The sequence below is a fragment of the Nyctibius grandis genome, chromosome 5, assembly GCF_013368605.1.
Source record: "Nyctibius grandis isolate bNycGra1 chromosome 5, bNycGra1.pri, whole genome shotgun sequence".
NCBI classification, from domain to species: Eukaryota; Metazoa; Chordata; class Aves; order Nyctibiiformes; family Nyctibiidae; genus Nyctibius; species Nyctibius grandis.
In genome coordinates this window covers 84,464,254-84,597,550 of record NC_090662.1, presented here as the reverse complement: position 1 = coordinate 84,597,550, position 133,297 = coordinate 84,464,254, and the positions used below count along the sequence as shown (strand labels likewise).

General features: G+C 40.0%; 5 protein-coding genes across 8 annotated transcripts; 2 read left to right on the top strand and 3 right to left on the bottom strand.

Moving 5' to 3' along the window:
* Window positions 1-512: 512 nt before the first annotated feature.
* On the bottom strand, window positions 513-5,847 carry SPX (spexin hormone). The gene is given in 6 exon segments (XM_068402388.1): window positions 513-571; window positions 3,596-3,682; window positions 4,340-4,402; window positions 5,164-5,221; window positions 5,350-5,432; window positions 5,802-5,847. Coding segments are annotated over 6 exon segments (396 nt in total).
* An 11,386-nt stretch (window positions 5,848-17,233) lies between these two features.
* On the top strand, window positions 17,234-58,662 carry IRAG2 (inositol 1,4,5-triphosphate receptor associated 2). The gene is made up of 39 exons (XM_068401687.1): window positions 17,234-17,828; window positions 18,636-18,746; window positions 19,515-19,695; window positions 19,918-19,994; window positions 20,074-20,152; window positions 21,159-21,317; window positions 22,493-22,610; window positions 24,081-24,131; window positions 25,282-25,359; window positions 25,908-25,964; window positions 28,057-28,116; window positions 28,221-28,285; window positions 28,373-28,472; window positions 30,114-30,245; window positions 30,520-30,621; window positions 34,104-34,267; window positions 35,905-36,019; window positions 36,456-36,618; window positions 38,815-38,876; window positions 39,781-39,846; window positions 40,818-40,926; window positions 42,096-42,243; window positions 43,043-43,124; window positions 46,314-46,360; window positions 46,444-46,508; window positions 46,635-46,751; window positions 49,279-49,367; window positions 49,513-49,573; window positions 52,143-52,197; window positions 52,284-52,311; window positions 52,877-53,017; window positions 53,461-53,595; window positions 54,418-54,565; window positions 55,489-55,532; window positions 56,207-56,284; window positions 56,389-56,453; window positions 56,912-57,013; window positions 57,187-57,291; window positions 58,396-58,662. Exons 1-39 carry the CDS (start codon window positions 17,234-17,236, stop codon window positions 58,637-58,639), a joined length of 4,398 nt encoding a protein of 1,465 aa, XP_068257788.1. The 3' UTR covers window positions 58,640-58,662.
* A 453-nt stretch (window positions 58,663-59,115) lies between these two features.
* Window positions 59,116-83,344, bottom strand: DNAI7 (dynein axonemal intermediate chain 7). Its single transcript, XM_068401694.1, is given in 19 exon segments — window positions 59,116-59,391; window positions 60,398-60,511; window positions 60,742-60,909; window positions 61,158-61,372; window positions 62,164-62,308; window positions 63,269-63,435; window positions 65,005-65,113; window positions 65,183-65,185; window positions 66,922-67,201; window positions 68,637-68,740; window positions 69,930-70,076; window positions 71,961-72,098; window positions 72,944-73,037; window positions 74,726-74,793; window positions 74,795-74,835; window positions 75,215-75,320; window positions 76,532-76,623; window positions 78,159-78,240; window positions 83,319-83,344. Coding segments are annotated over 19 exon segments (2,352 nt in total). The 5' UTR covers window positions 83,322-83,344.
* A 91-nt stretch (window positions 83,345-83,435) lies between these two features.
* ETFRF1 (electron transfer flavoprotein regulatory factor 1) lies at window positions 83,436-84,929 on the top strand. The gene is made up of 3 exons (XM_068401958.1): window positions 83,436-83,510; window positions 84,407-84,499; window positions 84,598-84,929. The coding sequence occupies exons 2-3, from the start codon at window positions 84,455-84,457 to the stop codon at window positions 84,811-84,813; spliced, it is 261 nt and encodes an 86-aa protein (XP_068258059.1). The 5' UTR covers window positions 83,436-83,510; window positions 84,407-84,454; the 3' UTR covers window positions 84,814-84,929.
* Window positions 84,930-86,412: 1,483 nt separating this feature from the next.
* KRAS (KRAS proto-oncogene, GTPase) lies at window positions 86,413-114,499 on the bottom strand. Of its 4 annotated transcripts, XM_068400784.1 has the most exons (6): window positions 114,414-114,499; window positions 113,385-113,402; window positions 113,159-113,281; window positions 106,802-106,980; window positions 103,721-103,880; window positions 86,413-90,209 (listed from the first exon to the last, which is right to left on the bottom strand). In XM_068400784.1, the coding sequence occupies exons 3-6, from the start codon at window positions 113,267-113,269 to the stop codon at window positions 90,093-90,095; spliced, it is 567 nt and encodes a 188-aa protein (XP_068256885.1). In that variant the 5' UTR covers window positions 113,270-113,281; window positions 113,385-113,402; window positions 114,414-114,499; the 3' UTR covers window positions 86,413-90,092. The 4 variants fall into 4 exon arrangements, with proteins under 4 accessions (XP_068256885.1, XP_068256881.1, XP_068256884.1 ...); XM_068400780.1 differs by having other exon boundaries at window positions 113,159-113,402; XM_068400783.1 differs by having other exon boundaries at window positions 113,159-113,398.
* Between the last annotated feature and the right edge of the window lie 18,798 nt (window positions 114,500-133,297).

Sequence of the window (133,297 nt, the reverse complement as noted above, 5' to 3'; positions counted from 1 at the left end):
TCTCTGTGGTGACAAATATGTGCAAAAAAAATCACCTGCTTTGCAGTCAAAGATAGCTGGATTGTTTTAATGTCTCACTGATTTTATTGACCGTCAGCAACTTACAGGGCCAGCAGTGAAGTGGTGAAGGAATCTACCTTTGTCAGAAATAAAAAGGCTTCAATATACAGCTGGGTGGAAGGTGGTAAAAGGTTTCCCAAAGACTATTGAAAAATTGTTTTTAATGAAGTACTTGTCCAAAAAGACATTTTAAATCATCTTTTCAGGTAAGATGGTACAGGGTATTTTAAGCTTTGAGTGGAACACACAAAATGGTTTAACCAAGGCAGGAACTTTACAAATAATGTCCTTATCTGAACTAGTAACTTTTAATCAGTTTGGATTCAAAATGTTGCAACAAGTATATACGTCACCCTTTGGGAACTTAAGTGAGGATGGATGAAATACTCTGTTTACACAAATCATGATTTCAGGGTATATGCAATATAAAGGTTAAAGAAATTTGAAATATTTCACCAATTTGATAGATTATCTGTCAAGTAGCCAGGGTGATCACTGTTTTCTTCTTCAACTGTAAGACAAGACACAATGGGGAAAAATAAGCTGTAGATAAAAGAAAGTTCAGTCAGCCAAAGTCTTCACGAGATAGACGTGCCTCAGGCACAGGCCTAGTGTAATGTGACTGCTTAGCTAAGAGTTGCAGGCATCTGTAGAAATAATCATATCTTCTGTCATTTTAAATGTAGGAATTTTTCTGTTTGCTGAAGAGCAAAGATTCAAACCATGTCCAGAGGTATATCTTAGTACAAGGCACAAATTTTTCATGCAGAAGAAAATAATGTATTTGCACGTTTCTCTCAGTCAAGAAGATTCTAAAATCGCCTGTAAGTCATCTTCTGAAAGTGCAGGGCTTACCCAGGTTTGACTGAGTTGTTATTCCCTACTACAATGATGGCAATGTTATTCCACATAGTACTTTTCAAACAAGCTTTTCAAACAGTTCTGCTTAGCTCTCTCAGATATATCACCTTTTTTCTTAGGGGGCTGTTGCTGTCCAGTCTCTTCTGGAATAGCAGGAGCAGGCAGGAAAATACCACTAAAATTTATGAATCGTGAACTTTAGAGGATTTTCTCTTTTTGTTAGCACACAAATGACACTTTCACTGATTTATCTTTAGAACTTCTCATATATTTTGTCCAAAGCACTATGCTCATTTTTAATTCTGCCTTTCTCTCAGCCAAAATGTCCCTGAATTTTTCTGGTTAGCAGCGTTCTGCCAGGGCAGGGAAGAGACAGCTGAGCACAGAGCCCCAGTGCTACTTGATGTACAGTGGGAGATTTTAGGAAGTGGAGAAGACAGGAGTGATTCCAGCATATCTACATATACACCAGGTAAATTCTGTCAGGTGTTTCTCACACACAATTTTCTTTTCTTACTTTAGATAAATAAGGAGAGGTGATATCGCAGCGATGACAAGGCATTTATTACACACTGTTGATGATGTCAAAGGCAATTAGGCAGTAACAGGCCTGTCTTACCACTCATCTATGTGAAAGGTATAAAACTACCTTATATTTTACTAGGGTTTTATTTCACATTTCCTAATTCAAGAAAAGAGCTTTTTCTTCCTGTCATGATGACAGAAATTAAGTGTCTGAATAAGGAACTCACAACCAGGACAATAAACAAAGGTAGCTTCTAACCACCTTCTGTTCCTCCCTGTCCTGAACCAAAGAGGGGAAGCGCATAACTTAGACAAGCTCCTGGGCTTGTATATGCTACAACAGCCTCCCCAGCATGCAGGGGCCAGAGCACAGCACAGACTCTCCACAGCACGGTAGGGTGTATCCTCCTTTTACAATCTCCCTGTCCCTGGCTCCATTTCCAACAAATAGTCTACATACCTGAAGAGGTGAAAGATAGAAAGACAGAGGACATGGATAGCATAGATTTAGGGTCTCAGCCGGGTGAGCTGTATGCATGCATCAGACAATAAGGGGTTCATGATAATGGCTTTGCAGGAAATCTGGTTGTCATAGTTTAAGGCTGGGCTGGCTATTAAACCAGTGGCAGATGCTCTCTGTTAACCCTCCCTCCTGCCCTCCAGAAGGGAAAGGGAAAAGGGAGAGAGACTTATGGGTTGGAAAGTTAAAACAGTTTTAAGAAACTGTAATAATGAAAAAGAGTATAATAATAATATTGGAATAATCAAATATATACAAATATATACAAAACCAAGATCGAGCTCCCCTGATGTCGGTCACGTCACCCCCGGCACTGCAGGGCAGGCTCCGGGAAGGCCCAGGCTGGGCCTAGCAACGGACGGGAACTGGATTCAGGGATGCACGGATCGGGATCGGGGGCAGCAGGAAAACGGACAGAGTCCTCTTTGGACACTGGCCATAGCAGAAGGGCGAGAAGGGAGACCAAAGGGCCAAAGGCTCAAGCAGGCTGAGACCCTTGTGATCCCCCTGCTTTACACTGAGAATGACGTGTATAGGATGCAACACCTTCGTTGGTCAATTTTGGGTCACCTGCCCTGTCCGCTCCTCCCTGCAGGTGCGACCCTCCTGCGGCTCTTCATTCGTAATTAGTGAGGAATTTAGCAGTGACCTTGGTTTCTCTGAGAATAAGTACAGCCAGAGCCTTTCTGCATAACATCCCTGCCGGTGCCTCAGTGATAACTACAAACTTCAAGCGTTATCAGTCCCAGAAGCAGACACTGTCTGCAAAGCATGCAGTTAGTTTCAGAAAGTGCAGCTACTTAGAAGAGACTTAGCTGAAAGTAAAAATCACTGAAAGGAAAATTGGCCTGGCTTAGGCCAAACCAGGACACTGGTCTAGGGAGGAAACGTGAACTATAGCAGGGTGAGGGAGCTGGGGAACATAGGATAGGGATCCTCATCTAAGGGGGTGCAATATGCGTGAAGGAGAGGAGGAAACACAAGTTATTTAAGCTGGACTCAGTAGCTGGGTTTTGCTGGGGGGTGTTGTGGAAGGGAGTCATGGTTTCTGAGGTTCTGAAGTGAGAAGTGGAAGCATGTAGCAGGTGGTGAGGAAGCAGGTGGTAAGGACACAGAGATGGGAGGGTTAGACAATATCTCTGGGAGGCTGGGAACACATGAATAAATTACAGGCTTTTTCAGGATATTTCAGGGCTCTGCCTCTAAATGTCATTGAGACCCCTTGTCAGCTGTGCCAGTGACAGAGCTCTCAGGAGCCAGATGTGAATCCCACAGCTCCTCTGCTGAGGCTTTTTAGTATTCTTTTAAGACTTTCCACCAGGACATAAGAGCCAATGGAGGAATGAAAATTTCACAAGCGAACAATACTCTGCAGAAAAAGGAGCCCCAATCAAAACCAATGAAAATCTGAAAACCAAATTAAAAGCAGAATATACAAAAGTTTATCTACTATCATTTACCTGATTCATGTTCTCATCTGTGTAAATGTACACTCTAATAGAATGCACTCTGTAGAATAATATCTCATTTCAAACCAGGCCTTTTAGATCAATTTACTAAAACATTAGTAAATGAAATAGTGATAAACTCCTTTTTAAAAAATCAAGGTAAGGCAAAACATGCATTTACCTTCTTCTTGTGCTTTCCGTAAGGAACTAAGGAACAGTGTTGCAGCTTCAGAAAGAGATAAAGGGTTTGTGTTTTGGCTGCGTGTTTCTAGAATCACAAAATCAGATATGCATAGTTTGTTACTGTTTGATGGCATTTCTTTATCTCGTTCTTTGCTGTTTTATCTCTATACCTGGAGACTCAAAGAGAAAAAAATACTGTTGTCTCCTTCACTCTATAACATTCTCTGCTCAAAACCAGCCTGATAAATATCTAACACAGAAGAGACTAGCAATCGTTTTAAAAAGGAGGCTGTTTTAAAGTCACTTAGAAGGTGAAAAGAACATTTTCTTTTTTCCTATGTTCCTTACTTTGCTACAACATTCTGTTTCCTCCAGAAACATTGTCTAGCATGGATTAATGTTGTCTACCTTTGTAATTTGTCAGTTCAGCACAATTAATAAATTTATTTGATTTTTTTTCCAGTGGAAAAAAAAAAGTCAAAGGTACTGATGATAATCCCACTTACCAGCCAGGTCAGTCTGGAACATCACTTACGTAAATGAAGTCACACAGGTACACAAGAGAGGAAAGTCAGACAGTCTTTATCATGTGCTTTTTGGAATGAAGGAACTAACAAAAGGGAGTTTAATTGCTTCCTTGAATATAGTTCCAGGAAAGCAAATCCCCTCCAGTTTCCACAGATTTCTTCCATAATATGAGAAAAGACTGATGTGTTACATACACCTGTGCACATGTACTTACCAAGCTGCATTCTGTCATACAGATCCTTTCGCTGGGTCTCATCTGAGATGAATCGACGTCCCTCTACAAAAGTAGAAAGCTGTTTTTCTTGCTCTCTTAATACCTACCCTACCTGATAGCTTTTAATTTTGAAACAACAGTTCAGAATAGAATTTTTAAATATGTGAATATTTCTGTTAAATTTTGTGGGTTTGCATCAAAGGACAAAATCTCTCTTTGGCTCTGAATTTTACCTTTATACTTAATGCTTCTTTAACTCTGGACTAACAATAGAAACTCAAAAAGTCATTTGCACAACCTTAACACCACAGTATTGATAACACTGACATCCAAGTTCTCCTTAGAAGAGGTTGCTCATGGTCTTATTATCAACTCTAATGCAAGATTCTTGTAATAGGAATGTGTGTTCTCCTATTGATTGAGAAGATATTTTAATAAAACCTGAGTGAGAATAAGGAATGATGACTACATCCAGTGTGTCTTAAACCCTTTTTAAGATTATTTCAGCTAAGGAAACTTCTTTTCCAATAGGTTTTACAATCAAGCTGCAAACTCTATACATTTCCAGTACTTTGTTTTGCTTTTCTTCTTCCAACACTTTTTGCTTTCTTCAATTTGATTTCTTTAAAAAACAATAGTACTACTACTGTCAATGCCACTGTTTCAGAACAAGAAATAACAATTAGCACATCCCCACAAGCCTCAGTACTTCTACCCCCCCAACATCCTCGGGGGTTTACTGCTTGTGTAGAGCCAAGCAGATCAGGAATAACCTAGTGGTAGAGAAAGTTATCTCCTCAAAACAGAAAGAGCTTGGGACTTACGTGCACCCTTCAAATAGAGCATAGCCTGAGGAGTCCAGTTTCTCCTTTGGATATGAGCCTTTATGCCAAAAAAGAGAAGAGAGACACGTCAGTGTTGCATGCCATTACTCACTAGTCCAAATACTTAAGCGGCACCAACCTGTGAGATTCATGAATGCTGCAGTTCAGCCTGAGCAAGCAGTTTACCTGAGGTGCACTCCAGGAGAAAGATATGAAGGATGCTGCCAGGAACACTGCCATTGCAGATGCTGTCAGTTTACGCAGTCCCTGTGCACAACAAAGAACCACAAGGTATAGGAAAAGCCTTTCAGATCTGTAGCTCCTCTCAAATTCAAATCTAGATGTGAGGGTATTTCCAGTCGCTTCTTTCTCCCTGTCTTGCTGCCAAGCCTCCTCTTTCTCAGTGGCTATTTCAGCTTCAAATACAAATCTGATGGGAGGATGAATGTTAAATCAAACATACTTTATTCTCTTTATTCATATCCATTGTAAAGTTTCCATACTGGTGAGGACTGCCATCAAGGCAAGCACCTTTTTTTGCTCCTATTTACAAGGACATTAGATCCTCCAGAAATGAGAATAATGTACAGACTAAGGGGGAAAGATGATATAAAGTATATCTTGATTTGACCAAATATTGAATCCTAGACTTTAGACATCAAGCAAATGTAGAGGACTTGACATTCCAAAAAACAAACCAACCAACCAGGAGAGCAGATCACTGCTTCCTCAGGAAAAGAAAGTTTTTAAACTTAGCACCCTATTTGCATCAACCATGATTACACACATGTCATGAGAGAGGCTTTTTTGATTCTTGGAGTTTGTTCACTGATGTAGCACATGCAAATGAAAGCATTGAGCATGAATCCTCTGTGAACAAGTTGCATCTCTGCTTGTTCACACAGACCATGTTGTTATTCATGCATTTATAACAGTGGCGGGCAACAGAGAGCATCTAACATTATGATTCACAGTGGTTTATTTAATTCTGGTTTTGAGAGCACATTGTGCTATTAATTTTTTTTAAAGCAGTTGTTTCAAGCACACTGAATGTAACTATGCATATATTCCTCTCAGGTTATTTTTAAGTTAAAATTATTAAGCCCCCCTGCAGTTCCTAAATATTATACTCACATGAAAAAGGATAAATCGCAAACTAAATGTTTCGCACACATACTAAAAGAGTCTCACTCACCTTCATACTTAGTTCAGTGGCAAATCTTCGATCTTCTTTTCTTGCGATAATGTGTCACAAGATCTCCTACAGGTTTGGGGGTCCCTTTTTAAATCTTCAGAGTGAAGGTACCCTCCCCTTCTGTGGCAGGGCGGAGGAGTCTAAAGGGATCTCTTGTCAACCCTGTAGATGGAGAAGTAGAAGGTCTGATGACTCCTGAGGGAAACCTGTAGTCTTGCAGGAAGTCAGGGAAATGATTGAAAGATGGATACACTTGGAGATGCACCCCATTAGCCAGGTGAATACCTTCTGAATACATCAGCATCAGCCCTGTGCATTTGCAATACGTCACCTTCTTGCTAGGTGATCAATAACCACAGCCAGAAGCAGGTATTAATATGGATGATGAGTATTTAGCTAGGATAATCTAACATATATCAGATTGCTATGCATTGTGGGAGCTGGAAAAGTTAGTAAATTACTCAGCAGTCATAACATGCCAACATCAAGAAAAAGGTGACTTATCCAGTGTCACTAGCTTGAGGTTATCCCTAGCATACATGTAGAGAATGCAGTCTCATTTGATTCTCTAAAGATCTCTTGCATCTAGTTTTCTAACACAAAAATAAAAATACAAAGCCAAGTAAAAAGACACACAAAAAAAACCCCAACCCCTATTAGTCAGAAACATTTTTCTGTCTCAAGGATTGGTTGGAGTAAAAGCCCAGATCATGGGCTTGAATAAGTCAAGCAGTGGAGCAGTAAACAGAAAAAAGGCAGGAAGCAGGAACCAGAGAAGCCATTCCCATAAGCTACTTCTAAGTGATTGTTGGACTCATTGCAGTCATGGATTGCGGGTTTGGTCCTCAGGCAAAGAGCTAATCATGCTTGATGCCTAGCCTTGCTGGTTCTGTAGCTAGGGGTTTTATCTCTCCTCCTTCATTTTTTCCTTTGTGAAATAGGAGAGGGAAGCAGAAGGTGAAGCAAAGCAAACAGGGAGCTAGAAATTTGCTGATTAGAAGATTGGCCAATAGAAAGTTTACTGCAGCAGCCTCACAAACAGGACCAGCCTGTGGTGTAACAAAAATACAGGTCAGCCCGCATGTATGACAAACACATGCTCATGTTTGTGGAGTCTGAGTGAGAAGCATGCAGATAGGCATTGCTAAGGCTTATTAGGAGCTTTTCCCTGACATGATGTGTCTGTGGAGACTGCTCTCAAGCACACTGTTAGTGAAGGTGCAATTGCTCTCCTGCTTTTGGGGGGATATTGCTCTGTTCTCTGCTCATGCCAGACAGAATTGTTCATTGAATATACAGAACTGGCATTAGCTGCAGCTCACTCTGGTATAGATGCAAGAAATGAAAAGGAAGTTCAGGTTTTGGCCTCATGCAGCTGTTGTGATGTCTGGGAGCTGCTATTATACCTCTATCCTTTTAAAAAGGCCATGCCATGATGCACCCTAGTCATCAGACGGGATTCAACTTGCATCTACTTCAATGTGAAGTTTACGTTTTCACTGCTCTTTTCCTCTTGCTCTGACAGATCAGAGACATTTCTTGATGGTGTTTAACCCTTAGCCTTAGAAGGGGGCTATGCATTGCATCCAGGAGACATTTATCAAGCAGAGACTTGGAAAAGATAAAGCTACTCACCTATTCCTTTCAGGAATGACTTCAGAGCCTCTCTTTATGCACAGCCCACAGGGCCAGAATCAAAACATACAACAGAGTCTGTGAAAATTAACCCCCTACCTTTGGTATTGGTCAATGTAAAGTATATTCTCTTCACAATGGTTCTCCTTGTGGTAGAAAAACCAGAATGTGTCTGGCACTGAAAATAAGCCCTGGTTCTCCTGCCACTGGAATGAGACAAGTTAACACAAAATAAACTGTGAAGACAACCAGCCCAGCCCCTTCTGTTGGAACTGAGGAGAAGGGGAAGAGAATGGAAGGCATGGAGAAAGATCTGTGTTGTTACCTCACTGTAGAAAGACAACTTTGGCTTTTCTTATCTTTTGACCACTTTGTAAAGTCTGAGCTGCTCTGACTTGGTGTTGCTGGAGTCTCACTCTCTCTTCCAAACCTGGCTGTATGGCCAGAGTCCCACTCACCTCCCTGTGGAGACCTGGGCTTCTTTGAGGCTTCCTGGAGGGCAGTGGGGAGCTGAACTGGATAGGTCAAAACCTGAACTGGCTTATTGCAGGGTCAGGTGACCATCAGCTCAAGAGCAAATGCAGGGCCTTGACAGCATCCTCTTCAATGAAATGTTTTTAATGTTGTACCATCAGATGTCTCAATGGCACTAAGGTGTCTAAAAGTGAAGTGTTTAGTTTCAACCAGTAGCAAGAGACAGGCTACCTTGCCCAAACACCATCCAAGACACCTGAGGCACGCACATGGGACAGCCAGCTGTCACACAGGGCCTGCAAGAGACCCAAGACTTGTGGAGAAGCAGCTGAAGGGCAGGCAGGATCCCTAGGGCACCTAAAATGTCACTAATTGCTTTTGACTAGGAACTGAATCAGGCCTACAGAATGGAGGGAAACAGGACTTCAAAGAGCACCCTCTGGTCACAGAGTGTAGAACATTAAGAGAGAAGGACTGAATTCCCCTCTGGAGATGTTTGTGTCTCTTCATTGGCTTCAGACAGCATTTTACACAGACGACATCAGGTAAAATGAACCCAATCCCAAACTGAATTTTCATAAGTTCTTTTTTCCAAAAGATTTTTATTTTTCCCTTAAATTCTCTGTGCCTTTGTAACTTAGGGCCCTAAATCAATTTATTTTTACTGTGACCAGCAATTCTAAGATGCTTTGGTGTTTCAGAAAAATATATTCTAAAACCACTTCCCTGGAAATCTGTAAGAAGTCTGCATGCAGAACAAAGAACTCCAGGTTTGCCAGTTCTACTTTAGTGATCAAATTTTAAAGGACTCTTCTCCCTTCATAGCTCTTTCTTGTCATGATCCTATGAGAAGGTGGTCATCTCACTCTTCACAGCAATCTGACCACTTCTGAGATGGCATAAGGGACAAGATTTATTTGCAAACAGCAGCAGCAGGCAATACTTTGGGAAGGAAATGCATGCATTGAGAGTGTTTGCATTCACAAAAAAAATGTGGATGTGTATGGCCATATGTAAGCTTGAACTCTTGAAAAATTAAGTAGCCTATAATTGGGTTATGGATCATAACACACTAAAAAACTACAGCACTTCAGGATGATGAGCTGTACATGAAACTCATTGTCAATCCTGCCATTTCTCAGCTGATTCACATAAATGAGGAAGTGGCTTTGGCATGTAATCAATACCCTAAGTGAGGGAAGTAGAGCGAAGCTTGCTGTAGCAGCAGGACCCCTTATTAGAAAGAACATAACCTATTCTTATTATTAAAGACGATCTAAAGGGCAGATACTACTTATCCTGACACTGTAAATGATAAAAAGCCAGTTTCTGGGATTGAAATTCAGTGCTGAGAGGGTGAAAAGTTTTCATGTAGTGGAGTTTTACCTAGTAGGGTCAAACATACATCACTGACTTGCATCACGACCATGTACTTTCCCAAATCTTTCCCTAAAAATATGGGCTATGGTCATTGTGCTTGTCTATTTTTAAACTGCTTGTAAGGACACCAGTAATCCGTTGCTTGCTCTTAAGTAAAAGGTGTAGCTGTTGTGTGTAGGTGGCCAGTAGGTACCTCAGTAAATATGGATTTTTAACGGTGTCAGGGTATAAATCTCCTGAGATTTATGACCTTTTTCTCTTGAGCTTATTCTCATTTCCTTTGTGCTTTTCTGCTTGTTTGTTAACTTTTTGGGAAATACATCTCACTTATGTCTGGCATCTGAACAGCACCTAGCACAGTGCACTTCTGGCTCATACATGCTAACCATAGCATCTTAAAAGGCTGTAAACTATCGTGGCAGAGTCTGCAAAGTAGACAAAGAATTTTGTGTTTAATTTTCAGTAAGGGGATTTAAGTTAGATAGTCATGCAAACTTTCTAACAGCAGCACAGTGAAGTATAAATAGATTGATTTGGAAGGCTGTGGCTCTGTTGTCACTGAGAAACTCAGAGAATAGATTAGCCAACCCCTTCTTAGGACTCACTGGTAAACTGACCCTGCCCAGAAACATGGTGATGAACCGTATGACCTCTTAACATCTTCTTTTGGGCCTGTTTTTTGTGTTTCTGTGATCTTTCAAAGCTGACTCTGGACTTAAACCCCATACATCCCACTCAGACTAAGGGGAACTTTGTGTCCAAGTTCTGTATTCGCCTTGTAAAACCTGTCGACTGAGAAAACCTGATGTGCAATCCACCAATACATTTTATGTCACATGAACATATTTTTCAGTATTATTTTTCAGAATAAGCCCTAACTTATAGGATCATAGGATCATAGAATCGTAGAACATTTTATGTTGGGAGGGACCTTTAAAGGTCATCTAGTCCAAATCCCCTTCAATGAGCAGAGACATCTTCACCTCCTCTGGGAAGCTGTATTTTCGTGGTGCAGCTCTGAAGGGAAGAGATACTTTCTAACATAAATCAGGTGTATGATTACAGAGGCCACTAGTTGCTGGCACAAAATTTATCTCACTACTCTGTTGCGTATTCAGTACCATAATGTCTGCGGGCCTGATTCCAGCACTCCTGCATAGTTACTAGAGTTGCTGTTCTTCTTTTCTCTACACTGTATGAGAACTGTACTAAAAACTACTTGAGGTACAGAACAAGCTGTAGAAAAGCCGGTCTGCTGGGGATCGTGTAAACGCCTCACACAACAGAGGTAACAGAACCTTTGTTGAGGACTACAGTGTGATCAATGCTGCATTCAGGTCCAAGCCCTACTGCTCTCAGAAGTGTATTGTTGAAAGAGAAGAAACTTCAAGGGATAATTATAAGTAAAAGTCGAATATGTTATGTGGGGAGAGGGATGTTTAAAAGTATCAGGAAAGAGCAGAAACCCACAAATATTTGAAAGGTGTAAACATCACAGAAAGAGGTATTACTTCTGAAGTTCAGTGAACCATAGAATGGTACATTTTTTCAGTAAAGGACAAGTCTGGGGCAAAGACCAGGAAAAAAAGACCAGCTGAAAAACAGTTTGCAAGCTGGAAAAGAGACCTGACCATCTAAGTATAGGCATTTACAAAGTACGTTAGCAGAAGCTGTACAGCTCTTCAAACAGATAGATACTACTGAACGTATCTTGCAGAACATACTTTTCTGTAATGACAGAAGCACCAAAGGCCAAGGAGTCATCTGACCTTTTCTTCCACCTCCATGAACTTGGCAAAGAGGATTTTTGTCTTTGTCAAGAAGCTACCTAGCGGGCTACAAACTGTGCTGAGCATTACGCATGCAGTCGTCTCCTCTTGGCTGAGCAGTATGTTTGTCGCACAGTCTCACCCATGGAGCCGGGCAAGAAATACATGCTGCTGCTGAGCAGCTGGACACTGACGTTTTGTTGTAAACAGTGGACAGAATTGGGAGAAAGGAAAAAAAGCAAGTTACTCTGAGAGACTGCATGATAACCAGACAGTCAGGTGTCAGAGACTGAAACAGCCTGCTCCATGTTCTTGACAGACAAAGCGCCCAGCCTCTGTGAGCATGGTCCATAAAATGTGCAGCCTCGTGGGCTGGTTTTCCTAACACATGCATAGCATGAGGGATGGGGAGGGGTTGATACATTTATATAGAAATACGCATATTTGTATGCAAAATAGGTAATTTATGTAAAGGAAAAATTTGTTAAAGGCCGTCAGGAAACCCTGGGGAGTATTTTCAAGACAAACCAAGCAACTTAGGAACTCTTATGCATTAACATTTGTTAAACTTTTAAAACATTTGTCCTCAATATTTGCCCATGCGTACTGAACATGAGGTACACTTCACCCTTGAATAGCACGCATTTTAATCCCACCATGCAGAGAACAGGAATCCTACTAAAATAAGAGTATTTTTTTGTGTTACATTGTGGTCACAACAAACATTGTAGTTGCTTGAAACAAAGCTTGGTTCTAGAGGTTGAAGTCCAATTTAGGGGAGAATAAACAGCTCTAGCTGATGCACCAGATCATCAGAACTGACAGACATTTCAGATGTTCCCAAAGTGGGTGAGAAACCTTTTCAACCAGGTCTGTTAGTGCTTACCTGTCTCAGCCCACAGTGAAGCTCTAAGCAATGGAGTGTAGCACAGCAAAGATGGGCCATGAGTCACATGTACTTGAACTGCACACCAGGCAAATGGGGAATGGTGGGAATTTCCTGCTGCTGGATCCCCCACATCACTGAATCATGGTCTCACAGAAAGTTACAAGTATTTCTTTTTGAAGAGATGGGTTAAATAGCACAAAACCCACAAGCTGATTCAGTTGTTACATGAGTCTGTGGTTCTACCTGTCCTGAAGGAATACTAAGGAAATGATCTGTTATTTTTTTAAATTAGCGACTTTATTGTGACTTTTGTATTACCAGAGTTTGTATTCAAGCAGAGTAATTAACGGCTTAGCTCTTATACAGTTACACTTAACTCTTTACAAGGTCCCGTGGCATTTGTCATCTGAAGCAATGTGAGGAGGAGGTAGACTATGTCATTGAGACTTTTAGGAGTATATCAGGCATCTAGTTTATATCTCAGACCCTGTGAATGAAGCACTCCTTCCTGTGCCCCTGCTTTTCTCTCCATCTCTCTCAGTTTAGATTGCAAGGTCTATAGGCAAGTGTTGTTTGCTCCTGCACCTGCTGAGTGCCTACTCTGCTAGCTGCACAGCAGCACAAATAACGTATTGTCACCTGGAGAAGCCTCCCTGAGTAGAGGTCACTTGTTCCTGTCAAGGTATGAAAAAAATAGGGGTGCTGTTTTAATGTGGAAGGTTTTCTTTTCAAACCAATAAGTTAAAAATCTTCCCATACACATAAATCTCTCAAAGATAAGAGGAAAAAAAGAGAAGAGAAGAGAAGAGAAGAGAAGAGAAGAGAAGAGAAGAGAAGAGAAGAGAAGAGAAGAGAGAAGAGATCATCATCTGTATTGGTTTGATCTCAGAAATGTTCCCTCTATATTATTATCAGTTTTACTCCTGGAAGAACGAGTGTCTAGTCAAAAACTCCCATCTGCTAATCAAACCAGAACCGATTGCATCAGCTCCATGGTCTTTGGTAATGCTGCTGAATGACAGTGCCAAGTTTTCACTTTTATTTAACAGTTGTACCACAAAACAGGGAACAGCAATGTCAGCTCACTTCCACATTCTGCGTTTTAATCACAAAGCACCTGTGAGAGCACTTCTTACTTTTTTTTCCAGGAGTGCTGAAATAGCCTGTGGTAGATTGGGAAGTGTCATTTCTCCAAATGTTTGGAGAAGTCTGATGGCCTGTGCAGTTAGTAGGTACTAGGCAGGCAGCAGTATTCCCTTAGCAACATTATTCTATTTCCAGTTATTTGTACAGCATATACCTAAAGATCCACAGTGTTAAAATGCATACCTTATTTGAGAATTTAATACTAAAAATAGGACTTGGTTAACAGTCCTAATGACAAAACTCTTCTTTTTGCTCACAGAACCAAGTGCAGAGCAGACAGTAACACAGAGACTCTTTAACACATGCCCAAGACATTTCAACTTTTGCCTTCCTTTAAAAAGTGGTAAGAGCTATGAAATTTATACAGTTTCTGGATTCTCTGCTCAAACTGTCACAGGAGAAACTAGGAGAGATCTCCTCCTGCCTGAAAGTTTGCAGTAGATGAGAAAAGCAAGAACGAACTGCTAATAGAAGTGAGAAACATCCCAAGTACTTGAGTTGAGACAGCAGTGAGCTATATCATTATTTACCTCACTGTTTTAAAAATAAGGGTAGGGTAGCACGGAGACTTCAGGATGCCTTGAAATTCCAGGCAATTCATTTAACAGCTGCAGGAGAGATGTGAGAAAACAAGTAGAAGGGCTAGAAAGCTGGAGAGTGATGACTGATTTGCACCTCATTGCAGCTCATTGCCCCTCTCAGCCTGAGAGCCGAGTAGCTGGCAGCAACAGGTGTCCCTTGTAAAGCTGATTTTCCATCAAATGAGCCCTCTGCTAATTTGAGTACCAAAGTTCATTCAGCTAGTCCTCCTCAGAGGAACAGCTAAAATAGCTTTTCTCAGAGTGTGCTGTCTCTCCACAGAGGAATAGAAGGTATTTTTCCATATACTATTGTAAGTATAAGGTCTCGGACTGCTTTTTTTAATGGAGAATTACAAGCAATATTTAAAAATATGTTGTAGTTAAAAAGACCAATATTCTTTAATAGAAGGTTACTTATGTTTGCTTGAAGGCTCTTGTGCCCTTAGAAAACATACTTACATCTAACTGCAATGTTTTTAAGTTTTTCTTCTAGAGGATATTCTGTATCTCTAATATAGGAGACTTTCAACTTCCTGGCATTTATTTTTAAGGAGTAAATCTTTTAAATCAGCCATAATAATAAAAAGCAGTCTCTTCTCTAAAATTATTCTGAGATTCTTTCTATTGTTATTATTTTTTTTAAGTATTCTTGTGGCTAAGGACATGTTCATTAAGGTAAATGTTGCTGCTTACAGAAAAAATAGTAGAAAAATAAACTTGGAGATCTTGACTCTGCATATATAAAACCAACCTGCTGACATGCAGGAAGTTTTTAATAAACCAATTTAAATAAAACATTGATTTTTTTAATGTATATTGCAATTTAGATTAATAAATACTTACATGTGACTTTCCTCTTTCCTTCACAAGATTATTAAAGTGGCAACTCTTGTGTTAAATGTTAGTGAAGCATGTGGCTGTTTTTGAGAAAAGAACTATTTTTTCTGCCTAAAAGAAAAGCAGGGAGCTAACTTGGGGAGGTTGCTTCATTTTTTTCTTGATGCACAGTTTGAGTAAAAAGACACAGTTCAGTGAAGTCTATATCCTTCTGGGGGCAAGTTGGTATTTGTGCTGTGCAGAGGGAAAATCCCTTAAGGGCCAAGGAGTCTGGTGTTCTGCCCCTGTGGGCAACCATGTCAGTCCCTCTCACATGCACACACCACCTCACGAGCTCTAGTTATAAAACTGTTTAATTTTCTTCTCCCTAACAGAAGTGTGGTCTGTAATGGTACTATTCTATTAGGCTGGCTACAAGTAAAACCCAGTCTTGAAGGATCTGAGGACTGTTGTTGCTGGTCATGTAGGTTGTGCAGTTAACATACACTGGACTCTTGACTGCCTCCCTGCTTCTTACTTCAAAGCAAGTGTTGGTTTTGTGTGTGTTTTGGTTTTTGTTCTTTAACATTGTATATAACCTTCTGGAGAGAAGCAATACAGTGTATTTTCAGAGCTGAGGAGTTGAAAGTGAAAGAGTGGTGGAAGGTAGGTATATAAGCTGCAATATTGAGTGCAAAATATCACTTAAAGCTAGCTGAAACTCCCAAGAATCAGATTTTTTTTCTGGTGCATTTTTCTTAATACTATATCTCTTACAATGATCTAAATGTCATAGCTAACTTCCAATAGTATTGCTTGTTTCCCTCTTGTTTCTTTCCAATGACAAAGATTCAGTCAGGCTGCTGATGGCTGTCACAGAGCTCTGTTCAAGTCTGACCACGTTCATTTGGTTACACTGGCTGGTGGATGGTGTTTCTCAGTGCTGATGTTTCAGCAGATGTTCTTTTTTGGGGTGAGGAACTGTGAGTGAAGTCCACAGTGGAGCAGTGTCAGGTGAAAGCTCCCAACTACTCAGTTAAGAGGAGAAGGTTGCAAATTGCAAGATAGAGATGGATATCTCACTTGAAATGTGGCTTTACGCCTGCAAAATGCGCCTTCCATGCCTTGGTCGCACACACATGCTTATCTTATTGGAAATATATTTTTAAATATTTTCTGGGAGAATAGATAATAAAAATACAAATAGAACTACAGTGACTCTTTAGTGTATGTTTCTTGGGTAATTCCCTGTGTGGTAGTGTGACAGCTGTAATTGTAGCTGATTAGTATAAGAACAACTGTGTTTTGTTTTTTTGTTCTTGTAGGCTAACTGAAATGCTGAAACTCTTGTTGCACTTGCTTTTCCCACTTCCCCACATCCCCCAAGCCAGGGCCCACAAAGAGCAAACCCAGAAAGACAGTCTAATATTTTCCTGAAAGTAAACTTCATTTAAATACTGGCTTCTGAAACCTGTCATGAGATGGTCTTGAGCAAGCTGTAGGCTTGGAATACTTCAACTGATTTGTGTAGATGTGTCTGCAGGGTTTAACTGGGAGGCCATTGAAAGATATCAGAAGCTGATAATGTCTATAACTGTAGGAGATGACCTCAGTAAATATCTGGACATTTTTTGCTGTTAGACCTGAGCAAAAAGCCATGGAACCAGGGAAGGAAGTATGTGCTACAAATGTGATCAGAAGTAATAGTTAGGTTGTGTGAGGTTTTTGTTTCTTTTTAATGAACACTTTTTATATAAAAAAACAAATAACCAATTTGGGATAAATTGGTCTGAGTAATATTGCTTAGTGCTTCCTTTTATCTCAAAAGATAGTCAACCACTACCTTGCAGGGAGTTCTTCAGTTCTTATTTTTGTTTTTCTCCTCGTCCCTGACAGGGTTATTTTATTTAAGAACAAGCAGTGAGGTTTCAGAAAGTATTTCTTTCTTCCCCACCTTTTCCAAATCTACATCACTTCTCGTTCCCTGGAGAACTAAACATCATGACTGAAGGTTTCTGTCACAGCTAGTATGTGGACCAACGTTTTCCAAATCACTTGATTCCAAAGCTCCAAGTTGTCTGCTGAAAGGAAAAATTGGCACAAATAATATGTGTATGTGATCCTCCTGACTCTTATATCTTGTCCCTATTCTTTCCAGATACTTTGCAGAAGAGGCAAATTGATAATGTCTTCAGAACATGGAGCTAACAAACGGCATCATAACCCAGTGGACAGTATATGCAGAAAGATCAAATCTATCCAAATGATGGGTGAAGTGTCTAACTCTGCTTTGCAGATACCAAAATTTCAGTCCCGGAACTTTGACAGTCCACAGTGCAATATCAAAAAAAATCTAGAAGAAATACTGAAGAAAAGAACTTATAGAAGTCACAGTAGTACTGGTCCAGACTTAATCGGTCCCAGTGGTGACAGTGTTTTCTCTGCGGACTTGCAGTTGCTGTCGCCTTGTCTCAGGTCTGTCTCTGACTCCTATTCTGCAAATGCTACGTATTCAATCATTAAAAGTGAAGAGAGACCCAGCAACTCATGGATGCCAGTATGCCCCATGGAGAACTGTTCTCCATCCTACTTCAGATCCAGAGAGGCTAATACCCAGAACAAACTGTGTGCTTTATCAGACATCGAGTGTAAAGATATGCCTCGTGAACAGAAGTATCTTACGTCAAGTCCGAATTTGTATTTCTTCGCATCTGATAAAAAGTCAGAAAGTGCTGTGATCCAGTCTCCTGTGCCAAAGAGACTATCTTTGAGTGAAAGAGGTAAAAATCCTGGGCAGAGAGGGAGGGGGGGGAAACCCTCTCAATCCAAAATCCTAGACATCCAAACATTCAGCCTACATGGATGACATTTATTTACTACTCAGGCTAGTAACAGTATGTTTTAGAATCACTCAAATCCAATAAGTCTGCAAAAAGAGATTAATAAAATATTAATTTTTTAAAAAAATATATTAATGTGAATGTAAAAAGTGAAGAAGTAATAAATCACATCAAAAACTTTTGCAAACTTGCCAATTCTTTTTTGTGGACAAGAGATTCAGCTTTTAATTTAGTCTTCCTTTAATATAAAAAGATATATGAGTTTGGGTGTGGCTTTTTGTTTGGGTGTTTTAGTGAATATTTTTTAAGCATTGTTTTCTTAATGACTTAATCTGACCGTAATGATTTCTCTACAATTTATCTGGAGGGGGAGGGAAGAAATAGATGACCTTTTAAAATGTTCTGCTTTATACATTTACTTCATGAAAAAGAATAGCCAGAGTTGCCAGAAATGCATGTGTAGAAGCAGATACATAAAACAGTTCCCAACTCAGAGGCTCCAGCTATGAGCAGTTCCTGGTGTTATTTGGCAGTAAAATCTCTGTTTTTATTGGTGAGGTAGCTGGTTGTTTGGTTTTGGTTTTTAATCATCTTTAAAAAATATTTTTTTAAAAAAGTGTCATTCAAGCTGTGGTATGCTATGTGTACTTGTGCTATTACAAACATAATATTGTAGTTAGAAGCGGTGGTGCATGAAAGTTACTATGGGCAAATAAAGATGGACAATAATAATCTTATTCTCCATAGGATGGAAGCAGTCACTGGGGTACAAAGCTGAAAACACGCATGATGTGAGCGCGATCTGTGAAGAAGACCTACTGACCGCTATCTTCTGTGCATGTGACACAGAGCATACAGGTTTGCCAGTGGCTTTTCATTGCTCTGTTTTATTCTCCTCAACAAATATTCAAGGCTGAGATTGTGTTGCGATTTCTGGGATAAGCCAATCTGTGATATGCTTAGAGCAACTAGCTCCCTTAGCTAGGTGGCTGTATGTGTGACAGATGCAGAATGAATGTCTGTGCCTCTTTTGCATGGTACTTGTCCCTTCCCGCCTCCTTCCCTTCCCCCCGCCCCTCCCCCCCCGTTAATCTTTGCTGTATGTTAGTGCAGAGTAAGTAGAGGGGCAACATGCTTCTAGCAATCAGCCTTATTGGAAATTACTATTTCTTTTAGGGTTTTTTCTGTTAGAAAAGGGAACTTCGGGGAAACTTCAGAGCAAAAGATAATTCCTCTGAGTTCCACCTCAAACATGACTAAAATTGGTAGAGAAAGGAGTCATCTAGCAGAGTAAGATAATGTCAGTCACAGGGTTTGCTCAATTTGATGAGACCTGAAAGTAGCAGCACAGCAGATGTGTCAAGTTTGTTCTTCTTAAACTGAAGTCCACAAAACTAGTAAACTGGATTTTCACACTCCTGTATTAGGAAAACCAAACAAAAGCTCTAAATAATGCCTTTCCTATTCAGATCGTGCTTGAACTGCAGGGATCAGTTGCTTGTCTACGGCTCTCGAGGGTACTTGAATACATACTAGTGCGGATTAGTAGCATGTCCTTTTACAGCTTTTTTATAATGGCCTACTAGACTTCAGAGTCTGGTGCATGGACATCTGTATCTATTTTAGGAAAAGTAGCAGTTTCCAAGATAGTTGATTATTTGAGACATACAACTAGTCGGGGATCAGAAGATAGTGGTCTTGAAGAGCTGTGCAACATGCTTGACCCAGACCAGAAAGATGTCTCCTTGGACCTGGAAACATATCATGCCATCATGAAAGAGTGGATTGAAGACTGTAAGAGAAAATGGTAATAGCTTTTTATCAATCTTATCTCATAAAAGCTTCTGTGAAAACAGGAGAGTAGAAAGTTCTTCTGTGGCTTGCTCCTTCCGTACTCTGGAACAAAGTTGGCATCAGGACACTATGACCACAGTGCGGGTTTTGGTTGAAAGCCTTTAAATGTTACAAAGTTGGTAAGAAATCCAGTGTCATACCGATTTTTGTGACTCTTGGTGCTTCCTTGTTTCAGGGAAGATGGTGCCACTGAGGAACCAACAACAAGCATGGAAGACCTGGAATTTAAAGTACATAAAAACACCTCTGAAGGTGCAGACCATTTTATTCTGTTTTTATTCATGAAAACTCCACCTTCTTACCCTATAACCAAAACCCCCACCTATTTCAGCAAAAAAGACGCATTCCCGGATGAATGTTACATCGGGGAGCTTGGAGGCCTTTGGGGGTGATATGTCTAAAGGAGACATGTAAGTCCATTTAAGCAATTCTTTCTCAGAATTTAGTACTCCTAGCTTTGAATTACTTGAGAGCAATTCCTAGAACCACTGTTTCAAAAAACTATCTTGGCAAAGTTTCTAATGCTGACCTCAGTCTGCACTAGCTCTTGATGCTATCATGTTCTTCCTCACAGCTTCTGCTCAGACTTAGAAAAAATTACTAGTGTGTTTTTATTGATATGCTGGTCCTTCTGTGTCCACTTGCCTTTTTAATTTGCTGTGGTCAGAGTTTTGCTGTGTGTTTCTTTTCCTTTTTCAGCTGGTTCCTTCCCTCCCCTCAAGTTCTTAGGTGTATGATAATAGAAGATGTTATCTCCTGAAAATCTGGTCCTTTTGTTTTTATAGTCATGACTCTGACTTGGATTCTTTTAATAGCAAAGCACTTGACCAACACCAGAAGTTTCAAAGATAACTTTTGCATTTTATGCATAGTCAAAAATCTGAAGATCTACTTTCTGATGCTTCCCTGTCATTTCTCAGGATCTCAGAAGGGTGATCCTTGTTCAAGTTTCAGTTGAAAGCATAAGTGGGGGATGGTTTAGGGAAAAAGAAAGGATTCAGAAATTGGGGAGTTAATACAGAAGTATTAGTGGTGGCCTAAGAGATGATTAGCAAAGGCTTAAGATACTGTCATGAAGACATCCAGATGTGGCACTTGTCTGGTGGCATACTTCAATTGCAGGGAGCATTTAAAAAAAACCCCAAAACAGAGTTTTTTGGGTTTTGTTTTGGTTTGTTTGGTTTTTTTTGTTTAAAACCAAAACAGTTCCTGGTGTCCATAGAATTAGAGAACTGATCTGAAGATGATCCGATATCTCTGGGCAGAGCAAATGACTGTACACTGCGGCATTACAAGTCCTTTGTGGGCTCTCCTCTCACCTCTCTAATCAGTGTAGCACAGCATCAGGTTTTTTAAAAAGTCTAAATTACGTCAAATCACCTTTCTCAACCTTTCCTGGTTTTGTTACTGGAACAGGGAGACTTCTGACTTGATAACCTGTGTTGCGGACCTGCAGTACAACAACCAGAAGCTTCAGGAAGAGAGCAACAAGCTGAAGCTCACACTGGAAGCTGTGGATGAGACCAACAGTAAGCTATTGGCAGATAATGAGGCTCTACGTCAACAAATAAAAAGGTGGGAGACCCTGATGGCACCAGGACTACAGTATAATGGCCACGGGCAGACCTATCTTCTTCCAAGTGGTCCAGCCTTGCTTTATGCTTTTAGCCTCACCGGTGCTTTGTGACAGCAACTTTCTTGACTTAATGTAGTATCTGTAAGGTTTAACCCTCTTTAACCCTGATGGTTCTGCTCTGTATATCCTGATTCTTATAAAATCAGTCATTCATCTTATAGCCTGGCTCTTGCAGTATGAGGTGCTGCAGGTGCACACAGGCAAAATCTTAAGGTAAAGCAGAATCAATCAAGCAAAGAAATTACAAAAAAAAATTATAAAACTTAATATTACTAAGAGAACAGCCAAGCACTGGAAGGCTTCTAATCCTAGACCACACGCTTGCTGCCAAGCAGAGGGGAAATGAGCACATAAGATCTATTTTGCTAGTCCCTTGAGGAACTAAAGTGGGTTGTCTCACTAGCTTAGTATTGCTGCAGCCTGGGGACCCATCAATGTCACGAGTACGAGCCTATTTTTACAGTGAGTTCGTAATGCTCATCTGACCTGATAAATTCAAATGTGATATAGTTATGTCAACTGCCAAACCATTCCCAGTATCTTCTGGGAAGATTAAGGCAAGAGTCCTGTAGCATAGCTGGCATGGAACGTGTGCTCTCATGTTGGACCATGTGCTCTGGGGTGCTCTGCAACCTAGAGCTAGGCAGGAAAAGGACCTTGCCCCATTGGTTAAATATACATTGTTTGGGGTATCGGATCAGGATAGGAAAATGATGCAGAGCTTATCCTTGAAAACTGAACTGAAATGGTTTCTGTAACTGCTAACAATGAAGTATTGTAAAGAAGAGTTTATGTGCTCAGGTAACCTGATATATTTGACTGTAACAAGATAGATTGTTAGGTGGATACAAACAAAAGCATGTTATCTTGGATGCTATGTTTGCATGGGGTTTCATCCCTTACTGGGAGAACAGAAGGGGGTGAAAAACAGAGGATAAGTCCATGGAGCTTTTCTTACTGGACAAAAATTATGGGCTTAAACTTGATTGTTGCTCTTCTGTTAAGTATCTGTGCCAAAGAATAAGTCCCTGGGGGCTTCTAAAAATACTATTCTTGGTATTTCAAGCCTATCTAATGACCAACAGCAACTCTAGATTTATTTCCCCCTATACAGCATCCAGCATTCTGTTCTGAAAGCCAAATCACTGGAAGAAGAACTAGAAGAAGCAAAAAACAACCTGAACCTATCAGAAGAGAAGAGACAGCAGATTCTCTGCCAGAATAAACAGCTAGTAGGTGCTCTTATTTCTTAGGTTACATTGTACAGCATCTCACACCTCGCCGTAACAATGGCATGACCGCTCAGACTGTAAAAATCAGCAGCATGACCTTCCTTGTATCAGTAGGTACTGAGGCTTTTTGAAGATGTTTGAAATGTGATTTATTAGTGTTACAAAAACACTCTGAAGTTTTTGCATGGAAGTTTCTTTTAAACTATTGTCAGTTACAATGAAGAAAGCAATTAAAAGGGCCAGTCTCACATATGATCACGCTTAAAGACAACAGCTCTCATGCTGCTATCATTGAGCCCTGTCTGTTTTGAAGTTGGTGATGTTCTGCCAGAAATTCACGTGACTTTTCTAGAACCAGCAGGGACAGGAGACTCTGTTCAGATGTCCACATAAAAAAAAGTAATTTTCCAAAACACCCATAGGTTATTGTCATGTCCATGTGGGCTGGCAGATACAACAAGGGCCTATCAGAAACCTGTCCATTCTGGACCGACAGCTGGAAGCCAAGCAGCACACCTTGGTGTGTCTCAAAGGGCATGAGCTGCCTACATGAGAGCATCTGAATTGTACACCAGGTGTCTGAGTAGCAAAGCCTGTGTGACAGTATGATGTGTAAAGCAGCCTGGTAACAAGGCTGATGTGGCTGCAGGTTTAGCAGGTGTTGCCAGACACCAAAGCATAGGTTCTTTGGAGAACATATGTTTGCGTTGCTGCCGCACACGTTGTTCACGCTACAGTGCCATCTCCGTGTCTTGCTGTGTGGGCGCAGCTGTAAATTGGTGTTCCGTAGCTCTGTGTGGTGCTGATGGTGGGTATTTAGAAATAAAAAAGTCTTCCATGCTGAGCAAGAACACAAGATCTTTTTGGTGCTATCCTGCTGCACTGTGTGTATATCTTTGTTTTGCTTTCATTTGAGATTATATGCATAATTCGCCTTGTGAGAATGAAGTGGGGTAGGAGAGAGAAATATTGTTAGAAGTTCTGTAGTTGTGCTTATAAGTCCCTTGGTTACTGTTCCCTGTGCAGTGGAGGCACCAAGTGGGATACTACTACCTTTCTTCATGTCTGTTATGAAAAAAGTGTAGCCTGGCACATAGGCTTTCCAGATTTGTCTTAACTCAAGCATGATCACAACTAGACTTGCTCATTCGGGCCTTGAATACCTTCTTCCTATCATCTAGTGGTATGAGTTTTACTCCGATTTGAAATGCCTGTGTCAAACCCTTTACTTGAGGGTTCATGAACTGGACCAGCATCAGCACTCTACTTTTTGCTGTGCTCTCTGAAGCAAAGGAGTGCAACGCCAGAGCTTTATATTGGGCTCTGGATATGTTTGTGGTCTGTTGCTTTTTGGCTTAGTTTGGCTTTCGATGTTGAACTTGACATGTTAGAAATAACTATTTTGTTTGTCTCTTTTTCTTTTCTTCTTTTTTTTCTTTTTTTATTTTTTTTAAAAATAAACCTGATCAGGAAAAAGAAAATCAGTCTCTCATCATCAAAATTACTTCTCTCCAGGAAGAGGTAAAATAAATCATGACTTTGCAAGTACACGTTCTTGTCTAGCTAAAACCCCACCATTAAGAAGTGAAATGTTTGTCAGACTTTGGAGCCTGACATGATAGTTAGGTTATCAAAATATCTTGCATTTTACAAGGATGACTTATCATAAAACTTTATATCTTGAAGTTGCAATGTACTTCAGAGTTTCTATTTGCTGGGTAAGTAAGGATAAGAGGCTGGGGATGTATGGGGGACAGAGAGAAATAGCTTTTTTCCTTTCTTTTTCAAAGCTTTATAGACAAATTCTAAATATTTCTGGTTAACATATCTACAAATATACTAACTCTATATTGAAACAATCTCCATCTAACACACTTCCATTTCATATTTACTTCTATTTTCCTTCTTTAAGATCTGCAGGGGAAGCCCTGTATAGAGCTGTAACTCCAAAAAAATGCAGTGGCTAGGGGCTCCACTCAGATGGATCCATTGACACTGGCCAAGGACCTACAGGAGGCTTGTAGGAAATATACTGCTAATGGAGCTATATCTCTAGGCAGTCTTTTTTTGTTGTTGTTGTTCAGAGGAGAGCTATTCTTACTTTCTATGATTTATTTCATTAAAGTACAAATTTTATAAACCAGTTTTTATCAGGTGATAAAATGTTTTAATACATGCTTATAGCCTGTATTTTAGACTATTTAGGATGAAATAGAGAATCAGGTTAAATCACACATAGTAATGCAAAGAACCACCTCTTGGATTCAGGAGTCTGTTATCTATTATAACATGGTAGTCATTGTTTGTTGCACATTTACCGTGGTCAAGACTAGTCTTTCTGAAGAGCTCGTAAGTCCAAATAAATATTAAACTGAATCTTTCCAAAAATAATTCTCATGCTGCAGGCCTGAAAGCTCTTCTTTAGTTTCTAGGTCTGGTAGTGCTTATAAATCATGTTTTGAAGTTTCCTGTTTTAACAGTGCTCTGGAGAAATGAAGAAAAATGTAGCAGGAACAGCTTCAGTGGGGCAAGCACAATGTATGCGCATAAATGCTGGTGGTGCTTTAGAGTAGGCAGTAGCTTGGGGGTGGAGATGTCATTTTGCCTGGTTTATTCAAGGAGAAGCTGTCAATCCATTTAGCTGTGCCTAAACACTCTGTATCTTGTTCAGAATATTATGAATAGCATGGACACTGATGGACTTCAAAAGAAGATTTTGGAGCTGTCTAAAAATGCAGCAGAGCTTCAAGTAAGCATTTCAACTCTAGGAGGAACAAAAAGACAGCCTAGTTTATATGAGTCTACTGAGAGGAATTTCTACCTCTTCAGTCCTGAACCTGTCTATATTAAAGAACTGCGGTGCAATCATAGCTTGGACAGTGTGATAGCTTTGACTAAGAAAGTTGCTGTCTGTTGGCTAAAAACTGGCCTAATATAAACAATCCACAGTTTCATTCTTTGCTCTAAGTTAAACTTTTAGAAAATCTTTTCTCTGCTATTTGAGAAAATACATCAGAAAGTCGTGCTTCGGCTGATGTTGCTGAAACTATTAGCCTGGACAGACAAGAGGAAACAAAGGTGACTGAAAGCTGAGAACGCTTTCACTTTTAACTGGGTGCAAGATTTGAACTGTGAAACACACCATGCAAGGTATTCAAAGAAGGAATTGATTTTTGTAACCATTTGTAACCAATGGAATCTTGATACCATTTTTCATTCCAAGTAGAAGATAGGAACAGACTTGTATTATAGTGCATACTGATGATTGGAATTATTTTTGATCTTTTCATTCTTTAGATCCAAGCACATATCTATGAGAGCACTGTGGTGAATAAAGAGGCAAGCTTGATCCAGGTTAGTTGCTTTTACTTCATTACTGTCTTGACTGAGAATACTGACTATGGATGATTTCTAAAAAGACAAGGCAATAGTCTTCACTGTGGCGCTTTTCTCTCTACTGTTCTCCCACTACAGAACCTGATCCTATAAATGGCTTCAAAGTAGGCGAGATCTGCTTTAGAACCTGGTTATGAGTCAGCATAATTAAAGGTTTTGGGATTTTGCTTTTATTTAAAAAAATAAAAAATCACAACCTATTAAAACAAACTTGCAAACTTCAGAAAAATGTACAGAAACTTCTAAAGGCTACTTCCTTCAACGGTTGGTAAAAGAATGTGCCTGCAGAAGATCCTTCCCTTCACGTCTTTTACTTAAATTGCATAATTTTTGTGTCAAACTAGAAATGATGATTCACAGCCCAATGGAAAAGCAAATTTGTCCTTTTTCATTACTGAGGTGTAATTTAGGCTTTGCTGAAGAGTGAATATTTCTGATAATGTTTTTGAATTTGTATTTTTGTATTAGAAAACAAATACATAAGACTACATAAGGGTGTTGGTATTCTCTGGATTCATGAGTTATGCAAATAGCCTTCTAGGCTAATGGAGTTTCTATTTAGCAGAACATGTTCTAAATCAGCTTATGAAATATTTGACTATTAGGCTGTCTGCAAAACAGAGTGTAGCTCAATTCAAATAGTATCAAGAAAGAACCTAACTTCAGTGTGATCCAGCTGATAATTTTGTAGCTGAGTGGTTTTTAACAGTTTGCGTTTTTTTTGCCAGAAGCATCTTAAGGGCACAAATGGATTAACTTTTTTTTTTAAATAGCTCCCACTTTCTCCTCCTTGAATGATTCAAAGCTTTTGTGGCCTCTGTAGTACCCTTTTATTTTAAAAAGGCTTTTTCAGTCTTTTTAAATGACTTTGAATGACTAAATGGGAATTTTGAAAGCAGACTGCTAGATTGCATGTTCTTGTAGATAAAGGTGACTGGTTTGTATAATCTTGAAGAAACTGGTGTGGAAAATTGACTTTCCTTGTTGGCATTAGGATCTGTGGATAAGGATTTACCTGTAAGCTAAAAAAACCCTGTCATAGCTCTTTATCTAAAGGTAGATTTGATAGGTTTGATGGCCACTGAAAATTATGGCAACCTTTTTTTCCCCAGGCCTGCAGAAAGTATGTGAAGATAGAAAGCATATTGATTTTTTCCTTTTTTTTTTTTTTAACCATTTAGTACCATACATCAGTTGTCTCTGTCAAGGTTGGAAACTTGGTTCTGTAACCTCACTTCTACTGCTTAACCTTCTGTGTATTTCATTTCTCTCAAAAACCTCAACTATTTTTAAAGAGGATGAGTAGGAAGAAGTCAGAAAAGGGGTGAGAGGACCAGACCTTCTACTCGAAGTTCTTGTTTTCTCTAAGAAATTCTCTTGTCTGTGCATTGTCTTCTCTTGTAATGGCATAACGTAACTGAAGCCCATTGCTAGTTTGTGAGGCTAATAAAGCTGCTGCTTCTTCGAACTCCTTAGTCTGACCACGAGGGTTGATGTTTTTGATCAGCCCTTCCATTAGGTGGTGTTTAATCTGCAGAGCACTACGCTCTATGCCTTTAATCATAAAAACAAATGAGAGTAAACTTGGAATGTTGCAACTTGTTTTAATCCCAACTGACCCTTAAAACTTGTGCCAGGCATCATATAGTCTGGGTTTTCAGATAAAACTAGAGTGCTTCTGTCTAGTTTAATCTGCTACTGCTGGTACAGAAAAAACATGTAAGTAATAAACTAAAACACAGAACCCATAAAGAGTGTTTTTCTGTCTCCTTAATTTCAGGAGTTACACAGAAAATGTCTTCTGAGTGCTTTCTGTTAACTAATACACAGGATAATTGACTGTATTCTTTTAAATTTGCAACTATTTTTAAGTTATGTGGTTAGGTTGCTGCTTAAACATGAATTGTACAGCTCACTGCTGTGATGTAGGTTTGAGTATAGTGTTATTTTGGTTACAAAGCATCATAGCTGTAAGAATTACAAATATGCTTCAATGTGCTAGTTGTCGGGTTGTGTAATTTAAAGGTTCTTTTCTCCACAATCTCTGCAGAAGGAGCAGGACATCAAGGAACTGAAGTTAACCATTGTGGAGTGTTCCTCAATAATAGAGGTATGGGACTGAGTTTACTTTTTGACTATGTGAGCGGAAAACATGCATATCCTATGCTTATTCTGCATGACAAGCGCTCTAACTAGGTCTGATGTATGTTTTAGACTTTGCGGGCAGAAAAACATAAGCTACTAGAGAACATGCAACGCATGCAGCAAGAGCTGATCTCGTGAGTATTGTGAACAAGCCCCAGGAAATGCAGTTCATCAAAAGTCAAAAAGGGCTGATGCATATTTTTTTTTTCTGCTTCTTTTAGAAATGGGTTGAGTTTCCCATTGTTGTGTAAATTTAACAGTAATATTCCTGAAGGAATGAATTCACTGCACTGTGAACTGGAACTTGCTCAGTCTTCTGAGGTATGAATCAAATCTTTATTGAATCTCATCCCAGTTGTCTTACATCAGTAAAGGAAGAACAAAGCTCATTCCCTGCAGATCATTAGATAACCTGGAATTTAAAGCCATTAATCCTAGCATACAAGCATAGAATGTGAAGATTACAATATTGTCTCAAGTACATTGGAGAAAGTCCAAAGAAAAGCAAACAAAACACTCGGAGATCTAAAGAACAAAACCTAAAGTAAATCTGGAAGAGCTAGGGTCGTGCATTTAGCTGACAGAACAACAGACTGATAGGAGAAGATAGGAGTTTTCAAATATATAAAGGCTATTATGCTGAAGAAAGTAAGTCTGTTTCTTCTTGTACTGCCTACACCAGACATGAACAATGATTTTCAATTGCAGGAGGGGAGAATTCTTTTTTCTTGAAGTCTAATGTAGTGAAAAAGAAAACTAAGCATTAGAGTAAGCATCTTGACACGGTTATACAGTCTTCATCTGATTTATTCTTTAGACACTCTGATAAGCATCTCTCTGTAGCTACCATTCTCTTGCCCCTCAGCAGGTACAATGGAGACTGATATTTAGAAGTCCTGTACAGCTCTCTTTTCTGAGGTCTTTGGGTAGTGACTCAGAGGAGGACAGGAGAGGAATCCTTCTGATGAGTCTGGCACAGTCTGACAAAATCTTAGTACTGCAGTTGAGCCTGTTGGTTTGGAGCTGTAGTGTCCCCCGTGTCCTCTGCAGAACACCCTGCAGGTGGTTTGGTGACTTTTGGGAACTACGCTTTTGATCAGACACTCTTCACATAACACTGCAAGTTTGGTCTCTAATTTACTGTTCTCACTGTTCTCGTAGCTTTCCAGCACTCAAATGGAGAACTACTGGAGAAAAACTATTTACATGTACGTTATGGTTTTGGCTCAAATTTTTATCTGAGCTATTCTGTGCCCATTTGCCTAAAGACATTCCATGGAGTCCCATCCTTCCTTACAGTGCACAGCACCCTTCAGACGCAAGGTGTGCAGCAGAGCTGATGAGAAATACATGCTATTGCAGTGATTTTTTTTTTTTTTTTTTTCTCGGAAGACTTCAGCATGCTGCTACTTGCTTTTGTATGTGGTGCATTTGCAAAGAATTAGCAGTTGCAACAGAAAAAAAAAAAAAAAAATCTACTAATGGACTAAAACTACAGGCCCAGCAATGAGAGGTATACTTGGCTAGGCAGCTCTGTTTCAAAAGTAGCGTTTTGTCCCATGTTGCAGCTCCCCACAGCTATAGTGAGTCACTGTGTTTACCTCTCAAATGCTGTAATGAGACGTGATTCCGCCAAATCACCTGTAAAGCAAGTAAGGCCTCTGCTTATTCATCACTTGGTAAAGCCTCTTCTGAATAAAGATAACTAATTATTGACTTCCTCTTGCCTACTTCTGATGTGAAAATATATATTGGATCACCCAGCAGCTTGGCTGGCTTGCTTTTTTTTGAATCCCCATGACACAATGGTTTTGAAAAGCTTTTACAAACTTCAAGTTTCAGTAGCTCTGACCTTCTGGTAAATAAGATGCAGGGATACTTCAGAAAAGTTTAAATGTCACTGATGCTGTTTGTAATAAGGAGATGTCAAAATAAGCTACTGACTCTTCCATCTCTTCAAAGATTACCAAGACTGAATGGACATCCCTGGATGAAACACTGGACCGTGAAGTGCTGTTTTTACTTCAGGGACCTGAATATGCAGGAGAAAAATTTAAGACTATCATGCAAAACCTGGTCAGTGGCAGAGCTTATGTGAATAAGGATGTGGTCTTCTATCAGCCTTTTAATTAGGATTTCTCCAAGCATTGATAATCAGATCATGTTTACTCCTTTTGAAAAAATAAGAATAGCTTCTCTGGGGGTGCAGAGGGGGCATACTTACTCTAAAAATATCACTTGGCACCTGCTCTAATACTGTAGCTTATAACCTGGGTAGTTTGGGCAGCATTGTGTCAGACAAGTACTAGAAATGCCAGGGTTTGGGGGTTCTTGGTTATGGTTTGGTTGGTTTTTGTTTGTTTTTCAGCAAGAGGAAGCCTCTGAAGCAGAGGAGCTTGTCACAACTTCTTTACAATGGGTAAAAGATCCTGATATGAACATGCAACAGGCTTGGGAAAGAAAACTTGTGGTAAGTAACTGTTTCTCTGAAGGTATTTTATTAAATGGGGGGCTGTGCAAAAAATTAAGGTGGATATCTTACTGTTGCGTGCAATGTACGTAACCATTCTGTGAGTCTATGATTCTATGTATATTAATTACTTGAGATCATAGTCCATTTGGGGGTCAGAGATGGCTATATAGAGAGAAATATCTTTTGTAAACTTTTTTTTTTGAGGAGGAAGGCGATGATCGCTTTTCACTTAAATGCTATGCTTTTCTGGACTTGTCTTGGGCAAGAGCTCACTTTGTAAAAACTATGCTTGAAGGAAGGGGTAGATGAAGTAAGTTGATTTGAAGAGGAAAATGAGGTCAGATGGCAACACTATATTGTGTGAGCTATGAAGTTTTCTGCCCACTGCATGTTTCTCTGTGCCTCGAGCACTCATTTTCTCCTGTGGTCGGAATCTGACTAAGGTAGTGGATGGTTTCACCATCATGAGGACGAGGGAGGTGGCTTTATAACTAGACTTCCAAATGAAAACCTTCATAGAGTTTGCTTTCTTTTGAAAGGCAGAGTTTTGCTTTTGCTGGACACACTCCACAGGAAAAGTTTCTACAAAAAACATATTTTACAACTTAATCTTGCATAATGTATTTTTACTATTCCTCATACCTCTTGTGAGGCTTGAAAGTAAAGACTTTTGCTCAAGGTAACTGGCAAAAATAACTTTCCCACATGGTAACAGGAGTTTGTGGACACAGTTCAACTCTCTTCCTCTTGTTCCCTCCTTCTCTCCCATGTAAGAGAATGGTTTCTGAAATTTTCATCTTACTGGATGTAGCTTTTTCTCTAACCTGCTCCTTCTTACTAATCTGTTGTTAGGAACACTGCTACAGAAAACTCCACTGAACTGTATATTAATGCTGACTTTTTGCTCCTTGATAGATGCAAAACCCTCAATTCATCCCACTTGGGGAATAGCAGGTGGCACCATACTACATGCTGCTTTAAGCTGTTAGCTTTTAAGCAGAAAACTACTACTCTCTTCATCTAGTGCTGCAAAATGTAGCTGGCCCTCTTCATCTTTCCTGGGCAGGCAGGAGCAATCATTGGAGCCATCCAGTCCTGCAGACAGTTGTGGTTTTTTTTTTTTTCTTTTTATGTAAATCTTGAAAGCTTCCCCTTGGAGAAGGTGTAAGTGTCTCAATCTCTTCACCCAGGTGTGACTTTGGGTAGACTTGAGGAAACTGCTGGCTCGTGCATGGCTGTAACTTTTTGATCTTGACTAAAAACTTCCTCCTTCAAAGCTGTCACAGCTGAAAAATGCTTGTTAACTTACAATTCACGTTGGGATCGTATCGCTGTTAAACATGTGAAGCTAAAAACTTTTGGTGTGGGTGTTGGAGTTGATCATGGCAAATGAATCCTATTCTGGCTCCTAGAGAGCGATGCATTTGGAAACTAAGCTAACAGAGGATCAAGGAAGAACAGGATTTCTTAAAAATAAGAGGTCCTGTCCTTCTGGGACCCATGGGGATGGGAAGTGACTTCATGTCAAACGCATTGTCTTCACCTAGCTAGAACAAGCCAGATATGTGGGAAATATGGTATATGGAGCTGAACAACAGTAGATCCAAAAAAAAGAAAGATTCGAAGTAGCTTCTTCCAGCCTTAGAGAAAGCTTTTGTAGAAAAATTAATTAAATCTTGGATCATGCACTATCACTTGAAGCCTAAATAATTCCCCACCATTTCCTGTGAAATACATTATGGACATGTTTTGCTGGGGTTTAGTATTTTTAAGTATGTTTTAAAGTATATTATACATAAAGTAAATTTTAAGTGTGCCTGTGTTTTTGTGTGTATATGCATATATTTAAGCATATATAGATGGTGACAGTAAAAACTTTTTCACCCTTTTTCTCCTCCTGGAAGATAAGACTATGGCACATGTGCCCTGATAAGCCTATACCACTTATGTGTCAAAACCATGTTATTTCTAAGAGCAAGTGCTGCCTGCCTTGGCTGAGAAACTGATCTTCAGGATGTGGGCATTTGCACATGGTCACATCCCGTGTCATCCTAGTAAACCTATCTAGCAAAACTGCTCAGGCTCTCTTTTTTCTTTTTTTTTTTCTTTTTTTATTTTTGTAGCATGATACTTGATGTGCTATGCTTTTTTTGTTTGAAGCTCACGAACAACATTAGACTCTAACTTGCAAGTAGGTAACGTGGCCCATATTTGTAGGATTGATGTTTTCCCCTTTGAATTAATGTAAAATTCCAGAAATATGAACCTCATTCTTACCTGACCTCTGTTTGACTCTCATTAAATATTCTTAAAAAGCTGAGGACTGTATTTTGTATGTTCAGTTGAACAAGGTCAGAGAAACAGGACTGGATTCTTCTTTCTCAGTCCTTTATACTGCAAGTCACTGTTCAGAGAAACACAGAGGATGCAGCGTTACTCAACACTTCATTTTTACCGTCTTCCCCTTTTTTCTTCCTACAAATCGGAGGTAAAACTGAAAGCCTTTGTCACAGGGGTCACCCCTTGGACAGATTTCATCTGTTAGGCGTGTATGACAAACTGAAATATGGATTTATTGGTTTTGGGGGGATTTTTTTTTGATTTTTTTTTTATTTTGCTGTAATACAAATTCAGTGGTGTCAATGGACTTAGTTGTACTTTGAGGAAAGGGTCACAGAAGTCCAAATTATCAATTTTAGGGCTTCTGCAAGATGGTCATTATTAAAACTCCCCCTTATGAAAGTTTTTTTTGTGCTGTATCTGGGCATTTTGTGATGGAGGTTTTCTGGGGTAAGTTGTAAAGACTCCCTCATGCACCATGTAATCTTCTATCACACTTACCATAAATACTTGCTAACCATGTATTTGTTTTACAAGGGATAAAGAGGAAGAGGACTGTCTGTGTACCCTAGATCTGCACAGAAAGAAAGGCTAAGAGTGGCTTTTGACTTAGAAGTAACCTTTTGAAAAAAGTGGGAGCCATTTGTCAAATTGAACTAGCATACAGAAGGCTAACGTTTTCTTGTGCAAGCTGTTATGCATTGCTCCATCTTAAAAAAAGGCTTAAAGTACTGACACTTGATAGGAGTCTAGCTTGTCTGTCCCACATCCCGTCAGATTCAGGGGTAAGAAGGCACAGGTTTGAAGTTTAGGTAGCTTTGCTAACCTATTAGACTGCACAAAACACTGTTTTCTACAAAACATACACCCATTTCTCCTTTATAATTTATTCCTTATTAAAATGTATTTTTTCCTCATTTCTTTCTCTCTCCCCTTCCCCAACCAGATGCTCTGTGAACAGATTACAAAATACTGTCAATCATCTACCTTCTTTATTGCTGATAGTGTTGGATGTAGGCGATGACACTAAATGGTGGAGCAGGGAAATCAATTCTTGTCATGTAAATTGGGGCTCTGGTTTACTCTCTGTCTCTGTTCCTCATCTAACCATGTGGCAACTCAGTTTCAAAATTCCACAGGTTCTCAAACAAGAACTAGGAGAAAAAAGACACCTTTGGATCCAGAAACTTCATCTCTTGGAAAAATACAAAGAATCTCTAGATAAAGATTTTATTCGAATGGCAGGCAACCTGAGGAGAACCAAGACAGAGCAACTCCACCTAAGGAAAGAGCTCTCTGCCAGGTACCCCTTCAAAGCATGTGTGTCCTTTTTTTTTGTTGTTGTCGTTCTGTTTTTGGTGGTAGTGGTTGCTTAGCTGTTTGGTGGGGTTTTAGTTTTTGGGTTTTTTTGGTTTGGGTTGGGTTTTTTGTCTTGTAGAACAAAGTTTACTGAATTCTGAAGAATTTTTTCACAGAGGAAATTATCTGCTGTTTTGGAGAGTGGATCTAGTTTTAGCATAATGTTTACACTATGTGGGAGTTAAGGTTTGTGTATGAAGTAATGTATGATCTTGGAGATATCTTTGAAAACACCAGGGAGACCACAAACTGAGCTGTTAAAGCAAGAGGGCACTGCCTATCTAGCAGGTGCAACCATTAAATAAACTGCTGGTTTTGTCTGAAGCAGAAAACCTGTAAAATATATGCCTGCAGTTATTATTGCTTTGGGAGACAATTGCTAGCCCCAGATGATCTAACAGCTCCATTTCTCATTGCTGTAACTTCAATGAGTTATCTCATTAAATATGAAAATGTAACTTTAAATTTTAATTTATTGGCACGTGGTTCCTGCTATGAGTTTTGATGTTACAAATATGGCAGGAAAAGACAGCAGGTGTAAGCCTCTGCCTGCCCACCCTCCCTCCTCTACTCAGACATTCAGGAAAGTAGCTAGTCAAGTTTTTTTGCCAGAACAACTAATCTGAATTTGTTGTCTTTGTGGAACCCAGGCTTACTCATAGTGTCGGCCTTCTGCTATCCTATGCTAAATGTAAATTTTTGCACGCATGCCTTTACCTGGGTTTGGGGTGTAAGCAGCTTCCTAGGGCTTTGTATCCCTGAGAGCTAATGTGGAGCAGTCATACTGCACTTTTGCCTGACTTATCGTCCACTTAATGTTGTTAATGTAGACCTTCCACATGCTCTCCCTTCACCTGGAAAAGACCTGATAAAAATGGCTTGGTTTCTTAAAGCTGCCTCTCTGTATCAAAATTGTTTGTGGTGGTAGCAAGAAGGAAAAAAAAAATACATGAAGATGAGTTAGAGAAGAAATGGGCAAAGGGTTTCTGCAGTGGAAAAGAAGAGGTTCCTTGAAAGCCATCATCTTTAGCACTGGTTCTGATGGCATCTGCTTGTTGTCAAGTGAAATACCCTCTGAAACACTAGGAAATTAATCTGATGAAGCTATGTATCGGCTATAATAGCTCCAGGGTATCTTTTCTAGAATGATTGACTCTATATCTGATTACTATTTCTTCCAAACCATAAGGCAATACGTTCTTCTAAACAAATTGCAAAAGTTTGCCCCACGAAGTTCTTGCTCTTTGAGAGTTCTCTGGATATTCCACAAGCTTCCAATATGGTACCCAGCTGGCTGGGGCTGGCACTGCCATTGCACAGTTCAGCTGGGTCAAAACGAGGGAAAACTTCCTTTCCTTTCCTAATTCTGGAGCTGCTATAGCAAAGCCTTGTCTGCCTACTGGGTTGAATTGTGCTTAGCAAGAACAAAGTCCCTGGTGCTGGATCCGGGGGAGCTGTAATATATAACAGCTGAATGTAGTTCTTGACGCATGTCTCAATAACTCGCATGTGTCATCTCCCGGGCATGCCTGCTCTAAAATGTCAGTAACGGATTGTGGTTTGTGCTCTCTCACCCCTCAGGCAACGTGAGATAGAAACTGTCAAACAGTTACAAGAAGAAACTGCTGGCCAGGCAGAAGCCCTTGATTTAGAGCTGCAAAAAGCTACAAAGCAGCTTGAGGATGCCAGCAAACAGGTAAAGGGACAGTCTAGTTCCTTCTATGCAGAAAACAAGCAAGCAGATGCAAAAGGCTACGTACAATGCATCACTGCTCTTGGGAAAGGAAATCGCATGTTCAGAATGGAGTGCCTCGTTGCAAAAGTGGAACCAGCAGAGGAAGTAAAATTTGAGGGGGTGGTGACAACAGTTTGCTGATGAAAGAGGCAGCATTGCATATTTGTGGTGGCTTAAAAAAAAGAAAAGAGAAAAAAACCCCAAAAATAGCTTCCATACACGGTCCACCCCAATGTAAAAATGCAGAAGTTCAGAGGGAGCTTTATCACTTCCTGAGAAAGAACAGATGCAGTTTGGTTTCATTAACATGAGCTGTAGAGGCTCCTTGTGTTAGCCAGGCTGCTTTATTTTTTTTTCCCTTCCTTTCTTTTTTTCTTAAATATTGTTTTGTGCTTAGGCGGAGGATCAAGTTGAAGCCTTTCACTCTGCTTGTGAGGAAGCCGCATCCTTGAAATGCAAGTTAGAGGAAGCCATTTCTGAGCAGCAAAAACTCAAGGATGTAAACGCAGCTTTAAAAAGCACTTGCCAGTTGCTTCAAGAAAAGGTGGAAGACCAGAAAAGTGAGTAACCACTGGCATTGTGCCAGCATTCATTCTTGCATGGGTAAATCCTTTATGGTTTAGTTATGGCAAGGAGGAATAGGACTGATCTGCAGGTCATTCGGTAAAATGCTCTGTGGAGGGTTTTTGGGTTTTTTTTTTTTCTTTCTACTTTTCCTTCTCCTTTGAGATCTGCAACCAGGGCATCGGGACTGAGAATCAGGTAGGATCCCAACGAGTGAGTATTGGGCTGGACCAAAGCTACAGCACCTCCTAACAAAATCTCCAGTCCTAGGAGGAAGGGTTAGTAACTCCACTGGAACTCCCTTACCAAGGGTGCTGTTCCCACACCTGAAGAGACCAACTTATTCCTAACAGTCATCCCTCTTTCTTAAGTTGCCTGTACCAAATAGACCTGATTTTTATGTTCTGCATTCTGCTTGTATTTGCTTTGTGTTTTTGAATAACTGCATGGTATTAGGCTGTTCTCTTTAGTAGAAAGCTATTGTGTCATTGCATCATACACGTGCAACTTTTGCTATGGAACCATGGAAACTTCATACTACCTCTTGCTCACTTGCTAACATCAACACCTCAAAAGCCTGGGCAATTAAAGAATGCAGTGGTTTGATTCCAGCACATGTGGCTTTTTCCTTCCAAATTCTGGAGTATCACTTTCTTATAGGAAAAAAAAATTGGCTGACTTAAGCCCACGGGATGTTTGACCTCAGGCATGCGCTTCCCAGAGTAGTGTGACTACTGCTCAACATATATGTACATTGTAAACAACATTATGCGAAACTACAATTTGTCTAGTAGGAAAAATTACATGGCACTCTCTGTCTTAGCTCTAAGGCACAACTATTAAGCACTGGTGTGGCAGAAACAGCTCCAGACTGTGCTTGCTGACTTCTGACTGATTTTTTTTTGGCATTGTTCACATGTGCGTTCGTGTTGCTTTCATGTTTACTGCTTCCTTCAAACTGTGGGGTTGTTTTTCTTAGCAAGAGGCATAACAATGGAAATAGTGTGTCATTTTCCAGCTCTGAACAGACAGAGATTTTCTGCAAAGTGAGCTAGAGTAAATTAAAAGAGAATCCAGACATGTGGAAGAGACTGGTTCTGCTGTGACTCAAAAAAACCCAAAACCAAACCCCCAGAAAACACCACCACTCTGAAAATGTCTGAGATTTTGTCTTTAAATGACTCTAGGTATGCAGAAACCTCTTTCTGTAGATAAATAGAAATAAACTGGTAGATGTATAGAGAAGTTGCAAGGTGTTATGAAGAATAGGGCTGACAAACAAGGATGGGAGTGTGGGAGGACAATGCTTTACATTGGTTCCTGCAGAAAACCAGACAGGTCTAGTGCCCCTTCTGACTGTAGGGCTCGGTTGTAGTCTCTTCCCCACCCACCTGCCCACTCCATTCCTCTACTTCCCCCCACCCTCATGATAAGAGGTGAGAAATGAGGGAGCCTGTTGGCCAAGGAAGCTACTTCAACCTAAGTCAGTCTGGCACAGCCTCTTCTATGTTTCAGATGTCTAATTATGCCTTGCCACTAATTACTACAGCCCTCATCTAGTGAAAAGGCTGAACAAGCTACTGACAGCTGCCTTCAATTTTTGCTTGGGCATGGAAGTGATGGTGCTAATGAAATCTCCTTTCCCGTCTCACCCCCAAAATTATTAGAAGTGGTATAAAAGCTATGATGGATCAAAGTAGAAGTCACCAGAGGCAGGCCCTGGTATTACCAAACTTGAACAAATGTAAAGAATAATGTTAAGTACAATGTTAATGTTAAGAACAAATGTTAAGTATAATGTAAAGCCCATCAACTTTAAAACTTCTGTACAGGATGTCAAATTGGAAGGACAAATGCTTCTCTTCCAACAAGTTGTAATGGAGTCGTCCATTTCCACAGGGAACTGTGGCACCTTAACACTGATGATGTGGGGAAGCATTCCCCCACTTTATAGCAAGGGGAAACATAACCACAGGGAAGAAATAATGCCCAGTGTTTTCTGGAACCCACAAAACAAAATGCACTTTTAAAATTCCCTTTCCTGTGAAAAGCTGTTGTAGGTATAACTAGACTAAAGCAAAGTGCGATGGGTTTGTGATAGGCAGTAGTCAGATTTAAAGGCACTATAACATCTGACTGCTTGTTACCAAATTATAAGGAACCACATAAGACTTGTAAATATCTCTTCATAGCAACTGTTAATACGCTAAGATGGGAACTGCTTCAAAGGCGACTCTGTGAATTGCTGTGTCAGGTATGATGCTTCTCTGGTGGGAGAAGAAAAGGTAGGCTTGCACAGGAGGTGTTCTGGTGGAAGGATATCTACAGCTGAGATGAACTGCAAGTAATTTGGCAGCATCTGATTTCTTCTTTTCTAACATGTACATAACTGTGGAGGCAGTAAACTGTATGTACTGATCTGCACATCATTATTTTCCTTCCTATGTTGGTCTTCACTACAAACAGTTGTTGGTGATCATATTGAATGGGGCTGAGAGAAGCTTTCCCTGATGCATTGGTGTGATTTGTCCCCTCCAGTCAGCCCTCTCTTCTGCAGGCAGTCTTGAAAACAAATGTTTAAAATCTTGTAATAAAATATTTCTCCGTATCTAGGCACTGAAATAGACAGTGAAACAGTTATTACCTTTGTGCCCCTCTGTGGAAATATGTTGGAAATTATATAACTCTGGAGTACTTTGCTTTGAATAAAAATACTCTCTCCAAGTTTGGAAGGGGGTGGAGGGGGAAGACATTGTGGGAGGACTTTTTTCCCAACTAGCTCTAGTAAGGAACGCTATAGCTCAGGGTCTGAGTGGTCTGGATTTAACATAGAATGACAAGGTATTTATAAAGTTAAACAGAAGATCCTAAAATGTATCCTAGGCTGTAAGAGGGGCATCAAAGGAGCAGAATCAAAACTGTGGACTAGCTGCATGTGAATAAAACCTGCATTTGTACTTAAAGGTCTGCAGAATTAAAGACTGAAAGTAGCAAGGGGAAACAACTGCATAGTTTTCCTGATTGAACTATTTTTCAGCTATCGGAAAGATAAAATTACATTTTGTTCATAATCAGTAGTAGTTCCTTCTCTTTTTTTACCTTTTTTTTTTTTTTTTCCCCTGCATCTGCTTGCTTAAACTCTTTCTCTATTGCAACAGTGCTGTGCAGAGTTAGAATCTGACTACAGTCTGCTGCCCACATCAGCTGAGCCGGTAAAAGGAAAGGTAAGTGTGTTTGCTATGGTCATTGCTGAGACTGTTAAAATGTGATACTAGTTTTGTTTGTTCTTATTTTTTTTTTCATGACCTGAAGGAAATAAATAACTCTCCTTGTGAGAAACTTTGCCAAGTTAAACGTTCAATAAAAATAATTTGAGATGCATATGTATGTATGCATGCACATGTATACACACATACAAACATATATTCAAAACCTTATTGCAAAGCCATTTTCCTATTGCTGCTGAACAGTCACTGTGGCAAAATACAGGCGCTTTCTAAATTGCATTTTGAGAAGGATCAGAGGCTGAAGACAGGGCTGCGTCTTCCAACTTCTTTTCCGTTTTTCACCACTTAAGTAATATTAGGTCAAATGCAGCTGCCTGAGTATTGCTTCAGAAGTTTCCTCTAGCCATCTTCAGATGACACCTCTTCAGCAGCAAACAGCAAGCAAGTGGTGTGCATTCAGGGGCAGGGGATGGTGGGGCCAGTGGTTTGTCTCCATGCAGCTGAGCTGGATTGCCCTCCTGCTCTTGCTGAGGGAAACCTGACCTGTGTAGCAGGTGCTGTACACTGGGTGAATGTGTCCCTTCTCAGCTTGTCTGGTTGGCTTGACTTGGCTGAAAGGGGAAGAGTGTTTGGGTTTTTTTTGGTTTTTCACAGGTTGGGTTGGTTTGTTATTTTTGGTTCTCCTGTCCTGCTCATCTTGCCTGGTTTTGTAATATCTAGTTCCAGGTCTCGCTTGAATGAATGTCTGTTGAAAATGTAAAGTTGAATTATTCTGCTGCTTCTTGTATCTGTTCTGTCCATTAAGGGTGTGAGCTTTTCTAGACAAAAAAGCAACAGATGATGTATTTGTATAACTGTTAGTATTACATTATGCAGATGCAACTGCATGTGTGTGTGGGGAGGGAGTTGGTGGCATTAATGTATTCAGTGTGATTGAACAACAGCAGTGTTTTCTATTTTTCAATTAGCAGCTCCATCGCTCTAAACGACTGTGGAGCAAAGGACCCACCTTGTGCACTGAACTTCCCAGGACACTGCCCTCAGATACTTCATACTGGCATAGTACACCTCTGCTAGGTAAGACCTGGTGGTGTTGGCCATTTTTCTGTTTCTCTCCTAAAATATAGGAAGAGTTGATAGGTGGTACAGAAAGTATCGCTGGTGTTAAATGTGCTAGTAGAGTGTGGAAAATCTACTGTTGGCTTCAGCCTATTTTTGTATGTAATCCAGGAGGCTGAAACATGTTTACAATGCTTGCAATTAAAGGCCTGAAAAGGTTGGCTGCCTGTCAACCTAATAGGAGTCCCCAAGAGCTTCGGGAGTGGTACAAATCATACATCCAAGTATAGTTCTGACAAGATGCTTACCAGCCTGGGTCGAGAGGGCTTGAGTTATATTCTTCCCATTCATCCTGTTGACCGGCACAGGCTGAGATAGCAAACAATATCCTGCTACTTTGCTACTGACCTGAGGTCAGTCCTGGTTTAAAAACTTGAACAGGTAACATAGCTGCTGAGAATCAAACAATTGTATTTGTTGATTTCTTCTGCATTCATAAGCTGTTAGTAATTCACTGCACCTCTCAAGTTTTATGAATATTAAAAGCAACCACTGTCAGATATGTGTTGCAGGGCCACAGAACTGCAGAGTGCATTTGGGATTTTATAGACAAAGTGTTTCCTCTAGAGTAAGCTGGTACAACACGGTGTTTGTTCTCACACAAACTATAAAATGCTCAAATGTAATTCTACGCCATAGTGGGAGAAATGAAAGAAGATCTTGCTTGACTGCACATGCTCCTTATAAGAGCACTCTGCTGCTCTGAAAGGGCTGTTTCAGTGGGCTGACTCGGAGTGTTCTTGCAACTTGCTGTAATATCATGATCTAGCCACAAAAAAAAGGCAGGAATTCTCAGCTTGCACCAATCAAGTATGGATACAAAAAAGATGATCTATTTCCCAGCCTTCTCTGCCACACAAAACAAGTCACTACAACAAAGCTGTCCTACGTGGAAGTTTCTATAACCTGACTGATGAAAAATCCCCATCCCCAGGTGCTGCAGACCATCTACAAGATATGTCAAGGCCACATAACCTAACTCTTTCGTACCAATGTGGAAGCTGCCTTATTATAAATCTATATTTGGCTGGTCTTCTTGATTATTTTAGACTTAGTCAAAAATTGACATGTGACTAAATCCATATTTGCCAATGACTGCCACTCTTCGTACTTGTCTCTCTTAACAGATGCTCTGACCTTGGAAACTTCATGCCCAAGTACCTTTCCTGTGCACAGCTGGGATCAGCCTCGTAGACAGAGCTCTGGCAGCTGGATGTTTGAAAGCTGTGGTCTGGGACATGCATCCACTTCAGATGTGACATCAGCAGGGTGCAAGTAAGACAGTAGAATAACCTCTTTGGGGTGAAGGGTGGAAGATTCCACAGGATCTAGCAGGTTCCAAGGGAAAGCTATATCCTCAGCACATGCTGAGTTCAACCGCAGAGCATCTGTTACAGGAAATGCTGGATGCTTGGTGGTCAGCTAATGGTGTATGGGGTATCACTTTCCTTCTATTCACAAAAGTAATATTAAAACTTTTTACTGAAACTGTTGGTATGACCACCAGTTAAATACAGTGATGTTTTCATTTCTTGCTGGAGAACTGAGGCATGATGTAAGCGTTTTTGTGTCTATTTTCAGTATTTAACTCACAACTGACACTCCCATTTAGGAGCCAAAAACGTATTGGCTTTGAGGAGTCACATTTTTTTTGCAGAGTTTAGCAGTCTTTGCTTATCATGCTGCCTCCTTAGATCTTTAAAATTGAGATTGAACTGCTTAAGATTATGAAAGCTAGCTAACTATTGTCGGTGAATATTTTAAAAGATAAGGATGTTCCTAAAGACGCAGAGGCAGGCAGTCTGCAGCAAAAGACTCGGCAGCTCTTGGTGCTTTTGCCACTGGTTTTCTGTAGAATTGTGCAGTGTGGAGGAGGTTGGGAGAAGAACTGGTGGTGGTTCTTGCTGTTAGGGGGGAGGAGGGATTGATGTTGGCGATGAATTTATCTTTCTCTGAGAGACCAGCTGTCTCACTATACAGATAGTGGTGACTTCAGTTTTTATATGCTTAAGGAAAATGGGCAATATATCTCACTGTAATTTGGGCAATATGCAAATAAAATGTGTATTGCCAGGTGGAAAATATGCTCTGCTGGTGACTACACTGATGCAGACCTTCCTGTTTCCATTACAATGACGGACTCATCGCTTACTGAGGTGAGTGCTGTCTCTGATGCCTGAGATGTGGTTTTCAATGGGTTTGAGTATTTAGTGCCTTACTCACACCCAGATCCAGATTGAGCAGCTATAAATCAGCACTGCTCCAAGGTGAATGGAGCTGGTGTCAGTCAGCAGGGTGGTGTGACATCTTGTCCTGTGTGGGGGTCGTCCCTTCTACTTGGGCATGCTTCTGGAATACTGTAGTTATAGACCCGAATGTCTTGATGTTCACATGCATCTGGTCATGCTTTTAGCTGGGAGTATTTTAAATGTGGTTTCAAGGCTTGAGATAGTGCTGTTTCTGCAGTAATACTCAGTTCTGCCAGGGAAGGCTGAGCGATTTTGCTCTTTTTATCCACCTGCAAGAAGCCACAGGATGTTTTAGTTGTGAATGCTGCCTTTCTCTGCACTTTCTCTCATGGCTACCATGTAACAGCTGAAAAACGACATCTTTGCTGTATGAAAACTTCCATTCAGCTGATGTGCTCAGACATGCCTTCACTTCTGTATTGAATCCTGCATCTACAGCTTGAGCTGTCAGCCAGCTTTCTCATGGCAACAGCAAGATGAGCTGCAGCTCAGCACACCTAGTTGTGCTCTGTGCCACAATACTCGCTATTGAAATCTAGACCTCGGCCATGCCACGCAGGGCTTCTAATTAGCTTTACAAACTCCAGCGTTGGTGGTGATGATTGAAGAATATTGGTCAGTGGTTTCTGTGAACCTGGAAATAACCTTTGCAAGACTAATGACGGGCAACCTCAAACCTACCCTAGCTGGTGTGTGGTACCTGCAAGTGCAGCAGTAGTCCAGTTGTAGCGGCAAATCAAGGCAGAAAGTGCAGTGAGGGTAAAAAGTAAGAGTGATGGGGACTGCCTGTGGTTTCAGCACACTGCTCAGTTGGGGTAGAGCAGGGGAGGAACTCCTAGCTTGTGCTGCTACTACTTAAGCTGCCTTAAAGGGGGTAAAGTCAAGGGGTCTTGCTTTATCCAGTCCTTCTGGAAAGTCATAGCTTTGCAAAGTTGTTTGAAATGTCTGTGCTTCATTGCTCTGGGGCTTTCTATAATTCCAGCTGGGCTCAGAAATGTCATTTTTCATTTTTACTTTTTTTTTCATATAAACTTTCCATGTGAATACTCTATAGAGGGAAAAATTAAAATGTTAAACCTTGCCCCAGAGAAAAGGCAAATGGGCTGTGTCCAGTATCTGTTCTAAAAGCTGTGACGTGCAGCAAAGTTTGAATATCCTTGTTTGATAGGAAAAGTCTCACTAGTGTGTTTGGGTTTTTTTGTTATGCTGTGGTTGTAGATATGTTTGAGCAGATCAAACCCTTCAGCATGTAAGTAACTCAAATTATTTTGTCAAAGCATTGTCGCCATTGGAGTTTAGGGGCTGTTTAATAAAGGAGGTCTTGTGAGAGCCAGGTGAAGCTTGGTTTTTTTTATATTCGTTTTGCTTTATAAATGTGAAAGTCTAAAAACCAGATGATCGGTCTTCAAAATGTTAATGCTTGTTTGAGAGGAGCCATACAAGGCTGTGGCCAGAATCTGTCTGCTGTGATGAGGATTCTTGGACTATTTCGGTAATCAAATGGATGGAGGGGGGAAAACTGATTAGGATTGTACTGCAGGATGTTCTTTGACACAATCCTTTCATTAGAAAGATGAACCATTCTCTAATGTCCTGTGGAAACAGATTTTATTAGGAAACCTAGAATGTGTGTGTGGGGGTGGTGGTGGTAGTGTTTTTCTCTTTAAGTGTACCCTGTGCAATCCATGGGAGCTTGCAATCCTAATAGCCAGCGTGGGTTTTTTAAAAACAGAATTGACAATTTTCCTTCATTGCAAACAGAAACCACTGACCATGTGATTACCTGGGGAGGAAGAGGGTATGTAGAATAATGTATTGCTTTAGTCAGTTCCAGGTGATGCAAGGTTTTTTGTTTGTTTGGGTGGTATGGGGGGGTATGTGTGTGTGTTTGTTTGAAAAGCTTTTTAGATTTCTTCTGTTTTCATTCCAACATGCTATTCATTTTCACCTTCTCCTTCTCCAATACTCCTGTAGACCTAATGGCGTAAACAAGGCAAATGCAATGCTCTACTTCCTTAAGCTTAATAGACAATTCAAATAAGAATAAAAATAGCCTGGATTTGCATTAGAGGAAACATTCATCTGGCTGGGGCAAGGCTCTGCGAGCACAGTTGAGCTCCGATGGGTGGAGGAGTGGAGAGGAGAGAGAAGGCACTTAATGATACTGGTAGTAGTTGGTTATCTTGGAAGTGACTGGGGGCCTTGGTCACCTCCTTTTCAACTTCGCTGGTTTTCCTGGATCCTCTGGGGATGTTTGAGGGGGAAGGGAAGATACTAGAACATAGATGACCACTCACTGATCTGGTTTTCCTGTTGTGTCCCTCCTACTTCCACACACTTGATATATAGGGAGCTACCCAAAGGTTAGCCCCATACCTTCTGTGATGGGAGATAGGTTTGGGGTTTTTTTTTCTATTTAGCACTTATCTTCAGCAGTGGGTGGAGTTCGTCAGAAGTCATTACTGACTTAAAGAGTTAAGTCTGTGTTTCACCCTGTATTTTCACCCATAAAGAGAGACCAATCTATCAACTCAAGCAAGCTGGAGTTAGCCAGGGTGAATGAGGAAGAGGGATATTTCGCATTCGGTATCTCCCTCGCCATATTAAAAGACTTAAGAGGATATGGTTTTTTTGTCTGTGATGTGATAAGACTTTGGTCCAGAACTGCACTGTAGCAGCTAAAGGAACATGAGCTTGTGAAGTTTGAGGTCAAGACCTTGAAAATAGATATATCTTGATGCACAGCATTAAGATAGAACAGTGGCGTGGTAACATGTACGTTGGTCGTTTGAAAATGTGTGTTAGAAGCAAAACATGAAGTCAGGAACGAAAATACATCTCTAAGTACAATATTCCTGAGATAAATTTCTACAGAAACATAGTTATTACTCCTAAAGATGATAACATATTTAACCACATACTGTATGTATGGGTGGCTTTAGACTAGCAGATGAATCTGCATGCACTTACCATCTTAGTTCTTCACTGCTGAAATAATTTAGGCACAGCTGGGGGAATTATTAAAACTGACATGCAAATTTTCTACTCACATGGCAACCCTTTCCCTGATACTAACTCTTTTCTCTTTCCATTAAGATTGATTGTACAGAGCCAACACTACCAGCCAGTCTGATCCCACCCAGGTCAGCTTTTGTGCAAGCTTTTAAAAGCCTTTATCAAGATTGTGTAATATCCATGAGTATCTGAAAGAATTTTATTTTGGCAGTGATCACTTAACTGCACCTCAAGAAGTTCTTACATCCTCTTTGGAAAGCACTGCACCAGTGACAGGTAAGCCCTTAATTTGGGGCACAGATGTGTGAACTTTTTGCACTGAAAGCCTTGGAAATAGAGATGCTCAAGTCTGTGCATTTACTGAACAGTAAGAGCTCTGTCTTCTGTTGCCTGAATTTATAGGCTGCCTTGTTATGGAGGAAAAATCACCCAAGCGCCCACGTGAAAAAGAGGAAGATGTGCCAACTTCCGTGGCAATGGAGAAAAACAACGATAAGGATCCGGCTGGTCCTGTATCAGGTACAGTAACTGCTGCAGCGCACTGGCACTCACGCAGTGAGGAAATGGCTTGCTTCCAGCACATCTTTGAAGTGAGGAAGCTGAGTAAGAAAAATAACTTAATGACAACCTGTGATTTTCTGTTGTTGAATGTACTTTTGCCTGCGAGGGCTCTCAACCCTCCCTGAAACTCTGAGTAGGAATAAGGCTTTACCTACTTGCAGGAGGTAGATAGCCTACAGCACAGCAAGAAGTAAACGTGAAATAACTTAGTGAAATCTTGAAGTTTGCTTGATGAGGCAAAACATTGTGGGGCTACTAAAGCCCAGGCAATTTTGGGAGGAGAGAGAATGTTTTCATGGTTTTAAAACATTTAGTGGCACAGCTAGACTAGATAACACATTCTTCTCTTTCAAAACTGGTGCTCAGAGCACAAGAAGCTGGGATGGGTCAAGAGGAGAGATGAGGATAGAGGCCTTTGTATGGTTCTGTCTTTCACTATAGTCCTAAAGACCCAGAAGAATTAATCTTACTAGATCTGCTGGTGCTTCTTCCACTTCAAAACTAAAAGTAAAACAAAACTGGAGTATGTGTACACAGTTTATTTAAGCTATTTTTAAAAAAAACTGATCTGAATAATCAGCACAGAATACATGTGCATGCTTGTTTGTGACCATTTTTTAACCTTTACCTAAATATAAGACGCTTCGTCGTCATTTCTTGTTTGGTTTTGTTTCTTTCTTTAGTACTGTCTTCCTGAAATCTAATTCAGTCCCCTCACTTAAACGTATTTTCTTTCTACTAATTTGCCTCTACTGTTAATTTTCATATGCGGTCTAGGTGCCTTTGGCAAGGAGGAAACAGATACGCAAAACAGATCAGAAAGAGTCCAAATAGCTTTCAAGTCTGAGAATCCTGCTGCCTGTTGTACATCTCTGAATAGAAAGTTCTTCTAGTATCAAAACAGAGACACTGATGAATCTCCACTTGTGGTTTTTGCTAGTACCACACAATGTCTTTTAAAGGTGCTTGGGAGACAGGTCTGATATGTAGTACTGCTGCAAAAATCAGTGGGGACAAAAGGGAGTGCTAAGCAGAGGTGGTTGTTCATGTGAAGGATAAAAAGAGAAAGCACTTCAAACCTGAAGGTGTGGGGTTTATTTGGGTTTATTTGGGGTTTTTTTGTTTTTTTTGGTTTTTTTCCCCTGTGCTGTTTCTTTGGCTTGCATCTGTGTGTGGGGGTGTGTGTATGACTACATAAACCAAGAAAAAAAAATTTCTAGATGTTCTAAAAGGTATTAATAGCTACCAGAGTTACTGCTACACGAGAAATTAGCGTGACTCTTAGACTTTCTACAGTCTCTTAAATATTTTCCTTTTTAAATCTTTTTTAATAGCTGTCTTCCTGGGGGTTATTTTTGCCTGCTTTAAAGCTTTTCTAAATTGCTGTACTTGAAAGTTTGTGTTACATTTGAACTGGCACCATCAGTTCTTGAACTTATCAGTTCATTACCACTCATCTTCTGGGAAAGAGTTATTTTGTTGGCTCAATCAGCACCCTGCTAGGTCAGTTTTTAGGTACAAAGGACAGTCCAAGTGTCAGACTATGTTTGAAGCTTATGGACACCTGAAATACCACAAGTGTATACATTTCATGACCTGGTTGAGCTCAAGCTCATCTGTAACAGCAGCTGAAGTAGCATCTATTTCTTGAATTCATCTGATATTCCGTAACGTGAAAGAAGAGAATTACAAATACTTGTCACTTCTCCTGTTAGTTTGTACATGGGATTTTTTTTTTACGTATTCCTGTGCTTACAGAATTCCAAATAAAAATTAATCATAAACTGTCTCTTTAAATAACAAAAAAACCCCAATGCTGGTAGCAAAATAATGAAAGCAGCCTTCCAGTACCTGAAGGGGGCCTATAGGAAAGCAGGAGAGGGGCTTTTTACAAGGGCAAGTAGTGACAGGACAAGGGGGAATGGTTTTAAACTGAAAGAGGGTAGATTTAGATTAGATATTGGGAAGAAATTCTTTACTGTGAGGGTGGTGAGACACTGGAACAGCTTGCCCAGAGAAGCTGTGGATGCCCCCTCCCTGGAAGTGTGCAGGGCCAGGTTGGATGAGGCTTTGAGCAACCTGGTCTAGAGGAAAGGTGTCCCTGCCTGTGGCAGGGGGTTGGAACCAGATGATCTTTTAAGGTCCCTTCCAACCCAAACCATTCTATGAAATTCATTTATCCAAGGGAATATTACTGTAACTCTTGCAACTTCAACTAGAGCAACTATAACCAGGAATAATATTCTCACTTGTAGACATGTTAACACTTCTTACTGGGATTTTTTCCAAGCCAAACATAATTATTGTCGCACTTTTTTCCTTTATGTCTTTATAGTGTTCTTTGCTGCCTCTCCTTCTCAAGGCCCTCTCCTGACATTTGCTGCAATTTCTTTTACCCCTTCAGGGTCCATGGCTAGTACGCTGGGTGTTGGAGGCTTGTTTAGTTTTTATCATTACTTTTGGTTTTGGGAATGTTTCTCCCCAGGAGCAGATCTGATTGAGAAGGAATTCCACCCCGTGATGGAAGAACGCAAAACTACATTTCAAAACATTGTAAAGCAAGACCTGGTAAGAGTCCTAGTGAGAACGAAACATACAACTGGTTTGGCTGAGCAGTGACAAAGAAAAACGCTGCAGGAGGGGACAGGCCCCTCCAGTTGTGTTGTGGCTGGTCCCTTGATATAACTACTCTCTGATATGCCTTTAGGAGGCGGACCAGGAAAAGAAAAACAATAAAGAGCAGAGCGAGGAAGCACCAGCTGTGGTTCCCAGTAGGAAAGGTAAGGTTTTTGCTGAGCACATTCGTGTAACTCAGTGGAGTGCATGCCTTGGTCACCCATGTCAAGAGCTGTGTAAAGAGGTGCAGAAAGCTGCATGCCCCACACCAATTATTATGAGTGGGTTTTCTTTTAAGGAATAGTAGCTGCAGTTAGAGATCAAAATGGATTAGCAGTGGAGAGAAGGAAAATGTTATTGTGCAAAACCTGCTTCTCTGATTCCTACAGACACTGATCTAACCAGCTCCATCCTCCTCTAGACAGGAGGGAAAATTTCTTAGGAGTTGCAAAGGAGTGGGGATATTTGAAACCGTTCTGGCATGCCTGCTCTCCCCAAAGATTTGTCAAGCAGCATCCTCTCTGCTAGTTAGAGCTTGGGATAATACGATGGGTCCTGATGGGATGCACCCACGGGTGCTGAGGGACCTGGCGGAAGTCATTGCTAGGCCACTCTCCATCATCTTTGCTAAGTCATGGGCAACGGGAGAGGTGCCTGAGGACTGGAGGAAAGCGAATGTCACTCCAGTCTTCAAAAAGGGCAAGAAGGAGGACCCGGGTAACTATAGACCGGTCAGCCTCACCTCCATCCCCAGAAAGGTGATGGAACAACTTGTCCTTGCTGCTGTCTCTAGACACATCAAAGATAGGGGGATCATTAGGGGCACTCAACATGGCTTCACCAAGGGGAAGTCATGCTCAACCAACTTGATAGCCTTTTATGAGGATGTTACCCGGTGGATAGATGATGGTAAAGCTGTGGATGTGGTCTGTCTTGATTTCAGTAAAGTGTTTGACACGGTCTCCCACAGCATCCTCGCAGCTAAACTGGGGAAGTGTGGTCTGGATGATCGGGTAGTGAGGTGGATTGTGAACTGGCTGAAGGAAAGAAGCCAGAGAGTGGTGATCAATGGGACAGAGTCCAGTTGGAGGTCTGTGTCTAGCGGAGTCCCGCAAGGGTCGGTACTGGGACCGGTTCTATTCAATATATTCATTAATGCCTTGGATGAGGGATTAGAGTGCGCTGTCAGCAAGTTCGCTGATGACACAAAACTGGGAGGAGTGGCTGATGTGCCGGAAGGCTGCGCAGCCATTCAGAGAGACCTGGACAGGCTGGAGAGTTGGGCGGGGAGAAATTTAATGAAATATAACAAGGGCAAGTGTAGAGTCCTGCATCTGGGCAAGAACAACCCCATGTACCAGTACAAGTTGGGGGCAGGCCTGTTGGAGACCAGCGTAGGGGAAAGGGACCTGGGGGTCCTAGTGGACAGCAGGATGACCATGAGCCAGCAGTGTGCCCTTGTGGCCAAGAAGGCCAATGGCATCCTGGGGTGTATTAGAAGGGGTGTGGTTAGCAGGTCGAGAGAGGTTCTCCTCCCCCTCTACTCTGCCCTGGTGAGGCCGCATCTGGAGTATTGTGTCCAGTTCTGGGCCCCTCAGTTCAAGAAGGACAGGGAACTGCTAGAGAGAGTCCAGCGCAGAGCCACGAAGATGATTAAGGGAGTGGAACATCTCCCTTATGAGGAGAGGCTGAGGGAGCTGCGTCTCTTTAGCTTGGAGAAGAGGAGACTGAGGGGTGACCTCATTAATGTTTATAAATATGTAAAGCGCAGGTGTCATGAGGATGGAGCCAGGCTCTTCTCAGTGACATCCCTTGACAGGACAAGGGGCAATGGGTGCAAGCTGGAACACAGGAGGTTCCACTTAAATATGAGGAAAAACTTCTTTACGGTGAGGGTGACCGAACACTGGAACAGGCTGCCCAGAGAGGTTGTGGAGTCTCCTCCTCTGGAGACATTCAAAACCCGCCTGGACGCGTTCCTGTGTGATATGGTCTAGGCAATCCTGCCCCGGCAGGGGGATTGGACTAGATGATCTTTCGAGGTCCCTTCCAATCCCTAACTGTGATTCTGTGATTCTGTGATTCTGTGATTCTGTGATTCTGTGATTCTGTGATTCTGTGATTCTGTGATTCTGTGATTCTGTGATTCTGTGATTCTGTGATTCTGTGATTCTGTGATTCTGTGATTCTGTGATTCTGTGATTCTGTGATTCTGTGATTCTGTGATTCTGTGATTCTGTGATTCTGTGATTCTGTGATTCTGTGATTCTGTGATTCTGTGATTCTGTGATTCTGTGATTCTGTGATTCTGTGATTCTGATAAGCAGGATGATGTTTCTACTGAACTGTGCTTAGACATCTCTTCTAATCACCTCACCTTTTGCCTTTGGAGTTCACTGAAAGTTAGTGATGTAGTAAGTCATGTAACATCCTGAACCTATGGGCTGGGGACATAAACCAAAACCTATAATTAACCATTCCTGTACTAACTAAATGCCAGTTGAAGCCAACTAAACAACTAAGTTTTGAGGCTTTATACAAGAGAGAGTGCTGTGCTGTCTTATTGACACCCTAACGTACTCTGAGGTACAAAAATTGTTTTTATTGGCAAGAGCTTAACACTGGAAATCTTTAACAGTGGCTTCTGTTGGAGCTTAAGACTTTTACAAGCTGTTTTGGGGAGGCTGTTTTTTCACTTCTGTTTCAGAATATTTTTTTCTCCTCTCTTCTCAGGGAGTTCACCCACTGCAGGTGGCATTAAAGCAGATAAAACAAAGCAAAATGAGCCGTAAGTGTTTTGACTTTCAATAATCACCCGTAGGTATGAATTTAAAGCTGCAGTCTGTTACATGATTGCTTCTTCTTATCCTATAGTGACTCTCCTAATGAGAAAGAAGTGGAGGTAAGTCTCAACTGATTGTATCCTTAAGTATGTCGGAAAACAGAAAGATCTTGTTGATAAGGCCTGATTAATATCTTGTCCTATATAAAAGAATGATGCTGAGTAGCTTAAACTGGATGTATTTCTATAAGCTGGCTTCTGAAATCTGTCTTTCCAAGCCCAATGGAAATTTTAGAAGGGATGGGATGAGAAAAGGTGGCAATCTGTAAAACTGAACAAAAGATTTGTTGCTACTAATACATTTGTTTGCAAGCTTGAAAGAGCATAGCTGTGACCTTCTCCCAGGCAGAATGTGCTGATTTAAGACAGTTTTGTCAAAAGACACAGAGGGCACACTGCGTGCTGCCAGGATATCAGCTATTCTGGCTGCAGATTATTTCCCCCGTCACTACAGATGGGAAGACTGGGTTTGTGGAAGTGGACCGTGTTTGCTTTCTATTCTGTATCTCTCCTATAACTTTGTTTGTGGGGTATAGTCCCAAATGTCATGTCAGTATTCAGATCTACTTTAAAAGCTTCTGCATCACTTTGGATTATTCTGAAATCTCTTCCTCTCTGACAACAGGCTGAATTTCTGAGGTTGTCTTTAGGTTTTAAATGTGACTTGTTTACCTTGGACAAGAGAGTGAGGCTTGAAGAAAGGTCCCGAGACTTGGCTGAAGAAAATTTGAAAAAGGAGATCACAAATGCTGTAAAGATGTTAGAGGTTAGTATTACCCAAAGCTGGTAGGGTGGATGGGAAGAACGGTTGTGAAAGTGTCTCTCTGTGTGTCTCTTCTTAGGATGCATGTGTGTGTGTAATACGTTATAAGCAAATCTGAACGAAGTTCTTAAGTGATGCAGTGGAAATATGAGAGACTTGGCATTTAAGGGGTAACCTTTCTCTGAGTGTATTGTGTGCTCAGGCAGTGGGGAATTTTTGTTGCACAAACAGCTGGCAAGAACCCCTGTCTTCAGCTGATTTTATGCTAGGTAAACAGAATTCTTTGCCCACTGGAGGTCTGTACCAAGTTACACTGACTGAGGATGTTGGATGCTGCTCTTTTGACTGTGCAGGCATGAACACAACCTGTCAGTGTCATCAGCTGGGTTCACCCTTCTTTCTCTACTAATAGCTCATGCTGTTTTTCTTACCAATATGCCTTCTAGGCTTTAGTTCCATTGTGTGAGGAAGATAAACAAGCGCAGGAGATCATTAAGAAGTTGCAGAAAAGTTTGCAGTTCCTTAGCCAGTATGCAGCCCGAGTTGCCAGTAGAGCAGAGATGTTGGGAGCTATTAATCAGGTAACCATTTCCATGTAAATGAATTTTGTACAAATGTTAAAAGCTTCTAGGTGTAGAGGGATAGCAGTGTCTGTTTACTAGGCTTCTGATTCCAGAATTAGATTTGGGAATCTCGTGTATGTAATGCAGGCTTACCAGTACGGCTTAGTCCTGGCTCTCTCTTCTCAGATCGCTGTTTCTGGTGTTATAAGGAATCCCAGGCACTGTGAGAGCAGCTACGTTGCACTAGCATTGTGTAAAAACACATGACAGAGATATGGTCCTGATTTAAAACAAACAAATAAAACACCATAAACAAAAATCCAGAAAAACTTTGCATTAGAGGAATGTATACAGTAGAGAGCACAAGAATGCAATGTGGCAACAATAGTCTTGATGCTCTAATGGTACTTCTCTGCCTAATGGAAAGAGCAGCTAATAAGTTAAATCTATGGAAATTTAGAGACCTGCTCAAATGTTATGTGTAATTGTGTATGACGCCAAAGAACAGCATGAAAATATGAGTTGGCAATACTAGCAAATGTGTGGTGGCAGCTGAGACTGTAGATCAGAGATGGGGAGGAGTTGTAAGGGCTCAGAAAATGAAGACTAATTTATTTTAGGATAAGAGTAATCACTGGAGAAATGAGACCTGTGTAACTTGGGCATGTGTCAAGAGATGGGTTGTAGTGAAACTTTGAAAGGGTGGACAAAAATGAGAGGATCTTTCATCATTGTGATACAAGATGGGAATAGACGGTTAAGGGGAAAAAAAGTCTTAAACTCTAAACACGATGCAGTTCCTCAAAGAGCCACTTCTTTTTCCTGCTGTTGTTCTGTTAGGAGAGCCGTGTCAGCAAGGCTGTGGAAGTAATGATTCAACATGTGGAAAACCTGAAGCGCATGTACGCAAAAGAACACGCGGAACTTGAGGAGCTGAAACAGGTCCTGCTCCAGAATGAGAGATCCTTTAGTTCTCTTGGAGATCGAGGTAAAGCTGCTTCATCTTTCCTCTTTCTAGCACCTGACAGATAGATCCTTATCTAATTGAAGCTTATTGATCCTTATCTAATTGAAGCTTAGGTGGAGGGGTTATATGACTGTCTTATCTCCTTTCCTAAGAATATAGGAAAAAAAAAAATAGCAATTTACTAGCAGTATTAGAAACAACTCTGAAATTACACGTGTGTAAACTGTCATGAATCTTGGGATGGGGAGAAACATTGTAAGTATGAAGTAATGTTCTGGCTTTTAGAACAGTGCGTTGCATGTGGTTGTGATAATCTTATTTCTTGCGAGCAGTGAATTTAAGTGCTCGCTCACAGTGGAGCATTCCCAGTAGCTATTTTGAAGTAGCTGAGCTTCGACTGCTCTCTACAGATGCTTCCTGCTCTTTTCTAAACAAGAATGACTGACTCTTTAAGTGCAGGTGCTCTGAATTTCCCCCTCTAAGTAGATGGTACAGTGGTCAGGCTTTCAGATGGTGCTATGCACTTGTGGCTTTGCCAGAGAAAGATTAAATTCTTCTGAAAAATAGAGCATGTTTTTTTTTTAAAAAAAAACGGAGAGGGAAGCCTTGCACACTGGTAAAATCCTCACAGGAGTTTTCTGAATCATGGGCTATTCCTTCCTGGCTGTAAAAGATTGTCCTGTAACAGGACACTGTCTCGATAAGAGAAGAATACATTTAATGATAGCAACAGAAATTGATGCTTGTAGAGGATATATAATGTGCGAATATTATGAACCTGTCTAATGAAATAGAAAGCTTTTCCCTGAAATCTCATTTCTGCTTTCTGAGAGTACTCTGATACACTCTTCGCTTAAACAGATAGTGCCAAAGGTCAGACCTTTAGTTGCAAATAAAGCTCACTGCATTCCTGTAACCCTTTCTGATGTTTGATCTCTTCACAGACGAATCTACGAATAAAAAGCTACCAAATCCTTTTAACTTTAAGGTAATGGCCATTACAGTTTAACATGAAATTTCAAGTGTATATTTTGTGTGTGTGTGTATGTGTTTTTCTTTGCCTTGTCACGTGCTGGTGCTCTGCTACATGCTTGACTTGGTAGTTTTCAGTCTCAAATACAGGCTGATGTCATCAAACACGAGAATATATTTTTTTCAGTCACTTCCACCAACCCAAGGGAGCTGCATGTGGTCCCACTTAGAAGACAAAGTGTTCACAGAAGCTGAAATGGCTGTGCTCTCATGCAATGGTTAAGAAATATTGTTCATATATGGCTCTCTCATCGGGGCTACAGAAGAGCTTAGCACAGAGAGATGAAAAAAATAGATAGGAGCAATTCAAATTGACAGTAGGAATTCCCGTGAGCACCATTAGGAGAATTTAGATGCCTTCAATCTCGGTATTTTGCTGGAAGCTGTGTAGCCAGCCTCACTTCAGATGCTTGCGGGGGGAAAGCAGTTAATATGGAAAGATGGTGCTTTAAAGAATATCGTTTGGGCTGTGCTTATGATTTGATCCTTCTTTGCGTGTCACTTCAAGCTAAGTATCAACATCTATTATTTTTATACAGTTTGTATAAAAACAGGTGGTATGTGATTATGTGATCAGTGAGTAATTCAGTCATTCCTTGATAGAGTCAGTAATGCCTCTTGTTTGTATAGCCATCATCATCCCTTCGAAGAGTTAGCATTGCAACATTGCCTAGGAGTGCTGGAAATGCAGGTATTGGGTTGCCGCTGGTAAGTAAGGGTTCCCAGATGGCGAGGCGCTTTACCTTCTCAAAACTGGCTAGGCTGAAGTGCAAAAATGCCGATGCAGTAAGTGTGTCAAACTTCTTCTCCAGGCCCAGCTCCTTGAACCTGATGGAGATGAAAGGAGTGATAAATTCAACAGGAGATCAAGCAGTTGGTAAGTCACTTGGGCTTGTCTTTGAATAGGGTTAAATATTTTTCAACTCGAACTGTGCCTGTATTAAGCAGCTTATGGAGCATCTTGAGGTATAATAATGTTTAGGCTACACCTTTCACATTAGTTTTACATGTTTCAATAGGTAAATGAGCCTTTGTGACTAAATGTAACAGCTCTTCCTTTTTTTAACTTGTGTTTTTTAAAACTCTCAACACTTAAGAAAGCTGAGGTAATTTTTTTTATTGCTTTAGAACTAAAATATGAAATCTAGGCAGCTGGTATTGATGGATCTGGTTTTTGTATTTTTTTTTTTTTTTTAATAATCCTAGTTTCAGGTAACTAATTTTGAAACTTATTTGTCTAAGGCCTACCCAAATGAGTGGGCTGCTGCTGCATTTCTAATTTCCTGCTATATATCTGATGGGGAAGTTAAGGAAAATGTCTTTAAAATATGGCAGGGGACGACTGGGAGCAAAGCAAAATGAGAAGCGCCCTTCACTACAGCGGTTCATTAGCACTTATTCCTGGGCAGAGTATGAAGACGAACATTCTGAAACAAAGTAAGTTCAACAGCAACCTCCTCTGAGGTGCACATGCAGGGTTGGTTGGTTTGCTGTTACGGAGCTCTTAACTGTCTGCCACCCGATCAGGGCTACAAAGCCATCTTGTTGTGAGCTTTGTCAAATTGAATGGTTTTTGGAAAAGCTTTGGAACTGTTGATGCTTGCTTATAGAAATGAGCAGTCGGAATCACCTGCTGAAGTACAAGAAGAACTGTCAAGGAAGGAAAGTATCTCTGAAAAAGGAAAATATTCATCAAAATGGAACCTAGAGTCGGCGTAAGTTTTCTCACATCACCATGAGGTAAAGCAGTGTTTAGGTGGTGGACATGGGAAGAGGAAGCAAAGCCGTAGCTTTGGTTTGGTTGTTAATGCCAACTTAAACAAACCAACTGGGAGTGAGTACTGTCAGGTGCCAGAGGCTTGCCCCACCAGGGATTCATTACTCATCTGAAATGGTGATGTAAAGAGGAGCCTGGTGCTATGATCCCGACTGTTTTGGTTCCTCTGTGACAGCTGTTACAGCTAGGCCACTAGGTCATGCTAACACGTAGTCTTGTAAAAATAATTTGAGGATTTGAGGCCTGTGCAAAACTTAACAGCAGCTTTGGCACACACAGAGACACAAATAGTTATCAAGACTAACTCCAGACTGCTCCAGTTAATTTCTTGGAATATCCCAAGTCAAGGAAGAGTGCTGTCCTAAACACGTATCCCTCAGAAGCCCCTGCCTTACAGGAAAGGAGGTCTGCTGTCTCTGCAGAGAAGCTGTTTATTCCATATGAATATCGTATGCTGAGCCTCCACTGTGAGCATTCCTGATTGAAGGGGAGACAAGACAATTATGCTAGTGTGTAAAACTGAGAAGACAGCAAGAACAGATATATTTTTTTCTATTGTTTGATAAAGGATGGAGCTACCCAATGTCATTGGGAGGTCTAGGATTTGGATAGCCAGTGAGGGTAAAACTTCTCCCTAACCTCAAGGAAGGCACCAAAGCCCTAGAAAAACAACAAAACGTAAGGCCAGTACTTTCAGCGCTTTCTACAAGCAAGGTTTCTTGATGATCTGCAAGGCAGCTTTTGTGAATCCTCTTCAGAAACAGTGTGTGGTACAGGGAACGTGGGTGGACTTATGAGTTGGGTCAGTCACCTAAATAGCTTATTGAGAACATGCTTACCAAAGTCTGCATTTTAAACCCAGAATGTAAACTACCACTGTATGTAGCTCCTAATACAGTAACAACCTTGTCACTTTTGATAGTTAAGGATCTGTATGGTTTTTTGTGAGGTCTGGTTTGCTTTAGGTTTTTTTGGGGTGGGAAGAGGGTTTCCAAGTTTTGAAGCAAAACTGAACCACTCTTTGACTTACTCTTCTGTGCAGGTACAATTTAATGTCATCGTGGGTATCCCATTTCAAGACTTCCTTTTCCAACGCTAACAAAACTCTCTGGGTTTCGGTTTCCATCCTGGTGCTGCTTGCTGCTCTTACCAGCTTCCTCACTGGGCTGTCTCTTCAAAGACCAGCAGACGCAGCACCTGTCGGAACTGGGGACTCCTGGACTTCACTACAGCAACTCTTGTGGCCGTATACAGGACTTCAACACAATGGACCACCCCCAGTATAACAAAGGTTCTGACTTTTGTAGCTGTATTTCCAAGTTCTGGACGACTGTATGAGAAGATGAGATAGTTTATTTAAGGTTACATATTTGGGTTTGTTTGGTTGGGTTGTGGGTGGTCTTTTTCGAGAGATGAGTATTTTTTTTTTTTTTTTGAAAGCATGACTTGAAATTGAAAAATACTTCTCTTTTTTTTCCCCATTCTGACAAAAGTCATCTTTACAAGTACCTAAGAGGATCTCATTTCCATTCAGGTTTACAATGAAACAGTTAGTCATTTTGAACATAGCTAACAATAAATATGACTAAGTGGTCTAGCCACAAGAGAGTTAAGAACTTATTTTGCTGTAACAAAAATAGAATGTTTGCATTTTAGTCATTGAAGCTGTTCCAATGATTTGAATAGAAAAGGATTCAAGACTTGAAATGTAACTTTATTGAAAGCTTTTGATAATAAAGTTTTAAAGGAAAGCATGGAGTATTTAAGAGTATGTTAAAACTCTCATAGCAAGGAGTAGCTGATATACAACATCAACAAACAGGAAGCTAGCTGTTTCCACTTTATCAATTGCTTCTTTGCTGGCAAAGTCTTTAAGCATATGGTAGAGTGTGGAGTGAAATTCAGAATCTTCTTCTAGCTCTTCTGAAAAAGCTTCACTGGTTTCAGTGATCTTGAGCTTTTGTGCTTTCTGACCATTAAACATGTAAAGAGACCAGTCTTTGTCTTTGACAGAATCTGCTTTAAGATGCTCACTTACCTATTGCAGAAAAAAAATGTGCTGTAAGATGAAGCCCATGACACTGACAGAGTATAAATTCTAGTATGAAATTCTAAATTCTAATATACTCATGAGTGTAACAAAGAAAACCGAGGTGCTGCTTTGAACCCCTAAAACAATATTAGCTCTCTGTGCTTAAGAAGACACTGCGTACAAGATACTGTATCAACGACAAAATCTTCCATCTAGTTTGCCTCTGTAAAATGCAAGGTTTGGCCACTCCAGCTTTCCTGCTGCTCCTCACTCCTGTGGAGAGAGCAGCTAGATGCAACAGGCATCATTTGTTTTAGTTCTTGCTCCTGGGATTAAGTATTAGTCTAAATACTTGTATGTCACATGCATTTAACTCAAGAGAGGGGGAGATCTGCTCAAGATTTCACAGTATGGTATGTTCTATATCTACAACCACAACTGGGAGTATTTTTCTATGTGTCTGGGAGAAGTTTTAACTACATGTGTTTTCATTCACAGATGGAAACAAATCAAGGCTTAAGTTGCTTATTCCCTCCTTTACAGTAGGGAACAAATGAAAACCCACATGGACAAGAAGAAATTTCTGGATACTAATTATGAAACTTGCAGACTGGATTGCTGTTCAGTTATAGTAGGCTACTTCATGAAAATCAGCATCCAGCTCTATCACCCCAGCCTTGGCTAAAGCCTCACTAGCTGAAGCTGCCGGTTATCCATCCTAGCGCCTTAGCAAGCGTCTTTGTTACTGAGACGTGTGTTCCGTTAGAAATCTCAAACTCTTGTTCCTCACAAATGCATGAGCTGTGAGGCAGTGGAGAAGCAGGCCCCGAAGTTTTACTGAACACTGCTAAGTCGTCAACCCTAAATCTTAAAACTGCTGCACTAAGAGTGCAGGCAGGGGTTGAAAACAATGTTTGAGATGAGTGTAACTTGTAGAAGTTAATTGTTTCTCTCTAACGGCAATGGAGTTCTCTGCTGTTTTTCTCTAGAAGTTTAGTATAAATCCACAAACCTTGAACACTACTTGTTCTTGACCTGCTTCTAGATTCCACTTGCTCCAGGCAAAAGCAAAAGCAGATGCAACCAGTGCCATCTGTTGATATGCCCTAACTTCTGCTAGGGGAGCCTATAATGCAAAAGTACAGGTTAGAATACATATCTATCATTCCATCTAATTCCCTGTGCTATACCAATCTAAGAAAAAGCTTGCTTTAACCAGAATCCTCTGGCTAAGCTGGCAGAATGCTTGTATACTTGCCACTTAATCCTATGCACTGAGATTTGTACAAGAAAACATTACTTACATGAAAAATAGGTTGAAAAAACTACAGGAAAAACAACTACTCTTGCACTCACCTTCCTGTTCACAGAGACATACTTGGGAGAATATTCTCCTGGGAAAATATTCACACCAGCCTTTTTCAAAACTGCTCTTAGGCCAAGTGGGCTTATCCATTTTCCTGTCACATGGGAAAGCACTTCCTTCTCTTCCACCACTACTGCAGACAACATGCACTGATTACCCTGTTGTACAAACCAGTGAAAGCAGCTTACTGGTCATGAAAGCTCTTTTCTGCTTCAGGCATCAAATAGTAATAACATATGCCATATCCAGACTAGCAAAGCTGCTATCTACCACATAGCAACTGGGGGGGCAGAGTGAGATTCAAATTGCTCTCGCAGAAGCATCCCAAGTTCTTAATAAAGGATACTGTAATCTATTTTTTTTTTTAATCTGCAAATGTTTTATAAAAAAAAATTATTTACAGTACCTTAATTTGGACCTGAACCGCTGCACAGACTGTCGTAACTAGTAGCAGCGCTTCATCCATACCAGTAGGTCGCAATTCCCATGCCTGATAAGGCAGGTTGAGATGAGCATCCTGGAGAAGTGCTATGGTATAAAAGGCACCCATCTCAAAGGTGACACTCTTTTCTTGCCTTTCATATGTTATGTTGCTGATGCCATCAGTTCTCCACTGCTGGCCTTTACAAAAGGGATGCAAAAATACAAAGATGTCTACGTAAAGCTTCTACTTGTGATATGTGCTGGGAAAGAATTAGTAAAGACTAATTAGTTAACTAATATTCAGAGTTAAGATAAAACATTAGGCATAAAATAAAGATAATTCACTTAAGGCAAAAAATCTCCTCATTTTAATTAAGTAAGTACAACATTGGGCTACGTTTGACAGGAAAGCTTCTCCTTAATCTCAAAAGAAATAAACAAATACTAATGTAACTGTCATTTTTTTTACTTGCTATCTAGCAGCCCACAAGTTCATTTTAACCAGTAACTTCAAACCATTTTAATAGGTTCTACTCTCTTTCATGAACGTAAAGTCCGAGGGATGTTGTACTTTCCTAATAACTAGAATACCACATTTGCTTTTTAACATTTAATTTCTGTATTGCAACTTAATAGTAATACATGTAGTTAGGAGATAATTTGGCTCAAAGTAGACTTTACATGGCTTCACACCCTAACAAAACTTCATTTGTGGTATACAGTTGTACTACTGTCCATTAAATGGTGTGTATTTTTTTCCATTCGTATTAAAAAGCTACAGTAAAAAGCCTCAACTAGCAGTCCAGTATTAGATATGCTGCAGAAGAAAAACAACAACAACAACAAAAAAAAACCAAACCCAAATCAATTAACATTGAAGTCCCAAAATTATTTCTGGGCTCTGAATTGGCTCTTACCTCTACAGCTGGATTCTGGAAATACTCAAACTCAGGTATAAATTCCATCTTACGTCCTAAGTAAGTTCCTACCTGCAGGATCCCATCGGGCTATCACAGGATCCTTAAAATACATCACATCGTCAGACAGCCTAAGGGTTATTTGTATTGGTGGATGTGTGGCATCTTCAGCCTCTTCTGGGGGATATGGGTACGCCTCCAACCCAACATCGTGTAACTTCGGCAAGATGGGAAAAGGACAGATAACATTTTAATTAGAACATGCAGTAGCCTATTTTTTTAAGTCTACCTTATCACCTGTGGAGTTTCCTAACATACCATTTAAAATTTATTAGTATTAATGGTTTGCTAATATTGCACATTTCCAATTCCAATGTTGAAGACAGTAGAAGGGTGACTACCAATGGGCCTTTGAACCCTTCACGTACTGTCGGTGGCAACCTTAGGGCAGTGCCACACTGTAGGCATAGTCATTTTTTAATAGATCCACAGTGTCCAAAAAAAACCCACCAAAACCCAAGAGCACCTGAGAGGCAAAAGCAGGTACAATGCCACTTTGTCCACACAGCGTCAAAGGGAATGAAAGTGGTCACATGCACTTGGTAATGCAGGTCTGTGTGCTTGGCTGAGAATGAAGATCCCATGCTGCTTGATCTGCCCACAATCCTGCTTTCTTCGTTTGCATGGGAATTTAGTTTGTTAAAGGTTTTCAGCTTTGATAAAAACTGTGATGTAGGTTAATGCTGCATCAGGCTCCACGAGTGCGAAAAACTAGGGCACACTGGGTATAGTCCTCAAATATCTTGCAGAGCCTGGAGCTAAACAGGCAGTAATTTTGTTACCATCCTTCTTTAAGCATACCTTTCACATGTAAAAAACTAAGACCTTCTCTCTCTGAGTTTACTTTAGCCAAGACCATTTTTCCAGCAAAACTCTCTGTGCCAGCCATGCTGATGAGCACTGACCAAACACACACCTCTCTAAGTGCAGGCCAATCTGTTCCCCACCGCTGCTCCAAAAAGTGGCCAAGTGTAATCGAAAAATTATTTGACAACTTGGTCCTTTAGTTTGCTGCTCAAGCAATCGTGCACACTGCATACATACGGTGGTGACGCACCTCAGGAACAGCTCTTCAAGGATGACAGGGACGAGGACTGACTGGGGTGTGATCTCTTACCTCCACCATACTCCAGTCCTTGATTTGTTTGACCTGAGGTGGAAGCTGCAGTGCATCGATGTGGTACACACCACCCACTGGTACAAACTGTTGCAAATCAACAATGTTTTCATCAGTTATCACCTCTTCTTTGTCATTCATCTCTTCCTGCATCAGTGGATCTGGAACTAAAAACAAACAGAAAAACAAACAACATGAGTTAACTTGGTGCTTAACCTAAGACGCTGAAATTTCCCACTTCTATTTTTCCTTTTTGCACAAAAGCCCAAGTGCTTTAAGTGGTTCACACTCCGCAGCATTTCAGCACCATCTACTGGTGTTCCCCAAACCTTTTAACACTTAATTGAAATGTGGGGAAAGTCAGACAAAGCACTTGTTTTGGTACTGAGCTTTTTAATAGATGATTAATCTCGCCTCTAGCTTTGTAGTCAATTCAAAATGCTTTGTATAGGAATAAAGTCGTACTGACAAAAGGAGCCACGTCATTAATCACAGATGAATTTCACAAGTGTACAGTAGATTCTGGATGAGTTTGGTAAGATTGTATCGGCATGAAAAGAAATGAGGCAAATAATAAAAAGGTGTAAGGCAACTACAGGTCACATGCTGAAAGTGAAAGACAAATGATATTTACGAAGTGCAAGAGGGATTTTAACATGTGAAACAATTTTCAGACAGCAAAATTCGTATTTTTCTATCTATAGTATGTATATATTATATGCATGAATTTAAGTTTTAATTAACTGAAAAATAGTATTAGAAAGCATAAATGCCATGGAAAAAAAATGCCTAGAAATATATATATATATATATTTTTAAATCACATAAAACATTGCACCGGATGTTACAGAAGGAGGAGGAAAGTAAGTTACTGTTGACAGTGATCAAGAAAAAGTGTTCAATAATGTAAAAACAGCTACTCTGTTATAAAAATATGCTTTTAGAGAGTGAGATAATCTTACAAAAGGACCAATATCCATATAATCTGTCTTCAAGCTTTTTAAAAACAAGTGAAAGTGATGTTGATTTTATAATATCAGATCTAGTTGCGTTATGCAAAGCTTTTATTCTACTGTATTCATACAACCACATAATGTCCTTTTGCAGTTATTCCAAGCAAAAACTTTACAGGAAGTAAGAACCATTTGACTACCAGCCACAGCTTTTTAAAATAATAATACACAAATATTTATGTGTTTTCTAAACAAAACCATTCTCCCAAGTTAAATCAACTTCTCAACACTGGTACAATGAAGTTAAATCCAGGGAAGAACTGCCACATATCAGCAAGTACCTCTCTTTAAGCACACATTTAAGTAATAGTAATACCTACGCAACCTTTGTGCCCACCATTACACGCATTGGATTCATTTTCTTTTGAGGAAGCCTGATGAGACAGCCTGGCAGATTCATCAAGATTGTCTGTCTCACCCATAAACAGACATAAATGTATGCAAAATAATACACAAATGTACATAAACATAATAAACATAAACATAATTAATTAAAATAAGTGTGGGTACAAAATCCATTTTCCCATCTGTCTTATTTTCTCCCTGTATTTAACAATCATTAACAGAAATGTCAACAAAACTCAAGTGTTATCAAAACATCAATATATTTATAAACTTTGTTCCATTCACAGAGATCTACATCACAATGTTTCCATATATAAAATAAAATATTTAGCATAAGTACTTTTGTAAGGCTGCACATCATAAAAACTAACCAAATACCTTGTGATGGTATCTCCAAGATTTCTGATTTCTTCTCAGTTTCCTCCTCTGTCGTCGTCTCATTTATATCAGCTACGCTACTGCTGTTTTCTTTGAATAAGACAGCACTCTATGTAAAAAGCAAAAGACGCTTTTTCATTAGTCAGAGACAGACACAAGAAAAAAAAGAGGGTATCACCTCCTGCAAGGAAGCCCAAGGAGAAAGAGTACAGTCCCACTCCTCCAGCAACATTTGCACCGATCTTGCTACAGGGTCAAGGTTTTAGGAGAAATCATTTCTACCTAGCTAGTAAAAACACTTTTGATTAAAGGTACTCTCCAACTTTGTAACCACATCTGTAACTAGAGATAAACATAAAACAATTACTTAATTTCCACAGCAAATTCCATCTCTAACTAACTCCCCAAGTACCATATAAGCACTTAACCTTTTTAGCAGCGTGTACACTCGAAAGCTATGTCTATGCTGACTTTACAGCTAGAAGAGTGACACACAGAAAACTTGAGCCCACTTTGAATCCAAAGCCAGACTGAAACTCTGACAGAACCCCCACTTGCAGTGTTAGCCTCTGCCTTGCCCGTCATATTTATTCCCTTTCTCACACTGTTTTCTATTTTCAAAACACTACCCTAGATTTCCAGCCAAACTTCCAACCCAGCTACGAATTCATCCCTGCCATAGCAGACTCCCCTGGAAGCACAGCAGCAGACAAATGGCAGTTCGGTGTCCCAGCCATCTCTTGGGGGGCCACGGGCACACCTCGTGCCCTGTGCTGTGCCTGCCAGTGCACGGCAGGAACACATGTCTCCTGAAACAGGACAGAAGGTGAGAGGAAAGAAGTGTTCAGGCACATAAATAGGGGGGAACTCAAGGCAAAGCCAGGCAGGAGGAAGGACTGCAGTAGCTGGGAGAAGTGGAGTCTTCAGAGGGAACAGGAAAATTCACAAAACTGGCTCGAGAGTGAGAGAAAGACCTGGGAAAGAAAAAGAGAAGGAATGAAATGAGGAGCTTCAAGAAAGTCTGAAAAATGTAGGTGAAAACTGCCAAAAGACAAGATTTGTCACACGAAAAAGAAAAAAGGAACCAGGAAAAATGGAATTTCAGGCACTGATTCACTACAAAGGTGCCAGGGACTGAAAAGGAAAAAAGCAAAGACCATTGTTCCAAGCATATTAAGAAGGCATAAAACATGATGTTTTACAGTTCTGTGTGCAGAAATTTTAAATAGAGACCCTGAGACATTTATCTGCAGGCCACAGATGATACCAGAAGCAAAAAACCCAAGCTCAGTAAGAAGAATACAAAACCAAGCAACCCCCACAACCGCCAAAGCCAATATACTCCATTGAGCGTTACTGAAGGGAATCCAGCAGCCAGAAACAGTGCTGGGAAAGCCCTCCAGTGGCAAAGCTTCAGCATACGGACACAGAGCAACCAAGTAACTGCACAACCATGACCTGCTGAACTCCGAACCCTATTCTGCACGCTGCTGATTTTCCTCATATTGGATTCCTGCAGTGATTTTATGGGGCTGTCAGTTTCTCAGAAGCAGAATCCATTCATCCAGACATACATCACAGATTTATGGAAAGATCTTACAATGGAACCTGACGTTCTTCATGGCTTTATCCTACTCTTAGACTGCCAACCAAATGCCAACTCACATATGCCAACGGCACAGCAACTACCACACCCTGTCCAAATGTCTGTTTCTACCTTCTGCATGACAACTTTTGGTCATTCATCCTCCCATTCTCTTGAGAAGATCTATGGCACAGCACTAACACAACTTGCCTTCTTCTACAAAACATTTAAGAACGCGGCGCTCTCAGGACGCGTTAAGAAGCTGTTACACTGCGAGTGGGCCTCAAGAAACGGCAGCATTGTAAAACATCCTTTTGTGATTTTTTTTTTACCTTTCTCCCATCAGAACATGTTTCTTCTTCAGAGGGCATGTTGGGCTCTTCTCTGGCTTTCTTTTCCTCTTCTTCTGGTTCTTCTACATTGTCTTTTGAATGCCGAGTTAACTCTTTGCTATCTAAGACTTCCAGTTTGGGCACACTCTGACACTGCAGCCAGAGTGGAGATACATGATCATAACGAGTATGAAATATGCGAACAGCAACACTGCTCACAGCCAGTGACTTTGGAAGATCAAATCCATGCTGCGCATCACAAAACACGTGATTTTTGAACCTGTAAATAACAGTTTAAAAAATAACAATCCCTAGTCAGATTGGCAGCACTTACTTTTATATTTCTTCGTAAGTATTCAAATGGATGTTCTACACTACGAGTCACTTAAATTCTCTTTTGTCACATGGCACAAATAGAGAGGGATGTCACGATACACTTCCTGTCTTGTACTGACAGCTGTCTGTAAGCCCTGTCTGTAAGAAAAGGTGTAACTGCATTAAGGGGATCAGGAGCTGCAAAGATAACGGTCCTGATAGGATGACAATGAGGCAGAATCAGACAGCAACTCTTCGACACAGCACATTCCTGGTAAAACCAGCTAATTTAATAGGCAAACTCCTACATAGATGAAGTCACCAGCTGTCTGCGTTATATCAGTCTCAGCATCTTTCACGTAAAACCCAGAGAGATGCACAGATGTAAAAGGAATTTTGACAATCAACAGATCACACAGCCACCGATACCTGTGACAGTGTAGGAAACAGGCTAAAGGCGGCACAGGAAGCCAACCTGCATCAAACCAAGTCTCTAACTTGTGAACTTGGGTTCTTTCATCAGATACAGAAGTTTCTTGCTCATTGCAGTTCCCGCCCAACCAAAACCAGAACGATTCAAATAATACTTATTTTCGGTTAAGATCAGCTGGTCACAAGTTCTAAAAATTTTCTAGTAAAGCATCATTTGTTTTTTAATTCTTGGTTGAAAATTTAAAGTGCATCTCTAAGCCGACCTAAAGGCTTTAACCCAAGTGGGCTCTTTCTGCAGGTCAGTCTGACACTGCTCAGCACCCAGCCTTCCAGTTGTCTTCACAAAGCTTACAGCAACAGGTCCTTAGTCAAGGCAAAGTCCTTTTACCAATTTATTCCTCATATTTGCAGAGTGGGAGTAGGAAGTCTACTCAAAAACCTTGTTTTGAGATATATATCAGTTAAATGGTAACCTAATAAAAAAAAAATCTTAGATTCAGAACCAAAATATTTGCATTCCAGGCTCTGAAATCTTTTATCTAACGCAGAACTGAGCACAAAGCATCGTTCACCACTTTGCAAGAAACTACAACAGCTTAGAAACTATTTTAATGCATCAGCAAGAAACATTACTTCCAGAGGAATTCCAATTCTCTGCATGAGTTCTATTGTTTTCCTTTAAAAATTGTTCTGGTAGTAACAGGGTTCTACTGTAGCATTTTAAAAAACAAAATTTTTATATATATATCTATATTTATACATATATCTACATATACAAACCACTCCTGTTTCTTTAATAAAACTCTGATGTAACCAGTACCTTCCTTAGCAACAGGTTGGTATGAAATCCATCAGTTGGGAGTCTGTAGAGTAAAAGCTATTCAACATGAAAAAGATTATGAGAAACTGGTGACTTGGGCAGGCAAGGCCAGGCCTCATTTCACATTAAAAATTTCAGTATGCTGTACCTTACTTTCTTCTTCAGATTGGCCCAAATACAAAAAGTGACATTTTTATCCTTTATGACTGCCTGCATATTTCCGGTCTCGGAATCTTCATACATATTAGCACTCTACAAAGAAAAAGCAGATTAAATCATGTTTTCTTCTTATTTATATCACTTTGATTTACCTACATTTACACGTGAATAAATAAGAAAACACATATAGGAATAAAAATACACTAGACCAAGCTCAGCTATGTCTTATTTATGTACTAAAACATGACAGTTAAAAACTCCAGTCTGTTGAAATTTGAACTATGCTCTTTTTCTTCCTCTGACTTCATCAATTCTGTCACTCAAAATACTGCCAAATATGGGATTGCACATTATCCCCTTTGATGGTACTGCCTACTTCCTTCATCATGGGCCCTCAAAAATACTTCTCAGGACAAGTTAAAAAGAAAAAAAAAAAAAGGACTTACTGAGCAATAAAGCACAGCCCACAGCCTATCCCGCAGCCACTGCACAGATTATTTTGTATTTTTGTCAATATACAACTTGTGAAATGATAATTACATGAGAGGTTTAATCCTAAACTCTGTCAAGATGGCCAAGAATTTAACATTTCTTAATTTGCAAGAGAGTTTTGACTGTGAACAAACATACTACTGGTTCACTATTTCCTTTACTTCTTTTCCTTTTTTTTGTTTCCTCTAGCAATATTCTTTTGCTAAACATACTTACATATATGATTAATATACTTAAAATAGCAAGCAAGATCACTACCTGTACATACAACCCAGAAAACTGATTCCCAAGCACATTTTCATTTTCTGTTTAAATACTCTTTACTCTTCCCGAGATCTCATCCCGACTTAAAAAATTTCGGTCGTATGAACTTGTATTAAAAAAATGTGTACAAGCTAACCTTATGACCTGCTTTTCACATTTGCAATTTTTTGTAAGGTCAACTAACTTTAATGTAAATCATCATTGAGACAAAATGAGAAACAAATTTCATGCAGTGCCCCTTGTTTTCAACATCTCCAAATCTCACAAAATGTCACGATAATTTAACATTAAATGTCTTACTGGTTAGAACTTCCCACTCTACAGCTAAGATCTGCAGGGGTTTTGAAGAAATACAAGTCTGGTATCTGCTATACACATGATTCAGAAACATAAATACTAAATTTGGAAACTGAACACTCTATGACAATGTAAGAACAAACCAAACCAACCACCACCACAAGACACTTGTAGGTAACCTTACGTGCGTTGCGCACATTACAACTTCAAAGTAGTAAGTCTTACTTACTCGAAGCAGGTGTTCTGTTGCTCCATTGTACTTCTGATGAAGCAGATTCTGCAATTCCAGAATAGATTCCTGGTACTGTACTGTTTCTTTTTCTGTTATCTCATTCGGTGGTGTGTCCAATAAAAGAAACTGCAACTTCTCAATTAACTAGAAGACATTATATGTGGGAAAAGTATCTCTGTTTTGACACCACCCTTAATATACTGTGTGCTCTGTCCTGAAAAACGAGGCAAACTTGCTTCCTTTGTATCTAAATATGTCTTAGTTGCAGAAATAATCTTCTTCTATTATATCTCTAGAAATTGTGCTAAGCCAGCATTATCAGATAGACAGTCAACCATGCAAAGTGCTGGGAATTCCAGGGTCAAGTCTGCTTTTCTTCATTTCTCTAGTCCAATTCCTTCATTCCTTAACCTGCGGGCTGTGAAATCCTATGAAGCTTATGAAATAGATCATTTATTGAACTAGATTATTCATATGAAGAAACCTTTTGGTCAAAAATCAGTTTTAATGAAAAGCTTACAGCTTTATTTTGGAACCATATTTTCTATAGTAATAATCTCAACTACGAAATCTTAAAAAAAAAAATTAATAGGAAGACATACAGCAATTACATTTTAATTCTCAGAACAATCCTTAGCGTGAAGTTTGGAACTCTGTCATTACATTGTTGTTTTCCACTACATGTTAATATCTTAAATGCTTCTATAAAACTAAAAAATTCCTAGCTGGCTGAAGTGACCTGCAGCACTGACACAAAGGGAGGATGAGGTTGTATTTTATGCCTCCCTTCCAGACTTGCCAGACTCTTCTTCCTCTTAGCCTGTGGAATGGCAGTGCTGCTGCTCATTAAAGGTGTGGCAAAGCAGCAGTAGAATTGTAACTACTACTGTCTTTTTTATATTACACCTTTAACATGGTCTGCCTTCATAGTGAGGTTGTCCCTGTCAACTCTCCATCCTCTAAAAACTTGTAGAACAGGAAGGAAATGCTCAAGTGTTTTAGACCAAGAGAAGACAGACAATCTTTTTGACATCACCTTGCATTTCCAGTAGGGGCAAAACAAAAATGCCTGTCTCCTAGTATCACATAACACTTTACTGAGCATACAGTGCGAGGCAGCATACGCTTACAGGACCTGAAGTAGCTGTAACTGCTTCAGTGTCGGATGGAAAACATACAGCGGGGGGAGGAAGTGTGTTTGTGGGAAAGATGCAACAGCAGGGAGAAGAGTGGCGAGAATGAACGGAAGCGGGCAATTGCCAGGCTTTTTGCTTGGGCTGCAGTGTGCAAGAGAAAGGGAGGAGTTATCTGTTGAAATTCTTGGAAAGAACCAGCACATTCCTCGCTGGGTGGGAAAAAGGCAGTATGCGGAAGGTGAAAATTGCAGCACCCAGCAAGCATTGCAAGGTAGAAAATCTAGCACTCGGAACCAAACCAGCCCAATGAATGCTGTATTTCACATGCGACTTTCACCCCCGATTTCTGGAAGACCCCATTTAACTTTCTGAAAAACACTATGAAGTTAGCATAAATGAAAATAAAATCCTACATTTACAGAGCAGCCACAAATTGCTTAAAATTGCTTCACAAGTCATCAGTGGTTGGTGGATTGCATTTTGGGAACTCCTGCTCTTACACGACACTTTACTGGCTCTAAGCGTTACACAATAAGGCTGCTGTCCACCGAAGCACCTATATATGACATGAGCTTATATGTTCTGGCTCAAGACTGTTTAAAGTGTACGTAGTAGAGAAGATGGATATTGGAATACTAGAGCTCAGTGTAGAAACGTAACACACAAATCCCTTAAATGCACTGCATATTTGAAGTCAATAGTCATCTTCTTTGGAGTTAACACTAAACCTGTAATTAAAAAAATGTAAAAACTGAAGAAAAACTTCTGGGTTTTGAAGGTTATAGCCAATTTCAGTCACTTGGCTGAAAAAAAAAAAAAAAGGAAGGGGGAGGGGGCTGTTAAGGGTATGTTCTGGTAAGCTTAAACTGAAAAATACCATTTTAACACTCACGTTTAGCACCAGTTCCCCCTTCTCCATCACAAGTTGAATGTCCTCATTTTGATCTTCACGCCATAAGCTCATGAAAGTATTTATTTCCTGCAGTACAGTTGGGTCAGGACTTCCATCACAACTGAGGTAATGCTCCCACTACAGAACACGTTCAAAGAAAAGTAGACATGGGCATGTGGTGCAAATGACTATCATTATTACAAAAAACAGGAGGATTCTGAAAGACAAATATATTATTGTGATACATTCACACCCGCATCTAAACAGGACTGTAACACCACCTGGCTTATCACTATGCCAGAAAAAAATGGTTTTCTTTGACATTAATATGTTAAGATACTTCTGCCCACCTAACATTTGCTGTTTATACTTACTCGTTTATCAGGGGTTTCTGTTCTGCTAGGTAGAGCTTGCATGTCTACAACAGTAATGAATTCAATACCTGCCACAAATGAGGGGCTGAAAGAATAAATGACTGAGAACATAAATGAGGAACCAGTGCGGGTGGAAGAGGCAGATGGTTCTCAAACCAGATACTGCCAACAAAACTGAAAATTCCTACACTGGCAATAAAGCTGCTTAAGAGCCTTCTACTCCAACATATTTATTCCTCTTTTCTCTGCCTCTGAAGGAGATTTCCTCCTCCTTACCAGCACCAATTCAGCTGTTACAGAAACCTCTTGTGGGAATGTGAAACCCTAGATCTTCTTTTTTTTTAATAATTTTCTTTTCAGATCAACTATTGGTCATTATTGGGGGTGGGGGGAAGGAAAAAACAATCAGTGACAGGCTAAACCCACTTAACTCTATACATGAGCCTAACATTGGCTCATGGGATCAATTTATCACACATAATGTAATTTTTTTCATCCATATAGTAAGATATTAAGGAAACATTGCCTCCCTGTTTACTGTGAAGCTTAATAATGTAATGTTACTGAAGATTGCATTACAATGCCAAATGGATCTTTTAAAGCAAAAGCGCTTGTATAATTGCATTCCCAACCACTTCCATAATCATTTCCACTGCCTTCAAAAAAAGCAATAATAGGTGAGTGCTCAGTGCACTGGAAACTCCTGTATAAAAGATTGATCAGTCTTCAGTAATTAAAACATCTGATTTCTTTTTTTTACAACTTTGCACTTAAAAGAGAGCTTCAGTTTCATCATCAGGAAAACACACCCTTAAAAATAACAGCACTTGTTCTTTGAGAAAAAGGATAAATTTCATGATAACTTGTAAATGTATCTGTTAATCGGAACCGAAATTGTTCAGAAATGGACGTGGAAACTCTGCATTTGGTATTATATATTTATTTTGCCCTAAATATTCTTAACAACAGGCTAATACAAACTCTGGTATTTCCCATAATCTACCAGTAATTAATCTGAAGATTTATTTTTAAAATACTAGTTCTATTTTGCCATTACTTTTCAAAAAAAAAAAAAAATTCATCTGTTTCTCCTTCTGAGAAATACTCTTCAGAAACATCCATAAGCAACAGCTGTCCCCTTTCAAAATGACCAACAGATTCTCTTGTTCACAAGGATAATAAAGTCAGAGCTTATCATCAACTGAAAGAGGTAATAAAAATCATCTAAAGGCATCCAGATCTAACTGTGAGGTTCTCATGCTGCAGCCTTGTGGCAAGGAAGGCTAAGGGCACAGCGGGCTACCCCACAAAGCGTGTAACGAGTGGGCCTGGGACTGTCCCCTCTGCAGGGCTCCTGAGGCTACATCTGCAGTGCTGCATCCAGTTTTGGGTCCCTCAATACAAGCGAAAGAGTGGTAGATCGGAGAGCGCAGTGAAGGGACATTAAGATTGTTAGGGTACTGGGGGAAACGACACATGAGGAAAGGCCGAGCTTTGTTAAGTCTGGAGAGGACTAACAAAGCTAAGGGAGGAGCTAGTTGCAATCTACCAGTACCTAGAGAGGGGTTCTAGAGAAGACAGAGGCAAACTTTTCTAAGAGGCGCACAGGGATGATGTATCATGACAAAGAGGCAAAGATCACCAGCTATAACAAGGGAAATGCCAACTGGATTTAAAGAAAAATTATTACAACGGCAGTGGTAAAGCAGTCAACTAGGTTGCCCAGGGATACTGTGGTATCCCCATCCCAAGAAATTTTCAAAACTCAACTGAGCACCTTAATCTAACTTCAGAGTTTGCCCTGCTTTGTGCAGGAGGTTGAAGTATATGAGTTTCAGAAGTCCCTTCTAACATGATTTATCCTATGATTCTAAATTTGTTCCACAGAGGCTTTACAAAGGATTAAGTGATATACAAGACAAAGAGAAAAATCATTGTGTCTACAAGTCTGTTTAACCTTACTTGGAAACAAACTGACCAAATATCGTTATCAGACAGTTACTGAATGATGTTTGACGGATTTACAAGACTGAAATGTTCTACTAGCATACTTCCATACCTTATTATTTAAAATTTAACTTTGCAGGCACATAGTACTATTGAGTGATAATTCAGCCTCCATGTACGTCACCCTAAACTGCAGATATTAAGTCTTAGCTGCATTTTCACCTCTTTCAAGCCCTGATAATTGACCCAGATTTGTGGTATGTCCTTCAAAGTTTTGGCCAACCTCTCTCCGAATGATGACCTGTGATATTCAGGAACCACTGGAACAAATGTTGTCAATTGTCCCAAATTCTACAAGAATATTTTTAAGCCCTGGTAGAGCTTTTTTATGGAATGTCTAAAAGTAGAATGAATTAAACAAATAGAAAAGGAAGGACAAATAGCAGAACATCTGAAAACACCATTCCTCTTGACTGCTGGGGTAAGCTGTGAGGCCCTAATACTTTGAGCAGTCAGACAGGCTTCTCTTTGCCCAAGTTTCTTTTCTGTGTACACTAAAGTACAGAAGATAGAGGAGAGTGAGGATGCCAGTTACTACTCTGAGGTGGAACTTGAAATGCAGTCATAGCACACAGAACCAATCAGGTTGGAAGAGACCTCTCAGATCATCGAGTCCAACCATTGCCCTGACACCACCATATCAACTAGACCATGGCACTAAGTGCCATGTCCAGTCTTTTCTTAAACACATCCAGAGATGGTGACTCCACCACCTCCCTGGGCAGCCCGTTCCAATGTCTAATGACCCTTTCTGAGAAGGGGTCACACACCTAAGTTCAAGAAATGGAAGCATTCCTGATCTAATGGAGACATAGCCTAAAATCTCTTCATTGTCGGACCTCTATGACACCAAGCAGATTTTGGAAAGAAAGCTTACCTTTGCACGTGCTCTATAATCTGTTTTCCACTGCTGTGCAGACAAAAACTTCTGTTCCAGTGAATGAAGCTCTGCTAGTTCAGACTCCCTTCGTTCTTGATCCTGTTAAAATATGTATATATCAAATAGAGGAGTTAAATATTTGGTTTACTATTTACATTTATTTTATATGAAAGAAAAAAATTTAGGATATTTGAATGAGTTATCATTTAAACACATCCAAATACTAATAACTTGCTTTTTTATGAAAAATTTAATTGAGAAGACCACAGCAGTTCACAATATGTTATTGTCATCACATTAGTTGCTGAGCCATATGATAAATATAACATGTCATATGATTGTTAAACTCTCACTTGAACAGTTTCCCTATCATCATCCTGGAACTACCTCTAATGAGAGCTGATGAAATCTGTAAGCATATGTTGCAAAACTGTGTGCAAGACAATTTTTTTTTCCTTATAATTTCTAGTATTTTAAATTTATCTTCTCTCTAGGGGAAAAAAATATTCTGTGAAGGACAAGAGGCACAGGCAAGAGTGACTTTTTTCTGTGGGGAAAAAAAATAAATTGTGCTAAATCTCCTTTTTTTTTCCTAAGCACAAAAATATTTAGATATTACCAATAGGTTTTTGTTCTGAATTTCAGTCTAAGAAAAATAAACATGCATATTCAAATACACACACACATATATATACATGCACGCACACAAATCAATACATCTGTCCTAATATGTAACCACTTCTAGAATTTATAGCAAAATTTTATTGCTACAACTGTACCAAACGTAATTATGGGGAACACAAAAAATATATCCAGTTGAAAGTATAGTGGAAATGGAAAAAAAGAAGTATTTATTCAAACCGGAGTATCACATATCCCCAAAGTTAAAGTGTTTAACCACAGCATCTTTATGTATCAAAACCAGGCAAATTATATTGTCTCAGAAAATTTTTCTGAATCAAAACAACACTAAGCCAAATATTGGCTTAGTGAAAGAATACTATAGAAAACATTTCAGCACCATTTCTCTTGACTTTACATGTATTGTGTTTTATTTAATTACCAGTCCAGCTCACTACCTTCTCAACTTGTGGGATCTTATACAAGAGTACCTTTCAGTGATTTGGCTAGATTTTTCATTAATAATTTTAATCTAGTGATGCTAGAAAATTTCCTCTACATTGTTCTCAATACTAAGGACATAAGGAAATTCCTTTCCATTCTCACACTAAATTAATAATGTTTTACAGACCTCATCACAAGTTTAGAAATAGGATTAGAGTTTTTCAGTAACTAGAGTGTGAACTAACTTTTGCCTCAAGCTTTGCCTTCTGTTCTTGTTCAATTCTCTCCTTTTCAAGTCTTGCTGCTTCTTCTTCTTGAGCTTGCAGTCGGGCTTCCTCTGAAGATTGGGAAATATATCAACAGCATAATCATATTTTGCTTAATAAAACCAAATTATTTTGTTATTAGCTGTAATGACAAAACAACCATAATAATGAGCAACACAAAGGTGTATCTTATATTGCACAGAAATCTTGCAAATAAGCCAAATTACTTTGAATCACAGTACTAAAACACACTATCTGTGGCGCTACCCCTATCAGCCCGTGACAATACAAGTGGAGACAAGGATCAGCAAGACCTCTTTTTCCCCATCAGAAACAGCAGCAGGAGTGCCCTTTCCCTTTATCTACAGCTTGAACAGCCCCAAATTCTTAATCCAATGTCTGTGGTGAAATTGCCTGAGTGGTTCAGTCCCAAGTTACTCTTTTCCTCTCCTACAACCTTTGGTGAGTACCTCAATCTTATAGTTACTACTTCATTGACATCCTCTTCAGGATCAGTTACTCCTGATCAGAGTTTTAGCTTTCCTTTGCTGCCACAGGGACTAGAAATTCAGAAAGGATGTGAAAACTAAAATTGATTTCAACTTCTAAGCCTTCAGCTTAAGATAGCACAGTCTATGTATCAACCCAGATATCCCCAAACAGTGGCTTGAATGTCACTGCCTACGTGTAAATCACTTCAAATATATCTGTGTTGCACAGAGGCAAGAGTAACAGCAGTTCCCAAATTTGCCTGTGCTCACCTGAGCCGCTACTCCCATCCACAGAGGTTAGTAGTCATTAGTGGTCACTTACTATTATTAGCAGTCATAGCATGCCCAAACCCCCACCAGGACGGATTAATGGCAGAAAGGGAAGTAGAAGAGATGGATCCGATGTTCAGACAGGGGTATCAGGTTGTGATACTAAACTGCAGAAGCAGACACGTTCCGATGGGGAGGACAGGTCAAGTCATGCAACTGGGATTTCGTTTTAAGGGCTACAGTGATATACAATAGAAAGATCTTGAAGAAGTGGGTGGACGAATCAGTCACTCAGTAGAGACAGAAAAAGTAAGCCCAAGCAAACTACACTTCGATCTATCCTAGTTTGTAGTCACCTTGTCTGCTGCCCCTTCAGAACACCAGCCAGCTCCCTGCCAACAGAATCCTTCTGTTTGCCTTCTATGGAAAAAGTCCTTTTCAGAGAATTTCTCTTGTCTACTGATAACTAGACTTGAAAGAAGGGAAAAAAAAAAAAAAGAAAAGAAAACCACAAACCACTGCATTTCTAACTTGCTGAGAATATTTCAAAAGGTAATGGTAAGAGAGGAACAAAAAATGTAATTCTTCCAGCCATTCTCCTTCCCAAGTTCCTAATCATGGTAGAAGTAACTAGAGAAAAGAATATGGCTGTAATAGGAAAGTGCGATGTGGGAGGCGGTAACAAGTTACACAGAATTTGGCCCACACAAGAAAAGAGGGATGAATCACCTGCCTTTGTGAAATAGAGATAGATATCGGTGCACATATAGTTTGGGAGATTACTTTCTGTCCATTTAACTAAATGATTTGTGCCATCACATTCGTGTAAATGAAGTGCACAGTACCTTCCTCTTTCAGCCTCCTTTCTTCTTCTTCTTTCTGTAATCTCAGTCGTTCAGCTTTGCTAGTTTTCTTTTTGCCACTGGACTTAATAGTTGCAACAAATTAAAAGAAAACAGATGTTAATATTGCTTTAATACATTTTCGGAGGTTTTTGCCCTCTATAACTTTGCCCTTCTAATCTGATCCCTGAATTAAGATTTTAGACTCCCTATGCAGTCAATGAAGCAATATATGCATGAAGCAATATATGCATGATGCTATATATGCTCTTACAATTGATATATTTTTCTATGCTAGACAGTCCTGAACATGGCCAAACTAGGGGAGTACTAAAATCTCTTGTTTCAATGTGGAAATTGAGTAACACGTAGATCTGCTAAGAAAGTGGATATTACAACTTCAAATGTTTTGGGAAACATTCGGAAACATATTTTGGGATATAGGCAAGTCGGGCATTTAGAAGCATCTAATTCACAAGACAACAGAGAGTTATCTTTACTGTCATAAAATTCTAACTGCAACTCAAGACAGTTAACTGCTTAACCTCTAGATTAATCCTAGAATAACTATATTTGAAATTTGGGGTTCTCAGACATTATCTTCCTTATCAATTCTTTGCAGTCGGGGTATACATTTAAAAAAACAATAAAAGACAAGGTAAGTAACGTGCAAAATCTACTGTCATGTAACAGATTAACCAAAATAGAACACTTATTTTTATCATGTAATTCATAGCATTCATAGATTCCTCACTGATGATACACATAAAAACTTGATAATTGGATCTGTGCATGAGGCCACGTTGTCTTCAAGAGAGTTGAACAGCTCGGATGTGGAAAGCATAATTCTCTTTGGATTTGAAGATTTGGATTTGGCCTCTCACTTTTTTCCTCATCAGCAAAAAGGAAGATTCTTGGATGGGTTTTTATTTTTTATTATAATTTTGTTTGGGTTTTGTGTTCATTTGGTTTTTATGTTGACACAGTCTTTGGATGTTTAATCAAACGTGTAGGATCAGCACTGTCACTAGAAAACAGCACTTAAAATAAAGACACACAAGAGGCAGACACTGATTTCCCGTTAATGCAGTAGCAAAAGCAGCCTAAGATTGCAACTCTCACTGTCTCCGTTTAGCCCACACCCAGGGCTAAACAATAACCAGTTGTTCTATCACCCAAGACCCCTCCCCAGCTGAGAAAGGGAATTGGGAAAAGGAGGGAGACTTGTGGGTTGAAATTGAAACAGATTTAATAAAATAAGAAAACCAGTATCAATACTAATACAAAAGACACAAAGTTATACTCAGCCCATATGGTGGCAAGTCCTGAGAAGAAGAAAGGTGAAAAGGAGAACAGAGCAAAGAGCCCCCCCTCCCCAGCAGCTTTCCCATTTATAGTGAACATGATGTTAATGTTACAGAATACAGCTGTGGGCCAGCCTGGGTCAGCTGCCCTGGCTTTCACTGCTAAGGGCCTTGATCACCATACCACAGCTGGCCACAAACTGAAACAAAATGTAACAGAAAATTGGTTCTACAAATTTTATGCCCACAAAACCAGGACACTCACCAAGCACACAGTTACTAAGGACTAAATCATCTTTATTCAGTTTTACTCAGTGTTTATACAGGCAACACTGCCATTGTATTGCACACGTAATAAACTTGCGGTCAATGTGCCTTGACTCCATCTGGGGTTGATGGAATGATACCGGGGAGGAGTGCTGTTCCTGAGGGCAGATGCTGCAAAGACAAGGCCTGAATACAACAGATATAAAAAAAAAAAAATGGCGGCGGGGGGGAGAAAGATGGGTCAGGAAGTAAATCAAAACAAATTAGACGAGCTTCTAAAAACAAGGAGGCTGATTTTCTACTGAACTGCAAAATTAATTCACAGCCAATGTTACTGCTTATGAGGGGGACAGATAAGGCTATTTTTTTTGTATACATGAGAAAATAAACCATGATATTCTGCATAGGCTCCAGCATACAGAGAAAACAGAGTGACAGCAGCCTAAACTAAGGCTGTAAGCAAAGGTATGGATGACAAAAGACAAGATGATGAGGAAAACAACTTGCATTTGGTGGTGTATCTATGTACTGGCTGAACGATGGCATTCTGCCACTGACACACACAAATGAAAGAGAATTAAATTAAACTGAATGTTTACTTTCTTAAAACAGAGGAAAATATGGAATGTAAATGGGCTCAGAGGGTGAGGCAATGTGAAAAGAGGAGGAGACGCATCCCCTACCTAGGCATCTAACCTGGATGTTGCATATCAGAGCGCTGAATCCCAAGTCCCCACGTCACCACTGATGAGAGACACGTGCTTACAAGGATTCAGTCAAGTAAGGTAAAATGACTAAAACAGTGTGAGTTTCATCCACAGTGTCAGCAAGGGACTATAACTGGACAGTACCACAATGTAAATAAGCACTAAGGATCAAAGGCATCTGTTAGGAATCCAACCCTCCTCTTCCGCAGAGAAATGGGTACAGAATGGTACCAAACCAGCACAGTGGCATACTGCCCATCTCGCAGAGGTGTAAATACGGCAATAACGAAAGAGGTCCAACAAAGCTGACAGGGAGATACAACAAAAGAGGACTAAAGTCCAGACAGTTACAAATGGACACAATGGTATTATGAAGTCATCCCACCCACTCCACCTGAGTATTCCTAATAATTTGGTAAATACTGTTACAAGTAATCCAATTGACAGGGAACTGAGAAGTAATCAAGGAGAAACTTGTCATTCATCACACAAAAAGTGTGTTACAAATACTGTTATTTCACATTTCGATTCTGACTACTGTATTTTCAGATATAAATAACTACTTTGAAAGCTATTCACTTTACACTGCTTTGTATGGCAAAAAATATATACATAAATGCAACTTTGAATACAAAGGTTATCATGAAGAAAAACAATGGTGAAAATTTAGTGCCAGCAACAAATGTATGCCCACCAGTTAGCACGAATCTTGTCACATTTGTTACCAAAGCATTTATTTGCAAAATTCTCCTAGAACAGAGTCACTAAAAAACACAATTCTATCCATTAAGATTTCAGGGAAGAATCAGTTCCTTCCAGTTTAAAAAAAAAAAATTAAAAAAATCTTTGACTACTCTTCTTCCAGTGAAAAAGGAAAATCCACTTGTTTCAACTCCTTATATTCACATTTTAGTCAACTTCTTTTCATATGCTTATGACTTAACATAGTACCGACAAAACTGAGATGCACGGTTCTCCAAGGAACACCTATGAATGTGTTCTTTTTGGGGGAGCGGTGGGTAATTTCATTATCACTGAATTAAGAATAATCTACAGGCATGAATTTATGCAACCCAGTTTCCTGGGGACTTCTGTCTGTTGTCCTCCCTACCCATCACGTTCTGTGTCCAGCCTGCGGCTCAAAGCCAGGACACTCTCTCTGCCTGGACGTCCGCTGCAGAGCAAAACACACAGCGGCTGCACTCGCCACCTTCTCTCTAGTAGCTCTGCAGGAACATGACGCAGCCTCCTTGCAAAAGGCACATAAGCTTAGTGTCCTGGAGACGCCTGTTCCCTTTCCAATTTGATTGAATCTGACCAACCGGCTCAGAAGAAATACAGAATAAAAAAACAAACAAACAAAAAAATACCCATTTTTTTTCTTTTTAAAAAGCACATTTGCATAGAATTACAGTGTCACAGCACCTTCAATATGACAGAACCTCTTAAAAATAATATTTTGTAGACATTAAGTCCAGAAATAACCGATGCTTTCTTTAATTTCAGTATGAAGTGCTTTGTAATTTTAGTAATTCAATTTCCAAAATAACAGAATTGTGCTGGCACACTATCTAAATGAACACTGCAAGGGTCAAAATGGTGTACGTGAACTAGATCATATTTCTGCCTACCTACCTTTTTTTTCTTTTTTGGACCCTAGAAGATCAGCGGGGAGAAGGAAAAAAAAAAAGAAAAAGGGAAAGTGAGCATCAGAGAACTGGGTATTGAGTGTTAAGGAATAATTAGAAAATACAACTATTCTGTAAAATTAGTTGAGATTAGCTATTAAAAAATTATAATGACACTAATTTCAATATTGCTGAAAATTAGCCTCTAGCACATGACTCCAGACTATCATAATTTAACAGGCTAGATAACACTTATGTTTATAGAAGCATATCTACTTATTCCCACTGTTAAAAAATTAATGTACAACAAATATGTAATTTATTCTGAGATACAAGTTAGTCAAAAAATGTTTTCTGAACTTATCAACTGATACTGCGTGCTCCTGTAAATTACATCATGCAACGACCTAGAAGAACACAGAAACACCACTGGAGTCTTTTCTTATTCACAGGGAAACCGCACATGAAGTAAAAAAATGTAATTAGGAGACTTTTCCAAATGACCAGAGGAAATAAGAACAGGTTCCAGAAAGCCAAACATCTAACAGTGAATCCCTTCTTTGATTTACCAATTACCTTTTCTGTGTGATGTCTAACTATCGCCATGTGAATTTAAGTAACTTCAGTGTAATTAATTACCCACGTGAAGATGTTCCCTGTGGGGTGGAGGAAAGGGAAGCAGAAGACAGGGCGTGCAAGGGAACGCAGAGAAGTTTGTTACGGTAGAGCAATTCTGACCGCAGGGTTTTAGTCCCCTCCAAGCTGGGTTTCTCGCTAAGCTGCCATAGTAACAACCCGTAGCACAAGAAACGAGCTCGGGGGGTTGCAGACAAGCTGACGTGCCCTTCAGGTGATTTTTCAAAGCCTTACATCTTTTTTCCATCTACCGGTACTTCACTAGCCCACAGGGAACACCTCAGTGCAGCCCCTTCCCGCCTCACCACCTAACCAGCGTCTCAAGGCGCCCGTCACCGTAGCTCTTGCCTTCCCTCTCTACCCGCAGGAGCCCAAAGCCCTTCTGCTACACCGGCACTAGCAGCCGCTGCCGCCCGCTACAGCACCAGCTGAGGGCGCAGGTGCAGCTCCGCGGCCGTCCCCAGCAGACCGCGCCCTCACGGCCGGTGCCCGCACCTCGGTCACCCGGGCCGGGGGGCAGAAGCAGCAGCCCCGGCCCGTCGTGCTGCGGCCCCCAGCACAAACTGCCCTAACACGGAGACACCCCAGGCCACCCGCCGCCCCGGCCCGGCCCGCTCTCACCATGGCGCCGCCGCCGCGTTGCCTAGGCGACCAGCCCCGCCTCCCACGTACTCCCTGCCGCCAATGGCGTCCTTCCTCCCACCGCCCCGCCCCGCCCCGCCCCGCCCCCAGGCGCAGCCGTGCTGCCGCCCGCCCGCGAGAACGGCGGCGTAAAGCGGCGCCGGCGGGGCCGTACGGCGCGGCGCGGAGCTGGTGAGACTCTGACCTTCCCCTTGTGCCCCTGCCCCGCGGGTCCGGGCCGGGAGGGGGGGCGGGTGGGTGAGGGCCGGGCGGTGCGGGGGTCGTGTGTGACTGAGCGTCGGGGCACGGGGCAGGGCGACAGGCACCGGCCCCCGTGGGCAAAGCAGCGGGAGGCGGCCTGGAGGGCCGGGACGAGGCGGCAGCCTGAGGGGACGGCCCCCGCCCGGCCGGGCCTCCCGGAGGCCGGCCCGTTCCCGCAGCGGCGGCACAGCCGTCTGCAGAAGGGAGATTTGGTTGCAGTTGCTTTTATTTACAAAAATAAAAATCGTTTTACTTCGTTACTAACGCATTATATTTTTTACCTGAGGCACGCACTGGCCTCAATTCGTAGAGCACGTAAACGATTTTAAAAAAGCAAAATTTACGAACGCAAAAGTTGCAGGAATTCCTAGCTTTTTGTAAAAAAAAATACATATAGCTATTTACCACTGTATGTATCTATACACGTATGTCTATAGATTCAAATGTTTCTGTAGCAGATGACGGAGAAGGCAGCCGCCAGGCTCTCAGCCAGGCAGGGGGCTGTAAGCACGCAAGGAAGCAGCCGATGAGGAGTGCAGAGATAAACCAACATTACAGTAGTTGAAAGGTTCTAGAGGTTTCTTGTTTTCTGTTTGAGATGAGGACAGACGGGAAGGGAGAGGAGAAAGAGAAACTAGACAGAATCAAAAATTAAAAGCCAAAAGCAGAAGAGGCAGAGAGTAGGACGAGAAAATGACAGAGTTGGAGCAAACAGGGCTCGGTAAGACAGAGGAGTCTGGTTAGAAACTGTGCAGTCCCTATGGAGGGTGAGGCTGGGATTCACTGACTCCCGTGGAAGGCTAATGTCAAACTGATTATTTCTTCAGGCAAAAAAAAAAAACAGACAAGAATAAAGAGTTCACTGAAATGTGAGAATGGCCAATTCTTTAAGAGGTGAAGTGTTGAATCTATACAAAAATGTAAGTGTCTGCAATGCCACAAGCACTTTCCTTAACCAGACATAACCCTTGTACTGCACACTTGATCTGTAAAAACAATCTTTTTTTTTTTCTTCAAGCTGCTGTACCTTGGAAGGGAGTATCCCAAAGGAGCAGACTACTTCAGAAGCCGTTTGAAAGCAGCTTTTCTAAAAAATAAAGATGTGAAAGATCCTGAAAAAATTAAGCAACTAATTACACGAGGAGAATTTGTTATAAAAGAGTTGGAGGCTTTGTACTTTCTCAGAAAATACAGAGCAATGAAACAGCGCTACTACAGTGATGACAATCAGTAACTGGTATTAATGACTTTGCATGTTAACAGTACAAATCCATAAAAATAAACAATAAAAGAGCTGTAACCTCAGAAAAAAATGAAAATTAAATCCTTCCAACCCATCTAACGTACAAATTAGGACTTTGCGTCCCCTTAAGTGGTCACTTGAAGGATTTGGGTTTTGTATTACACGGACAACAGGTTTTTCTCAACTACTTTTGACCTCCTTGAACTAAAACTTCATGTATGAAAACAATTTGGTAATACAATTCTGTTCTGTTTCACTTCGATATACATGTTGAACAGATATCTCTTCTTACCTGATAGCTGTGTGTATGAATGCTTGTTCAAGGTCCTATGCTTCTCTTGTTACTTAGAAGATTCATCTGGTTTTGAAAGTCTTCCACATTTAAGGATGCATTTCTACCGTAAATGAGCACCTTCTCAAAAGTGAAGCAAATTCTTAAAGATTTTAACTACATCTGCTTAACGTACACGAGTTAAGGTGGCAGGCTGGCAGAGGTGCTGTCTTACTGTGTTAAAAAGAAGACTACAGGGTCAGGAAAGGCATGAATTTGAACAATTGTGGTTTAAGCAGTTAGACCCTGAAGACGATTCCTGCTACTGCTGATTTCTGATGTGGTATAACAGCTGTAGCAGGAATAGATAACTTGATCCTTTCCCCTGGAAGAGAAGTTTGACCATGGATGTTTGCTCCATTGCTAACTCTATACCTTGGCTCGACTAGCAGACTTGTGCCAGAACTGATACTCTGTAGTTACCAGGGTTGGTTGGTGTTTCTGCCCCATTCACAGGAACTAAATGGAGATAGAACAGAAATAATCTTTGAAATACAGGTGATGAAACACCTGTGCTTCCGTTTCTTGCACCACATTGATGTGAAAAACAGTCCTTCCACATCAACTTAACTCCTCTCCAATATGTTGTAGTTAAATCTATTCTGAATGAATACCTCCCTATACAAAATTTAACCCACCCGTCTCAGTAACTGGTAAAAGATTATCCAGACACGGTAACAAAGGGCCAAAGTGTAAGTTTATAGAACAGTAGCAGCTTCACACTTTTTCCCCTGCCATGGGACACAATCAGTACTAAAGTAGCACTACATTCTTTAGTACTTGGCATAAAATGCCACGTTTATGAAAGGCATTTGGTAGAAGAAAACAAACATGCACCTGGGAATGAACACAATAGCTATTTGGAGTATTTTAAACCCATAGACTAATTCTCATCAAGTCTGCTGTTAAGACTAATGAAAACAAGGTCTCTGGGGCATGACTGAAGGTGGTACAGCCCGTGCAGCATGCACCAGCGAATGAGAAGTGCAACCTCACCTGAAGCAAGGCTCTGCTCTTCGCAGAGCGCAGAAGCAGCATGGACGTGAGGAGATGGATCAGTACAATAAAGCGTTTTGTCAAAGCGCAGTGGTACCCCCTCTCAGAGGAAGGAAACACTAGTAGGCAGAGACAACAGCTTTGTGACAGGCAATGAGAAGTACAAGAAATAAACCGAGAACAACTGCCAAACGTGCAATTCATGGGATGCTCTGTTCCGGAGATTAAATTCTTGGGGAGAAAAAGCAAACTGGGACAGAAACTCACAATAACTATTTTTTATTACATTACAATAAATAGGAGCAGTACAGTTTGACAGAAAAATGACAAATTCCAGATCACCTCACAGCACATACTCCTAAAAACATTAAAAATTTTAAAACAAACAGTGGTCTTTTTTTTTTATTATTTTTTTAACTTAATGTCTGGTATGACCAACATTCCTAGGTCACGCAACCAAATGATGGAAAAACTGGATCACACTGCATATGTTCCACATCAAATAAAGCACAATGTACAAAATGTGCATGTTTCAGTTTACACTATACAAAAATAGTTAAAATACATTCCAGGTAAACATATTACATTAAGAAGTCATTCTAGTAAGAAGTTGGCACTCAAGAGGAAAAAGCAGAAGTATTTTCAACATGAAAACACAAGACAGTGGAATAAAGAAATGTTAGGAAAGATTTACCATCTACGTAGCTTTATGTAAACTTGAGACAAAATGATTTCCTTACAGTTTGATGGTCTTTGAAGGTAATAATTGTATTGCTTCATAGTACAGACAAGAGCAGAAGATTGTGTGTCAGTAGCTACCCATTAAAGAGATCCTGTTACTGTAACAAAATCTATACAGTGAAACTTTTAGCAAAAATTTTAGAGCAATGAGACTGATCAAAAGAATTAAATTTTAGTTTTGAGAAAAACCAATGAAGAAGTTTTTTACCAGAGTTACATAAAGCTACTGTAAGAAGGCGTTACTCCCTGACAGATGGCAATTTAATGTATTAACACGGTACGTGATTCACATGTTGATTTAGTAGTTGCTATCAGAACAGATAGCATCCAGGTATGTTCTCTGAAAGCATTTCAAATAGGGAAAGACAGAATAATTATGAGATCAACTTGTGCAAGCTGCAATCCAACATGCTTCACCAAATCTCAACAGATATTAAGACAAAACTGCACAACGGTGGCAAGGATGTGTATTTTTCTTTTTTTTAAAAAGTAAATAAGGGCTAATCTTAATAGATTTTGTATGACTTTAATTAGATCGGTAGCTACAGATCACATTTACTGAAAAAAAACCCCTATTTTATATATAGCTTTATATTACAGCTATAAATCCGTCTTTGATGATTAAAGTCATTTTGGCTAAAATTTATCGTAACAGTTTTTAGTTAAATTAACACGAGGATTTTGGACCTGCCCTAATTTTACATGCAGTGTGACTCAGTTACCAAAAATCTTAAAGTAATCTCAAGATTACTTTCATTTGCTCAAGGTATACTATCCACTTTTGCTACGTTCTTCATATATAGTCAAGAGTGTCTAAAATGTGCAAATAACTGTCTCCAAAATGTTTTAACCTTGGAAGCTGTAAAATGTTTTGCAACATTGAGAATCTGTTCATATTCCTTACTGGTCTTTACAATGTAACATTAGGTTCTCCTATTACTGTTTTTCAGAATATTTCATAAAGTATATTTCACATCGAAGCCGAAAGGAGGGGAGGGGGGTCTGGGTTTTGGTGGAGCGTGGGGAATGGGGGAAGCGCAGGCAGGGAGAGGCATTATTTCTCTCAGCCACATTGAAATTAAAGAACACGCAGCAATCCAGACAGTGTACATCCCCTGCCAGCTTTGCAGCTCTCCACCTATGAGAGTCACTGTGGGGTTCTTTTTCATAGAAGCAAAAGAATGCTTTTCTCATGCAGTTGCACCTTTGACGTGATACAACGGGTCCAAGTTACACAGGTATATGAAAATTGTACTGTGTAAAATTTCCACATAATTGTTTAGGTGTATCTTAGGTTAGGGCAATGCTGCTATTCCCTGTTCCAAACTTGCCAGTGTCCTTAACTACCCTACTTCAATGTCTTCTGTTTTATTTTTCCGGGTACACCAGAGTCACATTTTCCAATTTGACTCTGCAGCTGAGTTAGATACTGTGAAAAAGTGTACAGGCTTTTGGAACAGGCCTCCCAGGGAGCTTGTGGAGTCCCCTTCTCTGGGGATACTCAAAACCTGCCTGGAGGTGACCCTGTGCAACCTGCTCTAGGTGAATCTGATTAGCAGGGGGTTGGACTAGATGATCTCCAGAGGTCCCTTCCAACCCCAACCATTCTGTGATCCTGTACCTTCAGGAACCCAGGCCCTAATGAAACAATCAAACAATGCAACATTTACAGTAAGACAACACGAACTGTTAACACTGGAATTACTGGCTCTTACTTTAGTGCAGAGTAACTAGGCTACTGCAGTAACAAAAAATTAAAGTTTCTGCAAAAATTCTGCATTAATTCCAATCAGAAAAAAAAAAGGGCAGAGGGAGAATCAGAAGAAAACTTAATCACAGAGAAAGACAACATTAAAATCTTGGTCTAGCTTCATGAAAGTCTAGACACTGGAATGCCACTCACCAACCATTTAATCTGTGCAACAAAACTAGTACTTCACAGACATCACACAAACAACATTGACTCTGGAAAACATGTTCTATGCTGACAGTTTGTGCAAATTCCACACCATTTTTATGGCATAGTGGATTTCCAAATTATTTGCATGAAGCAGCTAAATTCAACTCATTCATTCACTCATTTGATGTAACTAGAATTTAAAAATTTCTCCCCTATTTTGCACAAAATGGGCATCTGGAAATATTTAATGCCACTCTTGGCGGGGGGAAAGAATGGTTTTACTTCGCTATAACATTTAGGATTCATTCTGATTTAATTCTTACGGTAAATTCTGGATCCATGTATGAATTAACCTAAGAATTTGAATCAACTTCTCTGTTAAGGCTTTCTAGTATTTCCTAGAGACACTAAGGGTGAAACCCTGTACCTACTGAACAAAGCTACTTAAAGATTTGCCACTGGGGCTCAGGAGAGCTAGAATTTCATCTTGGTCTTCAGACACAAAAAGTGAAAGTCTTAAAGCAATGCATTAACAATTGCAAATCAACCTAATCAGAAAACTTTTACTTTTTCCATTGCCAGATGTGCATTGTTGTCTTTTTTTCATTTTTCTTTTTTTTTTTATAGAAAAAATAGAGTATTTAAGGAGTGACCATGACAAATTGCAGTGAAAAATTTTTTTGTGAAAGTTTTATCTTTACATTCATTAAAGTTGATCTGAAATGCTACAAGACTAGATGCCTAGAAGCAAAATCTACAGGAAGACTATAAAGGCTTCTGGTCTCTCTATATTGCAGTCAGTCTGAAATAAAAGAAAGGCTGAAATTAAAGTCTCTTTTGCTAACTAGTCCTTTTTCCCAACCAGATTTAAAAAATAGAAAATTAAAGGGGATGTTAGAATGTGTAGAGCATCATTTCATTGTTTGGTTTGTACACAGAACAGAAGTTCACAATCAGTAAGAAAAATAGGAAGTTAGTAACTGTGCATGCACCAAAGAGTCCTAAGACAGTTCTCAGGTTTTTGTGTGTGTTTGTTTTTTTGGTGTTTTTTTTTTTGTTGTTGTTTTTTTTTTTTTTTTTTTTTTTTTTTTTAACAGGCATTGCTAGTTCAAGAACCAACAGTCAAAGAATACTGGCACTTTAAGAGGAATGAAGTTTCCACTGTCATTTAAAACAAGCATTCAGGTAAAGCTAACAGGATCATGAAGCAGAAAATAAAGTAATGCTAAAACAAATGCTAATAATTTAGTGTAATGTACAAAAATTACTTAAGTACTTCTTAAGAATAAGGATAAACTGTATTTACATAATTATACACTTTGTCTTTGTCTTCTTTTTCTTCTTTTTACCATCTTTGCTCATCTTCTCTTTGTGTTTTCTGATTTCTCGAACTAATGTATAGAAGGCATCATCGACACCCTGAAAAGATACATACATGCATGCACACATTAAGACCATGTTAACAGACTTACATGCCTGCTTAGGTACAGCCTATTTCATCTGACCTGATCAGGTGAAGCATGTTCAATCAGCAGTCTGTTTTGCTGCCTGCCAGGAGAGGTTACACTGTCTTCTCCTTGCTGAGGCTTTTATAATGTCCCCTTGGGTAGACTGTGGGTTGAAGGAATTGCCGAGGCAACAGTCCTCTCGAGCATTCCTGTTTCTTGGGAAGGGGTGTGCTGGGAAAAACACGTTCAGATACAAGGGGAACTACAGTTGTCTCCTGTACGTAAGAGGAACACTTCTGATTGCATTACTGGGCACAGGCCTGCAAGAGAGCAGCTTTGGGGAGTGGGCTGCCATCATGTGAACAATTAATCCTGGCTGGCTACAGGCTGTTCCTCTCCTGAGTTCTGAGGAGCACTGAAACAACAACCTGAATGAACTGTTTCTATGCCAGTAACAGCTAGCACCTGCCTGCCCTCTTTCTCAGCTGTTCCTCAGACTGGGCTTACAGCAGCCTATGTGTGACGTACTGCTCAGGGGGTGACCACAGATACCCCATAGGTCCAATTCCATTATTAATGTGGTAAGGAAAGTAATTTAGTGTACTGTGCTCTTCTCCATCTAGAAGAGGGTACGTTATCCCACCTCAAACTAGAAAAGTATAAGTACCACACATTTAGATTATAAGTATGTATATTACTACCACAGACTAAAGTTGTGAAGCATTAGTTAGCTTTGTTTATGCCTTAATAATCTATATGCAGCTTTAAAAAGTAAATACAAATATTTGTAGCAAGAATTCAATATCAAAGAGATAGTTATGATTAATCTACATATTCAGATCATTTCTCCGGCACACTGATACAGTAATCACACCCCAGTTTTATAAATCTTTACATACACAAATCAATTAAATCAATTCCATGTTCCAATGATAGATTATTATTTGATAAATCATTCTATTAAACTTATATAGTTAAAGGCACATGGAACACATCATCTATGGTGCTGTATCATGTACAGTCACTTAAAATCTCCATGGCTCCAATAGTTAAGCTACAGACAAAAGCTAAATTTTCTTCATATTGAGTACTTTCTTCTCTCTCTCTCTTTTTTTTTTTTTTTTTTTTTTGGAGGTGGGTGGGGGCCAGTAGTTATAGCTGACAAAAATTAACTCTGGTCAAAAGAGACCAGCATATTTAAAAGCCTGATATGAACCATTATCAGTACAGTGTTATACGTTTACTTTGTAACAACCTATTTACGTGAAACAGTTTATTCTATTGCCTAGCTTCCAGGTTGATCCAAATTCCAGTCAAGTACCCATGTTGTCAATCAGCCTTTACATTTAATAGTTTGAGTACTGAGAGATATAAAATCATTAAGATAAAAAATGATCTTGATTCTTCACTGCCTTACTCCTTGTATTATTTTTTAGATAGATCAGAAATAGTTGTATAATGTTAATGTATCACAGCAGCCAACTGCACCACTGTAGAACTGGGTCTAGAAGCTTAGCCCTACAGCTGGCAGGCAGCTTTCTACCTTGTCAGCTACAGAGTTTGCCTTCAAACCACCAATAAAAATTAGCAGTGTCTGTTTACTCCTGTATGCCTACTTCAGTAAAAGAACTGAAAAAAGCACAAAAAGCCAAAAGTCACCTAATTCATTACTGTTTCAGTTAAACACCAAATGGTAATGAAACTTAATATGGAAAATCCAAACAACAGTGAAGTGTTAGATAGCCTCACTTATAAAGCAATGTTCCCAGTATAACGTAAATTTATTTAAAACCTTTACATTTCAAGTTCATAAAACATTTACAAATAACTTACATTCAAAGTCCTTGGCAGCCTATCTCCCAATACTAATAGCACACTTCTGCAAGGTCTTGTAATATACAAAATACATTTGCAAATAACTTATTCAACGTTTTAAAGTATTATTGATCAATATAAAATTGATGTAGCATTCCTAATGGAAGAGTAGCCTTAGTTCTGGGAAAGCATGTCCCCCATGAATCTTTTAAGAATTAGAAATGCTTGGTATTATTTTACAGACAGCTAGTGTATTTTGCTTATAACTTCAGCATTAATGCACAAAGTGAATATTTAGCAATGTTCATGTAGGGAAATTATCTAGAAGTAGTGATGGTTCAAAGTGTATCTACTGCAGTTCTCATCTCAGACAGCCAGCTAGGAAGACAGTATTAAGCATCAATCACAACAGACAGAAGAACAGTTTCATTCTTAGAACACAAGAATGGTATAAGAAAAACCTCTGCACAATATTCTACAAGACTGTTCACGTATCCTTACAAAACTACCTTTCAGTATTTCACACTTGCCATTAATGTTTTAGAAAAATATTACGAGGACAGTTGTTGGCTTTCAGTGGTGTCTTCAAATGAGACACGCTAATCAAAAATTGCAATTTAAGTCTTCAAAAAAGCAACCCTCCCTCATTAAACTTAAAACGTTTTAAAATAAATGCAGAGAAAATAATTTGTACAAAGTAATATCTAGAGACTATTATGGGCCTTTAACACGACTTCACAATTAAGGCTGAAATCTTCATTCCACCTAGTAAGGTGATGATCTTCTAAATACAGCGCATATTGCAAAGTATTAGGGAATTGACTTAGCTTTCATCCTTGCATTTACACCTTTGTAGATCAAGCCTTTAAAATTATTAATTATGTATTTAGTAGTTTGGTCCTGCCACAATTCCTCTTAAATTCAGGTAATGAATATAACGTAACATACAAAACTATGTTTAGAATATTTGTGAATTAGAATTGGAGAACACAAGATAAACTGAGGTCTTTCACTTTTCAGTCTGTGGATTAAATTTTAAATGTAAGTAGGGGATACTCTGTTTACAGAAAGGTCACGAAAGGCATCAATACTGTAAGATCAGAGACAGCCAACCTTTCTAGTTACTTCTTTCAGTAAGAAGGGACTGCATGCAGCTGACCTTCCTCCCTCTAACAATGGAGTTATTGTGTGCAAGCTTTTTGGAAAGCGTAAGATGTACTGAATGAATGTTTTAAATCTAGGCTCAGGATTAGAACTCAAAATTCACTCTGTGTGCTCAGAACTATACCACACGGCCTGAATAAAGGTGCATTGATGGAGCTTGCTCTTGGCACTTGTTTTTTCAGAGGGCAACTATGAAAGGCAAAGGGAACAGAAAAAATCAGACCTGTTCCCACAGAAACAGCATGCTCCTGGCTACAACTTTTCTTTGGAGCACCACACAGTCCCATGACCATGCAGAAGTCTGGGTATGTGGCTGCATGGTTACAAGCATGCATGAGACTTGGCAACTAACCTATGAGTAAGAAACCCTAAATTCCTAAAGAATTGGAAATTCCTTAATACCCCAGCCCCCAAAATAGACCCTTAAACAAGTTTTAAACTGTAGAAGAGACTTTTATATATTTTTAAAATATGTAATACACATTCACACATGTATCAGTCATGAGGAAATTATTTGTACACCTCTAGTACTATGGAAAACTCATTACAGTTTTAATCAAGAATCAAGAAATTTTTTAATTCAAATCTAGAAATTTTGTAATTCAAACTTTTTACTATTAACCCAGTTCAATCTGAATTACATTATCTAGATGTCTAATTTATGCCCTAGAGAAACTTTTTGTTATAGTATGCTTTTTATATAAAAACTTCAATGCTTTCCAGAAAGAGATCTTTTGAGGATTCTACATTGAGTTTTAGAAATTTCTTCTTGCTAGTTGGAAATTACAAATGGAGAAAAAGACGTTATGTACTTTCTGCCTTACTGCGTAACAACCAAGGGACTTAACCTCTTGGAAAGCATCAGCAGTTAATGGTAACCTGGGTAGTCAAAGTTTTCAGTTACCTTGTACAAGGTTAATATAACTAAGGCGGCAACCCATAAGCAGCAAGAAGATAAACTGAATATTCCAAGAGGTAGAAAAACACTCTGAACCATCAAATTTGATTATCCACAGACAAAAAAGGAAAATAGATACCGTCTATCATTGCAAACTGTGTTATGATGAATATTTTTGAAGTCTAAAATCCCAGCTGAAAGACTCACATCATTATATCATTGCAAACTGTGTTATGATGAATATTTTTGAAGTCTAAAATCCCAGCTGAAAGACTCACATCATTATGTGCTGCTCTCCTTAGCTATCTAGTATGCATCAGACTGAAATAATATGTATCTTCTTACTGAATGGAAAGTAATACAAGCCAGACTGTTTTAAATGCTGGATTTCTTATTCCACTAGAATCACTACTGAAGTACAGCTGTACCACAATAATTTTGGAATACACTTTCTCCAGCTTAACCTCCTAAATACAAAGTTGCTGAAATGACTATCAATACTATGTAGAATTCACTTGAGTATAAAGACAAATGTTTCCTCCCCTGAGCAGACACTCTTGAAGTTCTGGAGTGTTGTATCCAGTACTATTTTTTATATAGGGTATAGGGAAAAAAAAAAAACCACCTAAACCCCAACAATATCCATTGTTGACAAAACAATTTCCCCCATCTGAGGGAAAAAAAAACACAACATCCACACAAAACCCCAAAATCATACTTCTGTTGACATAGGTAGAAAGTAGGAAGCTGGCAGAAAGCAAGCATATGCTTGCTGAGCCATCAAGAAGAACCTTAAAATCTGAAAAGATGCTTCCACTAAAAAAAACATGAAAACTACAAGTCCCACCATCCTGTTCTCCTTCTTCCAAGGAAGTCCAAAGACAGGAAAAGCAGACAGAATTCAGGATCTTTAAAGTCTCAGTATACAAAAGGAAATCCCACTTTGAGGTATGGCTACATTAGTAAGACAGCAAGAAACAGCAAAGTTGGTTTTCAGAAGGCTGCAGGAAGTAGGCTTAAGCAATTTAATTCATATTGCTCTCATCAAAAGTAATCTTGACAAGCTGCTGCTGTTTTTTTGATAACTAGGAAAGAATACAACAAGGTATTTTGATGGCATCAATTTCATGGATATTTGGATGCAAGACTGGGGAGCTTTGTAACTGAAGTTTTCAGTTTCCTGCAAAGGAAACCTTTGATACAAACTGTATCACAAAGTGTATCTTTAAGAAAACATCTAAAGATTTATCTCAGAGCAGTCATTCATCATGTAAAAGCTGAGAATGTAATAAGCCTGAGCAGATATAGTAAAAACTGATATGAAACAAAATTTCTCCTCCCTCTCCCTGAAAAAGGAATAAAACTCCCTTATTGAAGGGAATATTCCTACAGTTACAACAGTCTCTTTAGGATACATGTCAAATTCCACTACCTCTCTGCAAGGTGTTCTGAAGTGTGAAAAAACACCTCAAAAAGCAAACAGTTTTTCTTTTACACAATGGGAAATTCCAGGTCATCCTCCTGTTGGACAGGTATATAAGGAGTAACAACCCACTCTCTGCACCAGTGCAGTAAGAGGTAAAAGTGCAAGAAGCTATTCTGATGGTTTGTTCCAAAAGCACTGGAAGTGATGTAGACTAGCACTTCTTCCATATCACAGTTTCTTCTTCCCTCTCCTCCTTCCTTTTTTTCTTACAGTGGAGCATATGGATAAAAAAAAATTTCGTGAGAAATTGAGTATCGTTTTTTTTTGGTGTTTTTTTTGTTGTTGTTGTTGGTTTTGGTTTCTCCCCGCTCTCCTCCAGTTTTACTTCACAGTTGCTTCCCCCCGACCTGTCGCAAAGGCTCTCAAAAAAAGTGAGACCTTACCATTTTGTCCAACTCATAGCATTATAGTTGACAAAAAAGGAAACTAATGTATTTCTGGAAATAGTAAGAGTAATTTTTTTTTAAACTGGGGGAAAACAAGGGAAAAATGGCATGGCATAAGGAAGTGCCTGAGAATTAAGAAATCCTGTACACCACCTGCTAGCCAAATACTGCTTTGCTGGATTAGGAACCTCCTGTTTCTGCTTCTGAGAAGGACTATTATGATCCTCTCCCCTCAGTTTATCAACCTGATGACTCAATCAATATTCAGTTCAACAGTATCTGCAATATATCTGTAATAACACTTTTTCCTCTTAACTTCATGCTCAAAACTAGGTCTCAGTTTCAGATAGAGAATTCGATATGCAGTGAAGACTTCTTGTTAATCTATTTATCAAAAACCCATGAAACAAAGCAAATCCGTAGTACTTGGGTGTTCGCTAGGAATATTATTCAGGACTACTATACTGAAATCTGATTGGTTTTATATCTTATAATGTCATCAATTAACTGTAAAATGTCTGATTTGCAAGACACTGTCAATCATTTTTATTTGGCAAGTGATTTGTGAAACTTACCCTGTTACATTACAAAACTTACCCTGTTACATTACAAGGCATTTTTTAATTTTCACGCACCCTGGAGTCTTTTCTTCTTTGCTGATTTTTTTCACTCTGTACTGTCGAATCTCTCGCACCAATGTATAAAAAGCATCCTCCACTCTCTGCATTGTAAAACACAACTCCTTAAAAACTGCTTCATTAACAATTGTGACATATTGGGACACCCATGGTAGGAGAAAAAAACCGACTGAAATTATGAGCTTTACTTGAGAGAAGTATACGGATCTCCATTTATATATTTAAAATGCTGGGCTTGCACATTTGCTGCTTAATATATACTTCTAATGCAAGCAAGAAAGACACACTCAAAGAATTTATTAATTACCAATTATTGTGAATATCTACGTTTCAAGCCCTCCTTTTTTTTTCCTGTGCAAGGTAACACTTAGACAAAAAAGAATAAGAATGATTTTCTTCCATTGCATACCGTCCTGAAAATAATACCATTTGTGTTACTAAATCTTTTCACACATTTTTGTGGGCATGGATATATGTAGCAGGCACAAAACCTTATAGACTGGGAACCAGGGGGCATTCAAACAGACACAGTTAACCACCGATTTTCACTTCTTAGCCAAAGTGAGAACCTGTTACTGTTTAGGCAGGCAAAGAAAAGTAAGCTCGTTTATGTTCTGTTCTTTATATAAGATGTACTTTATTTGGAAGAAATCTGTGGAACGAACTAACAAAGTATAGAAAAAGTCTAAACAGATAATTTCCTAAGAGGTTACAAAGAAATAAAATCTTTTAAGAATACTAAATTTGGGGCAATATTGTTTTTAAAGCTACCTTCTTTACAGAGCAAGCACTATGCTATTAGATTTAGTAAAAGGGATATTTGAGTCATGGCAAAGTGCTTTTAAGAAGCACCTTAAGTATATTATATTTCAGAGTAATTTTCAAAAGTAATTACCTATTGTAATTACAGAAGTTACTCTTCCATGCATAAAAGCAACAAGTTAATTATTACCATGTTTAAGAGCTTGGTTCACATCAATGTACAAGGCACACCTAATCTGTTCACTCTGGGACAGACGCAGGCAACCGCAAGGGTCCCCTAATCACAAAGTGCAAACAGCCTGTCAAGTTCGGCTGCCCACATTTTTCTCCAGTGTAAGAGAGCTCTTCACATATGCCAGGGGTGACACAGAGCTACCTGTTTTACTTCTCTGGTCTCACACTCTACCTTTCTGCAGCTCTGTGTTTAGGCTATTTGGAGATGATGATACAATAGGCATTTAAAAGGAAAGTATGAGGACTAAAGATATCTTTAAGCAAATACAAGATAAAGAGGTATTGCACCAGCTTTAAGTTATAGTAGGTGTTATTTTAAACTGCTTATATCTGTGCATAAACTGAAAAATTTAGATAAATCTGTGAGGATGTTCTTGTTATAACAAGATGCAAAATGTTCAGCTGCAGCTTTTAAAGGGGAGAGCAAACCTCTCTTCTGCCTTACTGTCAATCTCATTACTTGTCTCCTCAGTCAGATCAACAGGGTTGTTAATTTAATACAAACTCATCATTTGAAAATAAAAACAGAACAGACTGATGATCATGGAAAACAGTACAACCATTGAAGCCTCAAAACTTTATTACTACCCAAACACACAATCTGGGCTTGTATTTGGCAGACTTTCTATAAATTATCTTTCCAACTCATCTTCATATTATGCACCTAATAAGAAAAATAGCTAGTGTTTACTGCCACAGTTACTGGGGCATTTTGCATGACCTGTGCCATAGGTTATCACATTTAAGACTCATTCTTAACACACTGCTGCTTATCTGAGGGTTCTTCTGCACTACAGCCACTTGAATTTAAAGATTAATTAGATTTATTTCTCAGATTGTATTTCTCTGGTATCTACAATGTACCCTGTTAGGATGTAGTGAAGTATTGACAAGGTGACAAGTCTTACATTCCAGGTCTGAGAGTTTGTAAAATGTAAAGGAAGCCATTAAAAAACAGCAAAAACCAAGTAAAGCTCATACTTTCATATTTTCCTGGAAGGAATGGAAGTTTATTCCTGAAGAGGAAACAGTAAACATTGATCAGCTGCTACGTGCCAAAGCACAGGCTGTACAAAAATCAACATTTTTGCAAATCTACTGTTTTGCAATAGAAATAGTAATTTGATTATGGAGCTTTCACATGAATAATTAGATAACAATTTTTCAGTCAACATTTATTGCCAACTTTCCCATCACCAATATGAGCTGTAATTCGCTTTAGCAATGCAGAGAGAGGGAGACAGACAGAGTGAGAAAAGAAATTGCTACTACTGCCACCACCAAGAAGAGTCTTATGAATCCTGTTGAAAGAAATTCTGAAAGAATAATCTGTAAAGAGACATATTTGCTAATTTCATTAGCACAAGGTGACATTTTAAAGAGCCAGGTGCCAGTCTTATGAACTTAAGAAATCATTTTAATACCAATTTCTTTTAAGTTTCTTCAGTATTTTTTCCTTAATTAAGCATGGACCATATATCTAAAATATGATTAACCAGTTCTTTTAGCTGTCAGAACTGGAAGCAAAAATATCCTTTGGTAGATATTAAAACCTTCAAAATCTAAACAGCCCAAAGAACTCATGACCTCGAGGCAATGTTTTCAAGATGCTTTTGACTCCTAGGAGACAGCCAAATATTCAATTTAAAATATGACAAAGACAGACTATTTCAAATACAGATCAAAGTACAAACAGGAATTTTCACATGTTCCACTGCTGCAAATAGCGCTTAAAGGAAACTAATGAAAGTTAGCCTTGACATCTCAAAAGTGTTCTGTGTCCACCTTTATACACTTTATCAGAGTTGGTCTCCTAAAACCAACTGTTAGACAAAAAATTATTCATGAGGACACAAGCAAAGAGAATGCTACTCACTTGCATAAAAGCACTCCCAACATAAAAATCTGTAGTGGAAAAGTCAGCTTAGCCAATACTAGAGAATACACAAACCTGCAAAAATCTACTAGCTCATGTAACGTTTAGCTTATAGGTTAAGGGTAATTTTTTGCTGTCTCTAAAACAGACTTCAAAGGACTGCTTGGAAACAGTTACTACAACTCAGCCACATGCAGAACCTCCACCAGTTTGGGGAGGGAAGGGGTGTTAAGCTGATCATGTTATTATCTTATGATGGTCAAATACCAGACATACATCAGTAAATTCATATTAAATACTGCACAAAACCATGATTAAAGTTACAAAGTTAATTACTCCAAAGTTAAGAAGTGACAGAATTACAGCTGTCTGTCCTACCTGAATTTTACCCATTGTGCACATGTATCCTTTTTTTTGCTGCACCTATTTATCTTTACATCAGGTAAATAACAAACCTGTTTCCTCAGCATCCTGGACTCATTCAGCACACCAGCTGGATGCCAGAATTTGCTTCAACATTATCATAACTTCCCCCCCTCCCCCGCCACAAAGGCCTTGTTCTTGGGAAGGACTAAGCTTTTTTGGAAAAGTTTTACCTTACAACAAATAAGTGACATGAAAAAACTCAGCCCACATTATGAAGTTTGACAAAGTTATAACTAATTGAAAACAAAGTTTTAGAATGGAACCTGTACACATGTACTACATTAAAACGGCTTGGAGTGAAACACATACAATATCATTAAACAGATATGACAAATCCCTAAAAATGGCAAGTTGGTTCAAGCAAACTAAGTTACCAGTTATTCATGAACCTTAATTGAGATGTAGGAAAGAATACTGTAAATACTGCACCAATTACTTCATCAGACCAGGCACAGGTTCTCAACTTATTTTTGTCACAGGCTTTTCCTTGTGTAACTCACAGGCAAATGGAAGCCCAGCAAAGAATACAGGATGCAGCCTCGGTGGTGATAAATCAAGTTTGCCTCTCATCTCTCACTGTTACTATTGATAATATTAGGAGCTATACGCTCATGTGGACAGGGAAGAATTTGAATTTAAAGCTTATGTCAAACAGAAAAGCGAAAACAGCTATCAAAATAAACCTAAGAAATTCACACCCTTCTGCATAAGGATTGTGAAAGGATGAGCTTAAGTGATGCGATATGCCTTACAAAACCACCAGTACTGACATATGTTTACATTTAGAAATAGGACTATCACTATTTTTCATAAATTACATTATATTCATTTCAGTCAGTGATCTAATTAAAAAAATTAATAATCTATGGCCTATACCCAAGTTGGAGGGTCCACTAAGGTAATGTTTCACTGATGAACTCAATAATTTGTATGAAAATTCACAGGGATTTGGCTTAAAACATGACCTTTTTGCAGCAAGTTAAAGTTTACATCTTTATTGCCAGTCAGAACCACAATAAAAACAAACACACTAACTTTTAGAACAGTGTATTTCTGCACTTCATTTCAGTGTTTTTCTCTTTCCTATTTTTGACCTTGTCTATGAATTTTTCAAAATCTTAAAAACTGACTTAGCTGGAACTGAGATATCATTCTGCATGAGCATACAATGCCATCTTTTTTTAAAAAATGTGTCTTGGCAATCAAAACAGACTACATGGACAACTCCTTTGCATTTCCATCTCCCTCGTTTCCTTCCCCAGAAACCTTTCTGATTCTCTCTGAGCTCCAGCAGAAGTGGAGCACGGGGAAAGGTTGAAGCAAGATGGTGGGAGCCCCTTCAGCAGGGTATTAGTACTGACGTTTCAGTGTGGTGGGAGGTGCATACAGGAAAGGAAAAGAAGGTTCCTACTTCTAAATATTCACGTCAGACTTTCTACAGACTCCAGAACTTACCAGACCAGCTACATCTGTTCATACTTGGAAGTTCTGCATGTAACCAGAGAGGAACAGATTTTTTTTTTAATTTATTTATTGATTTTTAGCTAAGAACTGCCCAATAAAAATATAGTCCATGGGCCACGTGCAGCTCACAAAATGGTTTGAATCCCCTAATTAAAAAAGTTACTTTGGAAGAAGATATATATATATGCATATATTTATGACAGTGGACGGAAAAATCATAATATGTATATGCATATGTATACACATATATATACACAATCACATACACCAATATTTGGATGATCTTGCTGTAATTAAAGATCAGGTTCTTCCTCCAATTCCCTTTTGTCTTCTCAAAAAAATTTTATTAACACAGCATCTTATGAAGCAGTTCTGTAACACAACATGTTACGAACAGCACTGTGAAAGAATCAGCAACCATACCTAGTGGTTACAACTTTTAGAAGCCAACGTTCTCAAAAGAGGCTATTGGGCGCCTTTACTTTAAAATCCACAAGACACATTTAGAGACTCCTTATCTGTAGAGCGTGTAAAGCTCAGCTTTGAAAAACAAAAGCCAACAGTCAGATCCCTTCTATAACATTTCACTTGGCACCTCCAGAAATATAAAGTCACAGATAAAAGCAGTCAAATTATAGAATGACAGCTCATATACGACTGATCTATCGTTCTCTGAAATAAGTACAAACCTCTGGCAGACCTCTTAAAGTCTGAAAGATAAAAAAAGCAGATACTACTTTGTGTAAACAAAGATTATAATACTGAGCAGGAGTGGTGATTTTTGAGCATGCAATTTTGTATTGGCTAGGCATGGTGGGGCTGCTTGTAGGAGCAAACTGCAGGTGGGGTGGGGAGAAGAAATCTTTGAAAAAACACCATCAACATACTTTTATTAAAAGTGGTTATGCAAAAGGAATATTTCCTCAACAAAGCCTGACGCGCTATAAAACAGGCTGAACAAAGTAAAATCTAGATGTTAGTACAGATCTTCTATTATTTCAAACCTCAAACGTAATTTCAGAGTTCTTCCTTTTTTATCCTAACATCTCAATGACAGCCACTAATACAAAACCTTCCAAACAAGAACACTGTAATTATTTAGTCCACTTATATGCCACATTCTTCAGAACACTCTCATGGCCTAACTTATTCTCAGCCATTAAAGTTGTGTAGTTCTGTTTTTTTAATCCTACCTAACAGAGACCTTCTCTACTGCCAAAACTTAGCATTCCTTTGATTCCTCTGTAGTTTTACTAATTAGTTCTGGTTTCAACTTGTCAGAAACTTGGGTGGGTGTAGCAAATTTGCACTAATAAAATATTTATTTCTTATATCCAAAAATAACTTATGTACTGTCTACAAGGAAATTCTGCCAAGTGATGCAGCTGTATCCATTTAGCAGTGACATTGAGCGGTTACTCAAACTGCAGTATTCTGCTTTTATTTGCCTCCTTCTGCTACACTTAAGTCCCGATTCATAACTTGCATGTAACACTTCCGATTACGCACAGAGTATGAGTTATTCAGCCACTCAGGCCTCATCTAATTTGTACTGATAGTAAGTCTTTACTCTTAAAAAACATAAATCAGCATTTTTTAAAAAGAACGCTTTCTTTCACAAGCACAGAACCAGTTTCCTCTATATCTGTATAGCTTATCTTCTCCTGAATACACAGATGTACCACTCTGTGCACCTTTGTCCCAGCAAACCCTGAGAGAAGCACTGAAAGGACCCTAATGGCTGCCTCTTTCACCTGTACCAGTGGGGTACAACAAACCAACAATGAGCTCTGAAGTCTTAGAAGAGTATCAGTTTACACAAGCAATTAATCCAGTAATTTCAAAAGAGACTTATGGTCAATTGCTTAGCTATAAAAAGGTATATCAAGCATGTCCCACTAATGCTGAATCAATGCATTAAAAAAAAATTCCTTTTGTTATGAATGAAAAGACTTAAAACAGAATCAACTAATTAGCTGTTTGTCTGCTTAATCCTCTTGCTGAGGAAAAAAAAGCATTTCACCTCTAAGCAGAAGTGCTTTTTATTCTATTAAAACCTATCACAATGTTAAGAATGCTGCAACCATCAGACAGTGTAGAGTAATAGCAGCCCAGGTCTCATTCTTTAAGTTTGCGCAACTGAAGCGAATCACTCATTAATAAGCAATTACCAGTTGTCAGTGAGTTGACAGAAAGACAAGACACCACAAGAATTTCTACTCTGGAGAAATGTATCTGTTGATATGACCAAGCAATTGACAATGCCTAGAATAATTAACATTATGATAATAATGAGAGTTCTACATTTGTGTCTGGTAAGTTTAAAGCTTTACCTGTCTTGTCTTTGCTGATGTTTCAATGAAAGGAATTCCGTAACTTCTTGCTAAATCCTGAGCTTGTTTTGTATCTACTGTTCTGGAAGGCAAATCACATTTGTTTCCTACTAGCACCATTGGGACATCTTCAGAGTCTTTAACTCTCTTTATTTGTTCCCTAAAAAAAAAAAAGACAGATTTTATTTAATAGGTATTAATATTAAGAGTTTATACAGTAGATTTTAAAACAATGAAACAAAGTTAAATTAACAGACTCCAACATCATTCTTTACGTTAATTTACTGCATATACAGTATTAGAAGCCATCAAAAAATAAACTGACTACTCCTGTCACCATCAAGTTTATTATCTTATTTAAAAAAAAAAAAAAAAAGAGGTTGACATTTTGCAAACTACTATAGATTTTGATGTCATTACACTATTTTTAAGTTTTTAACAGCAAATGCCAGAACAAGCCTAAGAAGCTCTGGTATAAATCTTCCTACTTATCTCTCATACTCAGCACTCATAATACTCGATTCATTTGCCAAGATAAAATACTGTCAAAAGCTCTATGCCTGTTGTCTTGATTTTGGTTTGGTTTTTTTTGGTTGTTTTTTTTTTTTTTTCTTTGTTTTTTTAATTAAAGACAGCATTACAAACTCTCCATTTAGACAGGGGTTTTTAAACTTCGAAGACCACTGGTCTGGTTCTCTACAAAGAGCAATTTGGTAAGGGAGGCCTTTCAAACACCAGTTCAAAAGCATCTTGAAATATTAGTTAGATGTACTTGTCAAGAATCTCAAATAACAATCATTAATTTCATTACTTTTGCCTTCCCAAATAATCTATCAGTATGTTCCTTGTATTCAGCATCTGGAATATTGTGTCCAGTTCTGGGCCCCTCAGTTCAAGAAGGACAGGGAACTCCTAGAGAGTCCAGCACAGAGCCACGAAGATGATTAAGGGGGTGGAACATCTCCCTTATGAGGAGAGGCTGAGGGAGCTGGGTCTCTTTAGCTTGGAGAAGAGGAGACTGAGGGGTGACCTCATTAATGTTTATAAATATGTAAAGGGCAAGTGTCATGAGGATGGAGCCAGGCTCTTCTCAGTGACATCCATTGACAGGACAAGGGGCAATGGGTGCAAGCTGGAACACAGGAGGTTCCACATAAATTTGAGAAAAAACTTCTTTACGGTGAGGGTGACCGAACACTGGAACAGGCTGCCCAGAGAGGCTGTGGAGTCTCCTTCTCTGGAGACGTTCAAAACCCGCCTGGACGCGTTCCTGTGTGATATGGTCTAGGTAATCCTGCTCCGGCAGGGGGATTGGACTAGATGATCTTTTGAGGTCCCTTCCGACCCCTAACATTCTGTGATTCCTTAAATACAGTCACTGTTTTCAGTTATTTATTTATAAGCCTTCAGCTTCAGTCCACAAGGTCATCCACAAGTGCGTGAATGCACAGTAGAAACTCCAGCATTCAACTCACAATATTCTTTGAAATAAACTGAGGTGGCCTTCTTATGCAAATCTGCAACTCTCTCTTTAAAAAAGAAAAAATCCACATAAAAACCTCTATGCTCCTTTTTCTCCTTACCTCAACATCTATCTTACCTTTGTCCCTTCTTCTTCTACAACCCATTTGTAATAATCTGGTTAGATAATGAAAAGAAGTTTACTACGAAAAGAAGTTTACTGTTTTTCTGAGAGCGACAGATATGTTTTTTTAATTTGTCATCCCTGCTGTGCTAGCTCTTAACTGTTTCTAAATTTTTTTTTTTTTTTTTTTTTTAAGAAGTCACCAGTACCAAGACATGCAATCACAACATTTTATATATAATGATATTTATACAAAGGCTGGCTAGCTGAATATAAATGTAAAAAAGAAACAGTCCTGAAAGCAAGTGCCCACATTCTCAATATTGATCTCTCCCTGGGTTAGTACGCAGCTATTTTGCCCCTCTCATTTGCAACAGTACTCGCCTGATCCTGCAGCTGCTCCAGGGAGATAAGCCAGCAGTCAACTATTTCTGTAGATAGGCATCTACCTGTCTAGCTACTCACATCAGCACACTACACAGTCAAATGATGTGATTTGCTGGCATACAGGAGAAAATGAAACTATGTGACCAGGGCAGTTGCACCTCCTGACTTTGATTACCTTGAAGTGTCATGGTATCCCACCTTAAATGAAAAACTGTAACTTCTATCTGTAACAAAATGTGCAACTTCAGCTTAGGAGTAGATGTTGGGTAATACTGATAGCTAAACACTCCTGCACTATACAGCAACATAAATCTGACAGCATTATAAATGCCTCACTAGGAATAGCTTAACATTATGTATTTGGGACTAATCTTAAACTGATGCTGCTAAACTCTGTGATCTTTGGTGGGATTTGCATTGCCTTCTAACAGAATACCCAAAGACAATTCAGTACAATAGAAAGTCATTAAGTTATAAATTATCTGGTATGGTAACCAGAAGCAACTGCTTCTGTTTCTATATTAGTGTAGCTGACAAAGAAAGTACAAGTTGAAATTTTAAACTATTATTAAAAAAAAGAGAACATGAAGAAACTAGTAACAGATCATTTTTTACGAGACCTCCTAGAGCTCAGTTTTGTGTGTCTCTCCCCTCCTTACACATCAGGGCTCACACATGTTACTCTTCTAGTAACATTCCACAGGTATTTCTCCTCCACCCCAGAACAAAAGCTAACAATTGACATTATTGTCTGTACAATTTCAATTGCATCAGTTTTTCCATCTTAACAAACAATTTTATTTATGGAATGGGCAGAGTTTACTTTTAGATAAGTCTTTGCTATGAACAGGCAGAAATACTAAGTCACGTTAGTTTATACCAGAAGAGCTTTCAGATATTTTGTCTGCCTAACTTGCAAAGGATGCAGCAGATTTTCAGATTACCCAAAATTACAGACCTACAAGTGCACAAATAAGTTGCAATACTACTAATTTGCAAATTTCCCCTTAGATGCTATTTCAGAAGAGATCATCCTATTATCTAGTGTAAGAGCAAGCAATCAATCGACTGACTCTTGTATTAGGTGGATAATCTTTCAACATACACACCTATAATGGTGAATATCTTCAAAAGACTTTGTATTGTTTATAGCAAATACACACAGGAAGCCTTCCCCTGTTCTCATATATTGGTCCCTCATTGCACTGTATTCTTCTTGACCTGCTGTATCAAGAATATCCAAGAGACAGGTTTCTCCATCAATTACAACTTGCTTCCTGTAAGAATCCTAGGAAAAGAAAAAAACATAAACCTTGGTTAAACACAAGTAAGATTTCAAACACCTGTAACTCAGAGATATTAAAGTTGTTTACTAGTAATCAAGCATGACTGAAAACACTCAAGAGTTAAAATCCAACTTTACAGATGGGCAAATGACAGTAGTAAAATAGTGTCCCATATTTACATGTATACAGTAATTCAGAAGTGGAAAGAGCACCGAAAGAACATGTTCTTATCTGTATTCTGAATCTTGAGTAACAGCACATGTGCGTGCACACACACAGAAAAAGGACAGTGTTATTTCACGCAAAAGGACAAAAATTGGATCCAGATCGAAAGCATCTCCCCTTGGTCTCTGTTAATAGAAGAATTGAAAACTCTAATCCTAATTTTAAAAGGTTTCACTTTATTTAAGCTTACTCAATTTACCAAATTTTTTTTAAAGTAAAATTTGACCTTCATTCTATGGATGTTTATCAAAGCATCGTGCCACAACAATGTACAAAATAATAAAATAGAAAGAGTTTACAAGTAAGACAACGCCGAAAATCTATGCCACTGAGAAGGAGACGTAGTATAAAAAACCTTTGGTGTTTGGGACAGGAAATCTATTTTGTATGACTAAGCAGGTGCATATAGTGATATTTGTTATGAAGTTATCAAAGTTGAATTGATGTATTTGAAGTTCAAGCTTTTTAGCCAAGACAGACCAACACAGAGTCATATAAAAGCCCTGATGGGTTCACAGAGATGTTGGAACAAATTATTTCAATGCTATCAATTCAAAGTTTTCAGGTCACTGATTCAAGTGGCTAAAATCTGTACAAAGTCCCAAGCAACTACATATTAATGCCTATTTACAGCTCTTTTTGGTGCTAGGCTTCTACGAGTACATAGTTTTAGTGATAAGAACATAAGCATTACTTCCCCAGTAACTCTGTTTTCTATAAACATCTATATATTCAAAATAAAACCATGCCAGTAAGCTTTAAAAATAGGTCACTGAGCAGTGCCATGAATTATTCTCAGTAAAAGTACTTGTAACATATAAAAGGTATAAACACAAAATCTTGGCAGTACCTTTCAGATCCTTTAGCTAGAGATTAACACAATATTGCTGTTGTTCTTTTTAACACTCCGCAGAAGTGAACCTAACCTACTGGGAAGGGAATTAAAGTTGCAATTCTAGACAACTTCAAGATGAATTCAAAATTACCTTCCTTCCTTTGTACCCATTTTAAAGCACAGTACACCTACTCCTGTGCACTTTCTATCTATTCGCCTTTTTACAAAAGGCTCCCTTCTTTCCTGTTGCTCATGCTAAAAAACAAGCAGGAGATAATTGTATAGAATCAGTATCTTAAACTAAACAAACTGTAATCTCACATTTATCTTGAGCCTGGATGACGTTTAACAGTATCAGGTAAAACAATATTGATTGCTTACAGTAAAGATAAAAGTTTACTTCAAACATAATTTTGGAAATATTTATTTCACAGAAGCGCAAACTCAGCTTTCAAGTAAGAAGTAGCTAACTTACTTTAGAAATAGATAACCCGTGTTTAAATATTGATACAGCTGAGACAAACACACAAGCACCAACGTATTTTAAAATAACATTAATATTCCGTTTCCTTGCTTAAAGGAAAAAAAAACACACCAAAGGACATATCTTTATTCCAATTCACTTAAATTCAGTAGCACCTCCCCCATGTCCTATGATACTTTTATCAGTTCACAGTGAAGTACTAGTAGAACTTCTAGCATTATACTCGGCATATTTACAAGCTTTCATTTTCTCTTCTTGCAATTTGACTGCTCGTTTCAAAATATGAAAAACAGTTCTTGAAAAGCCTGTATTATTCCTTTACATCTTAGCACTTCAAAGGAAAAGAAATTCCCCTCAACTGAGCTCTAAACAAAAGCTTTAAGTAATTTTCATCAAAGAAAATCATTTTTAATAGAAAAGAAAATCCCTTTTAAGAACTGCTGGCTTTAGCATGCCTACCATGTTAGCAGTAGTAGCAAAGATGCACCAGCATAAAGCACAGCACGGGTACAAGAAGAAGGAATGTTTTGAGATGATATTTGTTTTGCCCACTTCTGGAGAGAAAGTTTTGTCACTAACTAGAAAAGGGATTTGAGGCAGAAGGAAAAGAAAGACATGGGAGAGAAAATTCAAGCTTATGATTTCCTTCCAAGCTAGTGAAATAATAAAACTTTCCTTATATGCCTTTTTTTTCCCCCCATCCCTTGCAAAACATCAAACCTGAAATCACATTTGTCACTGTAGGAAAGACAACTGAAGCACCAATCAAAAGCTCAGGCTACTGGGACCCCCATCCCCATCGTGGTGAATACCAGTGTAAACATACCCAAGACAAAAGTTGATTATTTAAGTGTTACCATACTGTAAAAATTATCAAGTCCTGCAAAACAGAATGTAGGATGTACCAAAAAGAAAAGTTATGCCACTATAGTACCTGTGGCACTTCTGTTTCAAAATGCAATTGCACAACCCAAATGGCCAGACTCCCCTTCAACAACGAAAAAAACCCAACCTTCTAATCTATAAATTTCATAATTTATAAAAAAACAGCAGCTTTACTGCACATTGGAAGATTTGCAGTAATTAATGCAATGAAGAAACAATGAAGAAACACCCAGTATAAGGCTATTAAGTAAAAAAGAAAAAAAAAATGCAAACTAGAATTTAATTTTGAAGTAGTACCCAACTCCAAATACGAATTTGCGATTTTTCCCCCTTATACAGACTCAGCATATCTCCATAAAAAAGTTTTAATTTCATTAATCACTTAACCTGCTTTTATTGGCCTTTCAAAAGCCATAAAAATCAGCATGAATTATGCTAAAGGAGTAATAATTCCATCTGTTCACAAGCATCGATAATAAAATGTGACAGAAAATCTCAGCTCTACCCTACATATGAAATATATAAAAAAAAACCCACTGCTTAATAAATCCCATCTAAGCAAGTAACTATTATTTTGCAAAAATCCACTATACCAGTGATTTAATATTAAAATACCACAGCTACTAAGACTAACCTATGACTAAATATTGGTGGAAGCTTCACAGGTGCATAGGTCATTTAAGAACACAGACTTAAATATCAGTATTCCTAAATCAGTCGAGGGATTTTGCTAATCCAATTGAAAAACCTCTGACAGGCAACTAGGAAGGCTGCTCTTTCTGTAGGACATTTAAAAGATGACATATATTTAGAACTAAAACATGCTGAAGCTTTAAAAAAAAAATAAGAATAAAAATAAAAATTCAAACATTACGTTATCACACAAGGTATTGCAAATAAAGATTTAACAGACCTCGACCAGCAGAGGGCACTAGTCCAACTGTTCCAGGTATTAGGCCAGATGTACAAGGGTTAGTGTACATACAGTTTAAAAAAAAACACTTAAAATTGCTTGGCTATAAATCTGTGCTTGGACATCTACTTCCAATAAGATATGAAATTGTGAAACACATATAAAGTATGTATATTTGAATAACAGTAGCCACCCAAACATGCACTCATTTTAATTCCTCCCCCTGTCCCCCATCTGCTATGCTCAAATATAAGTAAATAAAATACTCAAGCCAGCCATGAAACTTGACATTTTCCAAAAAAGTTATTTGTTGAATCATTAAGTCTATTCCACTGAAAACAGCAAGAACATTAACACTGTAAATGCATCAATGATTAAGTAACTAGTATATTTTTTCCTCTCTTCAACTGCATTGTGTCTTCACAACATGAGAATTTTAAAGTGTTGAGTTTCATTTAGTTAATCACAGGAAAGATTGAAAATTATTCAATAAACTACAGATAACAAATACTGAACTCTTTTCTCTGTCTACCCCAAAGTATTTAGCTTGATTATTTATCTGCTGGGGAAAATTAGTATTTTGGCAACAGCCAAATGGCAATGAAAGAAACAGTAGTAAGTGAGAAACAATAGTAGAGTCACTACTGAACTGTCTTAACTGTTATTATTTACTAGTCAAAGCAACTTTAGCCTTATTTTCTCATACTGCATAAAAAACATGCTACAGCTATTGTTCTTTGATCAGGCCCTACCACAACTGCATCTATACAAGCACAATCAAGCAACCCTTCTCAACTGAATGGGATTCTGCCCAGGCAAGGACTGAAGCATTTAAACCCAATTACAAGCCCATTCTCTGGAACCTGTTTGCCACTCCAAATCACAGACCACTCTTATTACAACTGAACTATTTCTTCCCTACAAGCTTACTTACATGATTATTCTATAGCACTGTGAGCACACAAGGTGACTTGGCACATCATAGGAAGATATAGTCTCCATCCTCAAGGTCTCAGAATTTACAAGACAAAAATGGTAAGTAGCGCTCAAACAACAACTTGCAGGAGTTGCAGAAGATTAATACTGTTGCATGCGACAAGTTGTTGATGCTGGTAAAACCGATTAGGTTAAAGGTTTCTTTCTTTCAGAAGAATGTATGGATTCTGGACCACACCACAGTGTTACAGTCACCCTGCACACTAAGGAATAAAAGCCACAGTTCTGGGATTTTAGGTTCTTTAAGGAACTGTATTTTCATTTTATTATTTTACATTAAAATGTATTTGGTATTCCTCAAAGTACTCAGCTTGTTGACTGGCAAAATGCCTCAAGTGATTTAGGAATACTGGCATTAAGTTTTTGTGTTCCTAAATTGTTTACACAGTTCTGGCTTTATATGACAACTTCTAACAGAGAACCTCCACAGTACTTTTTGTAATGCATAAACACACCTCTAACCTAAGAGAAACCCAGATGATTATGAACAAGTATTACAAAGACCAGCATCCCCCAAAGTTCCTTTTGCAAGAAAAAGTAAAATCCCATTTTGGTTGTTCCTCTCAGTAAGTTTTGTGCATTTTCTGTTTTTTAAGTGTGTTATGGGTTGTTGTTGTTTTAAGATTTCATATCTTAATCAAAAGACCTACTATCCTAGTGCAAGTCAAACACTGCCTCTCTCCATAGGTCTATTCACAAAATCTACAGGCATACATAAGGGTACTTGGCCATGCAACAGAGAGACAAGACGACATGCAGGCACATAAGGTAAACTCAAACTCAAGCCACACATCTCTCTTTGGGGCATATTAACTCAGGCCTGTACTTTAGCAAAGTAATACAGCTTCCTACCATCTCAGGGCACTGGCTCCTTTTGCTTATGTCTACCTGAAAATGACTACATAGCCATTTTCCGAGTCACCATTTTAAGCCCAGATTTAAACCCTTGCGATTCCTTCTAGTAAGCTTGGAAATGCCTCGCTGTATAAACATATAAACGAAGTCATAAGCTACAGAGTTTCAGTGCTGGGAACATAAAAATCTTAGGTAAATTAGGGTGTCATTTCTCCTTTTATATGATCTGAGGTTATTAAATCCAACGATCCACAGGAGATTTCAGACAACACTTGTATTTTTAAAAGGCAGAGCTTGCTTGCTCATTAAAAACCTTTAAAATATTGCAACTTTTAAAGCTTAAATACAATATCAGGTTTTGAGGAACTGGGCCATATATTTCAAAGAATCCACTACAGCAGCTATCTTACAACATTTTTTCTAGATACAGAAACACGCACTGGTCTGTTCTTTTAAAAGAAAAAAAAAAAAGCCAGGCTCCAAATTTTTGCCTCCATCACCCTAACATTCCAAAACACATTTCTCACCATGTGAAACAGATCCTAATGATAGGAGCCGAGAAAGCTTGATGCATACATTTCAGAACTACAAATTTTCCTTCTTGATATCACAAAGGAAAGTTGCATTTAAGAGGCTGCATGCAAAGCCATGAAGAGTTTTGCCAAGCGTTTTCAAGTGAGTTTGGCAAATACTTTGTCACTGAGATCCTAAAAACATACATCCAAACTGTCCAACAAAACGTGGCAATTAACACCATACTTCAATTGACCGAAACTGTTAATATTTTACTGCAGCTGTTGTTCCACAGCTAGATCAAGCAGCACAGTGATTTTCTCTCCAATGCTGGTTTGATGCTGACCATTATCTTTAAGCCCTTTTTAATATAAAGCCTTGTTCTATGTTTTTGTGGTTACTGTCCAAAAGTAAACAACTACTGTTATTACTGATAATCTCTCTTCACAAAAAGTATAAGATGAAATTGTTTACCTCTATTGTAGGGTCATATTCATCCACAAAGTGATTCTGAATTAACTGTATTGTCAAGGCGCTCTTGCCTACACCACCAGCTCCAACAACAACAAGTTTATATTCTGTCATTTTTTAGCAGACCTGATGACAAAGAAACCAACATTAAGCAGAAAAGAGTCAGGCTCCGACTAACGAGGATGCGGTGGGTACGTTTTCATTCAGTATCACGTTCCTTTACTATTACCGGAAAGCAACTCCCTCCCTGAAAGACAAGACAAAAAGCTATGAGGGAATGCTATTTCTCAAACGAAATTATACATAGGAGACGTAGCGCGGGCACTAAGCTGAAAGGCACCGGTTACAAAGAGAGAAAAAGCAAGGACACGCTAAATTCTGAAAGAGGTTAACGAGCATTTCTGGCGGGGCAAAGATTTTGTTCACCGCTGCTTTCTCCCAAAGCCCCGGTGACTCTGGGAGACCTCCCGGATTCTTAGGACAGCCGGGCCAAACCGAGCGCCCCTCGGGTTGCGCCGCACACCCGGGAACCCGCCTCCTGCAAACGGCTGCGCCGGGACGGGCGCGCCCATGGCTTCACCTCACGGCTTCACCTCACGGCTTCACCTCGCCCAGGTTTTTTTATACCCGGGAGAGCCTGGCGTGACCGCCCCCGAGCTCGGCCGTGGGACGCCCCCACCTCCCCGGGGGCTGGGGGTGCCTCTGCCCGCCCCGCCCCGGCTCCCCTCAGCCACCGACGCGGCCGGGCCACCGAAACTTTCCGGCCCGGCCCGGCGCCTCGGCCCCCCGCACGGTGTTTTAGGGATATGGGAGGGGGGCAAAAAATAAATATATGAAGAAAAAAGGAGGGGTGGGGGGTTGACTCGGCATAAGCCGCCGGGTGCCGGGCTCCCGGAGGGCGTTGGCCACCTGTCCCGCCGCCTCCTCCCGCGGCCGCCGAGCCACCGCCCGCGCCGCGGGGAAGGACGGCGGAGGGGCAGGCGAAGGCTGCTCCGGGGGATGCCGGCGGAGGGGAAGCGGAGCAGGGCGCAGCCCCGCAGGCAGCAGCGGGACAGGCGGCGGGAGCCGGCCCCCGCCCGGCTGCCGGTGTTTCTGCCCCTCGGCGGGAGGAAGAAGGGAGACGAGGGTGCCCAGCTCCGGGAAGCCGCACCGCTTCCCCCTGCCCCACCTCGAAGGGGAAGGGGGTGTGGGGGGGGAAGGTCAGAAAGCAAGTGCGGCGGCTCGTCCCGGTTCAGCGGGGTAGGGGATAAGCGGGTACCTGCCTAGCGCTGCAGCGGGCCAGCGGGAGCACGCCGGCGCCTCCCTTGCCCGCCCCGCCGCAGCGGTCGCTCCGCGTCCCTTTCCGTCCCGGTCTGAAATGGCGGGGGAACGGGGAGGGCTGGAGCTGCCGAGGGAGCCGAGCGCCGAGAGGGTGGATGGATGGACGGGCTCAATCGATGCGCTCCGCGCTCCCCCGCCCCTTGCGGCAGCCCTGGCCCCTCCCTCCCTCCCTCCCTCCTCCTCCTCCTCCTCCTCCTCCTCCTCCTCCTCCTCCTCCGGCCGCGGGCGGTTGAGGCGGCGCGGTGGGAGGAGGAGGAGGGAGGGGTCGGAACCGCCAGCTGCGGGCACCGGGGGTTTCGGAGGCGGCGTTTTGTGTCGCAGCGTGAGGGAAAGCCTGACCGGGAAGCGTGTGCTTGGGAGTGTTGAAGGGAAATAAGTACAATTGCGGCGTTTCTTCGCCATTTCCCCCTCCCTCATCGCTGGTGGGGAACCGGCGGGCACCGCCGCAGCTCCTCGGAGCCGGCGAGGGGGGAACTGCGGGAAAAGAGGCTGAACGGCCACCGTAAGGCTTTCGGCCGGTTTATCCTGAGGGGCGAGCGCTGGGTGCCCGGAAGACAGCGTCTGACTTAACATAAAAAGCATTTTTTTTCTCCATAGCCGGTCACGAAAATGACAGCAGAGGCCTTGAGGAACTGCAGCGGAACTCGGGCGCGCGTTAAAAGTTGGTGGGCTTGCACTCGTTGCAAAATAAAACGCAAGGCTTTATTATTAGCTACTGGGATGCTCTGGATAAAAGTTAATAAACACGGGATTTTTTCGGAAGCAAGTTAACAATTGCATAGTGAAGCCTGTTTTCTTATTAAAAGGCCAAAACCATAATTCCCTGTAATTGAAAGGCCCTAATGTGTAGATTAATACACCATAATGTCATTTATATGCCTGTGTTACAACCCAAGCAGTAAGATTTTTTTTGAAACACGTCGCCAGGCCTCAGACAAAGGTAGCAAACCTCGCTCCGAATGAAGTTTACTCCGAGGCTAACGTAACTCCAGTGATGTCGACTGGCTCACAGAAGGGATTCATTTGGCCAGTTTTGCTTTCCCTCTTTAAATTGGAAGGTCAAAAATAAGTATGTCGTGTCTACACATCTGGTGTACAAGAGTTTTAATTTAAGAGGCTGGAGCTTTGTTCTCTGCAATTGCGTGTGACAACTTCCAGCATCTTTCATTCTCAGCGTGCATCTGAGGGGCTCTACTTCTGGGCCATACCCAGCTGAGCATCGAAGGCATTAACCCTCTGGGACTATGCTGTCTAATTTAGAAAGTATGTTCCTGTGATTAATTCACATAAATAAACCAAAGCCCCTGTGTTGTTGTTCAGCACTACTCCCTGACGCTGAGTGGTTAAGACTCGAGTGGAAAACAAACACATCTTTGAGCTGTTGTGTGAAACGTGGTGTCTCTTCAGGCACAGACTGCAGAAGATCAGACGAGCTTTTCTTCTGTTCCTGAAACGAGTCTTTTCTGTCACTGAGATCAGTGACAAAAGACCTGCGGACTCCTATGGGAGTTTCTGTAAGGATACTCATATACAGTAGAAGGGTATATATTGTCATGAACTGCAGAGAAAAGGAAATTGGGAAACTATGATCCCCATTTGTCCTTTGCCAGGGATTTAGGTGTTAGTAACCTGGTCATTTTTGTGTTAAACGTTCTTATTAGATTGTTTCTCAATAGCCTCAATGAAAAAGACTTGCAAAAGTACATGTGACAGTGTAACATATGAAATCATCTTGCAAATTAGAGTTAAAACTGAGTGATTCAGTTTGCTTATTAAGAAGGCTACCTCACATGAGCAGATGTAAAAACCAAAAGAAAGACCTGCTTTCAAAGAACAAGTAGCCTGGTGGTAAAACCACAAGCTTGGGATGTGGGAAACCCACATTCCCGTCTGTGGTGTGAAAGAGGCAAAGAAAGGATTTGAATGCAGATGTTCGGTAACTGAGGTGAACGCCCTGATCAGCAATTTTAGGATAGCCGGATCTCACTTTCGTATTTTGCCCCCCCTAGGAAAACTATTTGAGTGTTGTGGTTCTTCCTAATGCAGTGGGAAAATGCCTGCATAACAGGAAAACCTGCCCAGTTCTGCACATAATGCTGGTGTTCCACAAACAGCTTGGATGGTTTGTTCTCATCTATAAGGCTTCATATGGGGAGAAGCTGTTCATCTTTAAACCCACACAGTCACAGCTGGGATCAGAAGAGTATCCGGAGAGCAGCTGCCTTTGGCAGAACCTTCTCTGTGAAAACTTCAGGTCCTGATGACAGCTTGAATCACCGTATCTCCATACGATCTCCATGAAATGTGCAACCAATCATTTTGGTATAGTTGGGAGGGAAAATGAATTGTTGGGATTCTGGAAAAAGAACACAAAGCTTGATTTTTTTTTTTTTGTTGTGCATAAATTTGTTTATAAATGTCTATTATGAAATTGCTGTTTGCTTTAATTAAATTTCATTTAGAAATATCTTCTCAGGCTTATGTGTAAAGTGGTTTGAAAACAAGCTGAAATAAATGAGCTGATCAAAAATATTAAGTGCCAAGACATACACTGCATTGATATGAAAGCTGGTGAAAAGTCAGCACAAGCGATGCAAAACCTCCCTGATTCTGCTTAAGTGCTCTTCTATGAGTTACCAACTTCATTTTAGTGATTGTTTCTTCAGTGCAATTTGCACAGAGAATTCTGAACACAGGCAAAGAAGATGCACATCCTGAAATCCCAAAACACTTCAGTGTGCTAGAGCTAAATGCTTTTGTTAAGTTAAACCATATTCATCAATTCAAAGGCTTCTTTACATTTGCATTAACATATTCCAGTTCCAGACTTATGGATCCTCCATGGATCTGGATCTTCGAGGGCAAATCACCAGTCACAGCTCCTTACTCTGTCAAGATGCTTCCCTTATGGTATCAAGCACTAGGCCAAGTATAATCCCATCAGCCACATATTTACACTACTCAGATTTGCCCAATCCTAAACATTACACAAGAAAGTCAATGACATTTTAACTTTGAGAATTTATGAGCTTTCACCACTCGTCAGCAGTTGCGAGGTGGGGGGGGAGGAAATGTAAAATACAGCTCCAGCCTCAAGATAAATAGTAAGCTTTCCCTGTTAACAGAGAGTGTCAGACAAGCTGAGACAAGAGTTAATTTTCCTGTGGCTTTTCCTGGCATTGAACTCTATGCATAGCAGATGCAAAGCCAACGTAGAGTTACTACAGGAAGATAAGTGGGTTTGTGCAACTTCAAGATCCCCTGCCATGGATTAGGAATATTAGTAAAGAGAATTTTTCTGTCCCAGATAGATAGGCCAAGCGTCCCTGGCCCGTACGGCCAGTAGTGATACATACATGGTCAGATAACCACCAACACAGACTCAGTCCTGGCCATGCATAAGCACAGGGTTATACTTCAGCTGGTTTAGCCAGAGGCTGCAATACCAGCGTTAATGGTGGTTTCATGCTTTTAGGCCACCATTATGGCACTTTGTGCAAGGACAGACACTACGTGATCAGGCTGCACATGTGAAGTGTTTACATGACCAAGTTTCTGAAGACATCTGACCTGACTGCATGAGTTTATATGGGCTGTGTGTTTTGTTTTATGCAGGCACGTTATTTTGCTCTGGTGTAAGATTCCATGTGTCACCCAGGAGGAGCATTTGAGACATTCCTGTCATTGGGGCTGTACCAGCCTTCAGTTTTTACCTTTTCCTCTTCTCCTCCCAGGAAAATTAAGACTTTTAAGGAAGTCCTGCCAACTTCATTATGCTGCCCTATCGTTTTTAAGACCAGCTACAGAAGATTTTTTTTTAAGTCCCATCTAGAGCAGTACAAATGCCCTTACAAATTGTTGTCTGCTGACACAGCAGGATACAACTATATCCCCCAAGACTTTTAACTCACTAAATCTACTCAAGACAGGATCTGCAAGACATATATAAGACAGCAAACAGTGAACTTAAATACATAAATATTTACATCCATAGATAAATATCTCTATATATGCAATTTTAATTATGTGAGTTTATATTAAAATAAAGGCTATAGTTCTCATGGGGTGTTAATTTTTGTGCCCTACCAAATTTCCTGTAGTGGTATGGACCTCCTAGTAATTTTACATGTATAGATTGAAGTTTAACATAGATGAACTCACACAGTATATTAACACAGCATAGATGGACTCACACTGAATGTGAACATGTTTTGCCTTGTCACTGCAAATCCTTTTCAAATTGGAACCCAAGAAAATGGACCCCAAGAAATCCACAAACCATAAACCAAAATTACCTTTCAAATGCTCAGCTATATAAAGCACAAGCCTAGGTTCTGCTCCTTTGGTTTCAGTGACAGCTAGGTTGTCCACTACCTACTTTAAACACAAGAATAGCGCAAGGTCCTGCAAACCTTCCTTCTTTTTTATATGTAGGCATTAAGGAAACATAGTTAATGTATTTTTCTGCAATAACATTAGATTTGGCTTGAAAGTAACACGCTAAGATACACCACATTACTGGTATTTGTAAGTGGTTTGACTTTTGGTTTAATTCAGCTCTCTCTGACTTTTTGAATATAGTTCTCTGCTAAAAATGGGGTGGGGAGAGAGGAACAGTTCAACTGTGAACTATTCTTTAGAAAACTGGATGCTTTTGCCATCCCACTAAAGTCATCTGGCATTAATTAACATAGCATCTCTTTAATTATATTGTCAGCATACAGCCACTAAATTAAAAAACAAAGAGAATTGTTAAAATTTCCCAATTTAACTTTGGTATTCCTTTTAAAGCATAATTTTTCAAGTTTTGTGTATATAGGAAATCATCCAAAGCCCACTGAAGTTAATGGGCTTCATTCCCATTAGGCCCAGCAATGTTTGGAAAAATCAGTGGGGTGTCCAAATTGCCTCTCTAAACCAAGCGATTAGATGCCTTGTTTCTATTATTGGCACCCACAGCTCAGCACCCAAAACTAACCGAGTATGCAACACCGCAGATCTAACGTGTCTGTCAAGGGACTGAAGGCTACCTTGTGGGGAGAAAAAGAGAGAGTTAGACACAGTGGAAGTTCACCATCCTGCTGCAGCCATGCCTTTAGGGTGCCAAAAAGAAAGACTACGAAGAATGACTTAAGTAAGTAGATCTCTCCTACCCAAGACATCGTGGAAGAGCAGTGGGGGGTCCACACCACACACTTGCAGTGTGACTGGGTCGTTTGCAGTGAAACGTGGTCCTGAGACACACCAGACATCTGCTCCTCAAGTAGAACCTGCAGGAGGTGAACAGAGAATGCCAGCCCCAGCATGACCCACTCCTCGCAAGCAGCTCCCCCCTCTCTCCTGGGCGTTTTCATCTACCCATCCTTGTGAGTCGGTGTGTCAGGCACAGCACAGCGACCGGCTCTGCGTATTGCCCCTCAGCTCCAGCTGGTGGGAGAAATCAGGGAGCTGAAGAAATGGCAGTGCTGCATGGCAGCATACCTTGCTACATCCCGTGCTTTTTGTGTTGTGCTAAGGTCAGCTGCTCCCTGACGCTCTCCTAATGAATTTTGGGTCTCTCTCTCTTCGACTGGGGAGAACTGTGGAGAATAACTAGTGCCTTAGCAGAGCTTGTGCTCTCAGTACAGAGCTGAGAGGCCTTGAGCAAAACCTTTTGTTCCAGCTAAGTCCACCCAGCTTAAAAGCACCCTGTCCGTGGGCGAGAGGAATCTGTGTGCGTGGCTGAGCCAGGCTGGGAGCAACACCAAAGTAAAACACTGGGTTAACTTTGCCTTTTGGCATGACCTAGAGTTCAGTCCCACTCTCAGTGAATGGCAGTTCTGCCACTTGCTTATGGCTGGGTTTACATGTTGGCATTGGTCACCTTTCAGCATCACTAGCCTCCACTCATATTCCTTGGTATTATTAAAAGCTTTGATATCTAGCTGATTTCTAGATCACCGAGAGTTTTATTTCTCTGGAGTTTGGTAAAACTATACATCTCCCTGAGATGATCAAAAACACATGGAAAAATATTAAAATGGTGCATAAAGAGGAAAAGAATGAAACATTTTCTTTGCAAGACAGCTACTCTTTTGCTGTAGACTTTTTACTTCAGGGGAAAAAAAAACAAAATGTTGTCAGCACTTTGGAAACTATGTCCCTTTTTCCACCCCAACAGTCTTTTGCCTGTTTTGCCTAGACCTGTAAGCCGAGCACGTTGCCACAGCTCAGGACAATGCATGAAGACCTAACGTTTTTCAAAGAAGTAAAAAGCATTCCAGCAGTAGTAGCATTTCATATTTTTCTTGGACAGGATGTATTTCCCCAGCTCCCCTGGGAAACTGCAAGCAGAATCCCAGGGCAGCCCTCCTCACAAACCACTGTGCTTGGGGGTCAGCTATTTCAGAGATATGAACCAGCCTAGGAGACTCAGCCACTGGAGACACCGGACAACTTGCAGATTTAGGGAAGGCTGGAAGCCCCTGATCTCAGTGGTCCACAGACCTCTCAGACAGCAGAAGAACTCAGAGCCTGAAAAGCTGAGGCACATGAGCTTGCAGTCCAGGGCACTGCCTGGTGGGTTTGGAGTCCAAGATCCTGTCAAGGCAAAGGACAGGCAAGCAAGACATTTAAATTGAAATTGCCAGTTTCACACAGAAAGTTCTGGCTGGCAAATCCCTGTTTCTTGACTGGGGCCACGGTCTGGATGCAGCTGTTCGCCAGTTGAAGCTTGGTCAGCACAGGACTGTCTTAACTCCTGCTGGAACTGCCTGAGCACAGATGGCAAGGAACATGCTGGCCTCATCTTAGGTAGCCTCTCCCACGGAAGATGTGGTGCTGCCTCTTCTATGAGGAAGCACACGTATCTTGCTGCAGTACCTTCACGACCTGTCAATGATTTTCATTCACTGCTGTCCCAAAGGCTAAAATATGGACCATTGAAAGGTATTTTTGGCCCGTCCAGATGATGCAGGATGAGACTCCCCCTGCCCTGTGACTTATGCGTTCATGAACACTGGTGCCAAAACCTGTGTAGGCAGGGTGCCTTTTCAGGGCCAGTAAATCAAAGTGGTGGGGTTTTACATAGGGAGAGGAGCAAGCATGCACCCACATTCCCAATCATGGCGCACTTAAAACATATCTAGTCTCTGAGCAGATTATTCTGTAAACTGAAAAGCAAGCTTGAATATACCGAATTTTGTGGTCACACCTCTTGGTTACATAATGCATTAAGTTAGATGGTAAACTGTCTGGGACAACCCCTGTAGCCAGATCCTCCACCAGCACAAAGGAATATGGTGTGTGTGGAGTGATACCAGTATACCCCATTGCAGCCAGTTCTGGGCTTCCCAAGGCTACAGGTGAAACCGAGTTTTGCAATTCAAATGGTACAGTGGCCAGAGGCAGAGAAGGCCTTGCCACTTCTGCAGTGGGAGACAAGGATGTGTAACTGGGACAAAACCTCTGGTGAGTTGAACTGTCTGTTCCCGTTGCTGCCAAGGCACGGGGAGGCACAGGGCAGTGGTTGCTACTGCTGGGTATGGTCAGCCCCAAGCCACGTTAGTCATATTTATTCCATATAACCAAGCTCTTCCTCAGCACAGCAGCTTCCACACGCTGTCACAGGCATGGGCAAAAAAGACAGTGGAGCCATGCTGTTCTTGCCTCTTCCCTTACCATCCTGGTCTTCTCTCCTTGCTCTACATCTAGAGCCAGCCCAAATAAATCATGTATGTTAATATATGTATTTTATAGCAACTTACAAAACAATTCTTTGATCTCAGTTTAGGCCTTTGGTTGTTACTACAAGTGGTAATAAATAAATAAACACAGGAAGAAGTAATACCTATCTGCAACAGCAGCAGTTTGGTTACCTGCTTCCTCACACAAACACACACTCCAATGCTAGAATTTCGTTTTAAGAAGAAGTCATTGTACTCGAGATCACAGGTCCTACTTTGCTGCACTGTAGTTCCCTTTTCATCCCATTCCATTTTAGGAGATTCCACATGTATCAGCTTACACACTCAGAATTGTTCGGGAATGGCTGCATTTACTCCAGACTTGAATTAGAACAAGTTATAGCAAAATTTGTCTAATGGTGGTTAGTAAGTCCAATGGCAGTGTACAGCCCTAGGAAATGCACCTAGAAGCACTGCAAGAATCTGAATACGGCAGGAAGCATTGCTGAGGTGTAACACGTGCACTCAGAGATGGTTCTAAAAATAAAAGAAACTTCTGTTTAATCACAACGGCGGGATTTTTAGGATCGCTTGCTCTTGCAGAGGCAGTTAAATAGATGCTGACATAGAGTACCAAGGAAGGAAATGTACGTGTTTATTTTGGAGTGTTTGGATCATTGGATAGAAAGCTTATAGGAAAATGGAAAACACGCAGCAGTAATTTATTTCTAAAGGGAAGGGGGAGAAAAGTCAAGGAAATTCCCTCACAGTCTGCTTGGAGCCAGGTTTTCAGCTGGTGTAAATCTGCAGGCTGGGTTAAAATTATTGGAACCAGCTCATGTCCTGTATCAATAGAAAGCAACACAGCAACGTTGATTTACATGAGCTGGTGAATTGAGGCCCTAAGGAGAGTCAGCATTACTAGACTCCTGCATCAGGGTAAGACCAGGGCTTCGTCCTAGCATCAGATCCAGCTCTCATCTGCAGTGGGGCTGTGCGGCCAGGTAGCAGCCCCTGTCTCTTGCTAGGTGCCAATAAACATCAGCCTCTTCCTCTCTTTCCACCACGCTGTTAAGTCTCTCCCTGACCACATTAAAATAAAATTTGAGCTTTGCAACAATGATTCCTGATTGCTTGTCCTTAGATCCCAACATTCAACAGCTTTGCAGACCGAAAGTGTCTTCTTTGCGACCTCCTCAATATCTTTGCATTATCAGCTGTTACATTTTTTATTACACATCATTGAATTTGACATGTCAAGACTTTTATGCAGCTTGCCCCCGCTCTCTAGGAATTTCACAAATAAATCACTGACATGCACTGCAAACTGTCAAAGAGTCACTGACATACTCTACAGTAGAAAGGCATTGGATAACCTTTTGCACTAGAACGCAATTTTTAAGTGCTTTAATAAAAAGCACTATTGTTTTTGAAAATACATGGCTATGGTGAAAGGAGTTAATGGTTTGCACATGATGTATCACACCCATGACAAAATTCTTCACTGAAAAGTTAAAATTCCCAAGAAGTAACCACACACACAAAATTGTTAAGGATACTCCATGGGTTTTAGCTCTCCTCTTTGTCTGAGCGTTTAGACCTTTCTGAGTGTCCTTTGTGTAACAGAGCACAGATATAAAAGCCAGGCTTAATGATACAGCCACTCTTCCACAACACAGGGTCAGAGCCTTGGGCAGAGGTTACCCCATTCAAAGGCAGGGAGGGAGGAGAGAAAGGGGTGCTGGATGTGTCTAAACAGCTGCCTCTGGGTTTTGTGAGCACCTTAAACAGAAAGGATACCAAAGCATCCGTTTCTTGGGACAAGGCCACAGTGTTTCTGCAAAGGGGAATTGACTGTGTGCTGTTTATAACCACCCTTGTGGTAATCAGCAAGTGTCTGTACGTTCTTTAAATAGACACATTACCCTAAGGAAATACCCAAGTCAGCACCTCTGTATCCTGCTCTTAGAGAGGAAACCTGACCTACAAGACATCAAAATTTGCTGCTGCTTGGCGAAGGGGCAGAAATATTTTAGCTAAGGCCTGACTGCTGCTTGCTTTTCTTGGAGAGGTAGCTCCATCACGCATGGTTCCGCTCTCACGTATGTCAGTTTTACTCTGGGGTGACTCCAGTTACTTAGAGGAGTTGCTCCATAATTACACAAGTGACAATGAGAAAGGAACCAAGCCTCAAGGAACTGCTTCCTAAGTAAAGCAAGAAGGATATGATTAAGTAATTGATTAGTTTATAGATTCTTCATTCTCGCTAATTGCTGTTAAAAATGCAAATATATACTTCCAAATATTTGTCCCAGGAAATTATTGCTCTTTTATCTGATACTCAAGTACTCCTGTATGAATCATTTAAAACTAGACAAGACAAACCACCAGAGAGTGTGTTAAGCAAAATGAGGATAGAGTTGCAGTTGATCAGAAGAATAGATAAGATAGTCTTCCTCCTTTCCCAATGCCTACAGAGGAAAGTTCTGTACTATAGTTTTTTAAAGTGACTTGGTGCTTGGGACAGTAATTCTAAAAAGAGCTTCACTGAAATACTGATCTCTAAAGAGGTTTTCATAACCAGGTGACGTCTGGAAAAATGTGATTTCCAAAATATTATATAAGTACATATTTAGAATAGAGAAGAGAAAAAAAAGCCATTGAGAAGACTTCGTGAACTGCAGCATTACACACATCCATTAAAGTGCATTTTGCTATCTCAGTGCAGTCAGAAACTTTGCGATTATAAACAAGAAACAGAAGACAGAGATTAGCATGCTAGACTGGTTACACAGTATTTTACATCAGAGTCTGGTTGTATAAGCTAAAGTGAGGATACTTAAGTCAATGAAGCCACTTGGGAATTCATTGTGAATGAATGAGTGAGATCAGAACTAACTGTAATAATATATTGTTAAAACTTCATTAACACCAGAGTGAGAGGGGGAAGTGAAATTTTTCTAATACATTTCCTATATTACTTGTCATATTTTGATCAGCCTTTCCTGAAAACCTGCCATTTATAGAAATATGTCTTTTGAAGGAAATGCAATAAATAAGCAAATTTAGTTTTGCAGGAGATGTACCAAGGATGGATACACTTAAAGCTTTCATAAGACTTAGCCTAGGGGAATCAGCTTGACAAATACACACTTCAGCCTGTCAACTGTTAACAATTCCTTACATTGTCCTCCTGCCATAAGGCCCATCTCTATCCCAAATTTGTCCTTTGAATTGTTGATTCATATTCTCACTTTTCAAAGACATCTAAATAACTCCTTGTGAACAGCTGACATCTCATTTAATTCATGTCAGAGAGAACTTCTGTATCTAGAACAGCTCCTTGTCAGTGGACCTTCCCTGAACAGGTAGAAGGATGAAAATTATTGTGGTTAAGGAAGAAACATGAGTCACTGGGTTTGTCGCCCTGTCAACTCTTAAATTGCTGTGTTCAAACTCACATTCGGCTTGAGATTGAGCATGACTGAGCTGTGGCCAAGCCATGCTTCTGGCCATGTCTGAAGTCTGTCCAGATGGCAGGCATCCCTGCTCCTCACAGAGGCAAGATCTTAACTTCAGTGACAGGCCAGGGCTTCTGACTCACGCAGCTCCCGCTGAGCACAACAGCCATGGGGAGGTATAGCCAAGCAGCCATGGGGAGGTATAGCCAATTATGGAGACAGCAGCATGTGCCAGGGACAGGAGCAGTGGCATACAGAGGACAATACCTGATAAAGTAAGCTACTTCAGTCTGTACCCTGCCTCTGCAGGAACCATCGGTCCTGCAGGAACTTAGTACCAGCAGTGGTGCTGATGGGTGACTTGAGTCCTGGCTGTGAACACAGGCGAAGACACAGGCCTGCTCTGTCTCAGATGTGGGGAGATAAGACTGGCTCGAAGGCATGCTTAGGGAATGCCATTTACATGCAGTTTGGAGCTTTTTTCCATTTGGATACAAACAGCATTAAAACAATCTGGAGAACTGAGAGGCAGGCTAAACTGTGTAGATAGAGCGTGTGTGACAGCGTATGTGCTTCTGATGTGGACTTCACTGTATAAGCTGCTTTTTCGCTTGGCCCGATTGGAAGATGTCGTCTCTGGTTACTAATGTTAACTGGTGTTTAAGGAGCAGAGACTGTACAGTTTTACAGAGGACATAGCCAAAGAGTTAATGAAGGCCTCAAATGTTTTCTTTTTCTTACTGGAACCACCTCACTCTTGACTGGGATGAGCTACGTATTGTAGGGACTGTGTAAGTGTTTGGAAGCCTCGCTCACGACAGCTGAGAAAGCACGTAAAGATGAGTGCTCCTGAGCACACTGGCAGCACTGGAGACTCTGAGGGTCTATACAGCCTCCTTTAAGTTTCCACATCTATTTAACAAGGCAAGACCATTTCTGTCGCACTCTACACATGTGAGTCTTTGTGTACAGGGAATGTCTATGCACGTTCACATATCAGCCTGGAAGGGACAATCATGATTCATTTACGCTCTCTGTTCCCAGTAGGTTCCTGTGTGGGGGGTAGTGGCCCTCTGTAATCAGTAATCCTGTAAGCCGTTGATAGGCATGAGCAATATGACTGCTGTGGTTTGAACTCTCTGCATTCACAGACAGTGGCCAGTGTGACCCCTCGCACAGCACAGAACAAAGCTCACCAAGGCATTTCTGCAGCAAGCTCTGAGCTTGTCTGTGAGGTTTTACACACCCGTAAAGGAGTCACCTACTAGCACTACTAAATCTTTCTTCATGCCGTGAACTGATTTAAGCTTTGTGGTATAAAGGGATAAAGCTGCTGAGGCAAATATGTCTCCATAGGAGACATATTTCTTATGTTCTTTCTCCCAGCACACATGCCTGGAAGGGTTCACCTGCCACCACTGCTGCCAGGATAGCAACCTGCTTCACCAGGGAGCATGGATGGGTCAAGGGGAAGAGTGAAAGCCTGTTGATGTGAAAGGCAAGGATCAGTGGAAATGTATGATCTGACAGGTATATTTTCTATCAAGAAGACAAAGAAACACAGAAGCATAGCTCTGCTTTTTGTGAAAAACAATTACGCATATACAAGGAAGGTCACTTAGTGACTTTCGAAGACTTCCTCTAAAATTCCAATCGAGCATCACTGTTGGTAAAGCTTATAAATCTGTTTGAGACCCAGGAAAGGAAGATGATATAGGACTGCAAGATGTCATTGTACAAATGGTGTAGTTCACCAAAAATAAGACCCTGCAGACTTACCCCTGTCCTCACCCTACAATTATGGGGAGGGAGTGACTGTGGAACACAGCATTTAGGACACCATGGAATATATTTGGCCTCCAGGCAGTTGTCAGAGCACCTTGACATACATAATTAGTGACGATGCTGGTGTTTATTTAGGGCTTGTGGCTCTGAAAAATAGAACAAAAAGATTTTGGGGGGGGGCAATAATTAAGGCAGTAATATAATTTCTCTCCTCTCTTTGCTTTTTCTCTCAGATTTTCTATCATAGAAACAAATCGAACCCCACCCCTATCCAGTTGGTTTACTTAACTCACGCTTGACAGCTAACACATGCTATGCAAGATTACTTTCCTACATTCCCTTTTGCCTTCTACCCTTCCATTTCATTCTTGCTGTATCATCTTAAAGCTAGAAGATCTTACAATTTCAAACAGTTTTTGAGAGCCTATAGTCAGACTGACAGAAGGCAGCAGGGAATGAGCTTAGCTTGCTATTTTTCTCAATAGCTCTCTTTGAGATGAAAATTCCTCCTTGCCACATACAGTCCTAAATGAAAGAGTAATTTCTGACTTGCTTTCACAAGCCTTTTGATTTTCTTCTTTTTTAGTCTGCACATCTCACAGATATTTCTCCAGCCGCTGCTTTTTATGGACCAGTACCATCTTATATCACTCTTACATTTTTATCAAAGCTTTCCTTTTAACAGATATGCTTCTTAGTAGAAGTTCAAATCTAAGTTTCCCTGAGCTTTGTGAGAGCTATTAGTCTGGAATTTAATTTTTCTATGATGCTCAAGTCAATGTTTTTCTGGGATTTTTTTTTTTTGAAAATTTAGAAGAAAACTTGGTTGGGTTAAAATTAACGTTACTTTTTGAAAATATAAACTCATATTAGCACCTGAACTTTGTAGCTTTTGCCCAACCATTCCTTTAAATGTTCATTAGTAAAATACTCAGTTACTGAGGGCAGAGAAAGAATTAGTATCATCTGATATTACAGTCAGAAATAAAGGTTGTGTATATATATGTGATCAAATAGTACAACTAGAGTGCATTACAGAAATCTAATTCAGCTGACGATTTAAGCCTATTCTGCTCTGCAGTTCCTTTGTTTCAAGGAGAAACAAGATAAAGGCTGGCTAGGTGAGTACTAAACTTATATCACATACATTAATATACAGTAATCAGATAGTAAAATCTTATTCAAAAAGCCTATTGTGCAAGACACTGTACAAACAAAGACAAACATAGTTCCTGCCTGGCAACTCAGTAAAGGCAAAAGGGAGAATGAATCAATTTTAACAAGTAGATTTTAACAAGTAGATTTTAAAATGAAACATAGTAAAGTCAGTGCTGGTCTTTCCATTGACTTCCCTTGATTTCAGATCACATGTGTCCATATGCACACGTGTGCACACATATGCACAGAAATTTCTTCCACGTGTTTATAGATACAGACATTTTACTTAGATCTTGGAGTGATACTATATATGCACAGCAGTGTACGTGATCATACTGAAAAAAGAATCCAGGCTTCACTTGCCAGTGAAATCGATACCTACTTTGTTTAATTGCTGCCACTCTCCTGAAATGCATTTGTGTCTTAACAGTTGTACTATGACAGAAGCAGGTAGTGAGGGAAGATCTGTCTTGAAGAGCAGTAGAGGATTAGATTGTAGAAATAAGATATTTTTGTTGAGAATAACAAGTGTGTATTTTCATTCAAACAAGCTGTTCTACGAAAAGAACGAATTTTACTATTTGCATTTTCTGGGTTTTAGTGTAAGCTGAGGTACTCAAATCCTACACTGAATGCACGCGCTACAAAGGTTAAACCTAGCAAAGCAGAGTTTTAGCAATGTGGGGGTAGGGTAAGAATGTATCTTTTCTTTAGCAGCGCTTCAAGAACTAGTTCTCACAAATTTTTGAAATATTTTGTGTGGCATTTAATGAAGTCACATCAAGACTCCCTCCTCAGCCCTTAAGAGATGCTATTGTCTTTTTCAAACATGCTTTTTCGAATTATACGCCTTCACTGGTAAGCTTGTGATAAAAACAAGCATGAAAGAGAAAACTTGGATAAATTAAACATTTCATTTTTGTGGCAAACAAGTAGCTCAAAAATATGAGGAAAGAAGCCAGTGTTACAAAGTCTAATGCATGGAGGACAATTTTCAGATTTATGCTCAATGAAGTTGGGTGCCCTACTCCATAGACAAAGATTGACCAAAACCAGTGTTAAGTGCCTGTGTCAATGCGAACTTCCAGACACAGAATTTTATGCTTAGATTTTAGCTTTTCTTTGTGAACGCTTACTCCCTATTTGCTCTTTAGTCTGTTCTGTAGGAGGCTGGCTCCTACATAAAAATCACTGTACCTTTTACCGAAATCCTACTTCGTAGCCTATTTCCAGCCTTTCCTAGCCTAGCAGGAGCAATGTTAGTCTCAAAGTCCTGTCCAAACTTCAGCAAATAAATGCACTCTTCCTACCTAGCTTTCCTACTTAGTTTCAATTAGAAAAAACTATGCTACACATTCTATATTGCTGTTTTACAAATTTTGTACAACATAAATGTACCGAGTCTTTCTCAAAATGTGCTGTACTTCAGACACAGACACAAAAGTGGGTGAAAAATTGCTCAGTGCATAGTGTACATCATGGCTCTGAAATCTCTTTGTGTGAAAGAATTTCTATAAATGATGTATAAATCTATTTTTGTTCATTTAAAGGCATTTCTTTTTGTGGTTTATTGTCTCAGGCTAATGTAAGCAGTTATGCCACTGTTGTGCATTTACAAATTGGAGTATGAATAAATAACAATTAGACTGTTTATACTTTCATTTTCAAATTTTATATTCTACTGGCACTGAGAATGTATAACTTGAAGGTTGAATCTACAACTGAGCAGTCACTAAAAAGGAAGGATGCACATGGCTAAGTACTGGTTTTATAACATCTTGCTTGCAGATATTTCCTTTTGCAAACTCTAATGGGAGATGAGGGAAGATCCATGTTTCAGTTTATCTGAACCACTAAAGTTTACAGAGAAGGAAAAGAGTGGGTGGGAGAAGAGGAAAAGGGAGGGGAGCTTGGGGAAAAAAACCATTTCAGCTGTTGTCTATCTATGTTCTAAATACAGGATCCTCTGATCTACCGATATGTAATTCATACCAGCGATTTGATACCTTGAAAATATTTTGCACAGACCTGATGATGTTATGCATATTTTTCCTCCACCTCCTTTAATAAACAGTGCCATCAGATGATTTTCCTCTCTTAGCCTGAGTCATTTCCTCTTCCGTCGCTTCAAGCTCTTTTAGCTTACAACTGACGCTAACCACCTCTCCATCACAGGAGTCCTTCAAGTCTCTGTCCTCAGCTGCAGTTAGCTTGCCAGAATTAGGCATTACTGTTTGGGGAAGCTATTGTGACACTGGCCCACTTAAACTTGTGGTTTAAGTGCCCTCGTAGACACTCTTATTCTGTACTAAAAGTGCCTTTTTTATGGTTTAATTTGATCCCTTTCTGAAGTAGCCTATGCTAAAGCCACATGGACACATCTACACAGAAAAATAGATTGTAAGAGCTTGCATTCCTCACTACCTCCAATGTGGATAGGGTTATTCCCACCCGAATTACACTCTGGAATTGCTTACTTAAATCTTGGGTAGTTTTACACAAAAAAATCTATTTTGTCTCTATTATTATCTCTTTTATGCTACCAACTGCCAGCAACTTTATCCAGCTGTATAAAATGCAATCTTCCCTGATTTCCCTTTTTCACAAGCATTTTGAAATGCCTTCAATGACTGATATTTTACACACTTTACTGTAATACCACAGATAAAACACAGCTTTTTAGCAAAATTCATGCTGATGAGATATTGCTATAGAAATACTTAAAATATAAACAGCTTTAATCTGCAGCCATTGTGATGGGGAAAAAAAATACAAATACTTACAGCTTTTATAACTCCAAAAAGCTGCTCCAAACCAACAAACAAGGCTCTTGAAGAGAGCTACCACAGATCTAGTTTTTCCTCTGATGGTGCCCTTTTCTTCTCCCAGCATCCCATCTGGGCCTACATGTAGGAAGTGCAAGCTGAGCCAAGTTTCTGCAGTTCCCACAAGAGCGGGTCCGTGGTTTTGGCATTTATGGCTGAGCCTGGCAGGCAGCAGTATGACAGCAGCAGGTAGCAGGCAAGGAGAGCCAACATGTGAGGCAACAGTGTTTCAGCAGGCAGAGCTGGAGGAGCCAAGAAGGCAGAGGCAGTGCATTATTAGTGAGAGGCTGGAGCTTCTGGGGCATATTCTGAGGAAGGGATTTGGGCTTAGGAAGGAGTGGAGTGTCCTGGTGGGAACAGGGCTTTGGAAGAAGGACAATCCTGGCAGCAGGGAGGGGGAAGTGGGGAACTGGAAGGGCTCTGCAGTGGCAGAGGAGTGGCAGGTAGTGTTAGGCAACTGAAACAGAAGTACTGGTGGATGGGAGCTCTGGCTGGGAAGTGCAGAAGGGCTGTGAAACGGATAAGATGGGTGGATAGCTGGGATGCCCAGGGCTCAGACAAAGTTGGATTTGCCTGGGACATATTCCTTCCCAGGCATTCCCAGTTACACCTGGGGTCCAGTGGGGGGGTGACTAGGGTTACTTAATGCTCCTGCCCTATCAATTACCTTTACCTTCCTCATCCTCATTTTTACTGTTAGAAATAACAGTAGCTCAGTTCCAGAACTCTGTGCTTACTGCTGGTGGAGTCTCTTTGAACTTTGGGGACCTCAGCAACAGACTTGAAAGGACTTGCTGCAGCAGGCTCTGGGGAGCGTTTGCAGGGGTGCTGGGCCTCCCCAAGAGCTGTGTGAGCCATGTATCTATGCACAAAGGTATTTGTTAATGACTTTATACACTTCTGAATTCAGAGTTGAACCTGGGCTAGACTGGGACATGGAGCATACGAGGTACCGTAAAGATAGCTTTATGTGCTGGAAAACCACCGTAATCCAGGGGGTTTCAGACTGTGGCAGACAGCCAGGATCCCCTCATTGAGAACATCAACAGAGTGATGTAGATGTTCTCGCTAGGAGTCCCACAGACCCAGAGAGTGAAACATTTGTCCCACAGAGCTGGAATTTTATTTGCAGAAATGCAACTAAATGGACTCCTGAGCAACAAGTTAAATGCTGCTGCTGCTGCTGCTGCGATTGCTCAGGAGTCCACTTACTCACCACCATATTTGGCAGCATCATCAGTTATTTTTCATTATTTCGTTTAGTGCATGGAAGACCTTTGGAGAAATGATAAGTTGCACTGAGTTGTTTTTATGTTAGAAAGCTTTATCTTTTAACAACCCGAGTTATGACATATTTTTAAAAAGCATTTGTCTCTATACCTAGCTTTTATAGACAGCCTTTAAAAGAGTTGGGAGGGAAAAGGGAGAACAACAGACATTTCATCCTGAAACATAAAGGAATCATGTGGATCTGGGCTTAGGGACATTCAAGTTAAGTTAATTTCTACTTAGGTGATAAATCTATTTTTCATGGATTTGTAACTTGGCTATAGAATCATAGAATTATAGAATTGTTTTGGTTGGAAAGGACCTTTAAGATCATCAAGTCCAACTGTTAACCTAGCCCTGCCAAGTCCACCACTAAACCATGTCCCTAAGCACCACATCTACACGTCTTTTACATCTACATCTACACCTGGGATGGTGACTCCACCACTTCCCTGGGCAGCCTGTTCCACTGTTTGACAAGCCTTTTGGTGAAGAATTTTTTTCCTAATATCTTACGTAAACCTCCCCTGGCACAACTTGAGGCTGTTTCCTCTCGTCCTATCATTTGTTACTTGGGAGAAGAGACTGACACCCACCCCGCTACAACCTCCTTTCAGGTAGTTGTAGAGAGTGATAAGGTCTCCCCTGAGCCTCATTTTC

What these genes read in the sequence shown, in the direction of transcription:
- IRAG2 (XM_068401687.1), top strand. Translation starts at nt 17,234, where the DNA reads ATGTCTTCAGAACATGGAGCTAACAAACGGCATCATAACCCAGTGGAC. An exon ending in GAAGACTGTAAGAGAAAATG is followed by an intron (nt 19,696 to 19,917) that starts GTAATAGCTTTT and finishes TCCTTGTTTCAG; the next exon opens with GGAAGATGGTGCCACTGAGG. An exon ending in AAATGGAACCTAGAGTCGGC is followed by an intron (nt 57,292 to 58,395) that starts GTAAGTTTTCTC and finishes TCTTCTGTGCAG; the next exon opens with GTACAATTTAATGTCATCGT.
- ETFRF1 (XM_068401958.1), top strand. Translation starts at nt 84,455, where the DNA reads ATGGCCAATTCTTTAAGAGGTGAAGTGTTGAATCTATACAAAAAT. An exon ending in TGTTGAATCTATACAAAAAT is followed by an intron (nt 84,500 to 84,597) that starts GTAAGTGTCTGC and finishes TTTTTCTTCAAG; the next exon opens with CTGCTGTACCTTGGAAGGGA.
- KRAS (XM_068400780.1), bottom strand. Translation starts at nt 113,269, where the DNA reads ATGACAGAATATAAACTTGTTGTTGTTGGAGCTGGTGGTGTAGGCAAG. An exon ending in AATATGACCCTACAATAGAG is followed by an intron (nt 106,981 to 113,158) that starts GTAAACAATTTC and finishes TTCTTTTCCTAG; the next exon opens with GATTCTTACAGGAAGCAAGT. An exon ending in GAAGATATTCACCATTATAG is followed by an intron (nt 103,881 to 106,801) that starts GTGTGTATGTTG and finishes TTTTTTTTTTAG; the next exon opens with GGAACAAATAAAGAGAGTTA.